Source organism: Eulemur rufifrons, chromosome 28 (genome assembly GCF_041146395.1).
Source record: "Eulemur rufifrons isolate Redbay chromosome 28, OSU_ERuf_1, whole genome shotgun sequence".
NCBI classification, from domain to species: Eukaryota; Metazoa; Chordata; class Mammalia; order Primates; family Lemuridae; genus Eulemur; species Eulemur rufifrons.
In genome coordinates this window covers 61,254,788-61,376,683 of record NC_091010.1, presented here as the reverse complement: position 1 = coordinate 61,376,683, position 121,896 = coordinate 61,254,788, and the positions used below count along the sequence as shown (strand labels likewise).

Genomic DNA, 121,896 nt, shown 5'->3' with positions numbered 1-121,896 from the left:
GCACCTTATGCTCCAACAAATAATGCAGGAGGTGGTGCAGCGTCTCATTAGGAACGGGGCCCTGCAACCAGCTTTCACAGTTTTAATCTTGGCTGCCTCCTTTTCCAGCCCTGGGACTTTGGGCAATAAGCAAACTCCCCAAGGCTCGGTATCCTTACCTATGCAATGAGGATGATGGATTTAAAACAGTACCCGTGTTACAGGGTTGTGTGAAGATTAAATAAGATACTACATTCAACCCAGAGCTTGGCCCATGGTATGTTCTCCATACATGTTCACCAAAGATAGTAAGCCAAAGGGACAAAGGTCACTGATCACTTCTACCTGCCATCTTCCCCCTCGTCTTCCCCTGTCCTCCCTCCACAAGCAGAATAGATGGTTTCTCTATAAGCCCTACTTGGTCTCTTTCTCTAATTTCTCATAGCACTTTACTTGCCCTTCCCTTTTATTTAATGTAACAAACACTATGCGTCTGCTGACTGTGCCAAATGCCTTTAAAATATTAATGCACTTATTCCTCACAATAACCCTTAGGGGAAGTATTAACATCATTTCCATTTTACAGATGAGAAAACGTGCGGAGTTAAGTAACTTGCCCTAGGCCTCATGCCCATAAGTGGCAGAGCTGGTGTTTGAACCCAGGCGAACCGCACTCAACCATTGTGCTTCTTTCATGCCCCTTAAAATGCTGAATCTTGAGCTTTGGGCTTTTTTTTTTTTAACAATCCTGTCAGTACTCCCTGCATACACACAGAGTCCCTCGGGAGCGGGGCCTGAGTGATCTGCTCAATACATGTTTATTGTGGCTGGGCACGGTGGCTCATGCCTGTAATCCTGACACTCTGGGAGGCCAAGGCGGGAGGATCACTTGAGTTCAGGAGTTCAAGACCAACCTGAACAAGAGTGAGATCCAGTTTCTACTAAAAAATAGAAAAAAAAAATTAGCTGGACAACTAAAAATAAAAAAAATTAGCCGGGTGTGGTGGCATGTGCCTGTCGTCCCAGCTACTTGGGAGGCTGAGGCAGGAGGATCGCTTGAGCCCAGGGGTTGGAGGTTGCAGTGAGCTATGATGACACCACTGCAGTCTAGCCTGGACAACAGCGAGACTCTCAAAAAAAGAAAAAAAAAAGGTTATTAACTGATTAATCACACTGTTAATTGATGTAATTTTCATCAAACAGCAGAGAGCTCTACCTGGGACCTAAATAGGAAAAGAAATGTATTACTCCAGAGGCTAAAATGGGCTGGAGGCAGGGAGGATGCAAGAAATGCACGCCAGACTGAAGGTGGCAGGAGGAGGGTGGGCTTCATGGAAGACAGCAAGCGATGTTACCTCTAAGCATAAATAGGCCCCAGCCAATGACCCGGGACTAATTGATGCATCTGAACTTTAAAACTGAAACCAAGATGAGTGGGGTTAAATCACGAGGGAACTCCACTCTGCTCTGCTGCCTTGGCCTGGACCATACTTTACATCTTCACTAGGTGATGTGCTTGCTCCAAAGTACCGTGCTCACCACGGAGCACTTGGCTTTACTAATCAACAAACTGCGTGTGTATTTGGACTGCACAATACGTGCCTACAATGGGAGAGGTTCCCTCCAGAATGCTAGGAGGAAAGGAGAGCTGGGCAGCAAAGGACTGTGGGCATAAGGACAAGAGAAAGCTACCCCCTTGGCTTGGCTTTGCCCCCCTGCCATCCTCCCCACCTTTTTGACTTGAGCTACGACAGCTAAGTATTTAAAGATGGCAGCTAAGTATGAGGGAGAAGACAAGGCTGGAGTGTGGATGATGTTATCTCATAAGACAGCTGGTGAAATGGTGCTGAGCCTGAACTCTAAGCCAGCCACACACGCTGCTGGTCAGGGTTGAGAAAGTTCTGGGTTCTAGTCCTACCTCTGCTTCTAGCCAGCTATGTGACTTTGAGAAGGTCTCTCCGCCTCCCAGAGTCTCAGTTTTCTTGTCTATTAAATCACTGGGCTAGACTATAGCACATAATTTTGTTATTGTTAGTCCTTATTTCTTCTTTTTTAAGAAATTGAAATGAAATTCACATAACATAAAATTAACCATTTTAAAGTATGCGATTCGGTAGTATTTAGTAAATTCACAATGTTGTACAACCACCATCTAGTTTCAAAACATTTTGATCACCCCAAAAGAAAATCTCATACCTATTAAACAGTCAGTCCCCATCTCCCCCTCCTCCGAGCCCCGGGGACGGTTCCCAATTTATTATACTTTCTGAAGTTTATTTGGATTTACCTATGCTAGATATTTCATATAAAAGGAAACACACAATATGTGTCTTTTGTGTTTGGCTTTTTTCACTTAGCATAACATTTTCAAGGTTCATCCATATTGTAGCATGTTCATTCCTTTTTATGGCTGAATAAGATTCCATTATGAACTACAGTATGATTTTGAGCCCCAAAATTATGATCCCCTTTTCTTTTCAATCATCTGCTCAACACACACACACATAATGAAAACCAGCTAAACACAAGGCAGGTGCTGAGGGGAAATGGTTGAGAGATATGTGTCCCCTCACATCCAACGCAGTCCTTTCCAAAGCAGGGGACTAGCACCCAGAGTGGCACCTAGTGGTATCTGTGATGATTTCAGGAAGTACACTGCTGGGGAAGTGGGGAGCAAAAAGAAAAAATAGCATCAAATCTCAATGCGAGATAAGTATTGTCTTTTAAATTCTGAGTCCTTCTGATCACAGCCGGGATGTATCTGACCACCACTCTCATTCTCCCCTTTTAACAAAAAGGCTCAGACTTTCAGCAGACAACCGTATCTAGCTGGAGCTTAATAGCATTTTGTTTTAACGTGTTTCAAATTACCTTATATTTGCAGCAAGTTATAAGGTTGTTTTCATTTATATTATTTAACATTTTGTTTCAAATAAATTCATTTAAGTTTTTTAAAAGTGAGTCAATTTAACAAAATAGTAAATAATATTTAGGTGATATGCAGACTTGAGACACTAAGTTGGTAATGGAATGACTAGTGTTTGGAAAATACCTGCTTAGAGATTTGTCCCATTTACTGTAAAGCCACCATGTGATTTTTACCTATGTTTGATGTGCTTGCTTCAAAGTACAGTGCTTACCACTCAGCACTTGGATTTACTAATTGACAAAAACCAAATTTTACATTTGTCACTCTTCTCCCAATTTTGGAAAGAGTCCAAAATGGAAGCCCACACCGAATCCCAAAGGTTTCCAGGCCAATAAAGCCTTGATGTGTCTGACCCAATTAGCTTATTAACGGACTAAAACTATGTTAATAATTAATTCTCTGTCTTGCAGAAGCCAGAAGGCCCTACCTAAGGGCCCAAATAGGAAAAGGATCCTTTCACATAAATGGTAAAAACAGGAATCTATACCAAGGTAACAAAAAAATCAGTAGGAAATATGGAAATAAATACTTAGCTCCCCTCCTGGATTAGTTCTTTTTAGGTTGGGACAAGTAGGAAGACAAAGTGTCGCCTTCCCAGGTATTCAGCCCTAAAGGAAATTTCTCTCTTAGGGGCCCCAAAAGGCAGGGGGCTCCTCCTGGCCCCGCCCCGGTCAGCAGAGGCCCCGCCCCCTCTCCATAGGCCCCGCCCCCCGCGTCTCCGCCCGCCCTGTGACTCTCGCGCACACTGAAGATGGCGGCCGCTGTGTGCAGGTTGCTCCGGGGTTCGGTGAGTGGCTGTCGTGTGGGTAAGGCGTGTAGGCACCGTGGTGGCTCCAGGAACTTGCTTCCCAGACAGATCCGCTCTCCTGGGTCTGGGGGCCACTCCCCCTTCGTGGAGGTGTCAGTGGGTAACGGACCTGGAGGCCTCCTCCCGGGCAAGCTCCTTGCGCCTGCGCAGAACCGCCCTTCTCCCGCTCCCTTCTCCGGCTCCCTTCTCCCGTTCCTTCCTAGCGGCCGGGTCTCTGAGTCCCTCTTGGCTGTGAGTCCCCGGTCCCCATCCCTTCTCCACCTAAGTAAGCATCTGGTTCTGGGCCTGGAGACATCCTGGCCCCGCTCTGTGACCGACTCTATGACCTTGGACAAGTGACTTCGCTTTTCTGAACGTTTTTATTTTCCTTAAGTTGAAAGAATGATGCCTGTATCAAGGCGTTGCTGTGAACAGCCGGTTAAATAGTGGGTGGAAACACGCAAAGTGCTAAAGTAACAAAAGGCGCCCGCCCTCTTCGGCCCCCTCCCGCCCCGCCTTCCCCGTGTCTCTGCGGTTGTTTGCCCTTCTTTCCTGCTTTTCTCCTGGCAAAGCCCAGTGCTATCTTGCTACCCGCCTTTCTCATGGTGGGGTTCAACGCAGGCCCTTCTTCCTGAGTCATTAAAGTTGAGCAAACATTTCCCTTGAGCTTTGTCCAAACTTTCCCGGAGGCTGAACCTTGCTCTACTTATTTACTTGGTGGGGCTGGAGACCTTGTATTTTGTAAGGAAAGCCTTGGCATGGTAGCACTTGCTCAACAGATATTGCTGGGAAAGGGCTTAAATACACAAGGTCTGGCCAAGTCGCCTGGGTTTTGAAGCCTCTGTGTTGCTTTTAAGAGCATGGAGTTTTTAATTGTTCAGTCTTCAAGTTCTTATAGTTACCCTCCACCTTCCGGTTGCCAAAGGAGTGAGAAGCAGAAGGGAATGTTAAGAACATGGAGACCCAATCGATGCTCTTAGAGTTTTGGGTTTGGTGTGTGGTTCACAGGGACAAGGACAGCTGAGGCCACCATTGGCATGATGCCCTTTCGGCAGGGCCAGCTTCAGTCACCAGTGTGGAAAAACTTTCTAATATAAAGTGTTTTTCTTTCCAGGTTGCTCGACATGTGAGCGCCATCCCTTGGGGCATTTCTGCTTCTGCATCCCTTAGGCCTGCTGCTGCTAGAAGAACGGGCTTGACAAATGTATTGTGGTCTGGTTCTGGCCAAGCCTTTAGCACCAGTAAGTGTTGTTATGCTTTACTGCTGAAGTAACAGGGAAAGGAAACTCAAATCATCATCTCTGGATAGGGGCTCTGAACCCTGGCTTTACATTAGATTCACCTTGGGAGCTTTTTTTTTTTTTTTTTTTTGTTGAGACAGAGTCTCACTTTGTTGCCCAGGCTAGAGTGAGTGCCGTGGCGTCAGCTTAGCTCACAGCAACCTCAGACTCCTGGGCTAGCGATCCTCCTGCCTCAGCCTCCCGAGTAGCTGGGACTACAGGCATGCGCCACCATGCCCGGCTAATTTTTTCTATATAGATTTTTAGTTGTCCATATAATGTCTTTCTATTTTTTTAGTAGAGATGGGGTCTCGCTCAGGCTGGTCTCGAACTCCTGACCTTGAGCGATCCACCCACCTCGGCCTCCCAGAGTGCTAGGATTACAGGCGTGAGCCACCGCGCCCGGCCACCTTGGGAGCTTTTAAAACCACAGCACTGCCCCAGATACAATACAGTACCCCCCAGACAAATTAAATCCATCTCAGGGGTGAGACCAGGATGTCAGTATTTTTTAAAAGCTCACTGGGTAATTCTAATGTGCAGCCAGGGTTGAGGATCACGGAGGCAAACTGCCCTTGTCACATTTCTGTTTTAGTTGCCAGAGCTTTTAATCCTCTATTTTGAGGGGCATGGGGTGGGGAGAACTCAGATGCCTTCCTGGCATTCTGTGAATGAAGGGATGTCAGTGTTGAACAGCCTGTAAGGACCTGAAACTGCAGCTGCTCTACGATTCAAACTTGTCTGCTGGCTCCAACTAGCCACTTAGGAACCAGACCTATATAATGGAATATGTGACCTGAGTGAAACTTAGCTATTTTTTGAGATTTACACTGCATTCTCTATGATACAAGCTTTGCCGAGCTCATCCTTAGATAATGATTGGCATTTTGAAAATACCTCCTTTAGATTTGTCTAGGCTTTGAAAAATCCTAAATGGTTTAGGAGATATACTTTAGCAAAGCCTTTATTTGTGGGTGAAATGTTCTAAGAAGTTTCACATTTTTACTACTCTGGGTCTTTACAATATTTCTAGTAGTGATTTGATGCTACAGGTTAAAACTTTCCTCCTCTAGTCCCAAATCCTCATCCCAGCAATTCCTCCTGTTTCTGTTCGTGGCAGTCCCAGGCATTTTGACACTGGATCTCCTTTGTCCCTCATTCCCAGGTAGAAGCAAGTCCTCTCCAGTTTTGACACAAGCCTTGCATCCATTCCTGTCCTTCCTGCCACGGCCCTCCCCTCAATACTTCTTACTGAGATCACTGAAATCACCTCCTAATGTGTCTCCCCTCTTCTTGCTCCTCTTACCCTCCTCCCAAACTATCTTCCTAAAATAGCAGTCTCCTCGTGTATCTCCTACATAAAAACCTCCCATGACTCCCTGTTAACTCTCCTATTAAGAACTGACTCAGCAGCCTGGTGTTTAAGGACCCTTGAATAATGGCCTTCAGCCCTTCCTGCTTGCTTTGTCCTCATCAGACTATGCCACAGGCAGTTCCCTGCATGTGCCCTGTTCCGTCCCCCCTTCCTGCCACTTCCTCCATCCCATCTGCCCTGTCCCATCTAGACTGGACAAAATCTCAACCATATTTAGAATTCATCTCTTGTCTCATGTCTTCCTTAATTCCATCCTTACTATCTTCATCTTCCTCTGTTTAGTTTCCATAGCACTTAGAATTGGATTTGTGTACAGTCTAGAACCATAGAAGGAGAAATTACTGTAAGTCGTTCCTTCATCTCTGTCTTGGGTTTAACCAACCACGGATCAAAAATATTCTGCGAGGCTGGGCCTCACGCCTGTAATCCTAGCACTCTGGAAGGCCAAGGCGGGAGCATCGCTTGAACTCAGGAGTTCGAGACCAGTCTGAGCAAAGAGTGAGACCCCATCCCTACTAAAAATAGAAAAAATTAGCCGGGTTTGGTGACACTTGCCTGTAGTCCAGCTACTGGGGAAGCTGAAGCAGGAGGATCGCTTGAGCCCAGGAGTTTGAAGTTGCTGTGAGGTAGGCAGATGTCACGCTACTCTAGCCCGGGCAACAGAGTGAGACTCTGTCTCAAAAAAAAAAAAAAAAAAAAAAAAAGTATTCTGGGGGAAAAAATGGATGATTACGTCTGTACTGAATATGTACAGATTTTTTTCTTGTCATTGCCAAAGCAGTGCAGTGTAACAATTGTTTATGTAGCATTTACATTGTATTAGGTATTATAAATAATCTAGAGATGATTTCAAGTATACAGGAGGATGTACATAGGTTATATGCAAATACTACTCCATTTTTTATAGGGGACTTGAACATCTGTGGATTTTGGCATCGGCAGGGCTCTTGAAAACAACCCTCATGGATACCAAGGGACAACTGTACCTAAGACGTACAGTTGAACTGAATCTTTTAATTGATTTATACTACTAATTAATTATAGTGAGAAGTTTAAATAAAATCAAATACATGCTTGCTGTGGCAAATGATGAACTACATACGTGTGTGGGTTTTTTTCAGGTTCCTCGTACCATGCCCCTGCTGTCACTCAGCATGCACCCTATTTTAAGGGTACAGCCGTTGTCAATGGGGAGTTCAAAGACCTAAGCCTTGATGACTTTAAGGGGAAATATTTGGTGCTTTTCTTCTATCCTTTGGATTTGTAAGTGTATTTTCTATGATGTTTTCATGTGATTCTGAGAGCTTCTATGCTGAAATTGTCTACCTCTAGTTACTCTCCTTGTCAAGGGAAGGTTTCTTTCTGACCGACCCTTTATTGCTGATGGCCTTGTTGATTACAGCTTGCATCTGTGGCTGGTTTATAAGTGGTGAACTTACAGAGTGGAGTGTTATTCCTTTTAATGGTAGGTTTATAATATGGTTCTATTTTATGTGCCCTGGAGCAGTGGTTCCTTAAGTTAGCCTATGAAGACGTTTTCACTGTTCTGGGAGTAAATGAGAAAAGTGATGATAATAAAATGAATTTTTCATAAAGATACTTTATTTAAATACAACCTTTTTATTCTTAAAACGTGTCCCCTCCCCCATGTTTGATACAATTCTTTCAATAAAAAGGCGTAAGGAGATAGTGGTTCTTTAACCAGTGTAACACTGGAGTCCAGTGAGGATGTTAATCATTTCGCCTATTTCACTCTTCAGTAAAAAGTGAACTAGTTTTTGGATTACTTATTGTTAAAATCCTTGTTTTTAAATTCTCTGATGAAAACGTCTATGCTTTTCCCCCAGCACCTTTGTGTGTCCTACAGAAATTGTTGCTTTTAGTGACAAAGCCAATGAATTTCGTGATGTGAACTGTGAAGTTGTTGCAGTCTCAGTGGATTCCCACTTCAGTCATCTTGCCTGGATAAATACACCAAGGAAGGTATAGCATCGCTCACCTTGCCTTTGCACTTGCAATATTAAAAACAGAAAAGATCCCAGGAAAGACCAACCTAGAATTTATCAAAGCATGACTGGTCTGAAATGGGCTATTTGTAGTCCTCACTTCCTGGCAACGTGTGTTAAACTCTGTCCATATCTCTTTGACGTTGCATATATATTTACTGCCCACTACACTTGTATTTTCTAAGGTATGAGCAGTATTTCCCCTGCCGGCTCCGTGGGCAGGGGAAACAGCTGGGATCCATTGCCTCCCACTTTGCCTGTACTCTCTGTAGGTCCGATGCACCCTGCCGGCTTGTGAGATGGTGGTTAGGTTCTCTGATTTCACTATTCTGTGTGGTCAGTATTCTTGCCTAGAAACTTGCTTGGAAGAATCAGAATTTCTAGCTATGCTACTGGACTAGTAAGATCAAATTATTCAAATTTCTTTTTTATTACTCTGCCTTTTTTTTTTTTTGTTTGAGAAACTTGTCTTCAACTAAAAGAATGCTTTAAGAATTGGGCCAGGCATGGTGGCTCACGCCTGTAATTTCAGTACTTTGGGAGGCCTCCAGGAAGAGTGCTTGAGGCAAGAGTTTGAGACCAGCCTGGGCAACATAGCCAGATCCTATCTCTACAAACAGTAAAAAAAAAATCAGTCAAGCATGGTGGTGCACACCTATAGTCCCAGCTACTGGGGAGGCTGAGGCAAGAGGATCACTTGAGCTCAAAAGTTCAAAGCTGTAGTGAGCTATGATGATGCCACTGCACTCTAACCTGGGCAACAGCGTGAGACCCTCTCTTTAAAAAAAAAAAAAAAGAATTAGAACAAGGTCTGTAGTATTCTCTGGGTTTAAATTCTGCCTCTGTCCTTTTCTAGCTGTGACCTGGATCAAGTTACTTAACCTTTGTGTGCCCCAGTTTTCTCATCTTGATAAAAGTAACTATTTCAGGATGCTTGCAAGGAAGAAGTGAGTTAATGGAAAGATTACAGAATAGTGTTTGGCCCATTGTTCATGCTCAGTTACTTTTACCTATTGTCATTATTGTTGGTCTCAAACATTGTAGTACGTGATCTAGAACGTTGTGAGACTATACAGGATAACAGCCAGTCATGTTTGCATTTTTATCAGAATGGTGGTTTGGGCCACATGAACATCGCACTCTTGTCAGATTTAAAGAAACAAATTTCCCAAGACTACGGTGTGCTGTTAGAAGGTCCTGGTATTGCACTCAGGTAGGATCCTGTTCCTTATAAACTTAAAATCATTTTCATGTTTAGTATTATCCTGTTTCTTAGGGGATTTATATAGACCTTGGTAAAGCATTTTTTTTTTTAAATCCTTAATTTTAGTCTTTTAATAAGCCTCAGTAAGGGGTGGGCAGTCTTTCAGAAATGGCTGTATGCTCCCTCTACCTATGGCAGGAGAAAGACCCACCCTGGGTCTCTTTCTGAAGAAGGGTGTCTGTGTCTTGATGGTCACACTGCTCCGTACTCCTTAACCATCCTGGTAGTGAAGCCATCCGACTGTTTGGAAGGGGGAGGAGCAGCTGTGTAAAAGGCAGTCTCCGGGGATGGTCATGATCTTGCCCAGCCCCTGGAATCAAACAGACCTGGGTTTCATTTTTCTTTTTTTTTTTTTTTAACTCAGCTACTTAATTAGGCTGTGTGACTTTGGGCAAGTGATTTAACCTCTTCGAGCCCCAGTTTTCCCATAACTAAAATGAGGATGTACCTCCTGGGTTAGGTGTAAGAATGAAATGAGAGGGGCAGCTAGAGTTTTTAGCGCAGCTCCTGGCAGCTGTTGTTCCGACCTCTGTCCCAGATTGTCTTTTCTGTCGGCATCAGTCTCTGGTTAAACTTTTACTCCTTTGAGTGTGAAAAGCTTTCAGTCTTCCACAGTCGCACAATCACACACAACCTTTCTGGGAGGGATGAGAACTTAGGCCTTAGAGCTGGCATCTTGAAGTCTGCTGAGAACAGGAGTGAAGGAGGGATTGGGCAGAATTTGACCTTCAGGAAGGTGGAGAGGGCCCCACCTTGGTTTGCTGGGCCTCGCAGTTTTGCAGGACCCAGCTCGCCAGTTCTCTCTGTAGCTGACCTCTGGCCTGCTCTCCTCGTGGGTTACACCCAGGATTTTAGAGTGGCATCTTGGCGTTTGGGCCTTTTTGACTTCTTCCTTTAATAACCTAAAGTCTAGCTCTTTCACAATTGGCAATGGCAAGAGAAAGTGCCAGCTGTTTTCATCCCGGAGTCCCCTTCTCTGTGGGGAGTTGCTAATTTTGCAGTTATGTCCCTTCTGGTTTTAATATCAGGATTAACAAGGGAGAGAAGCCGAGTGTGGCTAGTAAGATGTGACTTTCTTTCTGGAGTCTGTGGGCCCTGCTCCGTCCCAGCTCTGCCTCTGCTTTCACCAGTGGACTCCAGCTGGCTCCACCTCTGGGGACCACCAGGACCAGTTAAGCCTCAAAGCCCAGACCCCGAGTGCCAGGCCCAGGGAGGGAGAGCACCTTTTTACCTTGAGTTTTGTAACTTGCATTTTGCCTAAGTGATCAACACTGGGAATTCCCACATTCTTTTAATATGGACTGTTAAAACCTCTGGGTTAAACAGCTGGGTGCGGTGGTGTGCACATGTCCCATTTATTCAGGAGGCCGAGGTGGGAGGATCACTTACGTGAGCCCAGGAGTTCGAGGCTGCGGTGAGCTATGATTGTGCCTGAGAATAGCCATTGCACTCCAGCCTGGGCAACAGAGACCCCAGTCTCAAACAAAACAAAAAACCAAAAACTTCTAGGTTAAACATACCTGCATATATCACAGTAACACTAACAAAGAAGGTGAACACAGACCACTGGTAGGCTGAGTCATCTCATTGCATTGCTGCTAAGTGATAAAAAGTGATGGGCTTGGTTTTCTGCTCTGCATAGCTTAGGGCTAAATTCTTTCTGCAAAGATTTTCCTATGGGATTTTCCCCTATTTACCCAAGTATTCACTCATTTAATAAATATTTATTGAACATAGATAATATACATCTCTGTCCCTTCCCATTTGCTTATGATTTCTTGCCAAGATTTGATACAGCAGCCCAAAGAATGCTTGCCAGATCACCAATGGGTAAAAAACTAGTTCATTGACTTTCAGATACTGTGTGGCACAATTTAGGGCACAATTTTGAATTTGTAAATATGACCATATTGCCATGTTTTCAACAGTGCCCTGGTCCAGTCCTGCCTTTATTAAACATCTGTCATCAATAAGATAGTAAGCTTTTTGTACAACAATGAAAATCCCATTTTAAAGCATATTATAGAGCTTCATAAATTTTATTGCATGGAAAACTAAAAACATAAAAGGGCAGAAGTTAGACTGTTTCTAGTTCCAGTGCTGTTGAGGTACTAATGGGTTTAAATTCTGATGCAGAGGTCTCTTCATAATTGACCCCAATGGAGTCATCAAACATTTGAGTGTCAATGATCTCCCAGTGGGCCGAAGTGTGGAAGAGACCCTCCGCTTGGTGAAGGCATTCCAGTTTGTGGAAGCTCATGGAGAAGTCTGCCCAGCAAACTGGACACCGGATTCTCCTACGGTAGGTTTTTTTCCCCAAAAACAGTGGGATCCCAGCAGTGTCCCAGGTCCTTTCTGCCTCAAGGGCTGTTGGCTGGGAATATCCACAAAAGGGAGCCTGCCCTTGAAGCGGGATGTAGATGGGGGTGGGTAGAAGGGGTGGGGGTGGGGCGGGGCAGGGTACCAGGGACTCCCGCAGGCTGTTAATGTAACTTTCCCCCATGTGTTTTAAAGGAAACAGACCAATCTTAAAAAATTTGAAGAACTTTAGGTTGAAAATTAGTAGCTTTCAATTCACTTTTGAGACTATTATCATAAACTCAGTTACCCAATTAAATATTTTTGTGTTTTCAGATCAAGCCTAATCCAACTGCTTCCAAAGAGTACTTTCAGAAGGTAAATCAGTAGATCTCCCTGTGTGTCCCTGCACCTTCTCACACCAGAGTAGAACCACAGTTGGAACCTGCTTTTAGCATTTCAGTGATGATTATTTGTGGAAGGCAAACAATGAATTATGCTTGTATTCATAAACATTACTCTATTTTGTTTTTATAACACTGGCTAAGGCTTTTTAAATGTGGTTAGTTGCTAGTATAAAGAGTTCTTTATTGGTAATATATTGATGGCTAACCAGCTAGTTCCTACAGAATGCCTTGTTCACCTATTTCTTAGATCATGTCTTCAATGGGCAAAAGAAACACTCTTTTTTCTTAGCCTTACTTAAACCTTTGTGTATACGGAAGTAGTACAGCAAGCATCGAAAGCCTCTGATCAAGGGTCCTGAAATTTTCCTTTTGAATTTCTTTGTATTACACTGAATATTCTTTTAAGGTGACAAAGATCACAGTTTAAGTTGTTAGCATCAGCGGTCTAACTTAACTCTTGCCATGGATATATGTGTGATTGAAGAAAATGTGAATCATGTTATAAAAAAGCACGGCAAAGTGACTTAACTGATCATGCATGGTCCTCATCCCTGAGATTTATAGTTTACATAGTCATTTTACTGACTGTGTTTACTGTTTGTATTCATCAGCTAACTTAGTGTCTACATGTCTCTAGACATTGATTAGGTATAATTATAAAGGATATTTATTGAATCCAGGGATTGCATTTTGAAATTATTATAATTATTTTCTTTCTTGAAGTGTTCATTATAAAATATATAAAAAAACATATTTTAAAATACTTGCATTTTGAAACCATTAACTGTTGAATCAGCTTATTCTGGGGCTCTGCTTTTCCTTCTCTGATTGTATCAACATTTATTGGGCATTTATCACAAAGATGGGCCACAAAGATGAATGCGATGTTGGCTTCACACTCAAGGAACTCAGTTTAGGGGGAAGACAGATATGAAACATTATTCATTGTTCAGTAAATCCTTGAGTGCCTACGACATGCCATGTGCTGTTCAGGAGGTATAAGAGCGAACAAAAAAAGTCAAGCCCCTGTCCTTATGCTCATATTCTAGAAGGGAAACACAATAAAATTACATAGAGTGTGTGGGAGGAAAGTAAGGTAGAACGAGTTGGGGGCCAGAGCAGAGAGCTGTCGGTGTTGTTCTAGATCGGGTTGTCAAGGGGAGCCTTAAGGGAAAGTCCCTCTGGGTCTATTTTCTCAACTGTAAAATGAGGACAGTCGTACCTGTCTTACGGTTTTGATGAGGACCAAATAGAAGAAAACATGTAGAAAGTGAGGGAATTAGAGGGATAAAAAACCTCCCGGCAGAGGGCATGGCAAGTGCAAAGGGCCTGAGGCTAACGTGGGCTTGGGGTAGATGGAGAATTGCAAGGAGGCCATGTGAATGCAGTAGCACAGGAGGAGGATGCTGGTGGGGGCGTCCAGAATGCCTTATGGGCAAGCTAAGGACTGGGTTCTGTTCTGGGATGGGAAATATCAGGAAGGTTTTGAAAAGAACAGTGACATCAACTTGTTCTAAGATCACTCTGGCTACTTCCTTAAGACTGGACTGTTGGGGTCCCAAGTGGGGAAGCAGAGGCCAGCTCGGCTGACTGTGTGACATACTTCAGGATAGAACCAACAGAATAAGACTGTGGTGCCACAGCTGGATTCCTGGGGCATCATGTGGACACAGCAGAGGGCATCTTACTCAGTTACGGAAGTCAGGAAGGCTTCCTAGAAAAGGAGATGGACTCAGAGGTTACAGAAAAGTGAACCCGGGGAGCTGAGCAAATGTAGGAACGAAGTCACACAGGCCGGAAGAAAACTATGCCCTGGTTTCCTGTTTCTGGAGAGGCAAGGAAAGGGAGGGGATTGGCCAGCTGGGTGCTAATCCACTGGGCCAGCGGCTGTTATTAGGCGTTTACATGTTTAGCTCCTTTAATCTAAACAAACCCCTGAGATAGGTACAATTCTTATCCTCCTTTTACAGATGAGAAATAGACTTCGAGATACTGACTTGACCAGGGTCACACACTAAATGGTGTGCTGGGTCCCCTAGCCCAGGCCTCTTCGGGACCCCTGGACATGCTAAACACTCCGCTGGCTTCCATGCATTGAAGTGCATACGCACGACACCCATCCCAGTGCTGGGGAAGGACGTGGGAGGAGGAAGGGAACGCATGTATTCAATAAAGAAACTGGACTTGCCCCAACACTGGGAAAAACTCGGGCTGAGGGATAGTGTGCACTGTGCTCGGGGCCCAGGCTTGGAGTAATGCTCTGTTGCCTTTTTGAAATTCGCAATTTTTGAACAAACAGTGCCGCATATTCAGTTTTCGCTGGGCCGTGCAAATTACGCAGCCGGCCCCGACTGTGCCCAATACCGTGTACACTGGACTTCATGGTCAACTGAAGGGATTTGCGAGGGTCATGGCCACGGGGCGAGGTTGCGGGGTGTCCACAGGGTCTTGGCAGTAGGTGCCGTGATGTGAGAGCACGGCCGGGAGGTCTTCACTCGCCAGAACAGCGGGCGCGCAGCGACTCGGGGCGGGAACGCGGGTGCGCGCGGCCCGGGGCGGGGCACCGAGCCCAGCTCCTCCTCCGCGCCCGGCCTGGCGGCGGCGGCCACTCCACCCACCACGTAGGTCGCGGGAAGGAGGAAGCGCAGGGCCAGGCGGCTTCCTGGGTGAGGGGCGCGGCCGCCCACATGGAGCCCAACGTGCGCTTCTGGATCGCGGAACGCCAAGTACGGCCCGGGCCCCCCGTGCGGCTAGGGGCGGGGAGGGCGTGGGCCAGGCAGCGCGGAGTCAGGCCGGGAGACATTGGGCAGGCCACGTGGTCGCCCCACGCCTCCCTTTCCTCGTCCCGGAGAGGGGCTTGGAGCGCGAACCACCCGCGTTCCTAGCGCAGGCCGCGAGAGGGCACGGAGGGGAAATTCAAGGTTGCAGATGGCCACAAGGTCACCATGCAGATCTCCTGGAGGAATCCAGTTCTCACAGGTGTCTGCTCTCTGCTGCCTAAGCTGTGGCTGAGCAGGAGATTGGAGAGAAACAGGGCTTGCCACCTTGGTAGGCGCAGTCACTCGTGGTGAGACCCTGAGGCTTTGGGAAGCCACCCTTAGACAGGAAGTAACGCAGGCCTCACCTCCTTGCAGCGTCCAGGGCGAAGCTGTCCAATAGAAATATGATGTCAGTCATCTAGGTAATTTAAAATTGTCTAGTAGCCACATTTAAAAAGTAAAAAGAAACACTGAAATTAATTTTAATAGAGTGCGTTCCACCCAACAGGTGCAAGATATTAACATTTCAACATATAATCAGTAAGGGCAAAGCTTGGGGCTTATTGAAGCAAACCATGCCTGATTTCTGCACGTGGGAACCCAGATGCATTTATTGAGCCCTACAGGGGCACCCAATTCCGTATTGCTAGAGTTCAACCTTACCACACCCTGAGAGTGAGGAAGCAGATTCAGAGACCTTTCCAGGTGGTTGCTTCGAAGTCATATGTAGGATATGAACGTAGGCCCATTTGAACCCCAAAATCTGGGCTTTTAACCCTCAGGAGCAATCTGCCATTGAGGGGTGAAGAGCACAGACTGCTGCTGAGCCATTTCCTGGCAGTGTTGCCCTGAGCTCATCACACTCACTAGCCCTTCTAAGCCTCAGCTTCCTCACCTGTGAAATGGGGAGATTGGAAGGTTCCCAGGAGGTGATGTTGGTTAAAGGCAGGTCACAGGACAGGGCCCTAGTAGTTTTTCCAAAAAAAGTGTCAACGGTCATTATTACCATATGTCTTTGGTTTTCTGCTGTTGTTAACCTTTCTGGTACTTTTCTCTCTCCTAAGTCTTTTGTTCGACGATTTCTTCAGTGGACAGAATTATTAGATCCTTTGAATTTGTTTGTTTCAGTTGTAAGTATTTTCTTGTTTTCGGAGATAATCAATTTCACATTTTATTTTCAAACTTGAAAACCATGTGTTCCTTTTACAAGCAGTTGAAGTAACAGAATCTATATGTTATTTTGTTTTTGTTCCTTCTGAATGAGCTTGTTAGATCATAAGGTGATAAATAGAGGGGTGTGTGGCTGCACCTGCGGGGAAGCTAATGGGGCTGTCTAGGAAACGGGAGGCCTAAATCTGAGTGACACACAGGACTGTCCTCGTGGAACCTCTCAGGGAGTAGAGATCTAAGGCTCCATGTGGCACTGAAATCAGGTATACATTTGAAATACATTGTATGCTGGTGAGTGAGCTTGTGATTCCTAAATGTGTGGACATAATACGAACAATGTCGACATCATTGCTTGATTTCTTGGTGTCTGATTATAGGAAAAAATAGAAAAAGCAAGGGAGCTGTTATTCACCAATGAAGATGCATCCAGACACGCCTTGGAGGACCAAAAGGTATGTCTGTGTGCCCAGGTGTGCCTGGTTCAAGACTGGGCGTATTTGCCTTCAGATGTGTCTGCTTGCGTGGTCTGAAATCGGGTGGAATTTTGGTGGTCAATCTTGTGGTCGTTATACACCACCCAGGGGACCAGCTTTTCAAAACTGGGTTAGTTTTTTAAATGTAGTTAGAATTCCATCCCATAAACCAGACAGAGCAGTGTTCCTCATGGATACTAGTGGGAATTCTCTGTAGTTGATTCCTGGAGCCCCTTGGCAAACTCCAGAATTCAGGCAGGCCTCTGAAGTCAGAATCTGGTTTCCGTTCCAGCAAGCGTGCCTGCCCACAGGCTCAAACCGAGTTCTCCTCATCTGCCTTGCAGTGTGCAGGGCTTTCCTTAGCTCACAACCACCAGTCCCGCAAGGCAAACTGGAAAGCTCGCATGTTCAACTTGGCTTTCTAAGAACTTGTTGGGGCCTCTGGGCTGACAGCTTGGCTGTGTCACAGGCCACCTGGCTAATGGCATAGTGGCATTGTCTACATACAGCCTGCTCCGAGCAGGGGTAAGGAACTCATGTGAGGGTTAAGTTGGTCCTCTCCAAGGCTAATTCCTTAGATTCATTCGTTTTGATTTGTTCCATCCATGTGGTAGAAAACAGCTCTGGCGCTCAGTCTCTGAAGGGCTGGGCACAGATGACCCCAGAAATGACACTGGCAAGATGCTTTGCTACTGAGCCACCTTTAAAAGCTATTGCTGGCTGGGCGAGGTGGCTCACGCCTGTAATCCCAGCACTCTGGGAGGCCGAGGCAGGCGGATCACTCGAGGTCAGGAGTTCGAGACCAGCCTGAGCAAGAGTGAGACCCCATCTGTACTAAAAATAGAAAGAAAGTAACCGGACAACTAAAAATATATATATATATAAAAATTAGCCAGGCATGGTGGCACATGCCTGTAGTCCCAGCTACTCAGGAGGCTGAGGCAGGAGGATCGCTTGAGCCCGGGAGTTTGAGGTTGCTGTGAGCTAGGCTAATGCCACGGCACTCTAGCCTGGGCAACAGAGTGAGACTCTGTCTCAAAAAAAAAAAAAAAAAAAGCCATTGCTTTGTTATTGTTGTTTTTATATTTTTATGTTTTTCATTTTTAGATACAAGAAGCTTGGACGAGGAGTCTTGTAAGTTTCAGCCCCGTCCTAATTTTTGACCTCCTAAAATAACAAAACCAAACATCTGGCTAACCTTGCGTCTCCCCTCTAAGTCAACAGTGCATCCCGACAGCGGCAAACCGCTCCCCACTCTCTTTCGACCTGCGGGTGAGTTGGTTCTAATTTTTAGAAGCGGGTTGGGAAGATGTGGTTTGTAACACTGAGAAACCTCTGCCTGCCTTATTTTAATTTTTCCCCCCTAGCAGGATTTCTGACGGTGAGTCTGACACCACAGCTTAAAAAGAATGCTTGTGGAGTCCGGGGTTTTTGGTGGAGAAGAACAGGCTCAGGGCCCAGAGCTTTGTCCAGTGCTGTGGAAAGCTCTGGGCTTTCGGAGTGAGGGGACAGGCCTGCGGGTGGGTCCCACCCTGCTCCATCAGGCCCCATGAACATAACGATTATTTCCTGGTTCCAGAACTTGTAGCTCATAAGTGCTAGTATTAAGGAGACCATTTAGTATTCACTGTCATTTTCACCGTATCTAAGATGAGAGGAATAAAATCCATGATCCTTCCAACTATAATTTTGTATATATTATAAACAAGGCACTGGAAACAACATAAATATCCAACAATTCAAACTCTAAATAATTCATTAAAAAGAATTAGGATGGTAGATGGAACACAGACCCCCCAAAAAAAAAAAGGCCTTGGGTTAGGTCTTTCTGCGTACTGTGCTGTTTTGGCTTTGCCATAGGTATAGTAATTTTATGCACAGAGTTCATATTTTTATTAGGAAAAAAGGAATGAGTAAAAAAATGTCCTTTGAGGTCTGTGCCTTCAGGAGGCCGGGGAAGTGGCTTTCTGGTGGGTGGCGCCCTTGCTCCTCCTGCCTGGGCAGCTGCAGGCGCTGACGGCTCTTCTCTCCTCTGCCAGCGTTCCTGTTTTTCACGACACCCACGGTGAGTACGCTGCCGCCCACTGTTAGGAGACCAGGGGGTGGGGAAGATGCCCACCCGTATCCTAGCCTCAACTGTCCCTCCAGCTCTGGACCCGTGTCCCATGACTGCCTGATAGATGGCTCTGGGCCCCCACCCATGACCCTTGGCTGCTGTTCATGTATATATGCATTCCCCCAGCCCCCACCTCGCCCCACTTACCCGGTGGGTGACCTCTCGAAGGTCCACAGCGTCACAAGGTCATCCTTTTTTTTTGAATACCTACCACAGGTTGAGCATAGCTAATCTGAAAATCAGACATGCTCTAAAATCCAAAATGTTGTTTGAGCACTGATATGACACCACAAGTAGAAAATTCCATGGCAGTCAAAGCTTTGTTTCATGTACAAAATTAATAAAAATTTTGTATAAATGACCTTCAGTTTGTATGTATAAGGTATATACAAAACATAAATGAATTTTGTGTTTAGACTTGAGCCTCCTCCCCAAGGTATCTCATTATGTATAAGCAAATAATTCAAAATTCAAAAAATTTCAAAATCTGAAACCCCTCTGGTCCCAAGCATTTTGGGTAAGGGATCCTCAGCCTGTATGCCCAGAGCTCTGTAGAAGAGGTCAGTGAGTTAGGAGGTGCTTCCTGCCGCAAGCCCCATGTAATCCTCTGTTTCCTTCCCTCCCTAAGTCCTCCCTCGATACAGCCCCTCGCCTGGGACCTGGAGTTGCCCGGCAGCGAGGTTGCCCCACCTTGGCTCTCAGATGTGCTTTTTGCTCACATCACTGGCCCGTGTCTGCCTCCCCTGGCAAATGCCTACCCCTTGGCTGCCAGGCGGGCTGCAGGCCTTGGAGACAGGGCCCACTGAGCTCCTGGGTGTCCTCAGAGCTGCCACTTCGGTGCCTGGCAGGTGCTCACTCGACCTTGGCTTGTCCTCTGCGTGGCAGCCCCCTGCACCCGCCACCTTCCTCTCCTGCCCCAGCTCCTAGGGGGCTCACTCCTGCCTCTCCCCTGGAAAGTTCTTTGCTCCCGAAAGCCCTCCCTCCCCCAAAGCACGTGTAACTCTGCTCTACTTTCTTCTTAAAAGGTATTTTTGTCGATGATGCCAGCAAAAGGGATGATGTCTGCTGTTTTACCTCAGGTAGCAATTGTTTCTGTCTCATGATTGCCGAATTCCATTATGCTTGAAACCAGAATGTGCCACCTCTGCCTCTCCTGCAGGTTTCCTTGTATGCTTACACGACGGCATTCAACATTCTCAACGGCAACGCGAGTTACGTGAGTATTCTGAGACCCAGATGGCATGCAGTGTTCTGTTATATTATTTCTTTTGGGGTTTTTTGTAGTTTTTTAAATTATCCTTGGCCGGGCGCGGTGGCTCACGCCTGTAATCCTAGCACTCTGGGAGGCCGAGGCGGGTGGATCACTCAAGGTCAGGAGTTCGAGACCAGCCTGAGCAAGAGTGAGACCCCGTCTCTACTAAAAATAGAAAGAAATTATATGGACAACTAAAATATATATATACAAAAAATAAGCCGGGCATGGTGGCGCATGCCTGTAGTCCCAGCTACTCGGGAGGCTGAGGCAGTAGGATCGCTTGAGCCCAGGAGTTTGAGGTTGCTGTGAGCTAGACTGACGCCACGGCACTCACTCTAGCCCAGGTAACAGAGTGAGACTCTGTCTCAAAAAAAAAAAAAAAAAAGAAGTAAAAAAAAAAATAAATAAAAATAAATTATCCTTGCTATGTAAAACTGTGATATTTGCTAAATATGTGCTCTTCTCTTTCCCTAGAGTCGTCATACACCAGAAAGTATAATACTAGGGGCAGGAGTAATTGCTTCTTCAACCTTCTTTGGGGTAAGTATTTTTAACATCTGTCAAATCTTCTTTATTCCTTAGAATAAAAAAAAAGCTTTATTTATTCTGATTACAAATTTATGTAACTTAACAATTTAGAACATATGACTAGGAAATAAGTCACCTGTAATCCTGTCACCCCAATATAATCACATTAACATTCTAAGTTTCTAGGCATGTGCTCAGTACTGATGTCTTTTAAAGAATTAATTTATGCTACACAAACATGTTGTATGAATTATGTATTGCTTCTGATGTCAAGACATAGTAATGGTTAAAAGCGAAGACTTTAGTGTCAGACAAGTCTGGGTTCCCACGCTGGCTTAAACCCTTAATGACCCTGTGACTCTGGACAAGTTTACATAACCTCTCAAAGCCCCTGTTTACTCCTGCGATGAGCAGGGAGAGCACCTCAATGTTGTAAGAATTAAAACACAAACATACGTGGAGAGCACTGGCAATGGTGCAGCCTGTTACAGGCACTCGGCCAGGGTGAGCTCTCTGCTGTTGAGTATGTGTAGCGTATTTCTGGTCCCATGCAATAATGGTTCTTTCTTATTTTCTAGGTTATTCCTTATTTGGTCCAAATGAAATATTCCCTGGATAACCCTTGGATCAGAAGAGCCTTACCTGTCGCCGTTCTTGGTGAGCAGGAAGGGCTGGGAACATGCAGTCTAGGGCTTGTCTTTGTGGTCTGCAAGTCTTCCTCTGTCTCCAGAGATACCTGGGTCCCTTGGCCACATTGTGACCGATGATAGGAACCATTTGCGGCCTGCTGGGGCCCCCTACCCAAGCCCAAATTAGGTCTTTGGTTTGAGAGGTGACACTTTCTGTAGATACTCCATTAATTGCCAAAGAATGCATACAAGCCTGGAAACTCAACTTATGTTTTGAAGACTATTGGTATAAATGCTCTATGTGCATGAGTTCACTTAATCCTGACAACAGCTTACCTGGAGGAAGTATTATTATTCCCATGTGCAGATGAGGAGAAGGAGGCACAGGGATGTTAAGTAACTTGCCCAGAGTTGCACAGCGAGCAAGCGGTAGCACAGAGATCCAGCCTGGTAGTTGAACTCCAGGCAGAGTAGCAGAGATATTAGCTGAATATTTTGAGTTTGCCAACCTGCAAGCTCACTACGCCATGCTCCAAATTTGGGTTTAGGAATCAGAGCAGCTTGAAGAGTTGGCAGACCAACTTTAGTAGGGACATTGGGGAAATTACTAGTATGTTAGACAAACCTGGTCCAGCCAGCTTAAGCAAAGATGAGGGGTGTGTTCCAAGGATCCTGGGGTTTCTTCTGGAATCCTGTCGGGGAGTTGGGCTGGGCCTTGAGGGTGCTGGAAGCTGTTCCGAAGGCTGAGTGGGCAGCTGTGCTGAGCCTTCTGCACCGCCCAGGTGAGCGCTTGGTTGGCCCAGCCTGTGGCAGGTGACCACCCAAGGGTCAGGAAAAGGGCAGCCTTCAGAGAAAGAGGCTTGAAGCAGACAGAAACCTGCAAAGACGTTCCTTGGCTGGACCGGGTCTCATCCCTCTGCTGCATCCTCCTCTCGTCTTTACACCTACAGCGCACGTCAGCGCCATGAATGTCTTTGCATCCCGGGGTTTTGAGCCCGTTCGAGGTATTGAGGTCATGGACAAAGAAGGCAATGTCATAGGCCATTCCAGAAGAGCCGGGAGAAAGGTAAGGGGCACGATGGAGCTATAGCTTCTTGCCCTTTGGGCAAAGAATTGATGTTTCCATTTGAGAGCTGGTGACAAATTCACGTCAGCCTTCAACCCTTCCTCACCCCGTCCTCCCTCAGTGTGCTGAGAGAGAGATTTTGTCCCCTGATGTGTGGAGGATGGGGCATGAGTCTGGGTTCGCCAGAGACACAGAACCAATAGGGTGGTTGGCCAGGCACGGTGGCTCACGCCTGTAATCCTAGCACTCTGGGAGGCCGAGGCGGGTGGATCGCTCGAGGTCAGGAGTTCGAGACCAGCCTGAGCAAGAGCGAGACCCTGTCTCTACTAAAAATAGAAAGAAATTAGCTCGACAACTAGAAAAGTATAGAAAACATTAGCCAGGGATGGTGGTGTGTGCCTGTAGTCCCAGCTACTCGGGAGGCTGAGGCAGAAGGATTGCTTAAGCATAGGAGTTTGAGGTTGCTGTGAGCTAGGCTGACGGTACAGCACTCTAGCCCAGGCAACAGAGCAAGACTCTGTCTCCAGAAAAAAAAAAAAAAAAAAAGGTGTTCTCAAGCACCTCCTGCCTGCCAGGCACATGCTAGGCTCTGGAGACCCAGACACTGATGAGCGAGAGCCGCCAGTCCCCGGAGCACCAGTCTCCCAGCTGTCTCTCTGGGGCCCTTCTCACCAGGGGAACTTCTTTGCATGAGAGCCAGGTTACCGTAAAAGAAAAGGTTTAATGGCATGCTTTAAAAAAAAAAAAAAAAAATGTTTATCTTTCTCTAAGGAAGAGTGTCTGCGACTGTGCGTAAGCGTTAAGCGTTCTTTTATCATTTCCCTGTCACTGGAAGGTTTATTATCATTTCCCTGTCACTGGAAGGTTTATTTTCTTTGACTAAAATTTCAGAAACTGCGTAACCAGCAATATCTGATTGTAATAGGGCACCTTTGATCAGATTTCAGGCGACTAGTTGATGTTGTTTTCCCCTGACTGGCCTCCTAAGCCACTCAGTCGCAGACGGTGCCTCCTAATGACAGGTATCCCGTTTGACCATCTTCCCCTTCCACTGGAGACAAACAAGGAGAGGGCAGGACTCGCCCCACTGACGTGGAAACAGCAGCCACTTTCCTCCTGATGTTGAGCGATTTTACTTTACATTCCTGAAACCTTATTTGTAAAACAACCCTCCTCAGCTTCCCCTGCCCTGTGGGGGGAAGACATTCCCTTCAGGGGCAGCAGCACCCGTCCAGCGCGTGTGTTGCCAGTTGGGCAGAGGTGTGAGCAGAGAGCAGGGCTGGGAAGGTCGTAGCCAAGTCATGGGAAGCTGGAAGTGGAAGGAAGGGAGTTCAGGGAAGGGTGGGGGTGGGGTGCGGGTTCCTCCTGAGCACAGGAGTGTGCGACTGTGGAGTTCTGTCTTCCCCGGGGACTGGGTTCTAAAGCTAACATGTGAGCCATCTTATAGTCACAACTTCCCTTATCTGTCTTTAGGATTCCTGGGGCTAAAAAAATTTTTTTTTCCCTTAAAAGTCCTTTAAAGTGTCCTCAAACATACATAGTTTTGTGCATATAACCCATACAGTAAATTATATGTTTAAATGTTTAATATAATGGAGTTTAATGTTCAATATATGGAGTAATGTACATTATAGAAAAGATGACAAAATATTAGAAACTATAGATAGATATCTGCAAAATAAAATTTTACAGAACAACACTTTTGATTACACAGGTGAAGGATGGGTACGGACAGTGGCCATGTGGGTATGATGTCACACTGTTGTACTTAGAGCTGGGCTTTTGGAGGGTGCCTCCCCGGCAGGGAATCAGTGAGAAGCCGGTTCAGGACAGGAGGCCAGTGGCAGAGTCTTGGGTTGAAGGGAAAATACGGAACAAACTTCAATGGCAAATCCAGTGTTTCCACCAATGGGGCTGCCATTGAGTTCTAAGTGAGGATTTGTCTGGAAGCTGCCTTTGCTTGTACTTAGTGGGTAGTTTATTTGGGGTGGTTTGGCAGACAGATAGAGGCCATTGCGGAGCAAGGGGGAGGTACCAACCCCAGCTGACCTCCACACACCTGCACCTGGAAAGGCATACACAAGGTGTGAATGTCACCTCTTTCCGAGTGCGTTATTTTTCTAATTGAGAAAGGGGAGTTGCTGTTGGCCCATCTCTGGCACGAGTTGTAGGATCCCTGGAAATCATCCTGTGCCCCATGCTAAGCTCTCTTTCCATTTGCGCTAGGCTGTCCACGAAACAGCCATATCCAGGGCAGTGCTGTTTGGGACCTCAGCTCTTATTCCTGAAGTCTTCACTTACTTTTTTAAAAGGTAAGAGATACACTCCTCTCCCTGGGTAGCAGTCAAAATCCTTCTAAAACTTGTCAGATCCTGACCCTGCTCGGAGGGGTGGGAAGAGGTCGCCTCAGTAATCTTCCCACAAGCACTGTCACCGCAGTTCCGACAGTAGGACTGATTTGGGCAGGCGTGGCAGTTCCGATGTACGTCTTCCATCAAACCTGGACGCCGGCCAAGGCTCTGTCCTCGATTAGCTCTGTCCTTGGCGTGTCCAGGGACCTGCCGAGGCACATTTCCTCACTTCTAGAATGATGGGTTTGGATGGTTTGCAGGTCCTCCCAGCTCGCATGTGCTGTGAATATTGCTCAAGTCTTCTCCCCACCCCCATTCTCAGCGTGTTTTAAATTAGGTTAAGTGGCCCCAGATTCAGTAGACTGTCATCCCTTTTGTGAAGCAAGAAATGACCTGAGAGGCGGCGGGCCGGGGGCTCAGTCAGGGCTGCTGTGGTCGCCAGTGGGAGAAACCGAGCCATGAGAGCCTAGGCCGGAGGGAGGGGGTTTAGGTACCGGAACAGGCAAGGAGCGGAGCCTGCAGCGGCTTGAACAGAGGCTCCACTGCTGCACACTCTTCCTCTCCCTCGTGGATCTAGGCTTCCTTCTTTCCTGTCGGATTCGCTGCTTCATGGTGAGGAGGGACACAACTGCTGGTAACTCCCAGCTCATATCCTCACAGCCTCCTGATCAGAGACAAAACACAGCAGGCCCCAGGGGAGGCAGGAGTGTCATCCCCTCAGTTCAGAGACTCCCAGGGAAGGAATCTGTTGGCCCGAGTTGGGTCACATGCCCGTTGCTGCTCCCCCTGACCCTCTCCAGTGTGGTGAGTCCAGGAAGCCCCCTCTGGAACCACACGTGGAGCACATGTCCAGGAAGCAGGGGCAGGGGCCTGGGCGGAGCCCCCTGTTCCTTCCGAAGGTTGACCCTGCTGGATGGGTGCAGAGACTTCTGCTCTGTCAGGTGCTTCCCGGGCTGCTCTGGCTGGCCTTGAAGTTGGAGCTCCTTTTACATGAATGGCACAGGCTGCCTGGTGGGGAAAGATGGTCCTCATTTCCCCAAAGACATGGGGGTGTCTGGAAGGACCTAGCCATCAAGCGACCTCCCAGAAACACCATCCCAGAGCCAGGAGAGTAGATAGTATCCAAGCTGGAGTGACCTTCGTGGGTCTTCCAACTCAATGCCCTCATTTTGCATCTGAAAAAACCCTCGGGCTCCTTGGGGGAAAGTGGCTCCCCCGAGGGCACAGGGTCTGTCAGTGGTAGAGCCTCAACCAGACCCTGATCTGTGTCTCTTATGCTCTCCAAAGGTCAAGGTCAGAATGTCACATCCATGTCAGGATAGCCCAGGTCAAGTGCAACAGCTCTAGAATCTGACCTATCATTTTGGGCTATGGGATTCTGAACAAGTTCCCAACTTCACAAGTCTGTGCCTCCGTTCTTTGTATGGAGGGGATGACGATGATGGCACAAAGCTCGTAGGCGTGGGGGGAGCAGGTGAGCAAATGCAGGTGACGCGTTGAACGCCGCGCCCGATGCAGACCAAGCACTCGGTCAGTGCAGCGGCTTTTATGGCCTGCTGGTGAGTTGAGTAGGAGCCAGGTGGGGCCTGCCTCCTCGAGCGCAGACGGCCACCCTCTGAAATGGCCCTGAGAGTTTAGTGTCATCTGGGAGCTGTGCCTTATCTCTTACAGGACCCGGTTTTTCCTGAAAAATCCACGGTCGTTATGGGCTGTAAAACTGTCTTGCACTACCCTGGTGATGGGACTGATGGTGCCAGTGTCCTTTAGCATGTTTCCGCAGATCGGGCGGGTAAGTGCCCTCATTTGGCTTTCGCTCAGAGGTTTTTTATTTCATGGTTATGAGAGTAAAATTAAATAAATTATTCTCCTTCCAAAAAAATCTACAAAGTTTACAAAAGTATAAAACAAAATACAGTTGACCCTTGAACAACATCGGGGTTAGGGGCACCAGCCCCCTATGTGGTCAGAAATCTGAGTATAATTTTTGACTCCCCAAAAACCGAAGTACTAACAGCCTACTGTTGACCTGAAGCCGTACCAAACACATGAACAGTTGATTAATGTATCTTATACATGTGTTATTATACTGTATTCTTATAATAAAGTAAGTTAGAGAAAAAAAAATGTTATTAAGAAAATCCCAAGGAGAGAAAATATATTTAGGGTTCAGTAAGTGGAAGTGGGTAGTGATAAAGGTCTTCATCCTCATCTTCACGTTTGAGTAGGCTGAGGAGGAGGAGGATAAGGAGGGGTTGGCCTTGCTGTCTCAGGTGTGGCAGAGGTGGAAGGAAATCTGCAGGTGAGTGGACCCACGCAGTTCAAACCTGTGGTGTTCAAGGGTGAACTGTAACGGTATTCACACGTATTAATAACTCTATCCCCTACATCTCGTGCGGTTTTGGATTCTACTTTTCTTAACAATATCTCATAAACATTTTTCTGGGGCATAAAAAAACCTTGTAAAGATATTTTATTAAAGAAACTTTACTCCATGATATTCTATACCCTTGCCCCCTCCAGTGGAGCTTTCTGCAGTGATGGAAATGTTCTAGATCTGTGCTACCCAACATGGGGGGTGGCTGTTGAGCACTTGAGATGAGGCTGGTGTGATGAGGAACTGAATTTTAAATTTAATTTTAACTTAAGCACTCACATGTGGCCAGTGGCCATCGCATTGGACAGCTCAGTTCTGCAGATAATTTATGACATAGTATAATTTATGACGAGTCAGACTGCCTGGATTCAAAGTCCCGGTTCTTCTGTGACCTTGCTCAGTTAGCTCAACTTCCTTATCTGTTAAAGAGAGGTGAAGATAATAGTATCTCTGCAAAGAGTTGTTGCTTACTAGGTATCAAGGACTTTTTCTTTTTAAGTCAGAAAGCCAGTTTTGTTTTTTTTTTTCCTAAAGCTCTGCCATAAATTTCTAGGGGCTGTCAAGGACATTATTGATGTTAGCAGATATTAGCAATTTCTTGGCTGAAAATTTCGAGTGCTCGTTTCACTGATGTTAACAGAAATGCCTTCAAAAGCATTTATGTTTATGGATCTTGTTCAGAACTGAAATTCTATAGATTTAGGTTTATAGGATCATTAATTCAGGCAACCTTGCCAGCATGTAATGTATAAGTTTTAAATTAATTTAAATAGTTATACTTGCTCTGGGGGTAGGGGAACAGAGCAGCATCTCATGGAATTTTAGAAGGAAAAAATATATTTAATCCTCACAGGCCCACCTATTTGAACACTCTTTGTCAAAATTGCAATACAGATGAATCCTTTTGGACACGTTACTTCTGACTGCGTGGGCGCTGCACCAGCGCAGAGCGGCCGGCCGGCTGCCGGGGGCCTGTAGACCTCGGTGACGTCCAGCCCTGTGCCCTGGCTCCTCCCACGCCGGTGCTCACTCCACAAACGCTGACGGAGGGCCTGCCCAGCAGACTGGGCGCCGGGTGCCGGGACACAGTGGTGGGTGGCCCCTGCCCTTGCGTCTGCCGTTGAGGGGGCAGCTGTGAAAGAAGTGGTGCCATCTGGGCCACCGGGGGCTCTGCTCAATGGGAGCCACAGAGCCCGGGCCCGTGACCTGGGCAGGAGCCGGAATCTAGATTCTGCGGTGTGTGGCACTAGCTGGCCCCGGCTCTTTCCAGTTTTCTACAGATTTGAGTCATTACAGGCAGCGGGATTCATTTTCCAGCGTCAGGAGTACTTAGATTCTACTTCACGCTGTCATTTTGGCCCTCACATTTTGTGTGTTCTTTCTAATGTGGCCTCTTTCTGCGGCTCGGGCCCTGGCAGGCACGCGGGCTCCTTTCCGGAGAGGATGGGCCCAGGACATGCTGTCGGTGGCCGGGACGAGAGGCAGCCCTCCCGCTTCCCCACCGCCATCCTCTGTTCCCCTCTGTGGGCTGATGCCGCTTACCGGCCTTCTGGAGCCAGCGGCCACCTGGCTTACAGTTACGGGGCTGCATGAGCTGCGCTTGGTTCCTCAGGCCACCGAGGGAGAGCTGTGTACAGGACAGACCGCAGCTGCAGCAGGACTGTGGCGGAATAGAGACACGCCAGGTAGCACTGTGGGGCCCTGGGGCCACGGGGAAGGGAACAGCCTGTGCGAAGGCATGGAGAGAGGTTCTCAGTGTCCCCATGTGGCTGGAGTGTGGGAGAGGGGATGCCACCACGCGCTCCCACTTCCACCGAGAGTGGCTTCCGTTTATCCAGCACCTTCTGTGTCCTGGGGACTGTGCCAGTCTCTTGTCTTCAGGGTGGCTCTTCAAAGTAGGATTTGTTAGTCCCATTTTGCAGAGGGAGAAGCTGAGGCTCAGGGGAGGCATGTGATCCCCCGTGCGTTATTCGGCTATGACGTGGCAGGCTCTGGCGCCGGAGCCCGGGCCCAGGCCAGTTGGTGAAGGGCTTCCCAGGTCCCATCCCGTGGTAGGACTTTGTGGTGGAGGCAGGGAGGGAAGTGTTTCCAGAGGCGAGTGCCTTCTTCAGGTTGTGTTCGAGAAAGGTCCCTCTTTGGATCCTGGATGGCAGTGGGGCCGTTGGGGGGCTATGGAAGTAACTCAGGCTGGAGGGGACGGAGCTTGGACTGGTCCATGTTGATGGCTTAGAGAGAAATACTTGAACTGGATGAGCCAGAACTTGGGAGCGCTCGGGTTGGGAGTTTCAGGGCAGTGATGCAGAGGAAGGGTCAGGGGCACTCAGGTTTCTGGCTCAGGGTGATGCCCATAGCCAGGACGAGAACCCAGGAAGGAAGGGCTCTGTGTTAGCTAGGATTACGTTTGGTCTTAACTGAGATCTAAGCACAAGTGCCTTGAACAAGGTAGAAGTTGATTTCTTATTTCCATAAAGTGTGAGGTCCAGGTAAGGTGTCTTTGTGTCATGGAGTCCTCAGGGACCTGGCTCCTTCCAACTCAGCACGCTGCCATCGTCCTTAGGGCACAAGATGCGCCATCCGCAGCCCACACTGCCATACCCTTCCACTTCCATCACAATGGCCAGAACTTGGTCCTGTGCTGAGCCTCACTGCAGGGGAGGCTGGGAAGCGAGGTGTTTACTCTGGATCTGTTTAAAGTTCTGCTGTGGAAGAAGAGAAACATATAGGGAGGAGGTGGCAGTCTCTGAGACTGCCACAGGCGAGACTGCCACAGGCGTTTGCAGGAACAGTAGTGTGTCATATATGCAAACAATTGTTACCTAATAGTAAACATGACTGAAATGCTATGGGGAGATTAGAGAAAAAGGAATTTCCAGCTGACTCAGGAAGGCTTCATGGAGGAGGTAGCCTTTAGAAATGGATGGGTTTTAACAGGCAGAGATGGGAGAGGGAAGAGGGCATTCCCTGTGGAGGGTGCAGGATGGCTGAAAGGGCACGTGGGGCTGCACGGGCTGGCAGGATGGCGGGGCCTGCACTGCCAGGCCCAGGAGGTAGGCAGTGGGTGAGTCAGGCACAGCTTGAAGGGGACACAACTCCCAGAGGCTAGAGTAGAGGCAGGAATTATGGAGTCAGTCTCGCCATAACAACCCCAAATACCAAGACTTGCTGGACCTTGAAAATACTCTGTTGATCCAAGGTGGGCATGGAGGTGCCTGATTGGTGGTCTGGGCTGGTGGGGGCTCCGCCTCCTGGTCCCAGCTGGGGTGGCCAAGGCCACTTGCAGAGCCCAAGGCCAAGAGGGGCTCTGCTAGGCCCCTGCCCAGAGCATCTCCTCAGACACACCACGGGCTGCCGTGCCCTGCAGGTCCGGAACCTCGAGGACTGTGATGGGGCCAGCTAGTACATCTACAGCCCTGCTAGACGGGAAAGGTGGCTGGGTGCTAGATGATATTAGGGGATTGTTGCTAATTTTGTTAGGTATGATAGTGGCATAGTAGTTATATAACTATATTTCTATATAAATCTTAAAATCTTTATCATTTGGAATTTCATATGGAAGTATTTAGGTGAAATCACACATCTAAAAATTGCCTTAAAATACTCAAGAAAAAACTCCCATTACTGGGTATGGGAAGTGCTTGATGAGATAAGATTGCAGATTGTTAAGTTACTGCTGAGTGATGAGGGTCCGTTACGTTCTTTCTACATTTGTTTGTAATTGAATTTTCCATTAAAAAGTTTTTAAGAAGTTAGGTTATGTTTTTTTGCTATACATTAAACACCATTGAAAAAGATAACTGTGAAATGGTTGCTTTCAGAAAATGAGTTGTTTTTTAACTTAGCTTCTAAGGCAAGAAAAATTAATATAAATATTAAGAATTTAACTGTTTTTCAGATACAATGCAGTAATCTTGAAAAGGCAATTCGGTCTTCAACGGAAGAAACAGAACTGTTCTATAACAGAGGGGTGTAGGGTAAGTTTTAGGTGAATTTGTTCCTGCTTGAAAACCTTTCAGGGTTTTGAGGACTCTGCCAAAGGTCCCCTGGAGACCCCGGAGGTGTCTGCACTGACAAGATGACTTAAGATTGCACGTGCTGAGACTGTTTCCTGGCTGGTGTGTCTTTAAGGCTGGCCAGAGAAGACAGTGGGAGAGTGTCCTGTCTTGACACCCCCACAGGGCTGCTGAGGCCACGGGTGCAGTGAGGACCAGCCTATGAAATCACTAATAAACTGGTCTCCAGTTGAGTATTTGAAGAAGTAAAGGCAAAGGGTCCACTGTGCCCAGGACACAGGCATGAAGTTGCTAGCCTGGCTCAGGATAAACATGCATGACCCGTCTGGGGAGCCATTTAAGGCCTCCAACCCCCAAAGCAATCCTGTTTCCCTACTTGGCTTACTGAATTCTAGACAACTACTTAAAATCTTTGCCACCCTCCACCCTGCGCCTTCCCCTCACTGGCAAAGGACCCTGCCTCCTCCTTCACTGGGAAAACCAGGGCTATCGACTGGCCAGCAGTGGAACCTCCTAGCAGGCACCAAACCTGCAAACCGCCCTCCCCTGTCCCCATCCTGTCCTCTATGTGAGATTAACTGTCCCTCTGGCTCCAGCCTCTCTGCGGGTTCCTTCTCAGTAGCATGTAAACTGCATTAATGAGTCACTTGCCTCATTAAAAAAGCAAACCCCCTTCATAGCCAGACTTCTTTTTTTTTTTATTTTTGACTGACCAAATCATTTCTTTCTATTTTTTTAGTAGAAATGGGGGTCTCGCTCTTGCTCAGGCTGGTCTCGAACTCCTGACCTCGAGCAATCCTCCCGCCTCGGCCTCCCAGAGTGCTAGGATTACAGGCGTGAGCCACCGCGCCCAGCCTGCCAGACTTCTTAAAAGCGTTGTCTGCCCTCACGGTCTCTGCCCGGCTTCCCATTCTGTTAAGACTTCTCTCATCCATGTCATCCGTGCCCCACTAACACTGCACTGCCACACTGCTGGGAGCCCAGGCCGGTCACTGAGCTGCCCGTTGCACTTTGCCGCTTGGATGTCCCACAGACGCCTCACACTCAACCTGTTCAGACCTGAGATCAGCTCTCCCCCTCAATCTTAGGAAATGACGCTAGTTGTGTCAGACAGGATCGTTGGTGGCACCCTTACCTAGCCCTCCCTGCACCCCATTCAGTAGATGGGGCCCAATATAGTCGTCTTCTGAAGCCACTTCTTCATGTCCATTGTTGCGGCTCCAGTGCAGCCCAGCAGCAACCCCGGCTGCTACTGCCTGGCCAGCGGCTGTCTCCTGCCGGCTCCCTGCAGTCTGGGCTCCCGCCTGCTCTTAGGAACCACACCTGCTGAATGGTCTTAAACGCTGGAGATCAAGTCCAGCAAGAGCTTTTCCCTTTACCTCTGGCCACTCCCTTCCCTCACTCTGGACCCACACCCAGTCCCTCCCACAGGCTGTGGGCTCTTTTCTGGGCATTTGCTGGAACAGGCTGATCCCTCTGCTCCGGCAAATGCCTGCTTATGCTTCAGGTCTGACTTTGACGTTGATTGCTCCCTCCAGGAGGCCTTCCAGGATCCACAACTGAATTGGGTAACCTGATACTGGCCACATCTCAGTGCAATGCCTGTTTGGAATCCTGTTCCCATAGTAGACTGTGCACGGTGCATGCTTGAGAACAGAGACTGTCTTGCCCATCAGAGTAGCACTGGGCATGGCACAGAGCAGGTACCCAAACATATGTGGCCTAGAGGAATGTCTCCAACACATCCTACCCTGAATCACCAAAAAATATATCTGTGGCTTTTAGCTTTCCCTAGGCCAGAACGACGGTTATTTCCACATTTGGTAAGAAAAGTTTCACAACATCCTAAAAGGAAAAAAATCAATAAAAATTATCTGCCAGATGACTCAGTCTGGCCACAGGCTTACACCAAACAAAATTAAAGATGGGCGAAGGCTCCAGGTGGAGGTTTAGCCATTAACAGATAACTGAGTATAAATGTAAAGGCACATTCCAAGGAGAGGAAACTGAAGTTACAGAGGCCTCTCCAGGAAGCAGATGGTGGCAGGCTCCAGTAGGAGGGAAGGGGCACAGCCAAGTTGTGGCTTTAACTTTCAATAGGTATTTTATGGATTCCCTAGAGCTTTCACCATTGAAAAAAAGTTTGTTTTGTTTGCTTGGAGTGGGGAGAATTAGAGAAAATGGGCACAGTTCTTCACCTACCTAAAAGTTTGTTGGGTATCAAAATATTTCCATTTTATTTCTGCATCATAAATTTGTAATTTTTAACAACTTTGATCATTATATGGTAACATAAAAAATGAAAAAGATGTTAGTATTCATTTTCATAAAGTGCAGATTTAATTTTCAATTGCTTGCCTCAGTAAACATCATCTCATTTCACGTCTTCCCCTTTCCCCACCAAAAGAGGGGGGGAAAAGGCTATTTTTAATTTTTATTTAACAAATGTCTAATACTAAGAAAAAATGAAAGATCCAGTAAAGAAAATTTTTACAAACATGTTTCCAGGTAAGATTTCTAAGGACATCAGTACTGAGTGAAAAATCATCTTTCATAATTAAAATGAATACACATAAAATAAGGAGTACATAATTTAGACCTCCATGCCTATTTGGCAATTTTAAGGTCTCCAATTATGAAAAAGGTACATAACTGCAAAAGAACAGTTACCTTGATATGTCGCCACGTTACTTTCACCAAAGTTGTTTGAAGACATTCTCTGGTTTTGGCCCCTGTAAGGAGTTAATTCTCATACTCCCTTACCAACTATATAAAGTCACTGTTTTAGTCCTACAGATGTTTCTATTCAAAATGGGCTTCTTATTTTACCTTATAAGGACTGGCATTTTTTTCAAAAGAATATTGTTAGCAACTAGATTAACTAAAGAGTACTAATGGCTTAAGTTTGCCAAATGCTTGCTTCTGCAACAGTATAAATATGGATTATTAAAGTTGTCTACTCAAGTATAAAATGTATGCACAATATAGGCAAAATGTTCAAAGGCCAGGTAAAAAGCTTTTTTTTTTCTTTTACATGAAAGTGCAACTGCAGGGTCTTTTGAATGATCTTCTAGACAGTTCTGCAGAAAACGTAGTAGTTTGGCTCAGAAAGTAGAGTTCCTCAGTTGGGATTAAAGTTCTTCCTAGAAGAATGCAAAGCAAAATTTCAGGCAGCTTTCTGAAAGTAAACCATTAGTTTATGGCTACACTATGAGACAGACTGGAACTTATAATAACGAAGGCTTTTGCATTCTTTGTGATTTGCACAAGAACCTGACAGCTTTTTTTCTCTTACTCCAGGATATCGGGCCATTTTATAACGTTATATATAGTAGTTACAGCACTTTGTCTAACACTGACCATAGGCAGGAGACTAATCAGCTAGGAGAAAATCAGAAGTGTTTTCATGTGCTTCAGTGTTTTTAAGGAAAAGTCAATCTCAATCAGTCAAATCTCAATACTTTCAAATAAATCATTAAAAATATAACATTTTCTCTGTTATTTTCAATATTTTACACAGTTAATGCATAATCAGAGTGAAAGTTTTCTATCAGTCATCAGTGACACATCTGTCAGAGTCAGATTTTCAGCATCTGTTCAGCTGCTGCTAGATGGTAAAGGAAGTTTTCCGTTGCTGGTGGAAACCGTTTCTGCTTTAGGGCCTCCAAATTGAGGACTCGCTTTTCTCCATCATCCGAAACTTCTGAAAATGGTGCCAGGTTGGTGAAGATTTCTCTGGTTTTTAGGGCAATGTCCTTTAATTGAAAAGGAAAATATGCAACATGTTAGTATTCAAAAATTTGAATATTCTCTAGAATTCTTCCTGCTATTTGTAAGTTGTTTAGACTAACTTCATAAAAAATGAAACAAACTTTAAAAAAAATCACAGATTTTTTTTTTTACCACATTAACCATTTTTAAGTGTATAATTCAGTGGTCTGCAACTATCACCACTATTTCCAGAATTTGTTCACCATCCCAAAGGTAAACTCTATACCCATTAAACGGTAGCTTCCCGTTCCCCCACCCTCAGCCCTTGGTAACCTCTTCTACTTTCTATCTCTGTGAGTCTGCCTCCTCTAGGTACTTCATGTAAGTGGAATCATACATTTGTCCTTCTGTGTCTGGCTTCTTTCATTAACATGTTTTCTAGGTTCATCCATGTTGTAGTATGTATCAGATCTTCATTACTTTTTAAGGCTGAACAATATCCCATTGTATGGATAGACCACATTTTGCTTACCCATTCATGTGTTGAAGGACACTTGGGTTGCTTCTACTTTTTGGCTATTATGAATAATGCTGCTATGAGCATTTCCACACAAGTATAGTCATGTGCTGCATAATGACGTTTTGTATGACAGACTGCATATACACAGGGTGGTGCCGTAAGATTATGACATTGTATTTTTATTGTACCTTTTCTGTGTTTAGATATGTTCAGATACACAAATACTATGTTACATCTGCCTACCGTGTCCAGTACAGCCACATGCTGGCTAAGTTTGTAGCCTGGGAGCAACAGGCTACACCATGTAGCCTAGGTGTGTGGTAGGCTACATCGTCTACATTTGTGTGAGTACACACTATGAGTCTGCACAACAAAATTGTCTAATGACACATTTCTCAAAAGTATCCCTGTCATTAAGCAACACAATTATCTGTTTGAGTCCCTGCTCCCAATTCTTTTGGTTACAGACCCAGATACAGAATTGCTGATTCATAGGGTAATAATTCTATGTTTTAACTTTTTGAGAAACGCTGCTATTGTTTTTTGAATTCTCTTCCCAAAAGTCCTCTTCTACCTGAAATAACTAACCTAGCACCTGGAACAAAGGTTTTATTCCTTTTGGGCACCTGAGGACTCACTAAAACTTACATTAAAATCATGAGTTTTTCCTGATTTGCTGATACCATTAATTCATTCAGATATTTTTGAACCCCTATAATATACCGAGGACTTTTACTTGCTCTCCCCAAGGTCTCATATAATATACTGAGTCATCTATGTACAATATACTGAGTCATGTACTTTTAGTCCATGAACAACATAATGATTCAAAACTCAATATATTTTACCTACATTGTAAGAATAAGTGTTTTTTTTTTTCTAGAGATAGGGTCTCACTCTGTCACCCTGGCTAAAGTACCGTGGCAGAAGCATAGCTCACTGCAACCTCCTACTCCCAAGCTCAAGCAATCCGCCTACCTCAGCCTCCCAAGTAGCTGGGACTACAGGTGCACACCACAATGCCCAGCTAATTTTTGAATTTTTTGTAGAGATGGGGTCTCACCGTGTTGCCCAAATTGGTCTTGAACTCCTGGCCTCAAGCGATCCTCCTGTCTTGGCCTCCTGATGTGCTGGGATTACAGGCGTGAGCCACCGTGCCCAGCCAGAATAAATGTTTTTACTGTAATGACGGGGGGACGGGTGGGCAGTGACGATTCACATGGCAGGAAAGAAGCATCCTCAGAGTCTGTGTTCAGGTCCTTAGGATAAGACCCGTCTACTTCTAGCCACAGCAGGCCAGGCCACCAGCACTGACACGTCCCCTTTCTCCTCAGAGAGCTGTCTCCCCGCTCCCCCATGTTCTCAATCTCAGCCCCTTGTTCCTGCCAAGGCATTTATCACGGCTCATAATTATCTTGTCATTTGTTATTGCTGTTCATCTACTTCACTGAAGCACAGGCTCCGTGGGGGCAGCGACTTTGCTCCCACTGCATCCCCCTGCCCAGTGCGATGCCCGACACGTGGTCAGACCTCAGTGAACACTGCCTAAAATAAACGCACCGCTTGGACCAGGTGAGTACAGCCTGCTTATCAGAGGGCCCCAGGTGGCACAGGTGCAGATGGGGCAGACAGTCCTTCCAGGCCTCAGGGTATGAGACGGGGGTCTCGCCGAGGCAGGACCTGGGAGAGGTGAGGCTGCAGGTACATCCCTCAGGAGAGGAGCAAGGAGCTGGGAACAGGGCAAATGCAGAGGGGCAACAGACAGGAGTGGAGAGGCTGGGCAGGCCGTGGTCACCATGTGAGGGGCATAGGAAATGAAACCTATTTGCCATCCCAGTCTGGCAAGGGCAGAGGTAGCAGCACCAACTGGTCTACACAGACTCTGGTCAGCCTGACAGGTGGACCCCCTAGAGGAACCAGTCTCCAGTGTGTGATCGCAGAGCCTGCTACGTGGGCCAGGGCCTGATGACGTGATTTCTGTTGTCCTGGAGATAACATAACAAAACTAAATTTCAACAATCTATTTAGCTCCCTGTGCTCCGCAGCAACCTTCTCCTTACAGTTTGTTCCTCTGTGAAAATTCTCCCAGGTGGAAAGGATGCACTAGCTGGTGCAGAAAAGCATTCCAGACCTCCTGGCAGTTACATTTCTCACTGTTAGCGGCTGGCTTCAGTGCCAGCCCCTGCATATACCTGCCCTGGAGCTTGACTGGGACAGGGCAACCCACACCAGCTGGTCTGTCATCGCTTTGGCCACCTGCAGGCCCTCATCTGTGCACCTGCTTGCTGGCCTTTCCCACACCCCCCACTCTGCTAAGGTGCACAGCTCCAGCGACAGCGTTGCAGGACTCCTAGTAATTTGGAAGATTAGTTACCTGTATAACCTGGCTGTCTGATTTCTCTGGATCTTCTGCAGACTGAACAATTAGGTGACCAATTTCTTTGTGCAGTTTGCCCATTGTCATGGCCTCTGATGAGATCAAGAACAACAGGTGTAAATACTTAGAGGTTTACATAATAAAAAATAATCATGCCATCTATCTGAAAACTTGAAAGACCACACTGAGGGAATTTTCAAAAAGCAGCTGAGAATCCCCTACATTTCTATTTTGTCACTAAACACAAACATGACCACACGTTAGGAGATAAGGCATAATGTAATCATGATTTCTACATCATGGCCAACATAAAAACATCAATACCAAATCAAATTTCCCCTTCACACCCACCTGGCAAGAATTTTTTTGTTTTTCTTCCCAGACAAAAGCGAATGAAAAATTCTGACTACAACTAAGTTGTGACTGTAAGCCAAGAGCCTGACTTTCTCATTCAGGTCTTCACAGTTAGGAAATTTATCTTTCTGTCGGGAATGTTGTGCAAGAAGAGCTTCGTGTCAGTTCTGCAAAAGCCAGCCAAGCATTTGGTGGGTTACGGTCCTTAGAAATGAGCAAAGGAAACAACCTAAGTAACATTAATTACATATATTGCTACAGTCTGCGGCAAGGAGGTTAACAGAAATTTCTGCAAGAGACAGACTGTATCAAGTGGCCCTGACTGGGATGAGCCCATTTTGTAGCCTCAGAGCAACACAGGGCAGTGGGCGAGGGCCACCTTCTCCAGTCCTAACACTTCAGCTGCTTAAGTGACCCTGGCCACAGCCAGTTCTCATCAGTTTGGCTTTACAAAAGGCAGTATCTCCTAAAGATCTGATTCCATGGTTTGAATTTTTCACCATGATCAAGAATATATTTGTCATTTTAAACAAATTAAAACCAGTTATGGGACTATTAATTTGAGGTTGCTTGATAAAACCTCACATAATCAGAATCTATCTAACAAAAATCCCTAATGAGCGAGCACTCAGCTGTCCCCACTTTTAGGAGAAAGTATGTGACAACACTAAAGCTATTGTCAGTAATCCCACCTGAAACCAGTATCTGGTAGTGCCCTGGGCTCAACACACATGTAACCCAGTCTTTTCTACCTCACGTAGCTATAATTTAGGACAATTTAAAATTTCTAGGATGACACTAGAACACCCTTTCTTAATCATTAGCTCCAAGAACACTTTCATTCCCTTGTGCTTACTAAGACATCCTGCAAAAAGATTTTCCATACATGACTCGTATTTCACCCTTGTGTACATACTCTTTTAATACTCCTTCCTTCGAGAGGTAGAGACTTATTCCTCTCCCCTTAAGTGTCAACTGGACTTAGTGACTTGCTTCTAACACAGAGCACCTGGAGGAAGAAACAGTGTGGGACTTCTAAGACTAGGTTATAAAAAGCACGGTGGCCTCCTTCTCTCACGGATCACTCACTCTTGAGGAAGCCAGCTGCCCTATGGAGAGGCCCATGTGGCAAGGAACTGAGGCCACCTGCCAACAGCCATGTGAGTTAGCTTGCAAGTGGACTTCTAGCCTCAGGTGAGCCTTCAGATGACTCTGGTGATATCTTTTTTTTTTTTTTAAGAGATGGGGTCTCTGTTGCCTAGGCTGGAGTGCAGTGGCATGATCAAGTTCACCTCCCACCTCAGCCTCCCGAGTAGCTGGGACTACAGGTGCGCCACCATGTTAGTAAATTTTTTTCATTTTTTGTAGAAACAGGGTCTTGCTATGTTGCCCAGGCTAGTCTCAAACTCCTGGCCTCAAGCGATCCTCCTGGCTCAGCCTCCCAAGAAGATGGAATTATAGGCTCTCACCACGATGCCCACCTCTGACAACATCTTGACTGAAACCTCATGAGAGATCCTGAGCCAGAACCACCCAGCTAAGTCACTCCTCATCCACCAAAATTGTGAGATAATAAATATTTGTTGTTTTAAACCACTAAGTTCTGAAGTGATCTATTATATAGCAATAGATAACACACCTTGTTTAAAGAGAAAAGTGGAAAAACAAGATGAGTGGACTATTTAACTTGTTAACATATATTATGCAGCATAAGCACCCAGGATGTACTGCTAACGTGTCTACATCTATAAGAATAAATGCTTGTGTTAGACACAGAAAAAATCCCTCTGGCTTCAGCAGAGTGGGTAAGCAGGCCCTCAAAACAATGGTTTTAGAGAATCAGCCTAAGAAATACAACTGCTTGGCCTGTATCTTGTGTCAATAACAGAAGAGAACAGAGAACTAACCTTTTGCAAGTGGAGCAATGGTAATCTCACTGTCTGCCAGATTCACAAACACATCGTAGAGGTCTGATCTATTGCTCACCTCCAAGTCTACAAACCCAGCGACATAACCTGCATTGCAAAGATGAACATCATTACTGGAGTAGGAAGAAATACTGTGAACGTATCAAAAGAGAACTGAGTCTAAAAGCTCATCAGCTACTTTTCTTCACTGCTTTATTTATTTGGAACATTAGCTATACCCTATGGCATTTATTAAAACTATCTTATTGTCAGCTGCTTGAAGAAATTCACACAACCTAGACCCACTCATGTATGAGAAAATGTGACATAACGGAATGATATCCCTGATACTGAAGAGAGGAAGAGACTCTTCAATAAGTAGCCCCAGGAGTAACCATTTTTCTCCACGGAGAAACCATTTTTCACATGGAGAAAAAATTAAACCAGATACTAAACTCTCACACTATACAAAAAAATAATCCCAAGTAAAGACTTGGACTGGAAAACAACAAACATTTAAAATATAGAAGAATATCTTTCTATTCTTGGGATAGAGAAGATTTTCTAAAATATAAAAACCTAAATTCATAAATGTTTAATAAATTCTAATACATTAAAATGAAGAATTCAGTTCGTCAAGACCATGAGGAGAATGAAAAAAAAATCCACAAACTTGGAGATTTTTGAAGCACGTATAACCAATAATAGATTCATATCCTAAATATATAAAAACTTGTAGCAAAAGAAACAGTCATTTTGTAGAAGAAAAAAGACAAATGGCAAAAATATGTAGAAATATGTTTAACCTCATTAGAAGTCAGCAAAATGCAAATTAAAATTACAATGGAGTATCATTGTACACCCACCAATTGGCAAACTTTTTCATTTTATTTTAAGAGACAGGGTCTTGCTCTGTCACCCAGGCTGGAGTACAGTGGCACAATCATATCTCACTGTAACTTTGAATTCCTGGGCTCAAACAATCCTCCCACTTCAGCCTCTTGAGTAGCTAAGACTATAGCTAGGACTACAGGTGTGTGCCACCACACCTGGCTAATTTTTTTATTTTTGGTAGAGAGGGGGTCTAGCTATGTTGCTGGTCTTTAACTCCTAGACTCAAAGGATTCTCCTGCCTCAGATTCCCAAGGTGCTGGGATTACAGGCATGAGCTACCACACTAGGCTCCAACAGTTTGAAGTTTAATAATACCAAGTGCTGTTGAGGATATAAAGCAATGGGACCTCTCCTGTATTGCTAGTGGGAGGGTAAATTGGTACAATCCCTGAGGAAAACATTTGGCATTACCCAGCAACTTGTGGATTTGCATACCTCATAGTTCAGAAATTCTAATTCCCAATAAATTACCTAGAGAAAGTATTACACTTCAAAGTACTGACAATATTTTACTTTTTCATTTGTCTTGTGGGTCTGTGAGTGTTCCTTTAATTTTGTATAACTTGCATAAACATTATATATTGTTTTATATGTAACAAATATTTCATAACTTAAAAAGCAACAGCAAAAGTCTCTACCATTTGTTATCATTGTCATTTTACGAAAGGATCTTTTGATACCATAAAAGTATAAAGAACACAATAACCTTAAATTTTAAAAAAAAGTGCCACTAGAAAGCCAGCATTCTTATAGCATAAGTAATAACGTATTATTAAATTATTCCTAGAATCCTATTATTATTAGACATAACATTATTTTAAAATAATTGTAATTTTCCTTTGAGAAAAAAATATGGAAAGGATCAAAGTCTAAATATTCAAATCAAATCACTGGTAGGAAACTTTTAGGATTAGAACTTTACAAGTTAAAAATAGGTTGCATTTTGGTGATGGTTGCACAACAATATGAATGTACTTAATGCCACTGAACTATATACTTAAAAATGGTTAAAATGGGGCTGGGAGTAGTGGCTGTAATCCTAGCACTTTGGATGGCCAAGGCAGGGGGCTTGCTTGAGCCCACAAGTTCAAGACCAGCCTGAGCAACAGAGCAAGACCCCATCTCTATAAAAAATTTAAAAATTAGCTGAGCGTAGCGACATGTACCCAATAGCCCTAGCTACTCAGGAGGATGTGGTGGGAGGTTGCAGTGAGGTATGATTGTGCCACTTCACTCCAGCCTGGGCAACAGAGTGAGACCCTGCCTCTAAAAACATTTTTTAATGGTTATGATGGTAAATTTTATGTTATGTGTATTTATCACAATTTTTTTAATTAAAAAAAAATTTTTTCGTTCAAAACCAAATGTGAACAAATAATTTGAAAAAATTTTTAAAGGGCAAAAAATTTATTGCATTTGCCAAATAAATAACAAAAGATGACTATTCTCCTTAGGAATGCACACAAGCACACAAAAAAAACCCCTTCTTAAAGCAGAGTATGTCCTCCCCTTGGGTCCTCTTGTCTACCTGTGCACATCTGCAGGGCTTCCAACTCATCTGCGTTGAGGTGCACGTAAGAATGAAGAATGGTCCAGTCCTGTCGATGCCACACCAGGGCAGGCAGAGTCCTGGGGAATCAAGGCAAGAATCAAGTGGCTGCTGGCCCACGCTGTAAAGATTCAGCCTGCCCCTTCTCCTCTTCCCGAGGAAGAAATGAAGAGGGTAGGGTCGTGCAGCTAATCAGGGGCACAGGTGAGACCAAGCCCCCAAAATGCTAACAAACACCTCAGGGCTTCAAATTAAAGCAGTGCGATGTTCTGAACTCTGCATTTTGGGTTAGATCAGCAACAAAAAGTTCAAGCTGAAGTTTCAAAAGATCTCCGTGGTTGCAAGGAGTGATACTTCCAAGGTCTTCTCCAAAATGCCACTCTGCAGACTGCCATGGAGAAGGAGCCTGGAGGTAAAATACAAAGTAGCCCCTGCATGCAAGAAATCTAGAGGTCTCCCATTTATATTTAAAATTCTAGTCAAACTTGCAAACCACCTGTGTATGTTTTCATCTAGCACAGGTATCCTTGAGAAAAACTTGTGGTAAATTAAAACTACTGCAGGAAGATGTGTCCAATTAACCTATAGTTTCGTGGACCCCTTAGTGCCCTGCTAAATATCTCAGAAGCTTTGGACACTCCAGGGTAAAGTGGCATACATATAGGGGGAAAAGGTGATGGGGTAGAAAAGTATCAGGTTTTGGAGGCAGAGAGAGCAGAGTAAAAGTTCTGGCCCTCCAACTTAAGATCTGCGGCAATCATGATCATTTCTAAAGCATGTATTAATGCACTAAGCACTTGACATGAATTATTTCCAGTCCTAAAAACAAACTTATGAGGTAGGTATTATGATCCTTTTACAAATAAAGAAACTGAGCTCAGAAATATTCAGTATCTTTTATGTAGTCACAGAACAAATAGGTCACCCTCCCAGGATTTAACCCAGCTTTTGCTGACTATGAAGACTTTCTTCTTTTCATTACCTTACCGCTTAGCCTCAGCCAGCCTCCATTTTCTCATTCATAAAACAGGGTAATAATACTTCCTTGCAGGGTTCTCATCATAAGTAAATTTAATAATTTAAGTTGTCTTATACAATTCCTGGCATACAGTAAACCCAGCACAAATCCTAAGTTCCCCTGCTTTTAAAAAAGGATCTTAAGAACAACTTAGATTTAATAAACAAAAACTCTTAAAAAAAAAACCCCAAACCTATGTATTATAAAAATAACAGAGTCAGCTGGGGTTGGTGGCTCACGCCTGTAATCCTAGCACTCTGGGAAGGCAAGGCGGGAGGATCGCTTGAGGTTAGGAGCTCGAGACCAACCTGAGCAAGATTGAGACCCCGTCTCTACCAAAAATAGAAAAAATTAGCCAGGCATGGTGGCACTCGCCTGTAGTCCCGGCTACTCAGGAGGCTGAGGCAGGAGGATCACTTGAGCCTAGGAGTTAGTTTGAGGTTGCTGTGAGCTAGGCTGATGCCACGGCACTCTAGCCATGGTGACAGAGCAAGACTCTAGCTCAAAAAAAATGAAAAAATAAAAATAAGAGAGTAACAAGCCTAAAATACGTATTCCTTGGCAAGAAAAAGTTTGCTACCTCTCTGCCTTAAAATATTCATATTTCTAAAATTGAAGAACAATCTGTCCAAATTCAGTAAACTTCAACTATTAGATCTAAACTGAAACATTAGACCCACATGGTATTTTACCCCCAAATGCACGCTATTTATACCAAATGTACAACAGAACACAGCGCACGGTAATACCTATTCCCCCAAACTGTCTGCCAACAAAGCTCACACTTTTAAATAATTAGAGATGATACCTGGTAAACTCCTGGACAGCTTCTATTTTGGGGTGATAGACGACAATTCTTTTCTTTAGCATCAGTGCTGTATGTAAGATAACAGTTTCCATTCCAAACTGAGATACAATGTCTTCCAAAAAAGAAATTATAACGTTACTGTATTACATATTATATAAGGAAATAGTTTTTATCAGAAAGCATTCTTGTCACATGATTACAAAATTATTTTTACTACAGAGAATAAACTAGGCATACAAACACCTTATTTGGTGGAGACGTGTACCTATCCTGCATCTGCTCACCAGAATGTGTGTTCTAGCTGCCTACAGCCGTGCCCCCCACGGGACTCTGCTGGATGCACAGATGAAGTGACTCACAAAAAAGTGCCACAAATGCTATGAAGGGGAACCCCAATCTTTCTGTATCTGAATACTTCCTGATTTAAAAAAAAATTTCCATTAATCCCATCGTCCTCTGACATCATTACTTAGGTTCTTTTCAGCTAGCTTGACAAATACCTAACATCTTAACACGGATGCTTAGAAACCACAAAGGACAGCAGGATCAAGAGCAAAGACAGGTACTGTGAGAGGTCTTCAAAGTCCCCTCTCCTCCCTCTCAAGGACCCTGAAGTCTGTGCCTTAGCCCTGGGGAGTCTCTGGCATTTTGGATTTCCTTGCTAGGAGCTGAATTAGGGCCTCCAAGTCAGGGGCTTGAGGTCTTCAGATAAAAGAAGTACCTGCTAAGATCTAAGGAAAGAACTACAAAAGTCGGTGGAGACCTTGAGCCATGAAATTTAGCTACTGGTTGAGAGAACATTTCTATAACAGAATAATATGGAAAGAAATCCCACAAAAAAATCTGTTTTCCTCTGAGAGAATTATAATCCAGTATGGAATATAAGAGTTGGAGTACTCTCCTGCGTAGAAGGCAAATATTATGTAGATAAAAATAATGTATGGAAAGATGGCACAATGGAATCTAATGAGAGATTGTCCTTGGCTTGGGATTTTGTTATTGGGATGGGTTTTTGTTCTTTCTTTCTTTTCTTTCTCTTTTCCTATTTCTCTCTTTCTTTCTCTCTCTTTCCTTCCTTCTTCCCTCCCTCTCTCCCCTGCCCCCTTCTCTCTCTCTCTTTTACCTTTGATGGAGCCAGCAAGGTACGCCTTTCGGGCATCAAAGTCCTTGCTAAGGAAAGAGCCATTTTCTTCACTCTGGCATATCCCCTTTGTGAGAACTGCAATATAACTCTCCATCATTTTAACTGGGCTCCCGTGTTTCAGGTACATTCTGTAAGGAAGGACAAAAAAGCAACCATGCTTTTATTTGGCACGAATCACATGGAGAAATGCACCAAGGCTAGGCACAGGCACTATCTAAAGAATCTAAAGCCAACTTGCTAATACACTTCTGAATGCTTGAATCTTTTCATGACATGTGTTACTTCTCTAATTCAAAAATATATTTCAAAGAAAAAAACCTCAAGAGATCTGCAACAATTCTTTGAAATCAGCTCTATTTTTAATCTGGGGTAGCTTGCCACAGTCACTAAGACAGGAGAATGAACTATGGACTTTCTGAGGCCCCATGATTCTCAAGAATATCGTATACTTAGCTCTTTTTATATCTTACATTCATGACTGGTGTTCTGTTCTTAGTCATACAACAGTTTTATTGCTGGGATTTCCTTTGACAAGAAAGGAGTTTTATGCATTGTTCACAGAGAAAGCAGTAATTAGCTGTAGAACCCATACTTATCATCAGAGTTCCCAGAGGTAGCTATATTTAGATAATTAAGAAATCAAAACTCTTTTAAGTTGCTGGTGATAAATGCACATTAGACATTTATCATCAAGTTAAAGCTTCCAGAAAATGCTGACAGGAAACTGGCTGCATTTACAGCTCACATGTGGAGTCAGTCTCTTCCCCTTAAAATGTCTTCCTGTGAGCAATAAAACTAAATTTTGCTAGAGAACCATCACTGGGTCTACTTGGGCCTCTCAGCAGCTGATGAGATAGAAAATCGGGAAGAAAATAAAACTGGTGTTTAAGACAGATCGCTTGAAAATTACATTTGTTGTAGATTGAGTGAAAAAAGCAAGTGTTTTAACTGCTTACCAAATTTTGTCAATCAGTGGGGTTTTTTTATTATTATTTCAATCCACAAATTGAGAAAAAAAAAGGTAGAGAACAATGAATATGGTAAGTTCTCATATATGTAAAATACATTCAAAGCCATGAACTCACATGTATGCTTCCATAGGGAGAAACATCTCTGGTAGGACATAAAGGATGTAAACATCACAGGAGTTGCGTGAGGGTGGGGTCTGGAGGCAGAACTAGAGGCTGGGGAAGGTGGGGAGGGGACTTTGTTGTCACTGTATACTCTTCTGTATTTTTTTATGATTATTATATGCTTTATTACCACCAAGAAAAAAATAAAAATGCCACTAACATTATAAAATAGAAACAATATGCAGTATGGAGAAGGGAAACACGAGAAGGTGTGTGCATAGGATGACCTCCTACATGGCAACCCTGGGCCCTGAGAGGTGGAACAGAGGGAGGGATTCCCCCAAACCACTCCACAGGAAAACCCCAAAACTCAGAGACCTTGTTCAGACAGACACCTGCAGGCTTCCACATCTGGCCTGAACAGCTGATTCCAAGTGTGCATGAAACCCTGGTTGTCTGCCAAGGCCACTAGCTACACGGACTAGAGAATGAAGGGGGTCATGGCAGTGAACCTAGAAGCCGCATGGGGAATGAAGCCTTCTTATGCAGGTTTCCACAGCCACCTGGAAGGCACGTCTGCCTGCCTCTCTCACCAGAAATGGAAGGGGGCAACTCCATGTTAACCTCAGCATCACGAATAAGTGTTTAGCTATGAATGTGCCCACGGGGTGTGCATGCCTGTGCATGAGCAAATGGGTGTGCATACAGGCAAGGGTGAGCGTGCAAGTACAGTAAGGGTAGGATGCAGAGGAGGTGGCTGGCAATAGCTCTGAGTCCTCACCTCCCTTGCAGTGCAACTGAAGAGGAGCATACAGAATGCTACAATGCCATGGCCCTGCAGGTTCCAAGAAACCTTCTGGACTTCCTTCTGGGCAGGAAGTGGGGTCTGAAGCAACCTTGCCTTCTGGACCCCAGAATATTTCCTAGTGAATTCAGTTGAGTAATCTAACCCTGACTCAGTCAAATAAAATGGGGGTCCAATGTTTATTTAAAAACACCTCCGTAGTGTTTTTAGTTTATAGCTTCTGGATAGCGTCTCTTCTGGCAATAATTATCTCCTTTGTGTCAGTGCCACATTAGCAGACAATTGTTTATATTCCACAGTGAGGCATACACCTGGAATTTATCATGACAGTAAGAAAACTATTTTTAAAATGTAGCTGCCTGCAAAAAACAGTAAAACCTCATTTAGTCAAAATATAATCTAACTGAAACCCTTAGCTAATGAGTAGATACTCTTATGCTAGGTCTGTGTGTGTGTGTGTGTGTGTGTGCACAAAAATGGCAAAAAAGGCAACCATTTACCAGGCTTATAATGGGAAAAACTAAAACAATTCCCTTCACCACCACCCCCACCCCAAAAATGACTTACTGGGTAAAAGCCTGAAGGCTGACAGTAATATATAACACATAGAATTATAATTCTAGCTAGTAACAATGATAGTTAAGAAAAAAAAAAAAAACTAAAATACTACAAAAGTGTTCATCATTAAAGGAAGAGCCAATGTCCCTAACATATAAGAAAATTTCATTAAGTCCACTAGGTAGATATACTTAATAAGGCCAGAAAGTGGATTGGTATATTTTAGATAAATGTTTTCAACAGTTGGGATGAAACTAAAGGAGTCTACTTGAATCATGATTAACCAATTAATCATAATTCCCCAGCCTCTCAGCATTCCAGCTAAGAAATGTTTTTCTGTATTTTAGTGTAATTCAGAATGTCCATCAGCTTTCCAAAATGACTGCTACACACAAACACATATGAACCAGCATAGCACTTCATAAAGCACTGAACATATCCGTCTTGCTGAGGAAATTCAAGATTGGAAATGAAAAGAAGTAACAGACCAAAAGTAGCAAGTGATTCAAAACACCCAGGAACTATAGTAGCTGTGCAAACTTTTTCTCATTCCCCAGACCATCGTCCCCAATAAGAGGAGTAGTATCAACTAAGCAGAAAACAAAGTCCTTCTTTAAAAAATAGTCTCGGAAGGGTCACTAAAGACTAAGGTGGGGAGACAGGGGACTGAAATTTGCTTTCTCAGTGTAGAATTCTTGCTATGTAACTATTGAGTAAGATCTTCATTTTTGTACATTAGCATTTAATACAGTTTTTATACAGACCTACACAATATCCTAGTGAAGGCGGCATATTTCTCTGGGTTAAAATCTTTGGCGGTCAGAACAATAGAAAAATGAGTCACCTGTCCAAAAGAAACAAAAAAAAAGTATACTTTTTAAAGATACTTTAATAGAAATAATTTTTATTACTATATTTTAACAAATTTCTTGTATAAAACATATCAGTATTAAAAGGAAAAGACCAAAACGTAACAAGTCCTCACTTGCTTCCACATGTGCACTATGTGTTTATTTATATATAAAAATATATTTAATTTTCTAATAAGAAAGCAATACTTTTAGAAAAAAATGTCTTAAAACACAAAAATACTTCAGTCAAATATAAAAAATGTGTTTCTACTAAATGTCCCCTAACCTCATCAAAGCAGAACTAGGATTGCTAAATCTGACCTACTAACTTAGCAATTCTAAATACTGTTTATCTTTTTTTTTTACAGTTTGACTGTTTTATTTATTTATTTTTATTGCTACGTAACAGATGTACATATTTTCAAGGAACATGTGATAAATTTGACACATTCATATAATAATGTGTAAGGATCAAATCAGGGTAATTGGGATACCCATCCCCTTAAATATTTATCTTTTCTTTATGCTAGGAACATTCAAATTATTCTTTTAGCTATTTCGAATTATATAGTAGATTATTGTTAACTTATAGTCACCCTGCTGATCTATTGAATAACAACAATTTTTCATTAATGAGATAAGGATGGAAAACAACAAAATACATCTCAGTGACAATCATATAGTTCCTGAATGATCAACTCTCTGTAGAGGCCGGGCGCGGTGGCTCACGCCTGTAATCCTAGCACTCTGGGAGGCCGAGGTGGGCGGATTGTTTGAGCTCAGGAGTTCGAGACCAGCCTGAGCAAGAGCAAGACCCCATCTCTACTAAAAATAGAAAGAAATTATATGGACAGCTAAAAATATATATAGAAAAAATTAGCCGGGCATGGTGGTGCATGCCTGTAGTCCCAGCTACTCGGGAGGCTGAGGCAAGAGGATCGCTTGAGCCCAGGAGTTTGAGGTTGCTGTGAGCTAGGCTGACGCCACGGCACTCACTCTAGCCCGGGCAACAGAGTGAGACTCTGTCTCAAAAAAAAAAAAAAAAAAAAAAAAAAAAAAACTCTCTGTAGAGTGCCACAAACTAAAAGGTAATGTTAAAATAAGCCTCATTTATTTATATGTTTCTATTTTTTTTTTCTTTTTTGGAGACAGAATCTCACTCTGTTGCCTGGGCTAGAGTGCAGTGGCGTCATTCTAGCTCACTGTAACCTCAATACTCTTGGGCTCAAGTGATCCTCCTGCCTCAGCCTCCCAAGTAGCTGGGACTACAGGTGCATATCACCATGCCCAGCTAATTTTTCTATTTTTTTGTAATGACAGGGCCTCGATATGTTGCTCAGGCTGGTCTCAACCTCCTGGCTTCAAGCCATCCTCCTGCCTTAGCCTCCCAAAGTGCTAGGATTACAGGCATGAGCCACCATGCCTGGCTGAAGAAATACATTTAAAGAAAAACATATTTTGAAGTAAAATAACTATCTCTAAATCTTGCTAATTTGGAAAACATAGCTGTGATATTGATGTTGCTATAACTTGGTAGTCTATAATAAAAAAAACATGGGATAAATCTACTTGAGGCTGCATCAAGAATTTTCCACAAGAACTTACTGAACATAAACCAAAGATTTCATAACATACTGAAACCTACCTTCTTACACACTTACACTTTCTAATTATGAATCTCTCTTTTGTTTTAAACCTGCAACAGTTTCTAAACTGTTGCCTTCCTATTATTTTAAATGTAATTTCTTAAATTTAAGCTGGTATTCTAGTTATGCGTCATATGGTCCCATTGTTGGCTATAAATTAGCCCTGAAAAGAGAAAAGAAGTTCCCAACCAGGTACACGCCACAGGCTCAGCCACTTTGTTCCAATATTCTTTTCTCTGGAAAAACAAAACAAAACTGTAGATTGCTTGAGACTAGGAAAGTTTACAATGACCATGTACTGGTTTTCCACATGTCACATTGATAGTGTTCGTATCAAACAACACAGCAAAAAAAGCCTATTTAATACATGAGTTTCCTTAATTACCCTTTCTAAATTCTTAATATATCGTTACCATCCACATGTAAATTAAAAAAAAATTTCTTAACTATACAAAGAATTATCATAATCTTTATAATGGTTTTAATTTATGGAAAGTACTTCTTCCCACTTTTATCAGAGCCATGGCTTTGAAACTATTACATTTCTATTCCCTCAGACTGTAACTTCAATAAACCACATATTGCTATATTGCTCACCACTATATCAACCACAGGGTCTACCATATAATATATAGCAATACATATTTATAGAATGAATGAGAATGAAGTGTGAAAGAGAACATTCCCAATGAAAATAATGTTTAATATTTTTGAAAGGGTATCGTGAATGATAAGGTCTAAAGCTAATAAGCATTACTAGAATAGTCTTTTATCACTTGGAATATTTTTGGTTTTTTGACCTTAATGAACTCATACCTTTTTCAAAACTGAAGAATCTGGAACTTCAATTGTTGTGATATAAAACCATGTTCTTCTGTACTGACCAAAGACAAAGGGATGGAGAAGTTTGTTTTCATCCGTAAGGCAGCATTTTCTCAGCAGCAGATTTCTTAACGTGGCTGTCGTGGAAGGATAACACCACACCCATAGAACTTCTCCATTTGTGTCCTTTTCTACGGTGGAAAGATGGTCACTGTGAGAATGTCAAACAGCAGCAAGGAAGTGAATTGATTGGTTACTCAGAAGCACTTAGTGGAATCAGTTTTAACACCCCATTTTACAAAGCAACCCAGAATACATGAGACCCAAATTCCAACCTACTTCTACTGTTCAAATTGTCTAGTTCTCATGGGTCTTGAGTTTTAGGCCACCTGAGTAACAAGCTCTTTATAACAAAATCATGAATGAAAATTTGGCCTGAGAGATTTGGTAGAGTTTCCCCCTATTTCTTCCCAAACAAATGCTTATAAACTTGTAAGTACATTAAGTTTTTATCTAGTTGGAATCTTTAATAAATACATAGAAAAGTTTTGTTGAATATAAGACTGGAGAAGAATGGTTTAATCTCCTTCAACCATGTTACATACCAACTGTGTGAATTCTGTATTTAAAAATTTTTAAATAATAGTCATATGTGTAGTTTATCGCCAAAATAAACACCTCAGTTGCAAAAAAGGAACAATTTGCTAATAGTAAAAACTTGAGGCAAATCATACCTAATCTTTAGAGCATTACCAAACATATAGCAGAAAGAATCCAATTTTTAATATATTTTTTATTGATAGATATTAGTTGTACATATTTTTGAGTACATGTGATATTTTGATACCTGTGTATAACGTGTGATGATCAAATCAGGATAATTGGAATATCAAACATTTATCTTTTCTTTGTGTTGGGAGCATTATAAATCTTCATTTCTAGCTATTTTAAATATACAATTATTGTTAAGAATCCAATTTTTGATCTATAGATTTAAAAAAAACCTTTTATTTTGGAAAATATATAGCATATTAGAAAAAAGTAGGGAGAATAATAAAATGAACTCCATCTCCATCACTCAGTTTCAGCAGTTATCAACACCTGGCCTTTCTTTCATATGGGGGAAGGGGTACCCCTCCGTCTATTATTTTGAAGCAAATCCCTTTTAAATTCATGTCAATATGAAACATAAAAAAACCTGCTGAATTGAAGATACGATCATAAGTCATCTTTTTCTTTACTGTTACTAAATAAAATCAGAGTTTAACTCAGCCTTCATTCAGAAGTACCTTCTGGCAGGACTAAGATGCCTGAGGTACTTAGATTTGGCATTGAAGCAGTTTTAAAATCACATGAGACATGAATACAGGAAGCCATTTCCACATAAATGTACTCCTTTGAGATACTGAAAAATAATCAACACATTTCTCCAGTTTTGCTAAGCCTAAGCAATGTTCTTGTACACTGGGGGAACAGAGAAAGTTTTTAGGGTGTGCAAAAACCTCGGGAGAATAGCAATTTGTCAAAAGGAACCGACAGGGGCTCTTTCAAGCAACCTGGTGCTCACTGTCACCTATTGGATGAATGGTTCCACCACTCAAACATTGCACGCGGCTCAGGCACATTCTGGGTTGCCCAAAGATCCCAATGTGTGATCTTTTAATTATGGAAAGATAATTAAATTCCCTGAAACGAACCGAGATTACACCCCATGTGATTATGTAGAAACTCCTGCTATATGCACGAGCTCGATCACATGACGCGGGAGTTCTCCACTGGTGCGAGTGGGGACTCTGGGGTTACACTGCAAGGGTACCGATCCCTGCTCTGCCACTCCCCAGCGTGTGTCCGTGCACAAAACACACCCTGGGCCTCCGCTTGCTCCTCCATAAAGTGGGCAGCAGACGTTCCCACCCGCCCGGAGTGGAACGGGAGGCAATCCGTGTATAATGCGCAGCACCCGGGCCTGGCAGTTAGCCACCAGGTCTCGAGCCGCTCGATCCCAAGACTGGGGCTGGCCGGGCGCCGAGCCGGCGGTCATGCGTGGCTCCCCCACCATCCGAAGCAGCCGCCTGACCAGCTCCGCTCGACCTGGCCCTGCCACCTCCCCGCCGCCCGGCCCGGCCCAGCCTGCGAAGCGGCCCCTCGCTGCCGCCCGAGCCTGGCACCCTCGACGTCCGGGCTCCGCGGGGCAACCCGGGGTGTGCAGGAGGAGCCCCACTCCGGGATCTGGCGGGTCCCAAGGGTCCTCCGGCCGGGCAGGACCCAAGCGCGGCCGCGGGCGGACGGGCAAGGGCGGCGGGCCGGGTCCCCACGCCGAGGCCGAGCCCCGCAGCCCCCAGCCCAGGCCCAACATGAAGGGGGCCGCGCCCTCCCGGTGAGGGCGGCGCCGTGGGCCGCGGGAGCGGGGGCTGACCCGGGCCGAGGCGGAGCAGAGGCGGAACTGGGGTGCGGGCCTGCCGGGCAGGGCGCCTGCGTCCTCACCGATCAGCCCGACTCCGAGCATCAGCTGAGTATCCGCCGCCGCCTCAGTAGCAGCCATCTTCCGCCGCAGCCGCGCGCCGCCTCGGCCCCGCTCCGCCCTCCCACCGCCCCAGGCCCCGCCCACAGCACCTCACCGCATCCCACCGCCCCAGGCCCCGCCCCCTGCAGCCTCCACCCTGGCTGGCGCCGGCCCTGCCCGCGGGCCCCGCCTCCCTTTCCCAAGCTCCGCCCACCCTGGCCCCGCCTCAGCCCGCCCCGACTTCCTCGGTTTAGTTCGGTTCCTGTGCCCTTGGTCCTTCCCGTTTGGAAACCTCCCTTGGCCTCTGCAGCCTCCCTCAGTTTCTCTAATCCAGATCTTCATCTTCCTTCTCCTCAACCCACTCCAATCTTCCTTCTCCTTCTTAGGCTTTCCTTATTCTACCTTCGTCCTCCAATCTGGCTCAAAAGAACAGGTCACCTTGTTCCTAAAAATTGAGGTGTCCTACGGATGGAGGAAGAGTCTCCATTCATTCATTCATCCAGTCATCCCCGAAACAAAACAAAACAACAAAACAAAATAATTGAGGATCTAATAAGGCACAGTGTTGACCAGGACATTGCATTCCAGTGAGGGAGACAAGCAATTAGCGAGTAAAGTATTATAAATACTAAAACAGCCCAGAATGGTAAGTGCCCTGGAGGCAACGAAATAGTGCAGTGTGTTAGTGAATGGGGGTGTGCTGCTTTAAAACGGGTACCAAGGAAGGCTTCTCTGAGGAGGAGAGGGATATGTGACCCGAGCTTTGAATGATGAGAAAGAACCAGACAGTAAAAGATTTGGGTGGCTCCGGGACCCTCCTCTAGATCTGCTGCTTCTCTCCAACCCCCAATCACACAGAACTAATTAGGGAGGGTCCTTGGTGCGTACAGGAATACAATCCCATCCCTATCTCATTCGATCTTTCTAAAAACATTGACTATGAAATACATCATAAGTGCATACCAACTATTAAAAGACAAAATTACAACAAATTTAGTTTAAAGATCTAATTAGCTAAGTGATTCTAGAATCTGGCAACATCTTCCAATGAGCTGAGCAGAAGAGGGCAGAAAAGGGCTGAAGAAAGCAAAAACAGAACAAAAAGTGGATTGGTTGTTTCAAAGTTACCTTTCTTATGGAGTTAAAATAGAGGGGACTTCCTTATCATGCCAGTTCCTATCATGTAAACCGGGCCTCTTCTGGTGGGTTCATGTGAACCTCCTGTTTTTTTTAAAAACTGGCCTGTTTCAAAGTTCACTTTGGTTACGTGGCACTTAGTACAAGTGATTCCATTCTGGTTTGGATCCATCTGTTGGGCCTAGTTCAGTAACTTAGTTCAAAACAATGGCCTCCCATAAATTTCATGTAACACGTCCTAAGGAAAACATGTAGCCCTCACCCAGTTTAAGACATCAAGCATCACAAATGAAGTTAAGTGACCCCCTAGTCTTCCTCAACCTCCATCCCCTTTCCACACCACAGAGGTTACTGCTATTCTAGATTTGTGATTGTCATTTTCGTTTTTAAACTTTATATTACTCAACAAAATATTATACTCCTTATTTTGAAACTTTAGACCAATTAAACAATAGCTAACATTTATTGGGTGTCCGACTCTAAGTGTTTTACTCATGTTACTTCCTTAAATCCTCACAGTACCCCTATGTATTATGCTATGACCCCCAATTTACAGGTAAGAAAACGGCAAGGCAATCACACAACTTGCAAGTCACAGAGCCAGGCCGTGGCCCCCAGCAATGGGACTCCAGCCGCATCCCATCACTATTCCATGTAGCCTCCCATTCTGAAGAATGCTGCTTTGTATTCATTTGCAACTTGTTTCTTTTGTTCGTTTTGCTCAACAGACTGCAGCACAGGCTGAGGGCTGGAGAGATGGATACAGAGATCACCAAAGCACAGTGCCTGCCTGTGACCTCCTGACACTCAGGCATAGAAACGGGGAAGGTGACGGCAGAACCAGATTCATTGCTTCCGGGACTTCAGGTCTAGAGATCCAAACTTGAGGAAAATGGAGAAAAGTCTCAAAGGTGGAAGAGAATAAAACTGTCTTAGGTTTTTTTGTGTCTCCTCGCTCCTTGTCCCTGACCCATGGCAAGGACTCAAAATATTTCCTCAATGAATGAATTAGGGAGCAGCTCCATGTGGCCAAGGCCCATGGGAGCCATCTTTGACTCTGGCACATAGGAAGAATTTAGAAAATAATTGAAGATGAAGATAATGACGAATAGATAATAAAACAAAGGATTCGAGGCAGATGGTGGGTGCAGGGAGGGGAAGGATAATGAAGGCTGAGTCCAGGCTGTGATGGGGTGGGACACAGGGCCAGGGGTGGAGAAGCCGTTTATGGGAAGGTGGGAGGATGACTGCAATTGAGGACTTCCTCATATTTCACCACTTGTGCTGTCTGACCTGCCAGACAGGTTCCCCAGAGTTAAGGGGAGAGGAGCAGAGAGGGAGAGGGGAGGCATTCCTAACCTTTAGCAAGGAGGCCAACCTCTGTGCTGCCACAGACAGATGGAGCTGGGGTGTGGAAACAGACAACCTGAGTTCAAATCCCACCTCTGCCCATCTTAGCTGTGGGACCTCAGGCATGTTGCCTATCTTCTGTGTGCTTGTTTTCTCCGTAATCAAATGGAGCTAACCATACTTTCCTTTGTGCCTCTCCCAATAAAGGTTTGAATCAGGGGAAATCTTCATGCTAATTTTATAGATAAGGATAGCCTTGTAGAGGTGGTCCCCAAGGCCACCCCCAGATTCAATGATTTGTTAGAAGGACCCACAGGATTCCACATACAGCTATATTCGTGGCTATGATGTATTACAGACAGAGGATACACAGCAAAATTAGCAAAGGGTAAAGGTACATGGAGTGATATCTGGAGGAAACAATGGCCAAACTTCCAAGAGTTTTCTCCCAGTGGAGTCACACAGGACACACTTAATTCCTCCAGGAACAAGTTGTGACGATACTTGTGAAATATATTGACCAGGGAAGCCCGTTAGGACTCAGTACCCAAGGTTTTTACTGGGGGCCAGTCACATGGGCACACTCTGTCTGTAGGTCTGCAGTACAGGTACAGCATGACTGGATTCTCTGCTTAGGGTCTTCCCAGGCCGGAGTCCAGGTGTTGCGGGGCTGCGTTCCTTTCTAGGTGCTCTGGGAAGACTCTGCTTTCAACCTCATACAGATTGCGGACAGCATTCAGTTCCTTGCAGTGGTAGGACTGAGGTCCCTGCTCTCTGGCTGGCTGTTGGCTGGGGCTCCTCTCAGCTCTTAGAGGCTCCCTGCAGTCCCTTGCCACGCAGATCCCTCCTTGTGCTTTAAAACTCTTACTTCCTTTGCTTATGACATCCAGGCCCAGATTTAAAGGGCTATATGATTGGTTAGGCCTACCCAGACAATCCCCCCTTCATAAAGACAACTGTGACATATAATATTACCTAACCACGGGGGTGATATCCCATATTTACAGCCCCAGGGATTACATAGGGCATATCTATCAGGGGATGGGAATTTGGGGATATCTTAGAATTTTACCTATGACAGTCTCCATTCCTTTATCTATTCACACATGACATATTAATGCAGTGTGTGCTCTGTGCCAGGCACGGTTCCAGGAGCTGGAGATACAATAGTGAACAAGACACCCTTGGCCTTTAAAGCTTACCATCTAGTGCAGTGAGACAGACAGTGGCCAAGGAAACAAAGACAACCATCAGTCAATGATGAGTGCTCTGCAGAGAATTAAGACAGGGTGGCCTTTAGATTTAGAGTAGGTGGTCAGGAGAGGGTTCTCTGAGGGGTGCCGTTTAAGCTGATCCATAAGAAGATAATACAATGAAAAGGTCCACATTTAGATTCTCTAGTACCCACATCCCCATCAAGAAAACCTGTGGTTCCAGGTTTCCTTCTAATCATGTTTAACATATTTAACAGAGAAGCCTATTTTCAAACCACACCCAAAACCACTATGCAGCGTCTTACTCACTCTACTTTCTTGGCCCTGGTTGTTTTTTGTGTATTTGGGCATAAGCTCCTCAATCCCCAAGCAGAACTGGGTTTCTTGGCATGCCACAATGGCATGAGCGAGTGTGTGCACAGATTCCCACAAACATGCCCCTCAGCCTTCTCCTGGAGTCTGGCAGAACACTAGTGGGTGAAGATAGCTGAGTACAAGTATTTCTCCCAGTATATAACAAATACTGCCAAGACATGTTCCTGCTCAATATATGCTCAGCTGAATCTGCATTCCAATTATCCTGCTTTAAATTTGCTGAAACTAGAGGGCCAATGAGAACCGCCTGGCACAGGCACAATTGCACCCCACATCTGCACTTGGTACACCACTGTGGAAAAGATTTCCAAGCCCAGTTGGACACTTTCATGGTTAAAAATGCAAGGCTGTAAGGTTTCAGACCTTGTTGTTATCACCGTTGAAACTATCCAGGTGCTCTGAAATATACAATGAACAACCACTTTCTGGGTGTTGACCGTGTGCCAGTACTGTCTACACGCAAAGATGAACTGTCTCAGACACTTCTTTCAAGGGACTCCCAGGATCACACAGGAGACCAGCATGCAAATAAGCAATCATGATATAATAGGCTTGCTTTAATCAACTCATTTAGTTAACAAGTATTTATTGAGTACTTAGTATGTGCCAGGCACTGTTACAGGTGCTAGACATACAGCAGTGAACAAAACAGACACAAAATCCCTGCCCTCATCAAGATTATTGTATGTTAGAGGAGTTGACAATAAAGAAATAAACTCATAAAATGTATTGGGAATCAGGTGGTGATAAATGCTATGGAGGGAGATCAAGAAGAGAAGGTTTTGAGGAATTATGGGCAGAGGCAAGTTATTACTACTTTAAAGAGGCAAGGGAGGATGTCACTGAAGAGGTGACATTGGTGGTAGAGGGGAAGTGATAAAGGGAAGGCGGAATTGTGTAGGCCCTTGTAGGCCATGGTAAGGACTCTGACTTTTACGGAGTTTGCTGGAAAGTCACAAGAAGGTCTTGTTCAGGACACTGACATTATCTTACTTTTGTTAAATTTCTTTTAGAGGCAGGGCTTCACTATGTTGCCCAGGTTGGTCTTGAACTCTGGGCCTCAAGTGATCCTCCCGCTTCAGCCTCCCTAAGTGCTAGGATTACAGGCGTGAGCCACCATGCCTGGCCCTTACTTTTGTTTTAAAAGGATTCCTCTGGGGAGATAACTTGGCCCAGTGGTTTAAAAGGATTACTATGTTTGCAATCTGCAGAGTAAAGAGAAGGGACCCAAGGTAAAAAGTGAAAGACAAGTTAGCAGGTTATGGCCAGGCGTGGTGGCTCACGCCTGGTAATCTTAGCACTCTGGAAGGCCAAGGCAGGAGGATCGCTTGAGGTCAGGAGTTCGAGACCAGCCTGAGCAAGAGAGAGACCCCGTCTCTACTAAAAGTAGAAATAAATGATCTAGACAACTAAAAATATATAGAAAAAATTAGCCAAGCACAGTGGCACATGCCTGTAGTCCCAGCTACTCAGGAGGCTGAGGCAGAAGGATTGCTTGAGCCCAGGAGTTTGAGGTTGCTGTGAGCTAGGCTGACGCCATGACATTCTAGCCTGGGCAACAGAGCAAGACTGTCTCAAAAAAAAAAGTTAGCGGGTTACTATATACTCCAGAGGAGAAATGACAGTAACTTGGACCAGGTGGTTAGCCATGGAGGTGGTAGATAAGAGATTTGTTGATGGACTGATTAGATCTGGGGAAGTGACAGAAAAAGGAGAGTCAAAGATATCGCTAACATTTTTCACCTGAGAGAATGGAAGAATGGGATTGGCATTTTTTTAGAGACAGGGTCTTGCTCTCTTGCCCAGGCTGGAGTGCAGTGGCATGATCACAGCTCACTGAAGTCTCAAAGTCCTGGGCTCAAGGGATCCACCTGCTTCAGCCTCCCTAGCAGTTGAAACTACAGGCATGCACCATGTAGTCTGGCTAATTTTTTGTTTGTTTTTTGTAGCTATGGGACTTGCTATGGTGCCCAGGCTGGTCTTGAAATCCTGATTTCAAGCAATCCTCCTGTGTTGGCCTCCCAAAATGCTGAGATTGCAGGCATGAGGTTGCCATTATTAACATGGAGACGGTTACAGGAGAAGATTGGAGGCAGAGGAAACCGGGGGTTTGGTTTTGGGCAGGTTGGATGTATGCAGTGTGTTAAACATTTAATAGATGTGTCAAATAGGCATCTCAGTGTGAGAGTTTTGGCTTTCAGGAGAGAAGTCAAGGGCTAGTGATGCAATTTTGTAACTTATAAGCCTGGAAATATTTCTAAAGCCACAAGCTAGAACCAAGAGATGAGCAAGGTTAGAAGACATAGGAGACTCAGGAGGTGAGCCCTGGGCTATTTCAACTGCGGAGGTCAGAGAGATGAGGAAACACAGCGAGGGGTAGTCCGCAAGGCATTAAGAAAATCAGGAATGGGTGATCCTGGAGGCCAAGTGAAGAAAGTGTTTCAAGGAGATGGAGTGATGAACTCTGCATGTGAGATGAGGTGGCATCAAATGTGCCAGTGCACAGGAGTGGGCTTGAGATTGGAGCCTGAGACCAAAGAGTAGGAGAAAGAAAGGCAGAGGGTATGAGCACAGCTGCAGGCGGGGGATAGAGGGCAGAGTGCCAAAGTTCTCTTCTAACTGCTTCACTGTTTTCAGTGCTACAGAGCAGGAGGACATCAGCCAAGACAAGAGTAAAGCAGAGCAAGGAGGTGTTAGAGGATTGAAGAGCGAGAAGAAAAAAGTAAGAAACAGTCATCCAGGAGCATGGGCTAGGGCCTAGAGAAGTGTAGGATGGCTGGGCAGCAACAAGGTGCTTGTCGGGGCTTGTGGTCTTGAATTTAATGTACATGCTTGTATATTCTTCTTTGGCCAAAGGAGTAGGTGGAGGGTTGGATTCGACCAGGAATGGGGTTTTGCCAGGTGAGTAGGATAAAGGCAGAGATGAGTAAGAAAAGAATGAAATGATGGAATCTAAGTTGGGCAAAGAGGAAACAGAGGACATGGGGGGATGAGGGGCAGTGAAAAGACTGTAGGTCAGAAGCGTGTTTAGAGCTGGGGCACAATAGAGTTAATGATATGAGGTGGTGATTGGAAAATGAGGTCTGATATTTAGGCCAGGTTTCCTTTTATTTTATTCTGTTTGCATCTCTCTACGGTCTACTAAATAGTCTTCTACCTATACCACTTAAGAGTAATATTTGTTCATGTTTAGCTCTTTAATTTTGACTTAATTATTATATACACAAACAAGTCTCTTAATCCTGCCCATAAAACAGTTCCTATAGCTTCTTAGTAGTTTTTATTGTTTTTATAACAACTTTGTCTCGCTTTTATTTATTTATTTTTTTTGGAGTAAGCTCAGACATATAGAATGGTTTAAGTGTTTTGTAGGAAGAACTCTCTGAAATTAATTAAAATTTCTTTCTTTCCTTTTTTTTGAGACAAGGTCTCACCCTATTGCCCAGGCAGGCAAAATAAGCTCTCCTAATGTAAAACTGGGTGCAGTGGTGCAACCATAGTTCACTGCAACCTCAGACTCCTGGGCCCAAGCAATCTTCCTGCCTCAGCCTCCCAAGTAGCTGGGACTACAGATGTGAGCCACCACACTTGGCTCTAAATTTTCTTTCTTTATAGTAGTAAACTTAAGAATAAAGAAAAAAATTAAAAAAATTTAAAATTTAAAAAAAAGTACTAAATTTACATAGGAAAATCTCTTTGTGGAGGCAGAAGTAATGAGGAACACTTTTTGTGTGTTCCTATGGTGGTTTCCTCATTCATTAATGTAGTACCCCCTCATCAATTCACATAGCCCATCTGTTATTACAAAATGTGTAATACATTTACAATGATTTATTCCATTGGTGCTTTCTAAATTTTCCTTCTGAACTCATCTTTATTTCGTACCAAAGGCTTGCGAATTAGATTCAGTTTAAATGGCTTTCAAGTTCTAGGCATAGTAATTAATCTGTGAACATTAAAACTATTAGTCAACAATAAGACAAGGCCTGTTATAAATTGATTTTTTTCACTAACATTCATTTTTCTTAATTTATGTTTGTGCCGCGTGCTGTATGTAGAAGCGACGACAGTCCCATGTATTTTCAAACATTATGCAAGTCTGTTCTGCTCCAGGACTTTTTGCCCTATGCGGATTGCTGTTCTCCCTCACCTTCTCTAAAAGTCTTCATTCCCCAGACAATCCCTGTGACACCAACTTTTTATTTTACGAAGTGATAAAATAACCTTGCCTGTTTGTTTATTTATTTATTGCATCCCCCTCCCCACGCTTGTCCATCGTGGTCGAGCGGCGCTGGCCTAATTGTACCTGCTTAATACATTCCCGTTAAATAAGTTCACCATTTTCATTTAGCCAGAGACAGGCTATTCCCTAGCCGGATGGGACCTTATTGTAATGCCGCATAACTCCACCAGACAGAAACTCTGACCCCAAACTCACCTTTCCCACCCGGATTCTCGCCAAAGGAGTGCAGGGACTGAGAACCGTCTCACTAAAGCTACCCCACGAACCCCCAAGACCGTATTAAACCCCGCGCGCCTGCGCCCCCAGCACACGCCGAGGACGCCGGAGCCGCCACGTCAGCCTGCGTGCGTGACGCCAGCGCGCCTGCGCGCGGGGAGGGGCGGGGCGCACGCAGAGGCCCGCCTCTACATCCGGGGCCTGGGCGGCGGCAGTGTCGCCGCGCGGCGGTCACGTGTCTCCTTCCTTTCCGTCTCTGGCCGGCTGGGCGCGGGCGATTGCTGGCGAGGCGCGTGGAACCTCGCGCTGGTTCCCCTTCGTCTCCTCTCCCGGCCCGGGCCACTAGGGAGTTCGCTGACGCCGGGTGAGCTGCGCCTGCCGCCAAGATGCCGGCCTATTTCCAGAGGCCGGAAAATGCCCTCAAACGCGCCAACGGTGAGTGGGGGATCGGGGCACGCCAGGCTGGAGCGGCCCGAGGCCTCGGAGGTCGAGGGCCTGGGCCTGTTTCCAGCTGCTCCGCCGCCCGGACTGCGGCCGGAGAGGAGGCCGATGCGGCCTGCCTGCCGCCGTCCCAGCCCGTGGTTGGGCATGGTTTCCTTTCCGACTCCAACCGACTGGGGGCTGGGAGGCGCGGAGCCGGGAACCGTCGCTTCTGGGGCTTGTCCTTTCCCCGCCGTCTCTTGGTGCGTCGCGGGGGCCACGGCCCAAGAGACGGGCCCTACACGGGGAGGAACGTCTTCCCCCCTGTCCACCTCCAGCTAGCTTTCTAGACCACCGGACTTTAGTGTGCTTAGGCCCCGCGCCCCGGGCCGCCATCTGGGAGTGCCGGGGAGTAAGAAATATGGCTCCCTCCCGGGGACAATGCACGCGAGAACCTCGGCTCCACCTCCCGCCAGGGCCGGGAGCCGGGCAGAGCCACCTCCGGCCCTCCTACGTCGCCTCCGCCCTCCAGGACCTGCTCGGTGCTTTGCTGGGTCAGGGTCCACTTACCCTTCACCCAGCCACTTTGTGTCTACTTTTAGAGGCCTCTGATCCATTTAACTTGTTTCTTGTTTTTTTTCCTGGCATTGATTAGGGGGCATTCCGAAAGCTATATGTGAATCACTGGAAGTTTGAACAGTTAATATTATATTGTAAAGGGACTTCAGGTCCTCTCTTAAAAATAAGAAAACAGGCCTAGAGAGAGAGAATGATTTCCCCAAGGTCACTCTGGGAGTTAGTTGTTCAGCCAGGAAACTAAAACCAGGTCTCTTGATATACAGATCTGCCTTTTTTCCCCCCCACCCCCCCGCACAGCGCTGCTCCCTGCGATTTCTGTTTCCGTGTGTATACTTAATAAGCTATTGGCGCTTGCGGGAAGAACTTCTCTTCAAGAGACATTTATTGCGTTGGCAGTATGGAGATGCAAATGTTTTTGCATGTCTCTGGACTTTAAAAACTTTATTGTTCACGGTTTTTTGTTTTTTTTTTTTTTAAACCGGTAGTTTTTAGCTGTTAATGCTAAACCAGCTCGTACTTTCACCCTTTCTCTACTAAAACAGAAGTTTTGAGTCTTATCCATGTTGTAGATGGATATACCGTGTCTGTTACAGTTTTACATTAGGAGAGCTTATTTTGTTAGCTTGTTTGAAAGTTCAGCTTGTGAAATGGTTAGTTTGAGTATATAAAATTGATACTGCTGATTATCTGTCAGAACCAGAGAGATGTGTTGGTAACAAAGTTTTGTTTTTTGTTTTTTTTTAAACTAAAATGTAACAATTTGGGGAAAGAGGGAACTGGTCTGTGGAATAGAGTAATTGTTTTGAAAACCTATTAAAACTGCAATATAGAGTTGATAACTGCTCTAAAAGCATAACCAATGATCTAATGGTTAGAGCAGGCAAGATGTTTTTAATTGATTGGAAAGAAAATGGAACTTTATTACTACAGACTAAACTATAGCAAAGTTATGACTTTTGACATTTTGAAACAACTATATTATGGTATACAAAATGACTTGCATCAGATTACTGCTTTGCATAGCTATGTAGATCTGTTTTTATAGTCATTTGTATGCTTTACTAACAGGTATTTGTTTCCCATGTTAGGAGGCTGAATCACTGTAATCTTGGTGGCTTCAATATTACATATTTGGTGTGTTCAGGCCTTGTTTCCTTTATCACTTCTCCCTTTGGAATCTTCATGTGAACTTAGTATTTCAGTAACTTTTTAAAATTATAAAGGATATGTAATGCTTATCAAATCTTTTTTCCCATCTCTAAGTTGACATAGGCGCGATTCATGAAGAACAAGTTGATGAAAGCATCTGAAATTAAACTAGACAAGATGAGGAAGGGATACTGTGGTGGGGGTGGAAACTTGAACTTTGTGTAGTTTTTAAAAAAGGCTCTATTGACTCCTGGCTTGCAGCCCTTTTAAGCTGTAGGATGGGGGTTTCTGTGGTAGAGGTGTCTCACCTTCCAAGTAGTAATGTCTATGCCTTTGGTTTTATGAGTGAGGAATCCCTTGTCAAAGTGAGCATATTGTGGATGGCACAGGACACTGGTTACAGAACATGAAAGAGGAAAATCAAGGGGCAGTTCCCTCAGTGGAAATAATATTTTATCTAAATGTTTTATCTGTAACATTTGAAACCCCAAACATTTAGACCTAATCAACTGCATTGTCTGAGTAAAATGTAAATAAATTTAAGTAGAATAGTCCTCAGGTCACTCTAAGCATGTATATCACAGCAGTATTTTTAGAAAAAAATTGTAATAATCATTCAGGAAGATAAGAATTTGGCCCAGCTGTTACATTCAAGAAATTCATATCCCATAATCATTTGAAGAAGGCCCTTTTCCCATATTATATTAGTAGTGCCAAACCAGCTGCTTCTCACCTTATAGCAGCCTTTTAGTTTACACTCTACAACCAGTGGCGTAAAAAACAAAGTTGTTATTAAGCCCACAAACTGAGTAACGTACCTTATCTATTTGGTCTGTTGCACAAATAAACTAGTAAAAATGAAGGTCTGACCTAACTTTTTCCTTTATAGATACAAACTTTTAATCAAGTGTCTGAAAGATAAACTCAAGATGCCCATCCTCCTAGTAATAGTTTTTAATCGCATATTTTAGGTTTTCTATAATATTAATCTGGAAATCGGCATTTCCTTAAGTATTGGAATAGAGCCTTTAGTGTATGGGATTTCTTTCGAGCCTCAAAAGCTTCCCTCACCCCATTAGATAATTCGGAGGAGCTGAATCCTCCTTTTAGTTAGGTAAAGACTGAAGACTCAGTATCATGGGTGATCATGAAAAATCTTATTCCTGCTTTTTCATTTAAAAACATCCTTGTCGGTTATCCATGTTTTCTTTTTTTTATTTGGTGGAGGGGGTGTCTGTCCTATAAAAAATAAGCATTTTTTAATATGTTTGCTTTGGCTTGAGACTTTCAGAGTTAGAAAGAATGGGAATTGGAATCATAAATTTTGTTTGGCTTTTGAGGAAGTAAGAAATGCTTTTGGTTCTATCCCTACAACAAGACTTATTTTTTAGAATGACATTAAGAAACCATACTCTTTCATTTCAAAATAAGAGATGGGGAAAGTGAATTATTTCTATACGGTTTTATATTTTGTCTTCACTCCATGCTGGGAACGCCTCTCAACTTTAACTTGATTTGTGCCTATTCTATGTTATAAACATAAAATGATGCCTATATATAGTAGTTTAAGATTTAAATCCTCAATATGAAATTGGGAGTTCTATATAGCTGGTCATTTTAGTGACGCTGCTGTGATTTTCTTAACGTAAAGTATAAATTTGATTAAAGACATTTACTCTAGTTTTGGCTAAGAGACTTTTGTTAAATGGCTGTGAAAAACACCGAGAGTACTGTTGGATTTTGGAAAATAACCTTATGTGCACCTTAGGTAGAAGATAGGGAGCCCCCTCCCTCTTGAAACAGGAAAGGCTTATTCCAACAATGTATTTAGTTGTATTACATCTTTGTTTCATTTAGTAAGATTTTTTTGGTAATAGCCTAACTCAGTTGAAGATAGACTTTCTCCAATAATGGTGAAGGGCTTTGTATTTATTTGCATGTAAAGAAAGATTTGACATAGTGTAAAGATATTTATTTCAGTATACTGTTTTGTGATTTATCCCGTTGCAAACTTTTTACTATATTGGAGGGTTGGAATATTGTTTGTGGTTTTCCTGGAGGAAAGAATGTTGGGAAGCACTATATTTGGAAGTTCTGATGGTTAAAAGAAGACATGGTAGAAAGGCAAATATTGAATCTGTAGATCTACTAAGACCCCAAATAAGGAACATTTTTGTCTGTTCTTTGTCTAGTACAGCGTTACATGGCAGACAGTGCTATACATTGTTAGGTTAACTCTTTAAAAGAATTCTTTGGCCGGGCGCGGTGGCTCATACCTGTAATCCTAGCACTCTGGGAGGCCAAGGCGGGAGGATCGCTTGAGGTCAGGAGTGCGAGACCAGCCTGAGCAAGAGTGAGACCCCATCTCTACTAAAAAAAAGTAGAAAGAAATTATATGGACAACTAAAAATATATAGAAAAAATTAGCCGAGCATGGTGGCGCATGCCTGTAGTCCCAGCTACTGGGGAGGCTGAGGCAGGAGGATTGCTTGAGCCAGCCCCCAGGAGTTTGAGGTTGCTGTGAGCTAGGCTGATGCCATGGCACTCTAGCCTGGGCAACAGAGTGAGAGACTGTCTCAAAAAAAAAAAAAAAAAAAAAAAAGAATTCTTTGTCCAAGATTATTTTCTTCTTAGGAAAATAAATAATGATTTTTAAAAATAGAGATGTAGTACTTTGAGACTTTTTAAATAGTGTAAATTGGTGTTTTATTTCCCCCGAATTATTTTTCAGATGTTTGGTGGGGAAGATTTGTGTGTGTGTGTGTGTGTGTGTATGTGTGTGTGTGTGTGTGTAATGTGACAGTTAATGAATTTTAAGTTGAATTTAACCGGTTGACTTAGATTGAGAAACTTTTTCCTTCCTATCTATTAAATGTGCAAAAGAAAAAAAAGGTGAGGAAAAATTTTTGACTTGATTGAAAGTAATGTGATAGGAGTGCTTTTTGCTTTTGACTGAATTTCAAAATGTGAAATGTACATAAAACTTAAGATTGGAACTGGATTTTGAAATGTTGCCACCTAGAATGTGTTTAGGCTTAGGTAATAGTAAATTCTAAGTTACTTTGCTCTATACTATTTAAGTTTTTTTCCAGTTTTTAAAAATAACAACTTAGAACAGTTTGAGATTTACAGAATTACTGTGAGGGTAATACAGAGTTCCATTTATGCCACATCTTGTTTCCCCTGTTAGCAGCTTACATCGATATAGTACATTTGTAACAACTTAATGAACCAGTACTGACACATTATTGTTAAAGTCTATGCTTTTTCAGATTTCCTCAGCTTTCCCTAATGCCCTTTCTGTCCTGGGATCCCATCCAGGAGTACCACATTACATTTAGTTGTCACGTCCCTTAAGGCTCTTCCTCTTGGTTGTGACAGTTTCTCAGTCTTTCCTTGTGTTTTTTTCTTTTCAAATGGTGGGTACTTAAAGTCTTTCCTTGTTTTTGATGACCTTGACAATTTTGAGGAGTGCTGGTCAGGTATTTTGTAGAATGTCCTTTGTCTTAGTCTGCTTGTGCTATTAACAGAATACCACAGCCTGGGTAGTTTACAAACAGCAGAAATTTATTTCTCAAAATTCTGGAGGCGAGGCAGTCGCAGGGTCAGCATGCCCACGGATGCAGTGTCTAGTGAGAGCTGGCTGTCTCTGCTTCCCAGATGGCACCTTGTTACTGCCTCCTGGAGTGGACGAACACTGCCCTCACATGATGGAAGGGATGGAGAGCAAAAAAGGGACTAGCTATTTCTTCAAGACCTATAAGGGCACTCATCCATTCATGAGGGCTCCGCCAGTTTAGACTGGGGTAAATAAGTGGAAAGATACTCTCCGAGTTCATGGATTAGAAGACTCAATGTTATCAGTTCCTCCAAACTTGAGCTGTAGGTTCATTGCAATCCCAGTCAAAATCTCAGTGAGTTATCTTACAGATACCTACAAACTGATTGTAAATTTTTATGGAAAACAAAAGCCCTGGTATAGTCAGCACAATACTGAAGAACAAGGTTGGAGCACTTATTCCCTGATTTTAAGACTTTACTATAAGGCGATAGTAATCAAGACAGCATGTTATTGGCAAAAACTAGACATATTGATTAATAGAGAATGATCAGAGTTGAAAGCCCATTTAGAAGTAGTCCCACTTAAATAAATACGGTCAGCTGATCTTAAAGTAGTCAAGGCAATCTAACATGTTTTTCTGCCTCAAGTTGTACCATGAACTAGCAGAAATTTCATCAGACAGATCAGTATGATTCTGAAGTCATACAACTTTTCTGTGTTTGCAGGAGATTTTTCCCTAATCACCTCAATTTCTAGAACTTACAATGAAAGAGTAAAATTCAGTTTTACTTGTAGACCATATTTTGAGATAGTACCAACCTTCTTATTGTTTTACCTTGGTTAATTATGGCACAGCTTTAGAAGTAAAAAATGATGTGACCTGAAGAAAGTTGGTAATGAGTTAAGAAATTAAAACAGCCAGTTAAAGTAAGGTTTATACTTTTGTGTAGTGTACATAACTGATTTTAATTCTCCTGAATTACTTTTTTAGAATTTCTTGAGGTTGGCAAAAAGCAACCTGCTCTGGACGTTCTTTATGATGTTATGAAAAGTAAGAAACATAGAACATGGCAAAAGATACATGAGCCAATTATGTTGAAATACTTGGAACTTTGCGTGGATCTTCGCAAGAGCCACTTGGCTAAGGAAGGATTATACCAGTATAAGAACATTTGTCAACAGGTACAAACAGAACTGGGTTTTAATTTTTAGTAAGTGCTTTTAGTAGTTTGCAGAAAAGCTTTTCAAAGTTAACATATTTTATATCTCATAAAATTTGCTTTTAAAACATTTCATGGTTTGTTGGAAAAAATAAGTTCTGAGATTTTTTTTTTTAATTGTTAGGTGAACATCAAATCTCTAGAGGATGTCGTTAGGGCATATTTGAAACTGGCAGAAGAAAAAACTGAAGCTGCTAAAGAAGAATCTCAGCAGATGGTCTTAGACATAGAGGATCTGGATAATATTCAAACTCCTGAGAGGTATGTGTATTAAACCTCTAATCAATATTTTGATAGTTAACTCTTTTATTTTTACATGTGTCTCTATCTCCATTTGAAGATGTTTATCAGAAAGAGTGCTTATCTTTGAAATTTTAAATGTATAGCAACCAAAAAAATTAAGTAGTGTTCAAAATTCGTAAGAGTAGAAAATTATAACCTTAAAATAGAAGGGCATACATGAATTTAAATGGTTTGTATTATAATATAGATGGTGAATTCAGAGAGTAGATAGTAAGTGACAATATACAGTGTGTACAGAGTTGTAGGAAGAATTTGCACTATTTTATGATCATTGGTGATTTTGTTTTTTAATCACATGGAAAAGTAGAAAACTGTGTCTAAAATAATTTTCAACATGTTTCTGTCTTTGCAGTGTGCTCCTAAGTGCTGTAAGTGGTGAAGACACTCAGGATCGTACTGACAGATTACTTTTAACTCCATGGGTTAAATTCCTGTGGGAATCATATAGACAGTGTTTGGACCTTCTTCGAAACAATTCTAGAGTAGAGCGCCTTTACCATGATATTGCCCAACAAGGTAAAATAAGAACATCAAATTTTAAGTAAATTGATTTGAAAAGTTGCCTTAAGATTGGATTTTGCACAAAGAGGATTAACTTTGTTTTCTCCATAGTACTTAAAAATGAACTAAGTTTTTAAATTTTGAAATATTAGTATTCATATGAGTGTTAAATAAATTTCTACATAAGAAATTAGTTTTACTAAAGGAGTTTCATACGAAATATATTCCATTGTCTGAAAGACTTTAAAGTTGTTTTGCGATTCTCCATGTGACTGAAAAAATTAACTTTTCCACTGCTTTCTGGTAAACTGAGTTTCACTTTTGACTCCACTACTGGATATTCTTGGGTAAGCTATTTAACTGTTCACTGGGATTCAAAGGTCTCCTTAAGCTCTGGATTTAAAGGATTCTATGAAAGATGTGTATTTTTCCTTTCTTACTCAATATAGAGTTAAACTTTTTGATGACTAAGGATCATCTTAATAAATATCCAGTTGTTGGTGGCACGTGCTTGTAGTCCCAGCTACTGGGAGGTTGGCTGAGGTGGGAGGATTGCTTGAGTCCAGGAGTTCGAGGCTGCAGTGAGCTATGATTGTGCCATTGCATTCCAGCCTGGGCAGTAGAGCAAGACCTCATCTTAGAAAAAGAAAACAAAAAGAAGATATCTTTTTTCCTTATTCTCCCTTGTTATTCTTTACTGCTGTGAATGCAGTCTTTTTACTGTATGTGATGGGGTCACCACTTACAAGTGGCTCTTGGGCTTTTTCTCTTTTGCTCCCCTTCCTCCGCCCAAAGAGACTGGGTCTCCTTCTTTTTCTCCCAGGCTGAAGTGCATTTACATGATCAAAGCTCACTGCAACCTTGAACTCCTGGGGTTATGTGATCCTTCTACCTCAGCCATGCAATTAGCTAGGACCACTACTGGCCTATGCTACCACATTTGCCAAATTTTTTTTTTCTTTTTTTTAAGAGACGGGGCTGCTGTATCTCCTTTGCTGTTAACACAAGCTTGTGTTGCTAGACCTACAGGGATGATTAGCACTTGTTTATTCAAGTGTTAATTGGCTTTATGCCTAAGCATGTTTCCCTAGGAATATTGGAACCTGTGTTCTGTTTTGCTTACATGGCTAATATATGTAAATTTTCACTTAGCATAACTAAACTTGGGCTTTTTCATAACTATTGATATACTAACTTGAAGTTGAACTGCATCTGTTTGTTTTAGGCCTGTTGAAATAGAAATATTATTTTTAAGGGCAAAAGAAATTTAAAAAATTCTAGTATTGCATATATGACAGTAGAAAACTACTGCGTATTTTAATGATGGAGCAAGTAGATCACATACATATGTATATATACAGTTGAAATTAGGTTACTGTAAGCTCCCCCAATTGGTATTATATAGTTTTAATTAGTACAAAAGCATATTGCTTTCTATGTAAGTTATTGTATTTCAGACTAGGATTTTTTTACTCTTTTAGGATTTGAAGGGATGGGTCTTTGAAAGGTGACTCTTTCCTAGATCTAAATTCCAATTTCCTGTCATTTATAAACTCTCCCAGAATCATTCCTAGGGAAGAACTGATGATTATGTCTTTGATTTTTGTTAGGGTTCAGTCAGAAAGATAGAACACAAGAAATGAGTTGATTCTCCTCACATCACACATTAAAAGAGTAATGATGAGTTTGTTGAATCTTGTTAAAATAACTGATCTTAATATGTGAAATAAAACCTATTCAAGTATTTGACAGTGGAAAGTACCTAATATATTTTACAATTATGTTTATAGCTTTCAAATTCTGCCTCCAATATACCCGTAAGGCTGAATTCCGTAAGCTATGTGACAATTTGAGAATGCACTTAGCGCAGATTCAGCGCCACCATAACCAAAGTACAGCAATCAATCTTAACAATCCAGAGAGCCAGTCCATGCATCTGGAAACCAGGCTTGTTCAGTTGGACAGTGCTATCAGCATGGAATTGTGGCAGGTATGTTATGAGCTACATTACCAGCTTTTCTTTCTGGTAATAATCTGTATTGCTTTTTTCCTACTTGTAATGAATATCATCATCTTGATATGCATTGGTTAATTTCAGTTGATAAGGTGAGGAATTTAAGGATGTCTAATGGATTAGGGAAAGTTGTAGATAAGAAATCTCAGAATATTTTGGTTTTAGTTGCCTTCTATGAAATCTGGGCCAAATCATGTAATCTCTTTTAGACCCAGTCTCATTTTATATAAAACAGTAAGTCAGTGCTGCTCAAAGTGTTGTTTTGTGATTGGTGCCAGTCTGTGAACTATTTAGTCCATAATGAAATGAGTATAGAGGAGAAAAGCATTTACAAAGGTTTTTAGTAGCAATTTTATTGTAAGTTTTGTCTGTTTACTCTTATAATAAAAATTGAGCTTTTTAAATTTAATTTTTGTAGTAATTTTATATTTCATAAAAGTATTCGTTGGTGACAGATTAGAAATTTAAAAAAACAAATTTATCCTTTAATACAGATAACAGTTGGAGAAGTGCTGCTCTAGATTATTTCGTAGATTTCTTAGCGCTACTTTAGCTTAGTAAATGTATATGTTGGATATGATACATTGGAGATCTCAGTGGTGGTGGGACGCTTGTCCTCTATTGGCCTTTATTCTCTAAGAATCCTGCACAGGCATTTCCACAGGATGTTTAAGCCATATAACTTTGAAGGCTTTTGTATATTTGATGAAAAATGTGTAATTGAAATTATGGAGGAAGAAACTAAAAATTGGGAGTTGTTCAGCCAAGTGAAAATGTGATTTGATTTTCTACTCTTTCCTATAATATTTTCCTTTTCTGTAGGGGCACCCATCCTAAAAAACAACCTGTAGAAGACAAATAAGCTCATTAAAGAAATAATGGATAAATTAAAAGAAGAAATATTCATTATCTTATCTTTCATAAATAGCCTGTTCTGTATAAATGCTTCCAGATTCTTTTCTTTATATTCCTTCAGATGCTAGGATGATACGCAAATATTTTCTTTTTTAGTCTGTTCTACTTTATTTTCTAAAGAACTTTTAAAAGTTTGAGTTAGTATTTTTATAATTATGGCAGTTTTCTCAAATATATCTGATATTAAGTTGTAGGTGAATATAAAGAACCACACATGAGGACATTTTATTTGTTGCTTTTATTTTTGTGTGTTCTGTGTTGGAGCTTTCATAAAGAGACTTAGATTTATTTCAGAATGCAATGACTAATTTATACTACTAATTTTAGGAAGCATTCAAAGCTGTGGAAGATATTCATGGGCTGTTTTCCTTGTCTAAAAAACCACCTAAACCTCAGTTGATGGCAAATTACTATAACAAAGTCTCAACTGTGTTTTGGAAATCTGGAAATGCTCTTTTTCATGCATCTACACTCCATCGTCTTTACCATCTGTCTCGAGAAATGAGAAAGAATCTTACACAAGATGAGATGCAAAGGTAAGAATGTTATAGTTGGATAATGTTGAAATTCTGAAACAATTATCTTTTACCAGATGGTAGAACGATATTATGTTCTAGGTCAGAGTTTCTCAACTTTTGCACTATTGACATTTTGGGTTAGATAATTCTCTGCTGTGGGGCACTATCCTATGCATTTTAGGATGTTTAGCAGTATCCCTAGCCTTTACCCATTAGTTTTTACTACTAAAAGTGTCTCCAGACATTGCTTTTCTTAGTATTTGTGGTCTTCGGTAGCTACCTCTTTTCTGATAACCAACTCTACTGAAAGCCGATTTGAGAAAATTGAATATTAGGAAAGACAGTGTCAGCAGATGAGCCTTCTATCCATGTACAGATATTTAGAGTCTATTCTTAGAACAAATTAGACAGGAAGATAGATACTTCCATCTAGTCATTTTTTTCATGATTAAAAAATGTTAACTGTGGAATACTTGGATGATATAGTCACGTACAAATAAATACCAATATGAAAGACAACAACCTGTCAGGACCATTTTAAAAAATATTCTATGTAGTCTGTTTTCTTTTACTTTGAAAATACATTTCAGTTGGACTTAGGCAACTCACGTACCACTTTTTTCCTGTATTGGTAAACCATATTATTTTGGCATTGAGTAGAATTGTGTATAGCAAATTGTTTCTCTTTCAGTTTTATAGCAGTACATAGAACAGACTAAATGAATTATGCTAGTATATTTTCTTTAAAACTTTTTTTTTTTTTTTTTTTTTGAGACAGGGTCAGGCTGGAGTGCAGTGGTATCATCATAGCTAACTGCAACCTCAACCCATCCTCCTGCACAGCCTCCTGAGTAGCTGGAACTAAAGGCACAGGCCACCATACCCAGCTAATTATTTTTTTCTTGGTAGAGACAGGAGTCTTACTATGTTGCTCAGGCTGGTCTCGAACTTCTGGAGTTAGGTGATCATCTCACCTTGGCCTCTTAAAGTGCTAGGATTATAGGCGTGAGCCACCATGCCTGGCCTCTGAAACTTTTGAGGACAGCATGAAAAGAGATGACTGTCTCTTACGTAATCCACATCTGTTTGATATAAGGGAAAACTTTTACCCTACCTTCAAAGAGTACTATAATAATAATGAGCACTAGGTGTGTTATTTGGTTTAATCTTCACAATGGCTTTCTCACTCAGAAAATTAGGCATCTTGCCTAAGGTCACAGTTTTGGAAATGGTGAAGCTGAGATTCCAGCCCTGACTGTTGGACTCTGGAGACTATAATTCTTAGTATCCCCACAGTGTGCTGAATTCAACCTGACTTTCTTCTTGTCTTGCAGAGAAGTGATAATTTAGCTTTTGGCTCCTGTCTCCCCCTCACTACCATAGTTATGTTCACTTTGGTTTCTTACAATTTTTTCTCTTATTGCCATTCATTTCCTTAGTTTTTTTTTAGCACGTTGACTGCCACACTAGAAAAAATTTTTTTTCCCATGGGGACACAGTGTTTTTATTACAAAAATAGAATAAAAACTTCAAAAACAATGATCCTTTATAATTTAATGAAAAATTTCCTATTATTTTCTGTGCGTGAGTTATATGAAATTGTCAATACTAATTGTAACAATAAGAACATCAACAAGTAAGATTTTGATGAACCAACTGCAGGGTTTTGCCCAGGGAGCTACCCATCATGTAACATGTATGCTGTAGCATGGCAGCGCCTGTGCACCAGACGGCTCCCAAGGTAAAGACATATGAGTTACATAGACTTCACGAGGCCCCGGGCTCAAAACTAGCTGGGAGTTAAATACAACTCACATGGAAGTTAATGCGTTAAGCTACCGTAGTTATTTTTGTAAGGAAGTGTGGGGATACGACGAATGTGCCTTTTCTGCTATTTAACCATAATCTTTTTCTGTAGCTAGAAAACATTGACAGTACTGGGTGTATAAAGTTTTGATTCTCCAGGTATTCATTTAAGCACAGTTCATATCTCCCTTAATCCCATGCTGTGTTGGAATAATATTTGTGAATGTGGTTCACCGTGGTGTTGTACATACTCTGTCACTAGCATGTCTTACCAGATGACTTTTTTGCTTAACAAGTACCATTTATAGATTTAACAAATTTAACTTTATTCTCTGCAGAATGTCTACAAGAGTCCTTTTGGCCACTCTTTCCATCCCTATTACACCTGAGCGTACCGATATTGCTCGACTTCTGGATATGGATGGCATTATAGTTGAGAAACAACGTCGCCTTGCCACATTACTAGGTCTTCAAGCCCCACCGACACGAATTGGCCTTATTAATGATATGGTTGGTATAAGTTTGAGCATTTTTATAGCATTGGACAGAAAGCTTTGGTCAGGTTTAACAATTAATGATTAAATACCAGGAATTCTGATTCATTGCCCGGAGTTATGATTCATGGACAGGCAACCACTGGTACAAATCAGCGCTGTGTTCAGTTAAGGCAGTTCCACCCTAGTGGGTGAGCTGGGTTAAATTGGTGGGAGCTTTGATGTAGCAGGACTTGGACTAGCCCTGAGGAATACTGTGGACCACTCAGTGAGAGAAAAAGTTATGGTGGGCAAGAAGGCTCATGGCATGTTTCAGGGAGCTGCAGGAAAACTAATTAAGTTGATACGTGTGGGAAATATGATGAGGCTAGGAGAGAAGGCAGGGTAGATTTAGGCCTGATTTTGGATGACTAAAATATTTCTGACTTTTTCCTCTTTCATGTTATTAAAGCAGTGATGTTTAATCAGGGTTATGCAGCGAAATTTTATGTTAAATACTTTTTAAAATTCAAATTTCCAGATTTTACCCCACAGATGTATTACATCAGTTTCAGAGTGTTAGAGCCTAAGGTTTGTGTATCTTCACAATGTTTCACTTTGTTGGTATCTTTCATTCAGTGGAAATTCATTGAGTTCCTATTGTGTGCTGGCATGTGATACTTACGATGGAAGTTGTATTCCAGGAGAGTTTAGATTCTAGAGTGTCTCGTTCATAACAGTCACTGAGTGGTTATTGTGGTAGTCACCTCTGGCACATTAGTTTGGGATAAGGGGAAAAGAGGGACAAGTGCTAAAGGAAAGTATTAAGGAAAAATCATTATGGCTGTATGTTTACAAAAACTGGGGCTTAAACCGTTAATAGTCCCTACTTTGTGAATAGAGCAGAGAAATGCCAAAGAAATAATGGCATGTACAGCTCTCTTAGGTATTGTTAAAATGCATTACAAGGAAGCACTATAGTCATTCTGGTAAAATGACTTCATTTTCTAGATAAAAGGCCTTCATTTTCTAGAAGAATCAAGTTAGGTAAGTACTAGTAAGCTTTCTAGATAGTGGCATTTTTCTCTTGTGACATTTCTCTGTTACAGAAGGGATGCAGATTCCTTTGCAGTTAACTTCTGAAAAGAACTTACTGTAGAGCAGTATTTCTCTACTTTGTATGCCTCCTGCTGCCACTGCCCACAAAGTTTAACTTTGTTCTGGACAAGTTTTTATGGGACTGATAACAGGGTTCAGTGTAATAAAGCACCAGCAGTGTCATTAGGAAGAGGTTTATTAGCAAATATGCTTTTAAAATTTATGTTTTTTAAAACTGAAGAAATGTGCCACAAAGTATAATCTATGTCTTTTGAGCCCATGTCTGTACACATCACACCGTGATGGTAAAGGTGGTATCTTATGGTACTGATACAGAGATCAGTGATGAGAAGCATTTGGCCAGCGCTGCCATGAGAAGTTTGGGTCCTCATTGTGCCCACAGAGTGTGTAGGAGTTTAAAAGAAAGAAGGGTACCAGTTGGTGTCAAGTGAATGGATTAGCTGGCTGCCAGGTGGCATTTATAAATTTTAGTGAGTTCACCGTACATCTGAGGTCAGTACCTGAGCTTTGGCTCTTATAACTGAATTTGAAAAAGAGTGATTACGTTATCTCAGGAAAAGACTCAAATCAATGAAGTTTTTAAGAGTGATTTTTTAAGTCAGAAAGGCAGTTATTTATTTTAGTGAGAAATGTAATTTAGTAGATTGTGATAACTTTTCATATTCCCTATTAGAAAGCGAGCCAAATGAGTAATCTAAAGTATTTCTTTTTTTTTTTTTTCCTTTCCTTATTTTTTTTGAGACAGTCTTACTCTGTTGCCCTGAGTAGAGTGCTGTGGCAACAGCCTAGCTCACAGCAACCTCAAACTCCTTGGTCAAGTGATACTTCTGCCTCAGCTTCCCAAGTAGCTGGGACTACAGGCAGGCGCCATCATGCTGGGCTAATTTTTATATATATTTTTTAGTAGAGATGGTGTGTCACTCTTGCTCAGGCTGGTCTTGAACTCCTGAGCTCAAGCAGTCCTTCCACCTCGGCCTCCCAGAGTGCTAGGATTACAGACAGGTGTGAGCCACTGTGCACCTGGCCCTAAAGTATTTCTTGATAGGAATGAAATTAGAGCTGGGGAATTTTATTTGAATGCGTTTAGTGCACCTTACTGTAGTATAGATATAAGGATGCTTACAAGAGAAAGCATTAGAATGTTTGAGGACATTGGTCGTGAACCCGTTTTACGTTGTAGTTAAACTTACACCAGAGCGCTCAAGTGTGTGGATACTCTCCTCTCTTGGGATGGGCTCTGCCAACATTTCCCTCAGTCTTGTGAACCACTGTGCATGGGTAGGGTGCATGCTCCTGTGTGTTCATGTCTGGCTCTGTCCCAGCAGTTATTCTGTCCTTGGGTTAGCAAGTCCCAACGTGTGACATACTGTAGGGTGTAAAACATGGGATTTGATAATAGGTAGTTTTTGGCATTATAAAATTAATGGCACTCTTGTCTCTTTTGTAAAAAGGGTTATGCAAGCAGTATTAATACTTTGAAGGGAAGTTGAATTCAAATGTAAATTGAAAACTATTAAACTGTAACATTAAAGTACAAATCATAAATGTATTTGGGTGAATTCTCCAAAGGTTTCTTGCAGTCACCACTGTCTTATATTTCCCAGAAGTAGCCAGTGTCCTGACTTAAAAGACCACAGATTGGTTTTGGCTGTTTGTGTATTTTGTATTAGACTTACAAGTTTATGCAAATAGGATGATATATGAAGTTCTTTTTCTTACCATTGTTTCTGATATTTATTCATGTTTTATTTAGCTGTTCTCTTTTTGACCATTTCTATGTATTATATGAACATCTTACTATCCTGTTGATGGATATTTGAATTTTTTTTCAGTTTGGAACTACTAGGAGTAGTGCTGTCATGGTAATTTTTATGTGATAATTTATGTAAAGTTATTTGTAATCTCTGCAGTTTTACTTGTTATTGGTAATAACATAATAAGTTGGTCACAGTAGTTACCTTTGTAAATATTTTGTTGATTGTGTTTTCTTTAGAGTTTATATTTCCTTCTTAAGTTCTTACGGGGCTTTTTACTATAGGTAGGTGTAAACAATGTGGAGCAAGAGACTCAACATATTTAGTAGTTGTACTTTGGATTCCTCTTTGGTAAATTTAAAAGGGGTTGAGGCCAGATAATCTTTAAATCATTTTCCAAATTTCTAATCCTGTAGTTTAATTTATACTCACTTCAGAATCTCACTTGGAAAATGTCCTTTAGCAGTTACACCTTTCATTTTGCATACTATAGGTCAGATTCAATGTACTACAATATGTTGTCCCAGAAGTGAAAGACCTTTACAATTGGCTGGAAGTAGAATTTAACCCACTAAAACTCTGTGAGAGAGTTACAAAGGTAAGCCCTTGTGGGGTTTTTTTGGTTATGTTACCATGGAGCTGGTCTAATTGCAATTTTGGGGTTGTATTTATACTTGTAAAGAGAGAAGTATTGTACTTCGTGTTTGAATTCAGTGCACATTTCATTGTCTTTTTTCTTTATGTCGAGAGAAAAGATATTTCCGATGTGCTAAACAAACCTTTGGAGGTAAATTAGCAGCATGACTAATTTAGCCGTTGCTGTCAGTCACCTTCAGACATACATCAATATCTTCATGATACATTTTATATTTCTTTGTGTTGTATGATGTTTTTGTATGCTAAAAAAAACCCAATTTTAGATGTTTTAGTGTCTGCTATGTAGAAAGTACAATTCTTTTTCAATTCAATGAATTTTATAGGTTCTAAATTGGGTTAGGGATCAACCTGAAAAGGAACCAGAATTGCAACAGTATGTGCCACAGCTGCAAAACAACACCATACTCCGCCTTCTGCAACAGGTAAAAATAAATGTTTTATGGAAGAACTTGAATTTCTTTGATTATATGTTTTGATCATGAAACTAAAAACTGGAAAAATCTAGAATTATTCAGTAAGTGAAAACCTCCCTAAATTTTCCCCTTGCAAGAATTAATCTTATTATTTACTGATTTGAAAAACAGAATTATTTATGTATTTTCATAGCTGCCTCTTTTTTTTTTTTTTTTTTTTGCTGAGCACTGTCTTTGTGCATTTTTATTAGTCATGAAGGGCTGCCTTATTCCCTTTAACACCTACATGCTTTTTTAATAGTCTTAAGGTACCATGGTGTTTTTATTCAGACTCTATTGATGGAAACACATTTCTAGGTAAATTTGAGTGTTACGGTTTAAATGTTACTGTTCTGGTTTTCATTTGTTTCATTTGGAAAGGAGGTGCTTTTATATGTTTGCCTGAGTATTTGTGCACATTTCATTGACCTGCTTTCTTTTGTATATGTGAGCAGTGTTATTTCTTATGTGCTATACAAATAGTTGAAGGCTAATTAGCAGTATAACTATAAATAGTAATGCTGCCAGTCTCCTTCAGACAAAACATTTTATAAAAAGTGTTTAAATGTATTAGGTAAGTAGTAGGTCCTTATCTACAAAAGATGTGACCATTTAGGGGTTTTTTTTGTTTTATGAAACTAGGATTTGAAAAGATTGTACGTTTGAGGGATAATTTAATAGTGATGGTTTAAAGCATAGAATCTGGAGCTGATAGCCTGGAATTGTCCAGCTTAAGCATGCACTGTTAACATAAATTCTCTTCAGTTTTTTTTTCTCTGAAAAAAAAAAAGGGCATAATTTTTGCTTCCCATGGCTGTCATGAGATTGCATATAAAAACCGCTGAGTAAATGGTGTGTATATTATTATTAACCCTGTGTTTTCCATGCAGGTGGCACAAATTTATCAGAGCATTGAGTTTTCTCGTTTGACTTCTCTGGTTCCTTTTGTTGATGCTTTCCAACTGGAACGGGCCATAGTAGATGCAGCCAGGCACTGTGACCTGCAGGTAGGTGCTGTAAGAGGACACTGAGGCAGAAGTCCTTTTAGGACTAGAAAGACATGTATTCTTTGTTTCTCAGCTTTTGGTACAGTGGCACCAGTTTAAAGCTTTACTGGGTGATTCTTTTCTAGCTTTTGTATGTAACATTCTTTTGTTTTTTTTTTTTCCTCAAATTTAGTTGAAATTTTTAACTAAAGACATTTATTTGTAGAATGACTTCATGTTTATGTATAGATTTAGCCATTAATAATTTAATTTTCAAAGGTTCGTATTGACCACACTTCTCGGACCTTGAGTTTTGGATCTGATTTGAATTATGCTACTCGAGAAGATGCTCCAATTGGTCCACATTTGCAGAGCATGCCTTCAGAGCAGATAAGAAATCAGCTGACAGCCATGTCCTCAGTACTTGCAAAAGCACTTGAAGTCATTAAGCCAGCTCATATATTGGTAAGCATCTTTAGGGTGAAATTAATCACCAAATTTTTGAGGGATTCTTATGCCTTGTCTTTAACAAGGTTTGAGGTGGTATCAAAGAAAAGTTTATTATATGTTTCTTACAGTAATACTTAGGCAGTGTATTATTTTATTAAACGTATATCAGATACACAAATCGTTGAGCTGCTTTCCATGGAATAAAGTATTACACTACACAAGTGTGGTAATAATATGGATCGTGTTGCAGAAAACAATAGACTGAACAGAGACATAGCTTGACACCCAGAATACGGGAGTACAATGATTGGGTTTTTCCTTCCTGCTTAAGTTATTTCTTGTTTGTATTCCTTCTTGGCTTGAACACTTAAGGTAGATTTAGTGCAGAGAAAAGTTGACTTAGCAAATAGAGCTTCTTCATCTATGTCATGGCTATTAAAAGACTGAACAGGAGTAGTGTCACAGCATTTGGTACTGGAAATGAATAGCTTGGATAATGTCATCATCCATTATTAATAACAGGGCACTGTATCAGGATTATTTTGTAATTTTTTTGATATAGAGAATGTTACTTTCAGTCATTTTTTGAAATACATTTGTTTTTGAAGCAAGAGAAAGAAGAACAACATCAATTGGCTGTTACTGCATACCTTAAAAATTCACGAAAAGAGCATCAACGTATCCTGGCTCGCCGTCAGACAATTGAGGAAAGAAAAGAGCGGCTTGAGAGTTTAAATATTCAGCGTGAGAAAGAAGAATTGGAGCAGAGGGAAGCTGAACTCCAGAAAGTACGGAAGGCTGAGGAAGAGAGGCTGCGCCAGGAGGCAAAGGAGAGAGAGAAGGAGCGTATCTTACAGGAACATGAACAAATCAAAAAGAAAACTGTTCGTGAGCGCTTGGAACAGATCAAGAAAACAGAACTGGGTGCCAAAGCATTCAAGGATATCGATATTGAAGTATGTAATGTATCACCCGTTAGAGACGTAGTTCTATCTGGGTCTTCTGTGCTCTTAGAACCACAGACCTTTATCATTTATTGGTTTATTTCACTCATTTTGGTACATTGGGTTGTGACAAAATCTGTGAGTAAGCATTTGTTTTTAATTGTTCTGTGCAATTTTCAGCTACCATGTATTCATCACACAGTACAGGTTGACTATCCCTTATCTGAAATGCTTGGGACCAGAAGTGTGGATATTTTGGGATTTTGGAATATTTGTATACACATAATGAAATATTTTGGGAATGAGACCAAAATCTAAACACGAAATTAATTTGTTTCATGTATATCTTATACATGTAGCCTGAAGATAATTTTATACAATATTTTAGATAATTTTTTGCATGAAGCAGTTTTGACTGCAGCTCATCACATGAAGTCAGGTGTGGAATTTTCCACTTGTGGGGTAATGTAGGCACTCAAAATGTTCGGATTTGGAAGCATTTCAGATTTTGGATTTTCAGATTGGGATGCTCAACCTGTAGTAGCATGTGGGTAGATGTAGATGTAGATTGGAAGAGAGAGAAATAGATGTTAAGAATATATGTATTTTTCCCTACAATCAAGTGGAAATAAGGCTAACTGTACAGTATTTTTACATTTCCTAAATTAACTCCATTGTTTAAAAAAAAGGCAATTTAGGATTTGATTCTACAAAGCAGCTATATTGACTGGTTAGGCATTTCTTTTATATTCTAATTAACAGTGGTATATTTATATTACCTTTCAGGACCTTGAAGAATTAGATCCAGATTTTATCATGGCTAAACAAGTTGAACAACTAGAGAAAGAAAAGAAGGAACTTCAGGAACGCCTGAAGAATCAAGAAAAGAAGGTAAATGAAAAGAACTGGTAAACTTGTAATGTACCAAATTAAAAGAGATATTTTGAAAAACAACATCTGTTTTCAATTTCAGATTGACTATTTTGAAAGAGCCAAACGTTTGGAAGAAATTCCATTGATAAAGAGTGCCTATGAGGAACAGAGAATTAAAGACATGGATCTGTGGGAACAACAGGAAGAAGAAAGAGTAATTTTTTTTTGTTTAATTGTATTTTTTAGACTATACGCTATAATTAAATCCTTTGCTAGTAATGGAACCATGGTTTCAAAATTGCTTTTATTTTGTATTTGTTAGAAATGGTGCTTTAACGGCTGCCTACTATTAATAAGAGATTGGTGGAAAGATGGAAATTTTTACTATAGAAATTAAAAATGAAACTTGTAAAACACAAAGGACAACTGAATATCTCATTTTTTCTTTCTTTTTTTTTTTTTTGAGACAGAGTCTCACTCTGTTGCCCAGGCTAGAGTGAGTGCCGTGGCGTCAGCCTAGCTCACAGCAACCTTAAACTCCTGAGCTCAAGGGATCCTCCTGTCTCAGCCTCCCGAGTAGCTGGGACTACAGGCATGTGCCACCATGCCTGGCTAATTTTTTCTATATATATTTTTAGCTGTCTATATAATTTCTTTCTATTTTTTTTTTTTTTAGTAGAGATGGGGTCTCGCTCTTGCTCAGGCTGGTCTCAAACTCCTGAGCTCAAACGATCCGCCCACCTTGGCCTCCCAGAGTGCTAGGATTATAGGCGTGAGCCACCGCGCCCGGCCTGAATATCTCATTTTAAAAAACAGCTTTATGTATACTTTAAATGGGTAAATTGAATGGCATGTGTTTATAATTCATAGTTCTTAGTTTATTTACAGAATTGTGAAACTGTTACCATAATCTAATTTTAGAACATGCCTCAAAAAGAAGTCATTCTTTTTTTACTCGCCATTGTCTCCTCGCTGCCTCAGCCCTAGACAACCACTAATTTACTTTCTGTCTCTAGATTTGCCTAATCTGGGTATTTCATTTAAAGGAATCATGCACTATATGGTCTTTTGTAACTAAATAGATCATTCTGTAGTCTGTTACATCTATCCAGTGATACAAAAGCGAGATTTCCACGCAAATAACTATAGGGACCAAATGTGTAAAAAAACATGAACAAACTGATTCTAGATAAAAAAAAAAAAAGCGATAAGCAAGAGGCTGCACACTTCTGTGTATACTGTGGGGTATACACCCATTTCTTGCTTTCATTTGATTGTTGTCACCTGGAGATTGTGTGCCAATATTGTATTGTCACTTTTTCTAATTTTTAAGGGAAAAGTTGGAATTTTTGTGATAATTCCCTTAATATGTAAATTTGTGAAACTAGTTAAGAAAAGTGCTGTAGGCCAACTTGGGATGATCCAAAGCCTGACGCTTTTTCACTTAGGGCACAAGGGAAAAAGCCTTATCATCTTGCCTTCGTGTCCAGTTGTTTTTGAGCATGAATATACCTTTAAAAATAAAACCATGGTGCTTATTACTGTGGTGTTTATTATTTTACCATATACAGGCATACCTTGTTTTATTGCACTTTGCTTTACTGTGCTTTGTAGATACTAGGTTTTTTACAAATTGAAGGGTTTTAGCAACCCTGTGTCAAGCAAGTGTATAGTTGCCATTTATCTAACAGCATGTGCTCCATTTGTGTCTCTGTCACATTTTGGTAATTCTTTCGCTATTTCAAACTTTTCATTATTACATCTGTTACAGTAATCAGTGATCTTTGACATTATTGTTTTGGGGTGGCACGAACCGCCGACTGGCTTTTCCCAATCTCTGTCTCCTTGGGCCTTCATATTGGCTGAGACAGGATAATATTGAAATTAAGCCAGCGAATTACCCTAAAATGGCTTCTAAGAGTTCCAGTGAAAGGAAGAAAATCACACGTCTCACTTTAAATCAAAAGCTAGAAATGATTAAGCTTAGTGAGAAAGGCATGTCCTAAGCCGAGATAGGCCAAGAGCTAGGCTTCTTGAACCCTATGGTTAACCAAGTGGTGAATGCAAAGGAAAAGTTTTTAGAGGAAATTAAAAGTGTTTCCAATAAACACATGAATGATAAGAAAGGGAAACAGCCTTACAGCTGATACGGAGAAAGTTAGTGGTCTGGATAGAAGATCAAACTAGCTGCTACATTCCCTTAAGCCAAAACCTAATCCTAACTCTTCAATCTATGTGAAGGCTGAGAGATGGAAGGAAGCTACAGAAAAAAAAGAGTTTGAACTTAGCAGAAGTTGGTTCGTGAACGTTAAGGAAAGACAACATCTCCAGAATGTAAAAGTGCAAGGTGAAGCAGCAAGTTATGGTGGAGAAGCTGCAGCAAGTTATCCAGAAGACCATAGCTGAAGATGACTACAGTAAACAACAGATTTTCATGGTAGACGAAGTAGCCTTCTTTTGGAAGAAGATGCCGTCTAGGACTTGCATTGTTAGAAAGGAGAAGTCAGTGCCTGGCTTCTTAGCTTCAAAGGACAGGCTGACTCTCTTGTTAGGGACTAATGCAACTGGTGACTGTAAGTTGCAGAAGCCAAGGGTCATTTTACCATTTTGAAAATCCTAGAGGCCCTAAGAATTACGCTAAATGTACCCTGCCTGTGTTCTTATAGGTGGAACAACAAAGCCTGGATGTGAGAGCACATTTGTACGTAGTACGCTTTATTAAATATTTTAAGTACACTGTTATGACCTACTGCTCAGATAAAAAGATCCTTTGAGAATATTACTGCTTATTGACAATGTGCCTGATAACCCAAGATATCTGATGGAGATGTACAAGGAGATTAATGTTTTCATGCCTGTTAACACGACATCCATTCTGCAGCCAGCCCATGGATCAAGGAGTGATTTTGACTTTCAAGTCTTACTTGAGAAATACGTTTTATAAGGCTTTAAGTGCCATAAATAGTGATTTTCTCTGATAGATCTAGGCAAAGTAAATTAAAAACCTGGAAAAAATTCCCCATTCTAGATGCCATTAAGAACATTCGTGATTTCATGGGAGTAGGTAAAAATGCAACATTAACAGGAGTTTGGAAGAAGTTGATTTCAACCCAGATGAACGACTTGGAAGGCTTCAAGACTTCAGTGCAGGAAGTAACTGCAAAAGTGGTGCTAATAGCAAGAGGTAAAGAATTAGAAGTGGAATCTGATGATGTGACTAAATTGCTGCAATCTCATGATAAAACTTGAACAGATGAGGACTTGGCTCTTATGGATGAGCAAAGAAAGTTTTTTGAGATGGAATCTCCTGGTGAAAGAAGTATATTGTGGGTAAAATGCTATCAAACAGCATCACAAACGGAAATCTTTTGTGAAAGGAAGAATTAATTGATGTGGCAAACTTTATTAATATCTTATTTGAAGAAATTGCCACAGCCACCCCAACCTTCAGGAACCACCACCTGATCAGTCAGCAGCCATCAAAATGGGGGCAAGACCCTTTGTCAGCAAAAGATTATGACTCCCTGAAAGCTCAGATGATCGTTAGCATTTTTTTAGCAATAAAGTATTTTTAAATTAGAATATATACATTATTTTTTAGACATGTTATTGTACACCTAAATAGAGTATAGTATAGTATAAAGGTAACTTTTGTATGCATTGGATAACGAAAAAATTTCTGTTACTCGCTTTATTGCAATGATCTGGAACTGAATCTGTAATATTTCTGAGATATGCCTGTACATTACAGTTTTCCTTCATAAAAATTTCTAGTACCATGGTGCTAAATAAAAATGGTCTCTTATAGATGCCCCCAAGAGTACTTTATCCACGTCCTGTTTCTAATTGGCTTCTGGGGGACCTGTTGGCATGAATATTTCATTTTTATGAAATGTTTATGGCAAGATGGAAGGGACAAAGGAGCTGCTTTTAGTTTTTCAAGAGTATCAGTAATTTTGTTTGGGGTAAATTAGACAAATAAGGAATGCTTTGAAATTTAACTGTATTATTTAATTAACTTGCAGATTACTACCATGCAGCTAGAACGTGAAAAGGCTCTTGAACATAAGAACCGAATGTCACGAATGCTTGAAGACAGAGATTTATTTGTAATGCGACTTAAAGCAGCCCGGCAGTCTGTTTATGAGGTGAACTTACTGATTTTAGGGAGACATTTATTCATCAGCTTTTTTTAGTGTTGCCTTAAGAATTTTCCTTTAACATAGTGGTATATTGTGTCTTGAGTTAACATCTATAATGGTCATTCCACTAATATTTTAATAGAAATTTTTGGAAAATATTTCATGAGTAGTCAACCACCTGAAGAAATTTTTCTAAAGGTAAAAGTTGATCGCATAGCTTCCTTTTTTGATACAAGTATTTGTTTACTATTTGGTTCAGAAATGAAAACACTAGGTCAAAGAGTGTCATGATCTCAAGTTCTAGTTTAATCATTCAATTTATTTTGTATAAAGATGAACCCACTGGATATAGATAATATCAACCATTTAAATTAAAAAAAATTTGTCATACTGATAAAACTTCAACAGTGATTTGGAAATTCTAGTTTTTGTGCTTAGGGGTTGCTTTCTATGATTCCAAGAAATTTGTGAATCTTTTGTAAACTTAATCGTTTTCTGCTAGTTTGTTGCTCTTGACACAATTTAATTTTTTTTGGCGGGTTGGGGGGTAACTATTCAATTGCAGGAAAAACTTAAACAGTTTGAAGAGCGATTAGCAGAAGAAAGGCATAATCGCTTGGAAGAACGGAAAAGGCAACGTAAAGAAGAACGCAGAATAACTTACTATAGAGAAAAAGAGGAGGAGGAACAGAGGAGGGCAGAAGAACAAATGCTAAAAGGTAGCCATATAACCAAGATTGGAGGCATGGTAATGCAAGGTTGTTGTTAGATCCGGCTTTTAGTAACCTTACTTAGAAAACATAGGAGTCATGGTAATTGGCCTATTAGTACTGTCATATTGTATTTAACCAGTTCTCAGAACCCTATTTGCTGTATGTGAAAATAGTATATCCTCTACCAACTTATTTCCACATATTTGATGTTCTTTTAGAAATTAATTTTTTGTATTTTATCACTGTATCCTGTGTAGGTATTAACATTTATTATTGAGGAACACATGCCACATGAAGGTTGTCGAATGATTCTGTATATGGAATCCTAGGTGCACAGGAATGGGGGAGGGATCCTAGTATCTTAAGTCATTACAAAACCATTGTTGAGTAGCTTAGTATTAAATATTTGTTTTCTTGACTATCTTCTGCCATTTAGCTGATTGCAAACTATTTTCAAATTTACTTCTACACTCTGCTAGCTGTTTAATACCAGAAAAGTAGACACAACACTAGGGGAATATTGGGACTAGGAGGCACACTGAGTAACCCAATAAATTCCACAGAGCGTGAAGAGAGAGAGCGTGCTGAGCGAGCAAAGCGGGAGGAAGAGCTACGAGAATATCAGGAGCGGGTCAAGAAGTTAGAAGAAGTAGAAAGAAAAAAACGCCAGAGAGAGTTGGAAATTGAAGAAAGAGAACGTCGTAGAGAGGAAGAGAGAAGACTTGGTGATGATCCACTTTCTAGAAAGGTGAGTTTAGAAATTCATGAATTTATTTTGTTTTAAAGTGATGTATTTTATCAGCCATTTGTCTTGAATGATACCAATGTAAATGTTTGGGCTTGGTGTTTTAAGTCAGTTATTTTCATGTCTCTTTCAAATTAGGTATTGTTTTGTCCAAAGAACAAAAGGTTCCTCAGGCGGGAAAAATTAGACCTGTTTAGCAAAGATGGAATTCTGTAGGCTTTAGAATAGTTGTCAAGAATACTTGTCAGCAAGAATGAATGTCATGAATGCATTTTGTCAATAGCTAGCACTCTTTAGTGTGGTACAGAAGAGGGACTATTCATGAGTTCTTTGAAAGAAGTTGCTGGGAATTTAGAGGATGATATGAATTCTTTAACTCCTTAGTACTCAAAAATCTTTGTTTCTGGTGGACCAGCAGTGTCGCATCCTTGGGAACTTGTTAGAAATGCAGACTATCAGGCCCAACTCCAAACCTGAATCAGAATCTGCGTTTTAACAAGATTCCTGTGTGATTCAGTCGCTGCTCTAAATATTAATTTTTAATATGCACATAGGTTCACAACTGACTTGCGTTCCCCTCTATCTTATCTCTGGAATTCCTCCTTCCAATTGGCATACTGTTGCCCCCTTCGTCAGTCTAACCCTCCTTTCTGTCCCTACATTACTGCCTTAATTCAAGTTTTTGTTTGCCTATACTACTTACTGGTCTACTTCCTAGTCTCTGATCATAATCTTTCCCCAGCTTCAGACTTTCTCTATATTGTGACATGCTTGATTTTTAATAATATAGCATGTTTGATTGCTACATCTGCTTTTGGATTTCAAACCTTCCTTTGGTTGGTCCTCATTGCTGACAGCCACAGGTAAAACATGCCTTAGCATCAGGGCCTTTTCATGTTTACTGCCCTTTTCATCAGTTTCATCTGACAGTGTTTTCTCCTTCCTAGTCACCTGTGCCTGAGCCCTTCTGAGTTAGTTTTCTGCCTTATTATGTGTGTATGTGACATCTATCTGCATGCCCTTCGTTTTGCTTGGGATGTGCCTACTTTGCCCCTTAAAGGGAAGATTACTTATTTTTTAAAGTAAGAGATAGATAGCTCAAGTATTTCTGGCATCCTTTTTCTCTGTTTCCTTATCCGTGCCACATCTGTATCGAGTGCTTATCTTTATGGGTAGACCTGATACTAGTTTTCTGTGTAGTCTTCAATTTCTGTTTGGTAGTATTTGTGGATAGGTTTTTAATTTTGTTACTCTTGTTGCTAATTTCTAGTTTAATTCCTTGTTGGTAAGTGTGGCCTGTATGATTTACAATTTTTTGGAATTTAATATATTTTCCTTTGTGTCCTTATAACACGGTCAGATTTTTATGAATGTTCTATTTCTATTGGGCACAAAGTTCCATATGTCTGTGAAATCAGAGCTATTGTGTTGTTTTTAAGTCTGCTGCATCATGTTAACTGGTGGGAACTTCATCTCCTGAAGCAAGTGAGGAAATTTTCCTGCTATGATTATGGATTTCTAATGTTTCAATTACCTTTTGCAAATCTGTTTTGTTCATTTTCAAACTCTTGTTTCTGTTTTGTGGTCCCCTCTTCACCTTTAAATTAGAGAGTTAGTTTGATCTATTTACATGTAACGTGCTATTTGGTTTTATTCTTTTCTTTTTTTTTTTTTTTTCTATATATATTTTTAGCTGTCCATATAATTCTTTCTATTTTTAGTAGAGATGGGGTCTCGCTCTTGCTCAGGCTGGTCTCGAACTCCTGAGCTCAAACGATCCGCCCACCTCGGCCTCCCAGAGAGCTAGGATTACAGGCGTGAGCCACCGCGCCCGGCCTGGTTTTATTCTTAATGTTTGTTTTGGAGCTTTTTATTTGCTTTTAGGCACCGTTGAGCCAAACTGAAAAACTTTTTTTGGTTCATTTTTCTTTTCTCTATTCTATTAGTGATTATCATTAATTTTCCCCCAAATCTATCTTAAGCTTTCCCAGTATAGATTGAGAACTCTGCTTTGCCTCTTCATAACAAAACAAAATTCTGAGCATACCTTTGCTTATGTTTTATTTCAGTAAGCTGGATATTTTGCCTCCAAATCATTACAACATGTTATCTCTTTGCTTAGGACTCACTTAATAGTTGCTTTTTATATCCGTACTAGCAAACATAATTTAGTTTCAAGTATGTTTACACTGTATCATGTTTTCCCCTTTGTAGATACTTTTGGTTTTATCAATCTTAATTTTTAAGACTGTCTTTGTGTATGTCTCAAAGGAAGTTTTGTTTTTCTCTCACAGTTGAACAATGATTTCATTGGTTTGGCTGATTCAAAATCTCAGAAATTTAGAGACCTTTGCTTCTCTTTTTAGTACACAGTGTTACAGAAGGGAGGTTTTTTGACACCAGTCTTGGTCTTATTACTTCTGCAGATACTGTTTTATGCCTTGGAAACTTAGAATTCTCTCTATCTTTGCTGGAAAAGGATTTTTGAAATTTTACTAAGAGTATGTTCAGGCTCACGAGTGTGATCTTTTTTATTTCTCCTTTTTGGCACTTTTGCCCTTTCAGTCAGAGGATTCATTCTCCTTAGAGCAGACATAATTTCCTTTACTTAAGGAAATTTTTCCTCTTTTTTTCTCTATTGGCTTTTCAGAGTCCTCTTATCTTTTTTAATGTTTCTTTTACTCTTTTCATCTCTTTATTCTTTTGTACCAGGATCTCTGACATCCCTGTTACAGTTTATTTGCTCATCAGCTAGACCCATTCTTTTCTTGGATCTCCTGACTTGAAAAAAAACTTTTTGGCAATCATGTTAATTTTTTTAGAATTGTTTTTCTTTGTTAATGGTTGTCATAGCCCTCCTTAAAAATCTCTTTTGCGATTCTATGTGTACTGTGTCCTCTAAGACTGTGAATTCTTTGAGTATAATTTTCAAGGCAAGTGTGAGGGGTGGGAGAAAGTTGGTCTTCTGGCTGTGGACGTTCATTCATTTCATTGTAGTGACCATAGTCACGTTGACTGGTTAAGGTCTATGTCCTCTCAGTGTTCACTGGGGAAAGTCTCTTGGAACAACCTTCACCTTAAGAGAGAGCCCAGAGTCATTAGCTGTGATGACAGGGGACCACCTTATTATCTGGCCACTCTTGTCCTTCATTGCTTTTTATGTCTAGTTATTGGAGGGTTTCATTGCCAGGACATTTTTTTAAAAATTTAAATAAAAGAAATCAAGGTCCTCTTGTTCATGAACTGTTTGAAGTTGTGGGTTATTCTTAGCTTTGTAGGTTTTTATTTTAGTCTTCCCACCCTACCACTAGATCTTGTTTTAAACTATCTTCTAGAGTTCTGATTTGTCTGATTATGGCCTAAGGTTACATTTGTAGGAGCGAACTGTGTCATTTGTTTTTGTTTTTTTTTTTTTTTTTTTTTGAGCCAGTCTCACCCTGTTGCCTGGGCTAGTGTGCCGTGTCAGCCTACCTCACAGCAACCTCAAACTCCTGGGCTCAAGTGATCTTCCTGCCTCAGCCTCCCAAGTAGCTGAGACTACAGGGAATCACTACCACACCTGGCTAATTTTTCTATTTTTTGTAGAGACGGGGTCTCACTCTTGCTCTGGCTGGTCTCGAACCCCTCCTGCCTGGGCCTCCCAGAGTGCTAGGATTATAGGCGTAAGCCACTGTGCCCGGCCTGTCAGAGGGTATTTGTGATTAAAATTATATGCTTTGACCTGTAGAAAGGTTGTGCCAGATTTATGTTTTCACTGTAAGGTAACATCCTTTTTAGAATTTTTAGTGATGGCACAATACTTGGAAGAGAGAAATATTGTTAATTTAACCACCCCCATTAGACATTTTATTTATTTCACTATTCTTTGCTTAGTAGGCACTGTACTGTCCATTACAGGGCACTTGGCTTTTTTCGTAGTCTTAAAAGTGAATTTCTAGGTTGAAGTAAAGAAATCTTTATAGACATTTTAATGGCTCTAGGTGGTGCTCCCAGATTGTTTCCTGTGGTGTTTTATCAGTTAATAAAGCTACCCACAGTATATGAGAATACCAGTTTCACTGGACTGTCAGTCTCCTCTCAGATTAAGAATGAAATGAAATCCGCTAAGGAGTAACAACTCACCTGCCGAATCAACTAGCCCTGGGGGGGGAAAAAAAAAGAATGAAATGAAATTTTAAAACTTGCTTATATTTAAGGGTTTGAGATTGTTTCGTATAAGTACAAAAGTGATTGAATGGTAATACCAGTAGTTGTTGTCATTGTAGTATCTCTTGTTAACTTTTGTATTGTAGGACTCTCGTTGGGGAGATAGAGATTCAGAAGGCACGTGGAGAAAAGGCCCTGAAGCGGATTCCGAGTGGAGAAGAGGCCCGCCAGAGAAGTAAGTAGAATCCAGGAAAATAGTACCACCTAATCACAGTCCTGTTAATATCTTACCAATGGTTTTTTAAATTTATTTCGTAGAGCTAGGGAAAGGAGAGCCATGAGGAATTGTATGCATGTCTAATTGTTACTGTAATGTTTTTTATGGTTTACTACAACATTGCTCTAAATACTTGGTTTCTAAAGGATTCCCAGTAAAGGGCAGATACAACTTTTTCAGGTAGTTGTCTGCTTATTGGTCTATTTGTTCACGAAAGGTAGTGGATTCTGCATTATTTTTTATTAGGAAAACATATTTCTTTAGGATCAGGATGAATGAATTTAGACTGAAGCTGATTTAAAAAAAATGGGTGAAATAAAAAATAACTCTCCCAAAAACCATCATATACTTCTTAAAAAGATTGTTCTTGTTGCCCTGTAGGGAGTGGAGACGGGGAGAAGGCCGGGATGAGGAGAGGCCTCACAGAAGAGATGAAGAGCGACCACGGCGTCTGGGGGATGATGAAGACAGAGAGTCTTCTCTTAGACCAGATGATGATCGGATCCCCCGGCGTGGCATGGACGATGACAGAGGCCCCAGACGTGGTCCTGATGAAGATCGATTCTCTCGCCGTGCGGCAGACGACGACAGACCTTCCTGGCGTAATGCAGATGACGACAGGCCTCCCAGACGAATTGGAGATGAAGACAGGGGGAGCTGGCGGCATGCAGATGATGACAGACCACCTAGACGGGGACTGGATGAGGACAGAGGAAGTTGGCGAACAGCTGATGAGGACAGAGGACCCAGACGTGGGATGGATGAGGACCGGGGGCCAAGGCGAGGAGGAGGTGTTGATGATGACCGACCATCCTGGCGGAATACCGATGATGACCGGGGGCCTCGGCGGGGCATGGATGATGACCGGGGGCCCAGGCGGGGCTTGGATGATGATCGAGGACCTTGGAGGAATGCTGACGATGATAGAATTTCCAGGCGTGGTGCAGATGATGATAGGGGGCCTTGGAGAAACATGGATGATGATCGGCTCTCAAGACGGGCTGATGATGATCGCCTTCCTAGACGGGGTGATGACTCAAGGCCTGGTCCCTGGAGACCATTTGTCAAGCCAGGTAAAAGTCTAATATGCAGAAACTAGATTGGATGCTTTATAGAATCTACTTGATGTGTTTATGTGCTACCCTAATGGAGGGCAGATTGGGCTTCATTATTGTTTTTTAGATAAACCAGTCTTCTATCTTTCCTTTTATATCTATGCAGGGACTTTTCTGTCAAAAATTTGCCTTTGCTATTTCACACTCCAAAACGATTAAAATAAATTCACCCCTCTTCTTTAGTCATCTTATGCTCCTTATTTTCCTTCTGTCTTGCTGGCTGCTTCCTGGAAGACTCTTTCTGTACCCATGCTATCAGTAATGGTGTGTTCCTAAAGTTCTATCTTGGAACAGCCTCCTCTTACAAATAAATAATTAAAACTGAAGTGTACTAAATAGTCACAGTCCTGACAGCCCTGGGGTTACACCTGGAAGAGCTCATTTTCTTCCTCAGTCTTCGGCCTGCTCATCTCTCCACACTTTATTATTACTGTTTTTTTTTTTGGTAGAGACAGAGTCTCGCTATGTTTCCCAGGCTGGTCTCAAACTTCCGGCCTCAAGCATTCCTCCTGCGTCAGCCTCCCAAAATGCTGGGATTCAAGGCATGAGCCACCTCACCACACTTTATTCTTGTGTAGTTGTAGAGTATACACGTCTGTGACGGACGTCTCTTATCATCCTCTCCAGGCGATTTCCACATATTGCATGCAGCGTATCTCCACCTGGAAGTCTCAGTGACTTCAAACACAGCCTACCCAAAACTCCACTCACCACCACCCCCCAACGCTCCCCCTTCTTTTCAGGGGCCTACTGTCCATCAAACTATGAGCTAGGAATCTGAGAGTTCCCCTTTACTGTGGTCCTTCCTCCTTTATGTTAAATCTTTCATTTACTTTAGTTCTGCGTTTTTAATGTTCCTTAAATTCACCTACTTCTCTATTCCTCCTGCTTGGACTTGGTTCTGGGTCACCATCATTTTTGTCACCCTCCAACTGGTCTTTGTTGGTCTTCCTGCCCCCAGCTCCATTTTTGCGTTAGGGAGGTGGAGTAACCAGGGCAATCTGTTGTAAGTGCGGATGTTAGCAAGCAGCTTCCTTGCCTTTACCCTTAGTGGTTTCTGTTGCTTACTTCTGCCCCTTCTAGTCTCACTTCATTCCACTGTTGTGCTGTGTGACCTTGGGCAAGCCAGTTTAATTTTGCCTCATTTAAAACGGGGTGGGGGGTGGTTAACAGTACAGTAGATTTTGTGATAATTTGCTGTAGTTGTATTTTGTAATGTTGCCATGAATACTGAACCATTCATTGCTCCTAGAGGACATGCAAGGTTAGGTTCCTGTGAGCCTTTGGTCACAATGTTTTTGTCAGCTAATCAATATATAATCATGTTTTATATCTTTTTGCTTATAGACCCTTTATTTAGTACATAGTATTGATTCATTAACGTTGAACTCATGGCCAACAGTATTGTAACTCATGCCTAAACAGAGCTTATCTAATTAATGCATGTATTTGTTTCCTAAGACACATCACGGCCACCTTGTGCTTGGGGACACTAGATAGCATTTTACCACTATGGTTGGGAGCCATTTTACACAGTGAAATCACCAGCAACAATCACAAAGATGTGAAAAACACAGCACTAAATAGACCTTGAAGAAGGACCCTTGTTTACAATGTGAAAGCTGAAATAAGAGGGGTGTTGTTTTCAGCTGACAATGTGTGTGTCAAACGATTCCAATTTTTGCTACTCTGAACATGTCTGAGTGACTGTATAAATGCCATGAAGATTAATCTTGGGGTTACACATAATTTATAGCAAGTAGGCAAATTCACAAGTAAAGAATACACATCATGAGGATCAACTATACTTAACCTCAGCTATGGATAGGATTGAACAGGTTAATATAGGCAGAGGGTTTAGGATAGTCCCTTGGCACATGGTAGTAGCAATGTTGGTGACAATTGTTAGCTTTGCAGCTATAATAAACTTTCATTGAAATCTCTGCTTTCTTTGTACCTACATATAAATAATTTTCTTAGATTCTGACATCCCATGGCTAAATGTGATCAAAAGATTTATCCTTATTTAATGACCAGATGATGCTCAGTGGTAAATGGTGGAGAATAGGATAGGAAAGTCTTTTTTGTCTGTGAAGCCTTTGAAAATGTTGCAAGGCATAAACAAACTAAAAATTGGGGCTTGATCTGTCAGAGAAAACTAAGTTTTCTGCTTAAGTGAGTGACCTGTCAGAACAGATTTTATACCTGAAATCTCTGTATACAATATGAAAAGTTATATACGTTTTTCAATGATATTTTTGTTTCATGTAACACTCAACCCAGACTTCAAGTTTCCTATAGATATGTAAGTTAGAAAATCGATTAATGATGATAGGTAGTGGTAGTCTGCAGTGATGTGTATACAGTGTTAGTTTACTGTTTTTTAAAATGAAGTTTGAATGTTAGCATTTAGAATGGTGACAAATTAAGGCCAACATTAAGATCTCTATTCATGATTGCCAGCCTGTTTCTTGACTAGAAAAAATATTTTTGCTTCTTTAAAAAAAATAGGTGGATGGAGAGAGAAAGAAAAAGCCAGAGAAGAGAGCTGGGGTCCACCCCGAGAATCAAGACCATCAGAAGACCGTGAATGGGACAGAGAAAAAGAAAGGGACAGAGACAATCAAGATCGTGAGGAGAATGACAAGGAGCCTGAGAGAGAAAGAGACAGGGAGAGAGATGGGGAGCGAGAGGATCGCTTCAGAAGACCTAGGTTTGATGTTCTAATTAAACTATTTGTATATTTGCAGTTGGGATTGTCTTAAGTGCTTTCATGTATTCCAAACTATTTTTGAGAAATGGTGCTTCTCACCCTCACCACTTTATCTTTTAGAATCATAGCACATATTTTAAAAAAATTTTAGAGGTCATTTAATCGAATATTCCCTCTTTACTCCTTAGTAAGAAAATGGAGGCCTAACCTATGGCTGTCTACAAGTTGTAGACAAGTCCATGACTGTTTGGCAGTGGAGCCAGTCCATGTGTCTTTGTCAGCCCATTGCTTTTCACCCTGTGGTTTTGGGTAATCAGTTTTACTGCCCTTAAATTATCAAAAGCCCTTTTGTTTTTACTAGTGGTCATAATTTTACCTTGCTCCCTCTGCCAAAGTGGCTACACACTGATAAATGTAGACCAGCACTGTTCGATGTTCGATGCAATTTTCTGCAAGGATGAAAATGTGCTGTATCTGTACTGTCCAGTATAGTACCCAGCAGTCACATTTGGCTATTGAGCACTTGGAATGTGGTCAGTGCTACTAAGGAAATGTCTTCAGTTTATTTTAGATCAACTTAAGTAGCCACACGTGGGCAGTGGCCATGCTGTGGAACAGCACAGATCTAGGTGTTCTCCTTTGCTCTCCATGCTTGAGGTGTCAGGTTGAGGCCAAGTTAGAAGTTTAAATTTTGTCCCTGTTACATTTGTAAATTCAGCATCATCATCAACTCGGATAGGATATATTCACTTACAATTACCATGTCACCTAACAATAGCAAGAACTTGTCATTTTAAATGGCTACAGGGATGAAGGTGGCTGGAGAAGAGGACCAGCGGAGGAATCTTCAAGCTGGAGAGATTCAAGTCGCCGGGATGATAGGGATAGGGACGACCGTCGTCGTGAGAGAGATGATCGACGTGATCTAAGAGAAAGACGAGATCTAAGAGACGACAGAGACCGGAGAGGACCTCCTCTCAGATCAGAGCGTGAAGAAGGTATAGAGGCTTCATGCAGCCGAACTATTGGAGAACCATCATTTCTGGGGAATTTTGGGTTTTATTTAATTATCTCATAAATTTGTATGAACACCAAAAATAAATGGTTGATATTTATTGAGCTTAGAATTCACGATTTTCGTACACTTAACTCCATGGTCAAGCTGTGAAGGGAGCTGATCTCTACAGTGGTAGACTGAATTGGATAGTAAGCAGTATATATGTTGATAAAATTTATTTAATGAGTAAACAGTTTGTCAGTTATTTAAAAGTAAGGTCCTGGCAGATAAGCACAAAGTGTACACGTTCTTTCTTTGAAATTTATCTATTAGAGCATTGAAACTGAGGTTAAAAAATACTTTTTAAGGTTCTTAAAATTTCACATTTTTGCACTTAAGTGCTTGTCTTACAAGCTTGCAATATTTTGTCTGCACAATAGGATCATAAGAGTATTTTTTTTTTTTTTTTTTTTGAGACAGAGTCTCACTCTGTTGCCCAGGCTAGAGTGAGTGCCGTGGCGTCAGCCTAGCTCACAGCAACCTCAAACTCCTGAGCTCAAGGGATCCTCCTGTCTCAGCCTCCCAAGTAGCTGGGACTACAGGCATGCACCACCATGCCCGGCTAATTTTTTCTCTATATATTTTTAGCTGTCCATATAATTTCTTTCTATTTTTAGTAGAGATGGGGTCTCGCTCTTGCTCAGGCTGGTCTCGAACTCCTGAGCTCAAACGATCCGCCCACCTCGGCCTCCCAGAGTGCTAGGATTACAGGCATGAGCCACCGCGCCCGGCCAAGTATTTCTTCTCTTACAGCCACAATATAAAACTTTAATATTTATATGGCTAATTTGCTGTTAAAATTCTCCAACTAGAGCTAAAGATCCTCTTAATTTTAAAATTTTCATTCAGCCAGATTTTTGCCACCTTGTATGATAGGTTTATACCAATTAGGACATTTCCCAGGCATGATTTCCTTTTGTTTTCAAATTTTGAGTTATACTTGCAAATCTGTTATGTTATTTTAAAGATTTTGTCAGAAATTACATGAGTTTTTAATTGTGATTCTTTATTGCTAATCTTTAGTACAGGATTTTTGAGTAATTTGAGGCATTCCTTTCGCGTAAGTTATGTTTAGTTTGAGCCAACAAAATATAGTACAAACTTAGTCTTTCTTTCCTTTTTTTTTTAAACTAAACTTTTTAGTAAGTTCCTGGAGACGTGCTGATGACAGAAAAGATGACCGGGCAGAAGAACGGGATACTCCTCGTCGTGTTCCTCCCCCAGCTCTTTCAAGAGACCGAGAAAGAGACAGAGACCGAGACCGAGACCGAGACCGAGAAAGAGAAGGTGAAAAGGAGAAGGCCTCATGGAGAGCTGAGAAAGACAGGGAATCTCTTCGTCGTACTAAAAATGAGACTGATGAAGATGGTTGGACCACAGTACGACGTTAAGTCTCAAGATAATGGATTCAAATTGGTGTCTTACATAGGTTTGATCACATTCAAGGATTATTATACTTGTGCTTCAACCAATCTAAATTGGATTCTTTAATGTTGTTTCACCATAACACAAAAAGCATGAACTTGTATTAATCCTATATAATAGATTGATCATGCACCACATCCACAGAAGGTTGGAAATCCATGCCATTTTCTGGAATTTAAGGTGTTGCATTATTTCATCAATCATTTGTTTACAAAAAAGAAAAACTAAAAAATAAATTTAAAATGTGAACCCTTCAGGTATTGAGTAACACCTGTTCCTTGGTATAGAACTGATCTTCTTTTCTTTTGATTTTGAAATATCCGATATTAATTGGAATGAGGTAAGGTTCTGTTAAAGAAAACATGTTTGAAGACCCTTTAAAGCAGTGGATCTGAAACAGTTTTCACACCATTAGCTGTTGAAACATACCTCTTTAGATATTTTGAGGTATTTACTATTAACTAAATTTAGGAAGTTTTTAGATTCACTATAAGTGCAGTAAACATTACGAACATTGGATACAGTGGGATTTTTCTGTAGATTTTACTTGAAAGAAGGTGAGTATAAAACAATTTGCAGTCGTTACTGTAATGACAAAAATACTGCTCAAGTGTGAATCCAAAAAACAGTACAGCTTTTAAATTTTAAAGCATTTGGTAAACTATTGCTGAGTTTTTTCTGTTGCCAATAGCAAACTGCTTTTCCATTAATGGAGAATTCATGCCTTTCAAGCATTTTAAATATGACAATATTTATAAATGTGTTGTTTGGAGGAATTGTTTAAATTCTCTTTCCTAATTTTCTCTTCAGGATAGATTCTTTCAAGTAATTTGTAGTAATGACTGTGTTGACTTCAATTTTGGAGTGTAGTAGCTATGTTAAAGATTAACTATTTGGTCTCATTGAAGCCAACACAGAACTTGCTGCTGTGTTTTTTCTTCAGTGATAAATAAAATACTTACAGAATTTGTTTTAGTGTTGATTTGTGGTTGTAGTTAGCGTTCTAATGGTAAGTTTGCATATTCAGTTGTTTGTTATTTTACTTGAATTTTTATCAGTGCCATTAAATGTCTCTCAGTGTTTAGTATCAAAGAAAGAAAATACAAAATAACTTTAAACATATAAAGCAAATGGGGCTAGGATGTTTCCCGTAAAATGTCCTTTTCTGTTAATGTGAGAATTAGTTTCCTTGTAATGTTGTCCTTTGAGTTTATATGCATGTTGTATCTGTGAAGTACCACCTTGGATTTTCACCTGAAATTTTAAAAATCAGTTAATTTCAGAAAATGTTAATTACAAATTCACTGTGGCTGTAGGCACTTAAGTTATTTCTGTTAGTAGTCTACTGTTGAGAATCCCTGTTGGTACAGCTATAAGGCCAGAAGAGGGAGTATTGATGCTTTTTTACCTAATCAGATGTACCATTTTCTTTTTGATGTTACCAATGTTGGAAATCACTTTTTCAACACTTACCTTTTGTATTTGGCATTTCAAACACATGGAGGTCTTAAAAGGTCTTTTGTGGGGAGAGGACCTTTTCTAAGAAGAGAATTTAGGAGCAATAATTATATTTGGGGCAGTAACCTGCTGTGAGTTTTATGTTACTAGACAGCAGGCCTGTACTTGTGACATCACAGAGAAGTCACAACGGATAATTTATTTAATCAGGTTTAGGTGAGTTACAGATGCATGTGTAAAGGTTAGATTTCAAGGCTAGTCTGCAAAGCCATCGTTTCTGCCCAAACTATTTCTCATACTGTTCTCCCTAGTTTTGTCTTGGTAGTCAGAATTGAGCACAGGAGGAGGGTAGAGGAGTCTCATGCTGTTGCTTTGTGATCCTGCTGTTAGATTTCCACTATCCTGGCCTCACATCCTACTCCCCTGCCCCCGCCCCAGTATTTATCAACAGGTATTAAAAGAAGGCTGACCAACCAACTTACTCCTTCATGTGCTACCGGTATTCTTCCATGTTCCCAGTGGCTTTTGCATTTTTAAATGAGAATAACATTGCTGTTAGCACAGATCTGAGGGTAGAGACATCATCAGCTCAAAGACTTCTGTATCCCATCAGTTGTCCATAGTGCCTACCAGGAGGAGGCTGGCATCTATATGCATGGGATGTTTTTGTGTCAAGAACTGCCTGTGTTTCGTTCTTTAACCAAAGACATTTTGACTGTAGGTTGATTTATGATTTTATAAATCTAATTGAAATATGTGGGGCACAATGGAAGGAATGTTCCATAATGTTCTAGTGGCTAAGAACAAACTAGAAAATTAGGACTAAGACAGTCTTTCCTTTTCTTTCCCTTTAAATATGTATATTTGTGATATACTTTTAAAATGTATAATTTTGGTTTAATAAATCTATGACAAAAGTTCTAATCAAAGCTAATAATTCTGCAACTTCCAAAAAGGACTTGTTAGGAAAATTAAAATACACAAAAAAAGAAAAAAAGCCACCGGAAATACGTGTACAGAAAAGAACAGTTTAAGGCAATTTGTGTCTGCACAGTTGGTAAAACCCTTTTGAAGGTTCCCTATGCTGGTTTGCTACTTAGCCAAATATGCAGCATATGAAAATTGTCACAAATTACTTTGTATATTTTTTAAACTTTGAAAAGGGGGGTTTCTTTACCCTAAACAGTTTTGCAAAGTGTTTAGTTTGTTTCACATTGAGTTCCAAGGATTGTTTTTAAGTGAATGTCTTTAAGTATACTTTTCATAAGAGAATTCTAGAAAATGAACTGTAGTGATATTCTGTTTTAATTCCCAGTATTTCAATGTTAGGTGGAAAACTGAGGCTAATTTGGCAACGGGGGGGGGGGGAGTGGTTCTGATGGAAGTACTTTTTAAGTGGATTAGTATAATGAATAATTGACTTGAGCATTTTCTGGATACTTCTCCCAACACTCTCCCAACTTGAGGACTTAAGCTCGCTCTCTGCTCAACATGTTCCCAGTTCTGGCAAAATAGTGTAATGGTTTCAGAGTATCAAATTAGTATTACATATATCCCATCACAGTGATTCCCATATATCGAGGATATATCATAAGCCACATACCCAGGCCTTGGAAACATTGTCTATAATTTGACTCTTTAAAATTACAAAGTAGCTAAACTGGTCCTGCCACCTTGCTAGTCCTTTTGGCCTGGAGAATCTACTGATCTGTTTATAGTGGCCCTTTTGAAAAGGTAGAACACAGCAGTGGGAGAGGTAACAGGAATTCTTGTTGACCTGAAAGTTTACCCAAAAAGCAAAGTTAACTTAAACTGGTACCTTTTCTAGCAAAAGAAAACAAAGTAATCGCATGGTTTTTATTAAGCTTCGGCCCAGTCAAATATGCAGTTGTCTGGGGTTAAGACTTGGAGGGGTAGATTTTTTTTCCCTTGGCTAAGAAACTCTGCCTGTCCCTTATCCCTCTCAATCCTGAGACACCTTCCTTTGACCAATAGGACTCACAGCTACCTAGTAGTATTTACCCCAGCCTGTAATATTCCCCTCAACTGAGTGTTCCAGATGAAGTCAATTTGCTGTGGGGAAGTTAGCTGTTTAATAGGAAAGGAGGAAACTTGTAATATCCTACTAAATCCTACTGGGAGCTTTATACACTTTGACTAACATCTCCTGCTGGTATCTGCAGATAGCCATGCTTTGTTCATCTTAGTTCACCTGTTTTTGCCTCCTGCGTCTGTCTCAATGGTAGCTAGCGGCGTGCCATAACGTGGCATTTAGCATGGTGGATTTAAAAGTGAGGGTGGGAGGTAAATAAAGTGGGGGTTGGGAACCAGTGCCTAAGATCAGGTTTAATCTCACTTACAGATAATTGGTGGGGTTCCAGAAACAGACTAGGGTCTTCCAGTAAGAATGGGAACATGAGGCACCCCTGGCAATTCCTTTAATTAGTGCTTACTCTGGTTTAAGGACTGCCTATGTGCCTAAAGCCAAACAGCCTAGAATAGAACCTTCTTGAACACAGGTTATTACATTAACATCCTAGAGCTCAAGGGATCCAACTTCCATTTAGCTTGAGAGGCAACAGCTGGAGTGAGCTTTCCTTCACTGAGGCCCTGAAATTGAGCAATCGAGGGTGAATACCGATCTTTTGCCTTTCTCCCATTTGATCTTAGTATCATAAATGTTTTTAAAGAACTGGAAGTGGATGGGTGTGTAGAGAAGAGGCCAAGTAGGAAAGGTATAGGTGAGGTTAATGAATTCATATACTGTTAACTGTACAAATACACGTCTTTTTTTAACAGCACCATTTCCAAGTTATACACAATATGATTGACTTGGCACAATTTTTAAAGGTGGAAAAGGCTAGTTGCTAGTTCAGTAATAAAAGATCTGGTACATAAGAAGATAAGGAGCTGTATTCTACCTGCTACAGATTGTGCATTTTACTAGGACGTAAACAAGCCACAAGGAGGAATACCCGCCCAAATTAATACTGGAAGGTTTACAAAACCTTCACTTCTCATAACGGTGATGCACTAGGGGTTTGCCTCACCTGGAATTAGAATAACTGATTAAGGTCAACTAAGAATATTACTTGCTTCAAACAATAAAATAGTCATTTTGCCAACATTCCATAAAATCGCCAGTTTTAAGCTCAGTTCAGAGGCTTTTAAAAAAATATTCTAGACCTAGTAAAGTGCCTCCATTCATAAAATGAAACATTCAAGGTTAGACTGAGACAATTTCATACTGATGCTCATCTAAAATAGGTCGACGTATACAGCAAATAAACAGCGCCTGTAAGTTGCCATATTTCAGTTAGTGGAATACACACCCAGCCTCCTAGGTTCTGGATGTGGGCAAACTAGAAACTGTAGAGACAAATGGAGATTTTAGCGTCTAGTCCCAAACGCTCGGCAGGGAAGTACTCCACACGGTCGGCTTTTGAAAAACCACCAAGACGATGTCCCAGGTTGAGCCAACTGCTGAGCTCCAGGCCTCCCCGACAGCGAGGGAGAGATGCTGCGCAGACTAAGAGTGAGACGGCGGCGGCAACCCCGGTGGCGTCAGGTGCCAGCAGTCCGAGCCCAGGCCCTCAGCGCAGCTTCTTGCCCGGCAGGCCGTCCCTGGCGCTGCGCGGCGGCGGCGGCGGGCGGGCAGCGGGCGGCGGCGGCACTTTGGAGAGCGGGCAATACTTGATGGTGTGCGCGTTGTCGCCGCTGGCGCCGCACAAGGGGCACGTGTAGCGGCGCAGCACTGGGCACAGCACTCGCCCGTCGGGGCCCTTCAGGATGTGGGTGGTGTAGAGCGCCACCGCCTCCTTGTTGTTCCGGCAGAACACGCACACCTGCAGCTCGGGCTTCAGCAGCCGGGCGGCCGCCGCCCCGGAGGCCCTGTGCAGCCGGGGCTCGGCCGCCCACGCCTGGGCCCGCTCCTCGCGCGGCGTCACTTCGGCGGCGGCGGGCGCGCAGCCCAGCAGAACCGCGGCGGCGCGACCCGCGAACGGGCTCAGCTCGGCGAAGCGCTCCTCCAGCAGCCCGGCCTCGGCGGGGCCCGCGCACAGCTCCAGCGCGCGCAGCTCCAGCGCGCCCCCCAGGTAGCGGCTCCGGGATCCCGGGTCGTCGCTGTCGTCGTCGTCGTCCTCATCGTAGTCTGGTGGCCCGGGCGCGGGCCCCAGCGCCCCCGGCCCGGCCCCTGCGTGGGGGGAGCAACAGGACGAGGAGGAGGAGGAGGAGGGCGGGGAACCGCCGCCGCCGTCCGCACCGCGGGCGCAGCTGAAGCCGGGCTCGCCGTCCACTGCCTTCGTGATGAGCGTGGCGAGCCCCAGATAGTCGTTCCACGAGCTGAAGGGCTGCGGGTGCGCCGGGCCCTGGGCGCTCACGTAGCGGGCGCTGGGCACGAGCGCCATGGGCGGGGGGGCGCGGCCGCGGCGGGGCGAGCGGGGCGCCCAGGGGAAAGCCTCCATGGGCGGGCCGCGCACGCCGCCTCCCCGCCGCCGGCGCTGGCCGGACGGAAACAACGCGCGGAGCCTGCCCGCCGGCCTGCCGCGGGGTGGGGCCGCCTCGCCGCCTTTTATCGGGCCCCGCTCCTCCCCGCCCCCCGGCCTTGCTGCCGCGGCCCTGCCCCCTGCGCTCCCCGGCCCCGGCCACCTCGCCCGCGCCCCGGACGGAGGCGGAGCGGAGGCGGGCGCGCCGGGGGCGGGCGGGCAGTGCGCGCGCTCCGCTCCGGCCCGCGCGGCTCCCGCGCCCAGCGCTGCGCGGGCCTCGCCAGCTGCCCAGCGCTTTCATTCTGGGAAGGGGGCGGGCGAGGCGCCGCCTCGGGCCACCGCGCTAATTGGCTGCCGACCAGAGCCCCTGCGCCACGCGCGTCGCTCCGGATGCTGATTGGTGCAGTCCGGGCGGGGGGCGTGCCCTTCCCGCACAGCTGGGAGGTGCGGGGAAAGTAGGGGAGAGAAGGGCCGGGTAGGGGCGGTTGCTGGAGCCCTCCTGCGTCAGAGCGTGGAGCCCTGGCTTTGGAACAGGTGACTGGGCCCGGGTCTCCTTCGGCCTGCTGGTGAGGTTCAGCGAGGACAGGGGCTGGGATGGCGACGGGTACATGCCCCCACCTCCCAGTCCTTAATGCCTCAGGCCCACATTCCGAGAAGCCCCTTCTCTCCTCCCCTTCTCATCGACATCAGCAGGAAAAGCCGTGGGGGAAGCAGGACTGCGTACGGTGGAAGGATGCAGTTCGCACATCACAGCCGCCCAGCGATCAAGGAACTTCCGTTTGCACGGCGCGCTGGAGCACTTTCCACTGGGTGAAATGCTTACGAACCCTGAGATTTGGAGAGGTTATGGTTCTTGTAGTAAGTAGTGGAGGGACGCAGGCCTTTCCCAAGGCGCACAGCAGCCTCCAACAGGTGCTCAGAGACTGAGTGGCCATTAGCCGGCGCCTTAGGCAGGACTGGGCCTGAGCCAGGAGAGCCTAGGACCGTCATTGAGGCCGGTGTGTTTAGCCTCTCACCCTCAGGGTCCTGGATCGAAATCTGGGGTGTGTGCCGTTTGAAAAACAAAGCATATTCAACATCATAACTTAACACTTTGAAATGAATGAAATATTTGTTGTAAGAACTGAAGAATAAAAGTCAAAAAATGAGTTTTGATTAGGAAATTAGAGGTGGTCTTGTGCTTCCCAGGAAAAGGCACTTTTTCTTTAATTGAAAGTAGGAAAGGTTTTAGGTACTGAGGGCTCTTCTAGGATGGGGCCTAAGACCAGGACCAGGAAAATGCCTCCGCGGTAGCTGGGTGGGCGGCAGGGTGGGCCTCTTGGTTCGTGGTGGGGTCTTTCCTCCCCCACGCCGGACTTGTGGGTACCGAAACAATGATGGGGCAGCCCTCATTAGGCCTGAGGCCATGCTCACGGGTCTGGCTGTGCCCAGCAGGTGGAGAATGGCCCAGCAGGGGATGCCCAGAACCTGGTACTGGCATCGGTTAATATTAGAACAAATGAGTGATTTCATCAGAATGTCAGCAGCGGACGGGATCTGTGGGATCATTCAGTCCAATCTTACTTACAGATGAAGAAAATAAGACCTGGAGAAGGACTTCTTTAAGGCCACACAGTGACTATTTGACAACCAGGACGAGGACTGAGGTCCCGTCACTCCTGGCCAGGTGGCCTTTCCACTACACCACAGAGTCAGAAGGTATTTCTGACTGGCTGTGTGCATGTGTCAGCAGAAATCAAATACAGAACACAGGGGAAGTTGGAAAGAAGAGAGGCAGGGTGGGAGATGTACCTTTGGTTGGGACCCTGCCCTCAGGGAGCAGGGCTGGGCTGGCAGGCACAGGGGAGGGTGAGGCAGCAAAGGGGGCCTGTTCGGACCACCTGACGGGTTTGGGGTTGAAGACACATTTTTCAGCCTCTTCCTCCCCTCCTACCCCCTGAGGGTTGATAGGAGCCCGGAAACCAGGCAGTAATACTCTGCACTTGCCAACCCGTTCCTTTTCCAAGTTTGTGTTGGCACTCAAGTTAGAAAGTCATTCCTTTATTTCCTCCCCCTCTCCCACCAAAAATACACAAAAGCCTCAATGCCGTGGGGCTCCTTCAGAAGCCTGGCAGGTTTGCTGACACTGAACTCTGAGCTCTTACCGCGAGAATGCTGGCCCCCAGAGTGGTAAGAAGATGATTATTCTATAAATGGAAAATTCCGCTCGGTTCACGCAGCCCTGCAGCCTGCACACTTGCAAGGTATGCAGACTTTCCAAGCCCTGAAGAGGGGGAGCCCACTCTGAGAAAGCTCCGGCAGGGCAGGTTTACGACTGCCGGCTGCTGTGTCCGATCCCCTGGGTCAGGCCAGAGACGACGGCGACTGAGCCGCGCCCACCTTCCTCCCCCACACGGCCCTGGTGTTATGGGAGGAGCATAAAAACTTTGAAGTGAACGTGGATAAGAACAAATGCCTTGACTGGGAGCTGCCGCCTGGGTGTGTGGGCAGCTGTGATCGTGTGGGGATGGGCTGGAAGGACGAGGACGGGAATGAGTGTGTCCTGGGATCTAGCCACGTGCGGTTTCCCCAGGGCTCCCTGTCTGCCATAAAATGTAAGTAGGAGTTTGACCCAGAAGGGAAGTCTGGGTGTGAAGGCCAAGTGTGTAAAGGCTTTTGTCTTTGGGCACATGCTGGGCCTCGGCTCCCCTGGGAGCCTTTGCTGTTGGGGACCACTGAAAGGCCAGAGCAGGTGCCTGGCCCACCTCTGGGTTAAATAAAGTTACTTTGTCACCAGGCACAGGCCTCCTCCTGGCCGTGAGCGCTCCAGCTCTCTTTGAGGTGGTGGGACTGACTTCAGGGATGTTCTTAAGGCCTCTGATGAAGTCTGATTGCCTTTTGTTCACTTTCCAGGAGTCTGGGACGAAACAGACGGAAGTAGCCAGAATGTGAAAGTTTCTTCAGGGGACATCCTCAGACTGGCCGAGGCAGGAAGCTAGAGGGTTGCTTCTGGAGTAGGGCCTGCCTGGCCGGGGCTGAAGGCTTTGGCGGGCAGGGTGGCCGGTTGTGAGGGCATCCTCGGCTCTGTGTTCCCACCGGCCTGGCCCCGGCCCCGGCCCTTTCCTTTGCTGGCAGCAGAAGGCAACCATGAGGCATCCTGAGGCTCTTCAGAGCCGTGGGTCAGCCCTGGGGAGTGCGGCAGCCTGGCCAGCGTCCAGGCAGCTACTGGGATGCTGTTTGCCGGCCCAGGCTGCTGCTGACCACCCGCCGAGCTCCTGCAAGGGGCGGGAAGTGCTCTGGCTCCCCCAGCCGTGGGCTTGGACGCAGGTGAGGCACAGCTGGGCACGTTGAGGGCTCTCTCCTCTAATGGTGTTGACTTTGTCCATGTCATGTCTCTGTCAAGCTCAGACCGTCTCGGGGACAGGGACTTGGCTGGGTTTGCATCCTGGTCCTTATGTGAAGTCACATGTGGCCTTGGACAAGGGACGGAACCTCCTCTCTGGGCCCCAGTGCCTTCCTCTGGTTAGCAAAGGGCCTCGGCTCATGTAAAGTGGCACCACGTGTGGTTGCCAGCTGACAGCCACTCCCCGCCTTTCTTAGCCTTGTTCCGAGTCCCTCCCTCAGCCTCAGCGGATGAGCTGTGACAGCTTTAAGCCACTCAGAAACTTCCCATTTCCGCTGGTACAATTGGGTAAGGAGAGGGCTGGTGACCCAGTTCTGGCCCTTGAAATGTAAGCGGATGTCTGATGTCTGCCGGGGGGTCTGCGGAGAAGTCTGCTCCCTCCATAAAGAGGGGCAGGGAGGGCCAGGACCTCACCTGCTTCCTCCCAGGTAATGGAGCTGCTGCAGGCCTGAGGTGACAAGTCTTAAGGACAAAAGGCTGGCACAGGGGCGATGGCTTACCAGAAAAGTTAAACCCTGGTGACAGTTTTGTGGGTGACTTGCTACACAAGGTAATTAAACATCTTTATGGTTTCAGCCACTTCCAGTGAGGTATCCTTTTACTTGCATTCATTTTAAACTAAACGTGTAGTAATATGCAAAATGCATTTGATAATCCCATCAAAAGGTAGGGTCCCCTCCACTGGCCAGACGGAGGTGACAGCCGTGTCAGAATTCCGTGTGTGTGGACAGGGGCTGCTGGAACGGGTGCGGAGAACCGAGAACAGGTGCTTCTGCTCTTCTCCCACCCGCCCTGCCTCGGGCCAAAGCCTCCTGGCTGGTGGGAATAATAACCCCGCCAGCAGCACCAGGTGCTTTGCACACACCGTCTCGTGTGACTCCCCCTGCCCCCCAAATGCCACAGGCACTGTGACCACCCTCCAGGGGCATGTCGCTAAGGAGTAGCAGGGCCGAGATTTGCACCTGTGGCCCTCTCGCTCTGAAGCTGGGTTTGTGCCTCTTCAGATGCACCTGGTCATTCTCGAGGCTTCTGGGGTCCAGATTTGGGGGAGTCTGGCCCGCAACACGCAGCGGCAGGGGCAAGAGGGGACAGCGCTAGGAGCCGCCTGGGGCAAAACCGGGCAGATTTTCCATTCTGTGTCAGAGATGTCCCCCAAACAAAACCACTCCCATTGAAAGCAGTCTGCGTGTTTCTGTTTACCCAGTAGTAGGTACTTTGGTAAAGTGAGTAATCCTTTCTCTCTGCGACACCCTCGCTCCTCCCTGCCGTGTGGTTTTCTTTTAGAAATCTGGAGTGTCCCAATTTTATTTAAAGCAGGAGCTGCCTGGAGGCTTCAGGCAGAAGGGCAGAGGCCCGGGCGGAGGATGCTGCTAACAGTAATGACAGTGGCTCACGGGCTGAGCCCTTACAGTGCACTGAGCGTTCGCTCAGATCAGTTCTGAGATCCTCCCAGCAGCCCTGCAGTGATTCCCTTTCACAGAAAGGAAAGTGAGGTTTGGGGAGGCTAAAAGCCTGTCTGGCCTCTCACAGCTGGTTGGTGGCTGGGATTTCTCCAAAGCTTGTGCTGTTAGCTCTCATACCTCCTGGCCCGTGGACATGCATTCATTTAAAGTTCACTACATCCTGCCTCCCTGCCCACTCCATGTGTCCCTAAATGGGACCATCAGCCTTCTGTCCCTCATCTTCAATCCCTGCTGTCTGCAGGGGAGTCAGGTAAAAAGCTGGGGCCCCTAGTCAGGAAGGGAGGAGTTATACATAAAATGGTAAACTGTAAGGTCAAGGTTGCTCTCCAGTGGGCCTGAGAGCTCTGGGCAAAGGGAGGGGAAGCAGAAAGATGAGGGCAGGGAAGGGGATGGGACTAGGCTGCCAAGCAGGGCTGCTGTGTATGGTTCTGCAGGTTGTGCACTGCACAAGGGCTTCCCATCTAAGGGGGCACCTTTTACATGATAGACACAGTCACACATTTGAGTGAATCTATGATAGTTTTCTGAGTAGAAGGCCTGAGATAACAATCTCAGTGTTCTACTACAGCTGTGCAGAACAGGCAGCTCCTCTCTAGGGGCCTATTAACTCTTACTTTACATACATTTATAACACACTCTTTGGTTTCTCAGCTCTGACCATGAGCTGGGGGCGATAGAGGACATGGTGATGTGATGGACATGCACACAGCCACCTCTGTGGACAGTACTGTATGATGCCAGAATATAATAACTTGGTAATGTTAATTCTGAGTTATTGGGAACATGTTAAATGTCATTTACTCTGTTTAAAAAGGCAGGCAATGTCTAATACATTTAGTTTAGAAAATGATTAACACACCATTAGGTGTTTTGAGTGTCTATTTTATGGCTACATTCATTTGTGTGATCTCTCTTTTCTCAGCACCACAAGGTAAGGAATAAAAACCGTGGGTACCATATCCACTGATGTGCTAGGAGCTCTCCCCATCTCCTTATTTAGCACCTCATTATCTACCAGCAAGGTAGATAATATGGGCAATCCCATTTTATGGATGTGGAGGGTGAGGCTCAGAGAGGGAATGCAACACACCCAAGGGCACACAGCCAGCAAGAGCTGGAAGGGAATTTGAACCTAGGCTAATAGACTCCAGTCCTGTGCTCTCAACCCATCTGCTCTCAGTCTCTGCTGTGCTTTTCCTCTCCTGTCTCAGCAGGCGGCAGCTGTCCTTTAATCTCCCCATTACCCCCAGTTCCCTGGGAAGGTTCAGGGTAATGGAGTTGCCTTTCGGGATGGCTTTCATTGTCAGGGCCCCTGGTGTCCACTGCTGTGACATTTGCTGATGAATAGCTCCCTTTCTCGAGCCGAGCATTCATTGTCTGGCCCTAGGAAAAATGTACCACGTGTCCCCTGATGGCCTGGATATGCTTGGGATGTGTCCATGGCCTCTGATTGAACCAACCACACCTTGTCTCTTGGCCAGAGGTAAAGTCTAGACCCATCTCTCTGTGTAGTGACTGGGCCCAGCTGGAGGGCAGGAGGTGACAGCTCCTGGGAGGCAGGGTCCAGGGTCTTGGCCAGGCCACCTGGCTGGCTGCTCTGCAGGCTGCCCGGAGGTTGGGGGTTGTGTGAGTCCTGGGGTCTGCTGGGAGTGGGGTCCAAGGCATGACGGCACCACCTGCCCCTGGCTGTTGCCTGCAAATGGAGGCCACAGACCTCCCATGTTGGACACAAGTGTCACCTTCAGAAGGGAGGTCACCATGCTGCAGCATCATGGTTGGAAAGCGCCTGAGTGGACCAAAGCCAGGGTCCTTGTTCCTGGTGCACCAGGAACTTGCTATGTGAAAACAGCAAAGCGTTTCCCTCCTCTGCGCCTCAGATTCCTCACCATTAAACCAGAGGGCAGGCAATGGCACAGAAAAATGCTGATACATACAGCGTGAAACAGGTCACCAAACAGTAGGCCCCCAGCTTTTTTTGTTAAATGAAACAGTTGGTATGTACCTTCTGCGTCTATATATTTTGTGTAAAAATTATAGAAACATAGAAGAAAATATATGTGAACATATAGAAGGATATATAAAAAATCGCTAACAGTGGTCTTCTCCAGGTGGTGGAATTATGGGTAGTTTTATTTCATAGCTATATATTTACTCACTTTATAAAAAGACAAAAATTTGAATGCAGGATGTTAGATTCCAAATCCTGAGCACTGTCTCATCCTTGCTATTGCCCCTGCCAGTAAAGCCCAGCAGTGATCGCCTCCTTGTCCCTGCAGACTGCAGCTGGCACACGGCAGGGACCAGGTCCACCTGCCAGAAGGGTCTTGGTAGCTGCACCTGCCTATTTAGCCTCCTCGCTTCCCAGTGGTTTGCAGCGTTGCACACCTGAGCGTGCTTTCAGCTAGGATTTGGTGGTGCCAAACTCCATTTTCAGACAGCCCAACCAGAAGTCAGAGTCCTATCTGCTTCGTCACCTCTCTCCACGCCACCCACTCACTGCCCCACCGCCAGACTCGGGCGGCAGACAGGCCAGGAGCAGGGAGGCTGGAGCAGAGGGAGGCAGTGGCGCGAGGCTCTGGGCTGCCTCTGCTTTCTTTCCTTCTCCAGCTGTTCTCTGGGATCATTCCTGTCTCATGCCTGTTCCCTCTGCTGTCCTTACTGTCCCCCAGTAAATCCCAGCCAGCCGTCCAGACCAGCTCACGTGCAGTCTCAAGCCTTTAGAGGTTGAAGCAAGACTTTGTGTACTTCATTAGGTTCCTCTGGACAGCACGTCCCTTGTGCCCTAGGGTCCTGGTAGGGCTGTCAGTCACAGCCCTGCTCCTGCCACAGGTGGGCATATGACACAGACTGTCCAGTCCAAAGGTCCTCTCCCCTGGCCACAGAGATGGTTCAGGCATGGGCATGTGACCCAGACAGAACCAGTGAGACTCTTCCCTGAGACTGGTGGGAGAATGTTGTGAGAGAGAAGTGTTCTTTTGGCTGTCACTGCTCACGGGGGATATTGTGAGTGTGTGACTGCTGGTGGCCATCTTGCCCACACAGGAAGAGCACCTCCCTGCAGAAGAAAGCCACATGCAGACGGAGCCCTGCTGACATCATTGCTTCAGCCCCTGGATCCAGCTGTGCCTGAAGCAAGATAACCCTGCACTTCCCAGTTAGGTGAGTCAATAAATCTCCTTTTCGTTTGAGCTGATTTAAAAAAAAAATTTTTTTTTTTTTTTTTTGAGACAGGGTCTCACTATGTCACCCAGGCTGGAGAGCAGCGGTCTGATCATAGCTCACTGCAGCCTCCAACTCCTGGGTTCAAGTGATCCTCCTGCCTCAGCCTCCCCGGTAGCTGGGAGAGGCAATGTGTCATATGGAGAAGGGTCTCAGAGTCGGGAAACCTCAGTTCTGCTCTCGGTCCTCAAGCAAGTCACCACTGCCCCCATGCCCTAGCATGTGTCCTTTATGAAGGTGCTCAGCAATCAGGGGAAGTTAGGGATCTGGGGGTCTTAGCTAGGACTCTGAGCCTATCTCAGACTGGCTCAAACAAAAAGGGAATTGATTGGCTGCTGAAACTCAGAAGCTCACGAGTGACACTAGCTTCTGTCATGGCTGGAACCAGACCCTCAAACAAGACCATCATTCGGACTTTGCCCTCTGTCCATTTTCACCACTGCTGTCCTCTGAGTCATCTTCCACCCAAGGCTCATGCTCCCCTCCTCAGCAGAGATGGCGTTTGCACGTCCAGGCTTCCATCCAATCAGCTTTGGAGCCCCAGTGGAAAGGCAATGCCTCTTTTCTGACAGTTTCAGTAAAAATCCCAGGATTACATTTCATTGGCTTAACTGAGGTCATGTGTCTGTCCCTGAACCGATCACATTGGCCAAGGATTGGAATGGTCAGACTGGCCAGGGCTTGGTCACGAGCTCACCCCTGGAGCTGAGGGGAGCAATTTCCCGAGACTCCCAGGATATCGGGGAAGCAGCAGGCAGGAGCCCAGGGGTGGCTGCTGATACTCTCCTCCCGTCCACACCGTGGTTACCAAGCATCTGGCCTGGGATGCAGGGATGAATTTGGATCTTAAGTTCCTCACGCTCTGGGGGAGGCAGAGAATACACGAGGAACTATAACACCAGCCAGGTCATTTTGCAGCCTGGAACGGCAGCCCACCGAGGTGCTGTCAAAGCTCCAAGGAGACAGTGATGACTATTACCGGGGGTCAGGGAGGGCTTCTCAGAGGACGTGACTTCTCATCCAATCCTTCTGATTGTTCTGTCTATTATTGAGAAGGGGGTATTGAAGTCTTCACCTATTATTGTAGAACTGTTTATTTTTCCCTTCAATTCTGTCAGTTTTTGCCTCCTGTATTTTGATGGTCTGTTACTGGGAGGGTAAATGTTTATAATAGTTATATTTTCTTGCTGTATTGAACCTTTTATTAATATGTAATATCCTTCTTTGTCTCATGTAAATTTTTTTGAGGAGACAGGGCAGCATGTGGCCCTGCAAGACCTGCCCTGGGAGCCGTGGCATTGGGCCTTCCCAGGTTGTGTGGCTGGCGGCTGTTTGTGGTCTGACTGTGTTATATCTGTGGGGTCCATAGTGGGGGTGTCGATCTGTGCTTTGTCCATAGCACTGGTTGCTCCTTGGAGTCATTGTGAAGTCAGAGAGCCCTTGAAAACTCGCTTTTCCCGAGTCCATCTTTGTGCTCCTGGGTCCTGCCTGTGGCTCAGGTGAATCCTAGGATACCCAGGTCTGTTCTCAGGGGGTGGGGAGGAAGGAACTCCGAACTTAGCAGTCGGGGTGCGTGGAAGGTTCAGTTACTTGTCTGAGAATGTGGGCCAAGACAAGGCCTCGGTCATCTTAAGGCTCCCCAGCTACCCCTGGCCACCCTCGGACTCGGTTGGGAGAACAGACTTGCCCTTTGCTGTGTGGGATTAGGAGCTGCCCTTAAGAGAAAATTCTCCTTGAGGATAAAGAGGCAAAACATATTTTAATTCAAACAGATTTCCCTAAGTCAGTTGCTACATCAATCCTTGTTTGGTTTCTTATGCTTAAGAATGTCTGTGACTTCATGAGGCTGTTCTCCCGTGGGACTCAGTTCAGGAAGACTTTTGGGGGAGCAATAGTGAAGTTGGGGTAATAGGGTGTTTTTTGTTCTTTAGTCTTCTTTTTAATGGTGCTTCAAGTGTATGGAAGGCAAATGACTCCAAAGCGTTGACTTCGGTCACCTGGACTCCCTGGCTGCTGGAGGAGGCTGTGGGCAGGAGCTCAGTGTCACAATAACAGCAGTAGCAACAACAATGGCTGCTGGGACTTATAATGTGCCAAGAATTATGCTAAGTGCTGTAGGAACATGAATGGCATTGAATTCTCTTAATGGTCCCATGAAGTAGAGACAACTTTTGTGATTCTTTATTTTTTTTTATCTTTCCTTTTTCAGTTTGTAGAGAAGAAGAGATTATTATTGTCATCCCTATGTCATCAGTGAGGAAACTGAAGCACAGAGACGTAACTTGCCGCGGGGCAGGGGGAACTGGCCCTTAGGCCAGGCCGGGGGGCTTCAGAAAAGGCACAGACCCTTTAAGGCCACCTCAGAGGCCCAGGAGTGCGTCCTGTGTCTGATGGTTCTGACCATGCAACCTGGGCCCTCAGAAGAGTCACTTCATTTTCTGTCACATGGGGACCCCGACTCCTCTCTGATTCAAGGCTGTGAGAGGATTCCGTGAGGTCGTGGGTATGACGTGTCTCACTCTGTCATGGCAACTAGTGTGGTTGTCAAGGACAAATGACCGCAGGGTGGCAGCTGGGTCTGGCTCTGGTGAGCTTGTCCTCTTCTGGACTCAGCCAGGGAAGGAACTGGAAGGAACGCTGGTGACATGGTTGGGCTCTGTGTGTCACGGTGGGAACACAGCGGCAGTGGAGGGAGGAGAGCACCAAGGTGTGAGCCCTCGAGCAGCGCGGGGCACAGCATGGCTGCCGCGTGGGTCAGGGCCGAGATCGCGGGGCAGGTGGGGAGGCTGACGGTGGAGCCCGTCCCCTGCTGGGTGGGGGCCCCTCCTCCTCATCTGGAGGCCCCCTGGGGACACCACTGCTCACCTTCCTCCTGCAGCTGGGGGCCCGTGTCCTCACAGAGCCCTAGAGTCTCCGGGCTGCTCAGGGAATGTGTGAGACTGGAGCGGCCAGAGCAGAAGCGCTGGTCGGGTGGGGTCAGGCCCCTGCACCCCGGTGTAGACGGGGAGCAGGAGCTGCCACGTGGCCCGGGACGGAGGTTCCCAACTGGGGACGATTTTGCCCCCTCCAGGGGACATTTGACAATGTTGGTTGTCACAACTGGCGTGGGGGGATGTGTTGCTACTGGCATGTAGTAGGTCAAGGCCAGGAATACTATTAAAAATCCCACATTGGACAGGACATCCCCCCACAGCAAAAGAATTATCTGGCCCCAAATGTCATTAGTGACAAGGGTGGGAGACCCTGGCCAGGGTGAGCACTGATCACCTGAAGGGCCTTGGTGTGTGGGGGGGAAGTGGACACAGAAGGGTCCTTTGTGACCCAGGGACCAGAGTGAGGATCCCTCGGAAGACGTCACTGGACAGAGGACAGCGGGGCCCATCACTGCACATTGCCCCCTCCCCCCTGGCTTTAGTTCCACATGGAATTTAGAAGCCAACCCAGAGAGAACTGAGGGGCTGGGGACCCTCAATTAAGTTCCTACCATCCAGTGGAAGGAGGGCTTGCAAGAGAAATGAAGTTAAACAAAAATTGCAGTTAACCCTGGTGGAACACTAACTATGTGCATCATCCCACTTCATCTCGGGTTGGATTATTATTCCCTTTTTATATGGTGGGCAGCTGAGGCTCAGAGAAGGGAAATAATGTGCCCGAGCTGGTTAGTGGTGATGCCGGGATTTGAACCCAGCTCTGCCTGAGTACAGGGGCGGCACCCACCCCAGTGCAGGTGTCTCCAGCCCGGGTGGAGTCCTGCGGGGCCTCCCATGGAAGCGCCAGCCCCGACCTCTGAGCTCGAGCTTATCCAGGTCGGTCCTGGGCAAGCTGGTCAGGACCCCACAGCTCGTGGTCCTCACTTGAAAAGCGCAGGGGTGTCCCCAAGGGCAGCAGGCCAGGGGCTCCTCAGCCACTTGCTGGGAGGCCTCAGCAAGTCATTTCAGTGACACAGGGGAAGTAGCTCCCCGCCAGGCTGGTGTGAGGATAGAATGACAGTGGAGATGAAGGCAGTTGTAACCCACAGAGCAATGTGGGGGTGCAGCAGCCCCCTGGACTTTTCCTAGTTGCTGACCCCTCTAGGAAATTCTGATTCCTTGTCAGCCCCACTGTCAAGAGACCAGCCACGGCAGGGACTGCAGGGAAACAGACGGCCTGATTCACTGCAGCCGGGGCTGGGGCCAGGGGTGCCCGCCACCCCCGATCATCAGCCTTGCTTGGGGTTGGCGTGGCGAGGGTTCCCCTTCCCTGCGCTTACAGCCATCTCTTCTCCAAATGCAGTTCCACACTGAAGTGGGAGCGGGGACTTCATGTGCTGAGACAGCCCTGGTGCAGCACCTGCTGCTTTTCTGTGTGCCAGGATGGAACACGCGCAGGAGTAAAGAGGTGAACAACAGTGCTCGCTCCAAGGCCGGGAAGCTTATACTTCCTGCGCTTTCTTTATGAAATCTTTGCCTATCCCAAGGTCAGGAAGATACTCTCTTACGTTACCTTCTAGAAGCTTTTATTTTATTTCTCATGGTGTATATGTAAAAACACACGCTAAAATTTGTTTACAGATTGGTTGCTGTAGAGTGAAATTCAGTTTGGGGCAAAAATAGGTAATAGCAGCTAAGCTTTGGTTTCCTCAGCTAGCAAATGTGGATAATCATTGTCCCTTCATCACATTTAATGTTATGACATTAAATGAAATAATACATGTAAAGTGCTCAGAGTAGGGACGCACAGATACTATGTAAAACTCAGTGTAGGCTCTTACTGTTCTGGAACATCCCAGCTGTTTCTCCAGCCACCTGGTGTTCTGTTTGACAGACAGGGTGTGGTGGGTCACCCCTTTTCCCCACTCTTGCAATCCGAGCTGCACAAACGTGCCTGCAAGCACAGGCACTTGCCCATTGTTCCTGCAGGACAAACTGTGTTGATTCTCGATGGTTCCTCGTGTCCCCACACAAGTGAAATGGAGGAAAGGATGAGGAAGACTCCTCCAGGGATCCTTCAGCAATGAGCTGTCAGCTGAGAAGCCGCTGGAGGAAGAGGAGGAGGAAGAAGGCCATTCAGTAAGATTTGCCCTCAGAAGGAGGGCGGAGCAGCCGCTGCAGGTTCTGAAGGCGTTTGCTATGAGCGTTGAGAAAAACAGCTTGTGGGAGCCTTTGTGCCTCCGGAGGAGTAATTGCCTTTGATGGTCTGTTAATAGGAGTCATTATGTGGTTATTAAGAAGGGACTGCGATGAGCCCAGCTCAGGCTTGCTAAGTTCAGGGGTCTCTAGGCTTAATGTTGTTTCTGCCTTGCAGATAAGGAGCCGGGCACCTTCCCTGGAGCCCCCTAGAATGGGGGGCGGGGTAGGCCTTTTAGCCCAGCAAGGTGGGGCAATGCTTGAGGGTGCCAATTAACGCCTCACCTCCAGTGGCTGGCGGGAGGGCAAGGGCAGAGGTGGGAACAGAGAGCTCCTGAGCAAAATGGGGAGAGGAAGGAGAGAGAGAGAGAGAGAGAGAGAGTGAGAGAGAAAGAAATTGGAAAGAATACTAGCCTTAGGGCTAAATTCTAGAGCCTGAATCGCCAGGGAGCCATTACCACTGGCAGTTCTCGGGCCTCTCCAGCCCTGTGGGTTTAAGTTCTGCGTTGAACAAGACCCCAGGGCGACTGCTCTGCATTTTCAAGAAACACTGGTTTGGCTCTCACCAGGGTGAGGGACCCCTAGGGAATGCAAGGGGAGAACTTCCGTTCCTTATGGGGGGGCATCCCAAGAACTGGCTGTTTGACAAGAATTCATTATAGCAGCTGTTCTGGCCCAGTCACTCTACTTCCCCTGGAAAAACCCTCTGTAAAGCCCAAGGCTCTCCCCTTTCTTGCATGGATGCTCTTTTCGGTGTTCACCCATCTGCACCCAGATGCTCAAATAAACAGCATTTTGCTACACCTGAGCCTTCGTGTGTCTCCCTCTCGGCTCCGGACCTAACAGGGTGCAACGTGGCCAACAGGCTGCAGCACTGTGCGGAGGGGCTGGCAGGGTTTGACCTTGCTGAGAAGACAGCTGAGAAGGATGTGATGGAGAAAAGTGCTTGGGAGATAAAGCAGAAGAGGGTGTGTCGACTCTGGAGCAGGTGGCCAGCGGTGTCACTAAGGTGACCTGTGCGGAATGACCTGAAGGAGGTGAGGGAGCGAGGCTGCCATACCTGGGAAGGGGTCCTCGAGGCTCTACGGACTGGTTCTGCCCCAAGAAAGACTCTTCTCCCTGGTCCCCTTGCGTGCTCGGCCCCAGCTCACACTGAATTCAAAGCCAGGAGGGATGTGAGCAGTTTTGGGCGAGAGTCACCTACTGCACCTGGAAAGAACCATCTCTGTCCTCTCCTGGCTCTGTCCTCTGATGCTTTCCAGCCGTCACCCAGGAGGCATCTGCCTGACGCCCAGCTCTGGGAAGTCTGGTTTTCTTCCCAAAGCCAGAGAGCCTATGCTTCATCTAGGAGGTTGGCTACAATGCCGTCAGTTTGGGGACTGGGTGGGTGGTAGAGAGGCTAGAAGGAGGACGAAAGTCTGGGGGTTGTAAACTGCCTCCTGTATGGTCCCTCCCCTCATGGAGCGATGGCCAGGAGGGGTGACCTGCTGTAGGGCCCTCGGAGGACTGGTCGAGATGGGGTGAGGCTCATGACCCCTGGTTGTGCAGCCAGAGCCTAAAGTGTCCAGGGATGCACGGGCTGCCTGGAGATTTGTGACACCAGGCAATGAAAGGAGACACACCCTGGGGTCAGGATCAGGGCACTGGAGTCCTAGTTCCCACCAATGCCACTGACGAGCTGTGTGACCTTGGACAAGTCACTTTACCTTTCTGGGCATCAGTTTCCTTATCTGCAAAATGGAGATAAAAAGTAGTATCTACCTGTAAGGCTGTTTTGACCATCAATGTTATCAGCTGTCAACACTAATAAAATTATTAGTAATAGTAATGCAATTTATCAGAATCATTTTGCTCTTATGGCCTCCCTGGCGTCACTTGCGGCCGGAGAGCGTTTCCTGCATGAGGAACACTGTGGAGAGAGTGCACGGATGGTCACCCACCAGCCTGGGTGGGCCTGGGCAAGCGCTGAGCGGAGCACCGCCTGTGCCTCAGGCCGGGAAGCCCTGAGCTCCGTGGAGCCACCAGCATCGCCTTACCTGGGTCTGAGGAGTTTGCAGCCACCTCTGGGGACAGCAGGAGGACCTTGGACTCCTGCATGTTACAAACTTCCCAAACACTCACCTGGACGGACTTTTCTACTGGCCCAGCCGGGGCGTTTGCTCCTTCTCCGGGGAAACAGATGGTGGTGGGCTTCAGGAAGGACTGTGGCGAGCCCGAAGGGAACCTTTGCTTTCTTCGTGCCTTCCAATCCGGCGCCACATCAATGAGTGCAGACGACGGTCAGCGGGGACTGGCCCGGACGCTCAGTCCAAAACGGTTTTAAATATGCTCAAGATGTCGTCTTGGACCTGTGCTTGGGCTCGAGGATGGCTCAGAGCCTCAGCCACCTGTCGGGGAGTGGTTCTCAGGCCCGCACGGTCCAACTGGCACAGGCAAAGTCTCCTCCATGCGGTGCCCACAGCCTGGCAGGGCCTGGGCTGGGCCTGGCTCTCGGACCTCCTGTCCCCGCCCCACCGAGGCAGTCCTGGTGGCCAGCGTGTGCCGCGCTCCCTGTATGTGCTGGTCTCTCTGCCCAGCCACCCCCCTCCCACCCCCTTCCCTCCCTGCTCACTCCTCCCGAGTCCACGCCAGGCCCACGGCTCTCAGGCGAGTCTCCCCTCCCTGCCTTCACCCCTCCCTGCCTCCGCCCCTCCCTGCCTTTGCGGGTGCTGCCCACATCCTTCCTCCTCAAGCCCGGGGCTCTGCGTCTCTCACTCCCCAAATGCCCGGTGAGTCGGTGAGTGGAGGAATGCTCCGCTTTCTCCCAAAGCCTGGGGGCGCCTTACTTTTCCTTCTAGAATGAAGTCTTCTCGTTACAGCCTCTGCTCCTGCTTCCCACCAAAATGTCAGAGTCCCGTTTCCTCAGGTGAGTAGGAAGGGGAAGGAATAGCATGAATATGCATGAATAGCATAGTCAGAGCCAGGCTTTGTCAGACCAGCCTTGTCAAATGAGACCTGGCTGAGGTGCTACTTTCCTCTTCTTGCCCTTTCTCTTCTCCCCGACCCTCCCATGGCTGCTCCATCCCAGATCAAGTGAACTGGAATCTCGGGGGGATGGGACCAGGCCTGGAATTCTTTTTTATGGTATCCCAGGTGATTCTCATAGGTAGCCAGGACTGAAAACTGCTGCTTCAGGGTAATTGTTGTCATTAGAACCAGAAATTCCACAGAGGCCACAGACACGGAAGGGGAATAGCTCTTAGCTACAGTGATATCACTGGAACATGGCACGTCTCTCCTTTTTCCAACTTTCTTCCATGTTGGTTCCTATCTCGAGCCCTAACCACAGAGTCCCAGAATGGCTGCAGTAGCTCCAGCCTTCACATCCCCTCAGCTTCAAGTCTTCTGAAAGGAGGGGGAGGTTCTATCCTAGAATGTCCAGCTGATGATCTCATTGGTGCTTGCTCTCTGTCTCTGGTTGGCGTGTTGATGCTTATTTCCATTCTGCACAGAAGCTTTCTCCAGCAGGTGGACTGGTGCAATTCCAATTTGGAAAGGAGTTATAATGGGGGACATGTGAGGTGCTGTGGGAGCACAGAGTGGGGTTACTAGCTGGGGGAAGGGTCACTGATAGCTAAGAGGCAGCC

The 121,896-nt window shown here is 43.9% G+C and overlaps 5 protein-coding genes and 2 non-coding genes across 11 annotated transcripts; 5 read left to right on the top strand and 2 right to left on the bottom strand.

The window, feature by feature from the left end:
- The first annotated feature begins 3,633 nt into the window (after positions 1 to 3,633).
- On the top strand, positions 3,634 to 13,040 carry PRDX3 (peroxiredoxin 3). Of its 2 annotated transcripts, XM_069460001.1 has the most exons (7): positions 3,634 to 3,695; positions 4,810 to 4,936; positions 7,472 to 7,613; positions 8,198 to 8,333; positions 9,466 to 9,569; positions 11,757 to 11,922; positions 12,255 to 13,039. In XM_069460001.1, exons 1-7 carry the CDS (start codon positions 3,660 to 3,662, stop codon positions 12,306 to 12,308), a joined length of 765 nt encoding a protein of 254 aa, XP_069316102.1. In that variant the 5' UTR covers positions 3,634 to 3,659; the 3' UTR covers positions 12,309 to 13,039. The 2 variants fall into 2 exon arrangements, with proteins under 2 accessions (XP_069316102.1, XP_069316103.1); XM_069460002.1 differs by lacking the exon at positions 11,757 to 11,922 and having other exon boundaries at positions 12,255 to 13,040.
- A 1,803-nt stretch (positions 13,041 to 14,843) lies between these two features.
- SFXN4 (sideroflexin 4) lies at positions 14,844 to 34,620 on the top strand. The gene is made up of 15 exons (XM_069459973.1): positions 14,844 to 15,051; positions 16,149 to 16,214; positions 16,632 to 16,706; positions 17,835 to 17,861; positions 17,945 to 17,999; positions 18,767 to 18,792; positions 19,869 to 19,922; positions 20,003 to 20,059; positions 20,573 to 20,638; positions 21,205 to 21,283; positions 22,206 to 22,321; positions 24,548 to 24,633; positions 26,344 to 26,461; positions 30,939 to 31,017; positions 34,577 to 34,620. The coding sequence occupies exons 1-14, from the start codon at positions 15,013 to 15,015 to the stop codon at positions 31,014 to 31,016; spliced, it is 942 nt and encodes a 313-aa protein (XP_069316074.1). The 5' UTR covers positions 14,844 to 15,012; the 3' UTR covers position 31,017; positions 34,577 to 34,620.
- Positions 33,270 to 62,155, bottom strand: DENND10 (DENN domain containing 10). 4 transcript variants are annotated; one of them, XM_069459970.1, is made up of 9 exons: positions 53,578 to 53,658; positions 51,156 to 51,304; positions 48,539 to 48,618; positions 45,318 to 45,466; positions 44,195 to 44,306; positions 42,348 to 42,448; positions 39,926 to 40,033; positions 37,662 to 37,756; positions 33,270 to 34,811 (listed from the first exon to the last, which is right to left on the bottom strand). In XM_069459970.1, exons 2-9 carry the CDS (start codon positions 51,186 to 51,188, stop codon positions 34,635 to 34,637), a joined length of 855 nt encoding a protein of 284 aa, XP_069316071.1. In that variant the 5' UTR covers positions 51,189 to 51,304; positions 53,578 to 53,658; the 3' UTR covers positions 33,270 to 34,634. The 4 variants fall into 4 exon arrangements, with proteins under 4 accessions (XP_069316071.1, XP_069316070.1, XP_069316072.1 ...); XM_069459969.1 differs by having other exon boundaries at positions 51,088 to 51,284; XM_069459972.1 differs by lacking the exon at positions 53,578 to 53,658 and adding an exon at positions 62,111 to 62,155 and having other exon boundaries at positions 34,509 to 34,811; positions 51,088 to 51,284.
- Positions 62,156 to 62,378: 223 nt separating this feature from the next.
- On the top strand, positions 62,379 to 100,203 carry EIF3A (eukaryotic translation initiation factor 3 subunit A). The gene is made up of 22 exons (XM_069461045.1): positions 62,379 to 62,566; positions 68,833 to 69,023; positions 69,186 to 69,322; positions 69,717 to 69,880; positions 71,656 to 71,855; positions 73,122 to 73,330; positions 75,457 to 75,628; positions 78,958 to 79,062; positions 79,445 to 79,543; positions 80,464 to 80,580; positions 80,839 to 81,024; positions 81,618 to 81,965; positions 82,740 to 82,844; positions 82,927 to 83,040; positions 86,852 to 86,974; positions 87,534 to 87,687; positions 88,245 to 88,429; positions 92,719 to 92,807; positions 93,231 to 93,922; positions 96,476 to 96,677; positions 97,485 to 97,675; positions 98,878 to 100,203. The coding sequence occupies exons 1-22, from the start codon at positions 62,518 to 62,520 to the stop codon at positions 99,123 to 99,125; spliced, it is 4,080 nt and encodes a 1,359-aa protein (XP_069317146.1). The 5' UTR covers positions 62,379 to 62,517; the 3' UTR covers positions 99,126 to 100,203.
- LOC138376745 (small nucleolar RNA SNORA19) lies at positions 79,178 to 79,306 on the top strand. Its single transcript, XR_011231721.1, has one exon. It is a non-coding gene; the product is annotated as a small nucleolar RNA SNORA19 (small nucleolar RNA).
- Positions 79,986 to 80,117, top strand: LOC138376744 (small nucleolar RNA SNORA19). The gene has a single exon (XR_011231720.1). It is a non-coding gene; the product is annotated as a small nucleolar RNA SNORA19 (small nucleolar RNA).
- Positions 100,204 to 104,210: 4,007 nt separating the features above from the next.
- NANOS1 (nanos C2HC-type zinc finger 1) lies at positions 104,211 to 105,080 on the bottom strand. Its single transcript, XM_069460448.1, has one exon. It carries the CDS (start codon positions 105,078 to 105,080, stop codon positions 104,211 to 104,213), a length of 870 nt encoding a protein of 289 aa, XP_069316549.1.
- Positions 105,081 to 121,896: the final 16,816 nt, after the last annotated feature.

Excerpts from the sequence above, each read along its gene's own strand:
- NANOS1 (XM_069460448.1), bottom strand. The coding sequence starts at position 105,080 with ATGGAGGCTTTCCCCTGGGCGCCCCGCTCGCCCCGCCGCGGCCGCGCC.
- SFXN4 (XM_069459973.1), top strand. The coding sequence starts at position 15,013 with ATGGAGCCCAACGTGCGCTTCTGGATCGCGGAACGCCAA. Across the intron at positions 16,707-17,834 it reads ACGCCTTGGAGGACCAAAAG|ATACAAGAAGCTTGGACGAG; the intron begins GTATGTCTGTGT and ends TTTCATTTTTAG. Across the intron at positions 22,322-24,547 it reads CCAGAAGAGCCGGGAGAAAG|GCTGTCCACGAAACAGCCAT; the intron begins GTAAGGGGCACG and ends CATTTGCGCTAG.
- EIF3A (XM_069461045.1), top strand. The coding sequence starts at position 62,518 with ATGCCGGCCTATTTCCAGAGGCCGGAAAATGCCCTCAAACGCGCCAAC. Across the intron at positions 92,808-93,230 it reads AGAAGAGGCCCGCCAGAGAA|GGAGTGGAGACGGGGAGAAG; the intron begins GTAAGTAGAATC and ends GTTGCCCTGTAG. Across the intron at positions 97,676-98,877 it reads CAGATCAGAGCGTGAAGAAG|TAAGTTCCTGGAGACGTGCT; the intron begins GTATAGAGGCTT and ends TAAACTTTTTAG.
- DENND10 (XM_069459969.1), bottom strand. The coding sequence starts at position 53,635 with ATGGCTGCTACTGAGGCGGCGGCGGATACTCAGCTGATGCTCGGAGTC. Across the intron at positions 42,449-44,194 it reads GCTGTCCAGGAGTTTACCAG|GACTCTGCCTGCCCTGGTGT; the intron begins GTATCATCTCTA and ends TTGATTCCCCAG. Across the intron at positions 34,812-37,661 it reads CAGACAGCCAGGTTATACAG|GACATTGCCCTAAAAACCAG; the intron begins GTAACTAATCTT and ends TTTCAATTAAAG.
- PRDX3 (XM_069460001.1), top strand. The coding sequence starts at position 3,660 with ATGGCGGCCGCTGTGTGCAGGTTGCTCCGGGGTTCG. Across the intron at positions 4,937-7,471 it reads TGGCCAAGCCTTTAGCACCA|GTTCCTCGTACCATGCCCCT; the intron begins GTAAGTGTTGTT and ends GGTTTTTTTCAG. Across the intron at positions 9,570-11,756 it reads GGTCCTGGTATTGCACTCAG|AGGTCTCTTCATAATTGACC; the intron begins GTAGGATCCTGT and ends ATTCTGATGCAG.